At 37.7% G+C, this 144,179-nt stretch overlaps 2 protein-coding genes across 14 annotated transcripts; both read right to left on the reverse strand.

Moving 5' to 3' along the window:
* Positions 1-6,079: 6,079 nt before the first annotated feature.
* LOC114266945 (F-box protein At5g07610) lies at positions 6,080-60,697 on the reverse strand. Of its 13 annotated transcripts, none has more exons than XM_082884070.1 (4): positions 60,505-60,688; positions 59,109-60,320; positions 58,583-58,775; positions 6,080-6,124 (listed from the first exon to the last, which is right to left on the reverse strand). In XM_082884070.1, exons 2-4 carry the CDS (start codon positions 60,294-60,296, stop codon positions 6,117-6,119), a joined length of 1,389 nt encoding a protein of 462 aa, XP_082740196.1. In that variant the 5' UTR covers positions 60,297-60,320; positions 60,505-60,688; the 3' UTR covers positions 6,080-6,116. The 13 variants fall into 13 exon arrangements, 11 of the variants coding, with proteins under 11 accessions (XP_082740196.1, XP_082740195.1, XP_082740197.1 ...); XR_014338663.1 differs by lacking the exon at positions 6,080-6,124 and adding an exon at positions 51,369-51,593 and having other exon boundaries at positions 58,583-58,808; XR_014338664.1 differs by lacking the exon at positions 6,080-6,124 and adding an exon at positions 51,369-51,593 and having other exon boundaries at positions 58,583-58,808; positions 59,109-60,314; positions 60,505-60,663.
* A 3,067-nt stretch (positions 60,698-63,764) lies between these two features.
* Positions 63,765-67,202, reverse strand: LOC145788712 (uncharacterized). Its single transcript, XM_028207907.2, has 2 exons — positions 66,166-67,202; positions 63,765-64,537 (listed from the first exon to the last, which is right to left on the reverse strand). The coding sequence occupies exons 1-2, from the start codon at positions 67,087-67,089 to the stop codon at positions 64,520-64,522; spliced, it is 942 nt and encodes a 313-aa protein (XP_028063708.2). The 5' UTR covers positions 67,090-67,202; the 3' UTR covers positions 63,765-64,519.
* Positions 67,203-144,179: the final 76,977 nt, after the last annotated feature.

Genomic DNA, 144,179 nt, shown 5'->3' on the forward strand with positions numbered 1-144,179 from the left:
TTTTTTTTTGGTTGGTGTTTCATAAGATAACATAAAAGCATCAATTGATAAATGAATAAAATAACACCTAATAATTTTTTCCATCTTATTTACTGAATAAACAAATGGCAATACTATGTCCAAATCATCTCTTCCTCTTTATACTAGATCAACTCTCCACTACACAATCATGTTAAAAATATTTATCGTGCGGTAGGATATAGAATTTGAGACAAGAGAATAGGTCAAGATTGTGTAAAACTCTTCTATTGGCAATAGTGTGGTAAGTGTGGAGGATTTAAAGTTAGAGTGCTTTTGTGGGTTATAAGCAATTGTAAAACTAGTCTTTGGGTGGCATCAAGTGTTGGCTTAAGCTAGAGTTAGTTTCTCACCAACATTCTGCTATGTTTCCCCCCCCCCTTTTTTCTTTTTCATCCTTATTGATGTAAACTCATATGTAATATATGTTTTCTTCATCAATAAAGATTTTCTTTGCTGATCAAAATAAAAAACAAAAAATTAGGAGAGATGCTCCCCTAGCATATAAACTCGAATTAAAATTTCTACTACTTTATTTTTTTTTTCTTAACCCCACATAAATCCCACTTAGGCAAGGTCTATAACATAATTATGGCTTTTAGTCTAGAGGTTGTATAGTACTACTTGGTAATGTGAAGTTTGCAAGTTCACTTCTTATAGAAAAAAAAAATTGATATATCTTTTATTTACCTTACGCAAATAGCATAAAGATGAACAATAATTGCATACCTAAGAGGATATTGTCCCGGTGTTAACTTTTAAAAAAAAAAATTTATATTTTAATTGGTTTAGGGATTGATAGACATCGTTCATATTTATTATGGTATTTGAGAGGCAACATAAATGGCTATTTGTGATTAATGGAAGATGTGCTACCCTGTATATAACCCATAATTTTTCTGTGTACATAGATTCACTCTCTTTTTTCATTTATTTTTTTTTAATTTTTAAGTGTCTTCTTAAAAATTCAACTCCAACTTGTAAAGGATGGTATATAGGGTAAGTCCTTGTAGAGCTTGTGGGTCATTTAAGGGTACTTAAAAAATGGAATAAATCCAATTAACCAACTAACTAGTTAGGAAATCAAATTACAAATAACTTACAAAAGCTTAAAAAAAATTTTGATTCTCATTAAGTATATTTCCCAATATAAAAAGGGATACTTAAAGAAAAAGGAGAAATAAAACACTACAAGAACATCACAGATTGGGGGACTTCACAAACAACATAACAAAATCCTATTATCGACATATCCGAGCAGCAAACATCAACACAAACATTGACAGTGAGAGGGAGACACAGGCAGAGACTGAGTGAGTGAGAGTGATACAGAGGATTTATACTTGAAATTGTTTTTAGGAAGAGTTGAAGATGCTCCGAAAAATCGCGATGGTGAGGGCCCTGGTGGGTGAGACATTGTAGAACAAGACGAGTATGAGAAATCAAAGAGAAAAAGTGAGACACATAGATATAAACAGAGAGAAACTTATTATGAGTTGAAAAAAAATACCTAGATGAATCAGAAATGGTGAAGACGAATAAAAAATGATGAAAACGGACAGCGGCGCAGACGGTGGACGGCAAGGTTGATGGTAAGGTGAGGTGATTGGCGCGACTGAGCTTTAATCGAATTCGACTGAGGTGTGAAAGAGGCGCGTATTTATTTTTGTATGTGTTTGAATTAGTAAAGCTATCCCCTACAAGCCTATTGGTCGGCTAATGTCTGAATGTGAATTTAGATATCAAAACGACGTCGTTTTGGTATCTGCGACCAAATTATATTAGTCGCTAAAAGATGATACAGCTTTCGCCTAGATTTCATTCTCCCGCCTATATTTTTGGTGACAAAAATTTTAATTTGGTCGCAAAAAATTACTTATTTGCAACAAAAAAATTTTAGTCGGCAATAGTATCAATTTTTAGCTACGAAATTTTATTTTGGTCGGCAAATGTCATTTTTTTGCGACCAAAATTTTTTTAGTCGGCAAAAGTGGTCGACAAATGTGTAAATTCTTGTATTGTGATCATTGTACGAACCAAAACTGAAACATTATAATTTAATTGACCTTACCAAAAACAAAAATACTAGAATGTCCAAGCATAATTCAATAATCCCATGGACCTTCTAACAATGATCTATAACCAACCTTGTCACATATAATTTCTTAACAAAACATAATCCAATGGATCATACCTGAGAATGTTATAAATAACATCTAATTTCATTGGTCAAAGAATATGACAAAGGAAATGGTTATGCACAGGTGAACTTTCTACCCTTATCCTAAACATTATTCACAGTTAAGATGTGATTCACATCAACCATTCAGGCTTTTGAGCCGCATTTGCAAAAATTCACATCAACCATTCATGTCATTGTGAAATTTCTTTTGATACTTTTCTGTCTTACTTATGTCATTAGTCTAACAAGGCTGGTTGTTCTTTCATTGTTAAATTTTCACCAAGTTTCAAACTCAAATCAAAATTAGCTCAATTAAACTTAAACCCAAGTCAAATACTAACAACGTCTTGACTTAAATAAAATATACTAATTACCAAATATATATTAATTATGGGTATAATAATGTGTATAATTAGTTGCAATTAGGGCTTTGGATGAAAAAGACAAAAATAAAATAAAAAATTGTCATTTTTGGGTCTTTTTTCTTTGAAATTTGATTTTGTAAAGTAGATTTTGCCCAATATATACATAAATAAAACAATTATAATAGCTCAATCAGTCACAGGGAACCAAATTTATGCATTTAAAATTGAAAAACATCTAAGGATTAAATAAATAAATAACATATCATAGTAAAATGAGGGTTTTCAACCTAATCAGAGAGTGAAGAGAGAGAGAGGCGTTTTTAACCCTAATCACGGACTGAAGAAGAGCGACATTTCACAGTAATCAGAGAGAGAAATCTTATACATATATATATATATATATATATGTATTTGTATATATCACAGTTATAGCTATCCCGGTTTTCCCTTTTGTATTTGTTGTATTCCGGACTTTGGTTCTGTGGAGTTGGTGGTTGTATACCTTGTTGTCATCCTTTACTTCTTATGTTTGAGTTTTGGGATGGGTTGAGTATGTTTCAAGCAGGTGGGTTGAGCCTTGGTCCAAATCCTTGTTACCAGGTTTTTGGTCGTTCCGCTCGAGCGGGTCGTATAGCACTCGAGCGGGGTTTACACCCTTCCAGCATTTCGTGTCCCTGCAAAACTTCTGTAGGTGTGTTTTCTACACTTGAGCGGGTTTATTGCGCTCGAGCGGGCTTGTTGGTGCTCGAGCGGGTAGTACCTTGTTGGTGAAAGTTCTGGGAGACAAAAATCTATGCTCGAGCGGACTGGTCTTTGGCACTCGAGCGGGTATGCCTTGTCTTTGTGTCTTGGCGCTCGAACGGCCCTTATTGCGCTCGAGCGTTGTGTTTTTTGCTCGAGCGGGAATGTCGTATATCAGTTGGCAGCTGGGCATTTTAAAATCACTTTTTACATTCTCTCTCTCTCTCTTACTTTCCAAAAAGACATTTTGAGAGCTCCTCTCTCTAGAAACTTCCTTCTCTCTAGGGTTTGATCTAGTTAGAGTGTCTCACTATCCTCCGTCCTTTGTTAAAGTTGTGTTGATCGTCGAGGGCTACGTTTTGATCCGAGAATATTGAGTTTTGGAGCACGTTGAGTTTCTTCATCTTCTTCCCTTGGGCTCCAAATTTGAGGTAGGGATTCCTACTCACTCTTATGGTCTTTGACATAGATTTTTGGTTGTTTTGATAAAGTGTTGAAGTTGGGTAATTTTGGGACTTAGGGTTTCAAAATGTTAAAAGAGGGTTTTATTATTTTGATTCTAAAATGAGTATTTTGGGTTCCAAAATAGTTGTATGGTTGTTGGTTGATGAAATATGGACCATTGGGTTATTATTGAAAAATGTGGGAGAATGCCCAAATTTGTATATAAATTAATTGGTACAATTAATTTGGGAAAGTTATGGATTGATGAAATTGAATTGTAAATAATGAAATTGGTTCATTATGTGATGAAATGGAGTTGGATTTATTAATCGCTCACTCTTGAAAACATTGATATTTTATCTGTTGAAGCTTTTATTATCTGTTTAGAAATAATTGCTTGGGCTACCGGTGGAGGGTAGTTTTGATTGTTGTAGACAATGCATGATGATTAGGAAAACTAAAACTAATCAATTGGTTATGTCATGGAGTATGACGGTTGATAGAATACATTAATGTTATGTATTGATTGATTGTGTATATGACCTATGTGTATATACGTTGTGTATGTGGGAGGAGATAGGGGATGTACTCCATGGTTTAGGGGAAGATAGGGGATGGACCTTTAAACCGGATGTTGTTTGGGAGGAGATAGGGGATGGACTCCACTGATACAGCTCATATGCTTGTCAGATAATGTGGTGATATAGTTCATATGCTTATCTATGGAAGTGTTGATACAGCTCATATGCTTATCTATGGAAGTGTTGATACAGCTCATATGCTTATCTTTGAAAGTGTTGATATAGCTAATATGCTTATCTGTTGAAATGTGGATACAGCTTGTATGCTTATCTGTTGAGATATTGATACAACTAATATGTTTATCTATTGTAAAATGGGAAATGTTTAATATGAGTCACTGTCTCATACAAGTGGGTGGCCAGGTTCTGAGCTGCTAGTGTAAATTGTGAAATTGATATGACATGAAATATGAAATGAAACACGAACACATGGGTCAGGAAATGGAAATGGATTATGAACTAATTTGTGGAAATTGGACATTTATCAATTGCTAATGTCTTAGTTATTGCTCATACTATGTTTAGCATATCTCTACTAGGCGTTGGCTCACCCTATATGGGACATTATTTTCAGGTTCAGGTAGCATGCCACCTCCAAGGACATAGCTTGGATGATGATGAGAGTTGAAGACTCTTTTTGATTATTTTATTTGTATTACATGTATATCAAGCCAAGGGCTTATTTTGTATAGAGTTAGTACTCTTATTTTGTGTAACCAAGTGTTGACTTGGAAAGCTGTAAGCCTATAGGGCATTCGCTTTTGTTGTTAACATGTAATACTGTTGTAAAATTAACTCCGATGAATAGAAATGGTTGGTTTCTTTTATATCAATGCATGTCAAAAGTGATGGATTTTATGTATTATTTTGAGGGCGTTACAATAGTCATGAAATATTACCTTTTTGGTGCAGATAAACGAAAAACAAGGGACGACTGTTCTTGGAGAGGTAGACGACTGTTCTACAAGCACCGATTTGCTGCGATCAAGAGGTGGACGACTGTTCTTCTCTGTCGCCAGAGAGGAGAGGAGAAGAGGAGAGAAGAGTCTGAGAAGCGAGAGTGTTTAGGGCAGCAGAGATAATGAGTATATATAATGGCAGTTTCATAAATAATGAAGTTTGGGAAGGGCATTTATGTCATTTAAGGCCCCCACCCCTAGCTGCGTGCTTAAGTCGAAATCCTTAAGCACCCCATCACCAACTTTTGACATAAGTTAAAAAATAGCTTCATTTAAGCTATAAGTTGGTCACTTAAGCTATACCAAATAGAATATTTTAGCTTAAATTAATCTAAAAGTTGAAATAAGCAGTTTATAAGCCCTACCAAACAGGGCCTATGACACATGTGATGCCACAACAGTGAGAGCAAAAAATTGTAAGATGTCTTAATGTTTGTAGCATTACTCTACGAAAAAAACAGAAATGAAAGTAGGAGCTGAATGAGTGAAATTCACTAGTCTAAGAGCTATCCAAGAAGAGGACTACTGAATCGCAAGGAAGGCAATTGAATGTTCTACACCTCTAATGAGAGATATGATAATATTCTCCTTAAAAGAAAAAAGCAGGAATTAAAATAAAGGTCAAAATATATAATGTTAAATAACACCAAGGACAAAATCGTACATTTGAGCGCGAATATAAATACTGAAGCCTGCCAGATAATTTATGCAGTTATATCCAAGTAGCACCACCATGAAACTAGTTTGGCAAATCTACTATGAATGGAGATCTGATCTGGACCATAAGATGGTAACCCCAACCTCTAAACCCTTGTTCCTTGGGATATCATTCATCTGTAAATAATAAGAAGAATAATTATTATAAAAAAATAGGTAGATAAGAGAGAGAAGGCATTATGAAAAGCTAAACAAGTAGAGATTTCCAGTGGTAGAAAACAAAAAAGCATAATGCAGAATCCATACAAGTAGATAGCATTTGGAAAATTCAAAAATGTCTTTCCTCTCACTCTTTGTTTTTGTTTTGTATTTGGGATCATGAAGTAGGACCAAATGTTAGATCTATACAATAAATAAAATCATCATCATTGAATAGAGAACAAGTAACCATTGAAATTTTATCTTTTATTTTTCAAATTTTGGGACACCATAACTGTGAGGGAAGTTACAGATAGAATTGAAATAAACATCCAAGTCTAGAAACAAAGTTCTACAAACAATTAAATCAAACCTAGTACATCGAAACTATTCACCGATTTGTAGTCCGATGTTTCTTCAAATAAGTCATAAATACACAAGAACTTCTGATAATTAGCAATCTATTTTGACCTGCAAAAACAATAAATTCAAGGCACTTTCGAGTGTACTTCTCTCATTGCAGTATTGAAGATGCAACAGATAAATGCTAAAATCATTTTATCATTTGAGACAGAAAAAACAACAATCAAAGCATGAATGAAGATTATAAACTTCCATAACAATCACCTATATGATATGCAATTTCAAGGGAGTAGTTCTTGCTAAATACGTCATGGCCTACAATTGCCAAGGCAGGTGAACATTTAACAGTCAGAGGGTCGAAAGGTTTAGGTGGACTTGGACTTGGTGGAGTACAAGCACCTCACAGGGAACTGACCTTGTGAAAAAGAGTTGCCCTGTGAAACTTAGGCACACCAAAGTCTCTGGCACACTCAGTGTGACTCTAGGTCCTGGAGCTTGGAGGCTAGAGATAGATTGGTGACCGTAAATATCAGACAATCACACAACGTCAAGGTCTATTAACAATTGAGGAATTTGTATTGTTTTATAATATCCCGCTTCACAACGCAAGGTATTTGTGATAACCCTACCCCGTATTTTGCTAAATGGACATCATGCATATGTTACTTGCTTCCGCTTGGGCCCCTTGATTAAAAATATTTTGTACATTGTATGAGACCGTAGGTAATCAAGTGATTGCTGGCAGTTATGATCCAAATTTTTAGGAGCGAGTTTGAGTCAAGACAGTATTACCTTTTTTTACAAAGCTACTTTCTTACAAATGCTTTTCCTACAATTCATAGTTTCAACATATATCTTGGAAGTAACTATATTCCTATGGCATTATCACTTACCTCACTAAAATTCCTCATAAAACATTACTTACTGCGTTTTCTCAATTCTTCACGGAGGCAATTGTAATGTGCCACACAAGTAAATTAAATTTACACCTCACTTACAATAAATTCGTAAATCTTATAGCACATGCATCAGCTCTCTCACACGAAACATGGTCCTATGACCCACTTCTATTTCTTCTTTTATTCTTTTTAATAATAACGGCCTTTATCTTCTTCACTTTTGATGGGAGGTATACCTCCTTTTGCAACATTCTAGATCATTCAATTCAAATTACCTCAACTATTCATTTATTATTTTTCCTCCATAATGATGATTCTTCTACTGCTCCTCTCCATCAAGTGAAACATTCTCTATATCTATCAAAGGAAGGAAACGTATATATACATTTTCAAGTAAACCACATATATCATCAGCAATAAAGGATTGGTAAGGAAATTCACCAAAGTTGATGTTTTGTTGTATTGTATTCCTTAGTTCACCCTTTTCCAACAAGAATACACTCCACTGGAAACAAAAATTGAAATATGAAGGCCAAGACATCATCTAAAACCAAGCAAGAACAAGGAAGATGAAAGAAATCGACAAGAAAAATCTTAAAGAAAGGCCCATAATGATACTGAAGTAGGTGAATAATCTCGCCCAAACCCCTTTTCTCTCCTCCCTGGCATTCAAAACTAGCTACACCACTTCAGGTCTACAAATACAAAAGAAAGAAGCATTCAAGAAAACTAACCTCCCATATTCAAGTCGTATCGGAACCTTCCGGCCTTTAAAAGTGTTAATTAGAAAATGCTAATATCCTAATGAATGCACGTTGAACAAAGGGGACATCAAAATAAGAAATACTAAAAAGGTCCTCGGCTGTACAGAGTAAGCAACTCAATGAATTATTAGTAAATATTAAAGCTATACATGGTTGAATATATACACAAATATATATATATATATATATGAAGTGAAGTGGTTACAAAATGGATAGGTCCAGAATTTTTACCTGCGTAAAATCATTCAAAACAACCAGGCAGCGTGAGTAAGGAAAGAAGAAACATCCATCATCAATCAAATTCATGTTTTCTTGCAGTATGTAAAATACATTGAACTGATTGGTTTTCAGATTATAGCTGACTATCAATCTGGGAATAGCAATGAAGATAACTTCTGAAGATGGATGTAAAGCATAAGGCATGAGCAGCAGAGAAAGGCGATAGCAGTCTAAAATCCTACCGTGATGAAGCCAAACCAAGTCATCAATGCAGATGCTATGCTTCAAAATCCACTGATGGTCATGGTCAAGTGACCAAACAAGTATTGCATTGTCAACATGATTAGAGAAATAGAAGCAATCTTTGGACATCCTAATGAATCCAACACCAAGAGCCTTGCCCTTGTTCGGGAGCTTCACAACTCGGGGATTCAAATTATCGGCATTGAGATCAAAACACAAGAGGTACTTAGCATAAGATAACATGTACAACACCCCATCCAAATAAACAGACTTGCAAAGCCACTTGAAACCATAAACCTCAGGTTCCGGCTGGAGTGGAACCGGATGGTTGACGCACTTGCCGGTAACTAAGGAGAAAACATCCAGCTCCGACGGATGAGTTACAGAGGCCGTGCTAGCAGAGCTAGCAAACCGAACTATTTTATAATTATTATTCGTATTATTCGGTGGGGACTCAACAGGATTAAAAGCAAGTACAACATATATGGGATCTAGATGATTAGGGTTCACGAGAATAGCCACACATTGTTTTGTGGCGAGGTTACACGCATAGTACTGTGAAGGAACAGAGGAGGAAGGAATAGAGGAGCGGTGAAGAATTAAGAGCAAACCGTTGCAGCAGTTGAGAACGTCCCTGCCAGTAGGTTGAAAGGGTAATAGCTTAGAATACGACTCCACAAATTGCCCTCTCTCCCGCAGGGTTCTTCGACAATCTGACGGGGCATATTCCATACGGTAATCAGAGAATGGATGAAGGGGAATTGTCACGCCCTCAAAATAATAACATTAAACCCATCAATATAGACATACATTTATATACAAAAGATCCACATTCTTCAATTCATCAGAGTACTTCATTACAAAAGTATTACATGTTAACAACAAAAGCAAATGCCCTACGGGCTTACAACTTTCCAAGTTAACACTTGGTTACAAAAGAGAGTACTAACTCAATTACATATTAAGCCCTTGGCTTGAATTTACATGTAATACATCAAAAGAAATAAGACAACAAAAGTGTGTCCGCCTCTAGCCTCCCAAGCTATGTCCTTGGAGGTGGCATGCTACCTGTACCTGAAAATGATGTTCCCATATAGGGTGAGCCACAGCCCAGCAGAGATATACTAAACCAACTATGAACAATGACTAAAAGATTAGTAATTGATAACACTGATACATCCACATATATCACGTCACAATTTCATAACATACGAGTCTATGTCACTTCTCATTTTCCATCTTTACTTAATAGATAAGCATATTAGCTATATCAACACCTCAACAGATAAGCATATTACACATCAACAGATAAGCATATTAGCTGTATCCACACTTCACTAGACAAGCATATGAGCTGTATCTAAACTTCTCAAAGATAAGCCTATGAGCTGTATCTTCACTTCTCTAGACAAGCATATGAGTTGTATCTACGGAGTTCATCCCCCATCTCCTCCCAACACTATTCGGTTTAGAGGTACATCCCCCATCTTCCCCTAAACCGCGGAGTACATCCCCCATCACCTCCTCTATACACAATGCATATAAACTCAAAGGTTCTATACACAATCAATCAATACATAAAATTAATGTATTCAACCCACCGTCATACTCTATGACACATTCAATCGATTAGTTTTAGTTTGCCTAATCATCATGCATTGTCTACAACAATCAAGACTATCCTCCTCCGATAGCCCAAAGCAGTTATTTCTAAACAGAAAGTAAGTGCACAAAATGGATATTAAATCAACATTTCAATTAGGTGAGCGATAAATGATCCAACTACACCCTTTAATCCCTTCCCTTTCCAATTTCCAACAATTAATTATACAAATTAATCAATCAATGTAATTAGGGCGTTTTCCATAATTAACATTTCAACCCTACACGGTTTCATTTTCATCAACGTTTCAACATTTACTTCATTCATTCATGCTAAACATGCATTTAGGTTATATATAATTAAAACTCTAACTTTTGTAAACTTACACAAAGGCCCACACTCTCTCAAAATTACCCAACAACCCCCAACATATCGAAATGCCAAAATTTAAAGACAAAACTCATAAAGAGGAGTAGGATATCCCTACCTCAAAAGATGACTCCAACCAAGAAGGTGAAGAAGACGAAAATGCTCCAACCCACGAATTTCTCGGATCAAAAGATAGCCATTGACGATCAACAACTTATTTGTAAAGGCCAAAGGTGAGGAAATCACTCCTACTAGATCAAACCCTAGAGAGAAGTTAAGGTTTTAGAGAGAGGAGCTCTCAAAATGGGTTTTAGAAAAAGTAGGAGAGAGAAAGGAAAGTAAAAAGTGATTTAAGTGGATAACTCATATACGCATGACCCGCTCGAGCGGATAACACAACGCTCGAGCGCCAAGAAAAAAATCTGGACACGCTCGAGCGCAATAAGGTCCGCTCGAGCGCCAAGACACAAGAATAAAGCACTTCCGCTCGAGCGCGAAAACCAGTCCGCTCGAGCGTAGATTTTCCCCTCCCAGAACTTATACCCAGAAGGTACTACCCGCTCGAGCGCTACCGCTCGAGCGTAAACAAACCCGCTCGAGCATAAAAATCACATCTGCAGAAGTTTTGCAGGAACACGAAATACTGGAGGTGTGCAATCCCCGCTCGAGCGCAAGAAGACCCACTCGAGCGGATCGCCTAAAAACTGGACAACAAGGAATTGAAACCAAGGCCTAACCAACCTGTAACAACCCTGCTCAAAACATCCTAAAACTCAATCAAGTGGAATTAAAGGACGACAACAAGAGAGATACCAGTACCAACTTCACGGAACCGAGTCCGGAATACAATAGAACAGGAAAGGGACAACCGGGATCGCTATAACCTCCCCCTTAAAGAATTTCGTCCCCGAAATTAAACACAAGTTTTTCGAAAACAGGTTTTCTCCACTCTCAACAATATTACAACATAATATTAAACAACCCGACCCATTACCGGTCAATTCCATCTCTTTTCAAGAGGTATTTTACAACATATATTACAAGTGCATTATCAACATGCAATTTTCTTCGATTTCCAACCATTTCCAACATACATGGTTCACAGTTCATATCATAATCAATATACATGATACAACTCCAATTCTATAATATAGCCAACATATGCAATATCATAATTAACTCCCATATCAAGGTAAGTTCTACAACATACTTCCATTAAACCAAAACATTACCAATGTTTTACAACTTAAGACATATATAAAGCTCTTAAGTCCAACAACATTACAAAATTTAAATACAAGATTACTCATCAATAAACAAGTCCGGATATTTCTCGCGGACCTCCAACTCACGTTCCCAAGTGGCTTCCTCCACTCCGTGATGTTTCTACAAAACCTTTACCAAAGGGATGGTTTTGCCACGCAGGACTTGATCTCGCATATCCAAGACCCGAACCGGTCTCTCCTCATACGAGGCATCCTCATCTACCTCCAAGTCGGTCCAATTCAACACATGGGACGGATCCGGCTCATACTTCCAAAGCATACTAACATGAAAGACGTCATGAACTCCTGACAATTGCGGTGGCAAAGCCAAACGATAGGCAACCTCGCCAATCCTCTCAAGGATCTCAAAAGGACCAATAAATCGAGGGGATAACTTCCCACTCTTGCCAAATCTCATCAAACCTCGCCTAGGTGATATTTTCAAGAAGACATGATCCCCTACCTCGAACGCCAAAGGCCTCCTCCTACGGTCGGCATAACTCTTTTGGCGACTTTGGGCTGTAACAAGCCTCCTACGGATAAGCTCAACTTTCTCCGTCGTCTCCCTAACCAACTCCGGACCCAACAAAGGTGCATCACCCACCTCAGCCCAACAAACTGGAGACCTACACGGTCGGCCGTACAAGGCCTCAAACGGTGCCATACCGATACTAGACTGAAAGCTGTTGTTGTAGGCAAACTCCACCAATGGCAAGTGCCTCTCCCACGTCCCACTAAAGTCAAGGACACAACCTCGAAGCATATCCTCAAGGATTTGAATAGTACGCTCGGACTGCCCGTCAGTCTGAGGATGATAGGCCGTACAAAAGGTCAACCTAGTGCCCAAGGCACTCTGCAAACTCTGCCACAACCTAGCAGTAAAACGAGGATCTCTATCTGAGACGATCGTCACTGGGACCCCGTGCAATCTCACTATGTCCCGAATATACAAGTCGCCGAGATGATCTACAGAATCTCTCACATGCATGGGAATGAAGTGCGCCGACTTAGTCAACCAGTCTACAACCACCCAAATAGCATCACTACCCCGCTGAGTCCTCGGAAGACCTATAACGAAGTCCATAGTGACATGCTCCCACTTCCACTCGGCAATAGACAAGGGTTGCAACAAACCCGCTGGCCTCTGATGCTCGGCATTCACTTGCTGGCAAGTAAGGCACTTAGACATGAAAGCTGCCACATCTCTCTTCATACCCCGCCACCAAAACTGGTGACCCAAATCCCGATACATCTTAGTGCCTCCCGGATGCACCGCAAGGCGTGAATGATGGAACTCTCGGAGTACTTCCCCTCAGCAAGACTCTGGCACAAACAAACGGTTACGGTATCTCACACTCAGGTAGGGATACACCGTCAAACCCTTCTCAACTTTCCCACTGGAGATCTTCTCTCGGAAGGACTCTACCTCAAGGTCACCTCTCTGTGCCTCTAACACTCTAGTCACAAGTGTAGGCTGCGCAACAACAAAAAACAAGGTCGCAGTCTCAACAGATTCGCCCAGAAGCAAATCAAACTCACCAAGCGCACCCAACATCTCCCATTCCCGGATGGCTATACAAGCTATATCACTAATGGATTTCCTACTAAGGGCATCGGCCACAACATTGGCCTTTCCCGGGTGATAGTGCAACTCAAAATCATAGTCCTCCATGAACTCCATCCATCTCCTCTGCCTCAAATTCAAGTCTCTCTGTGTAAACAGATACCTCAAACTCTTGTGGTCCGAGAACACCTCGAACCTCTCACCATAAAGGTAGTGCCTCCAAATCTTCAAGGCAAAAATCACTGCTGCTAACTCTAGGTCTTGTGTAGGGTAATTCTTCTCGTGAATTTTCAACTGACGTGAGCTAAAAGCTACCACTTTCCCCTCTTGCATCAACACACAACCCAAACCCTCTCGTGAGGCATCACAATAAACCGCATAACCCAGCCCTCTCTCCGGAATAATCAAAACCGGAGCGGTGGTCAATCTCACCTTCAACTCTTGGAACGACTTTTCACAAGTCTCACTCCATACAAACTTGACCCCTTTCCGCGTCAATCTAGTCAACGGCGAAGCTAGCCTGGAGAAATCCTTCACAAACCGACGGTAATACCCAGCTAATTCCAGAAAACTGCGGATCTCAAACACACTCTTAGGCTGTGCCCAATCTTGCACTGCCTCTACCTTGGATGTATCAACAGACACCCCTTCCCCGGATACCACATAGCCTAAGAATTTCACCTCTCTTAGCCAGAACTCACACTTCCCAAACTTGGCATACAGCCTATGGGCTCTAAGCAACTCAACCACCACTCTCAAGTGTTCCTCGTGCTCCTCCTCTGAAGGCGAGTAAATTAGGATGTCGTCTACGAAAACGACTACAAAACGGTCTAAAAATTCCCGGAAGATCCGGTTCATCAAGTCCATAAAGACTGTCGGTGCATTGGTAAGCCCGAATGGCATCACCAGAAACTCATAATGGCCATACCGCGTACGAAATGCCGTCTTCGGAATATCCTCCTCCCTGACCCTCAACTGATGGTAACCCAATCTCAAGTCTATCTTAGAGAAACAACGGGAACCCTTCAGCTGGTCAAACAGATCATCTATACGGGGCATAGGGTACTTATTCTTGACCGTAGCCTGATTCAACTTCCGGTAGTCTATACATAATCTCAAGGCACCATCTTTCTTTTTAGCAAAGAGGGCCGGTGCTCCCCATGGCGAAACACTAGGGCGAACAAAACCCTTATCTAGCAATTCCTGGAGCTGAACTTTCAACTCAACCAACTCTGCTGGAGCAAAACGATAAGGTGCCATAGAAATCGGCGCTGTGCTGGGCACTAAATCAGTGGAGAACTCAATCTCTCGATGAGGTGGCAAACTAACGAGATCCTCGGGAAAGACATCCGAATACTCACAAACCACCCTCGGCAAAACAATCTGGGTCTCATCACACTCACCACTCTCAAAGCTAGCAAGTAGACCACTAAGCTCTCCCCGCCCTCGCGGATCATACCCCGGTGGCAAAACACTACCTACCCGGTCTCCCAAGAAGTGGAACCACTCCCCGCTCAAGGTACATAGCATGACCCTCTAGCGGTAGCAATCGATAACAGCCCGGTATGACGATAGCCAGTCCATACCCAAAATAACATCAAAACCCTTCATGGGCATGACAACAAAAGGAAAAGGAAGCCTATGGTCGACGACCTCTATATCACATCCCCTAACACCTTGTTTCAAGATCAACTCACCACCAATAGGCGATACCACACATATAGGAGATGCTAACTATGCTAACTCCAATTCCAAAACAGATGCAAATACGGCAGATACAAAAGAATAAGATGCACCCGTGTCAATCAACACACTAGCAACCGAGTTGCAAAACAGAAAAGTACCTCTCACTACTGATGGAGCCGGTACTAGATCCTACGCGGTAACAGCATACACGCGCCCCGTAGGCCCCTGATCTACTTGCTCACCCCTCGGAGCATACGACTGCTGCACTGACTGGGACGACGAAGCCCCCGGATTGGCCCTCGAGGCCTGCACAGACTGAGGTGGCTGAAATCCTTGCGTCTGCCTAGAACCAGACCCTCCCGAAGTGGCACTCAACTGCGGGCAAAACCTCTTCAGGTGCCCGGGCTGACCACACTGATAGCAAGACAAGGACTGGCACCTGCCCTGACTCTGGCCCTGAGGTCTAGCTGATGAAGAAGCAGCTCGCTGACCCCCTCCCTTTTGCGGGCAAACCGAAACTTTGTGACCCAGCTGGCCACACTTGTAACAGGTGAAATCCCCCTGACTACCTCTCCCGGAGCCTGCACTCGGCACTGGAAAGGTCGACCTAGCCAAACCACCCTGAGACTGCGGAGGGTTAGGACCCCTCTGTCTCCTGCCGTCACCCTAACCATCTTGGCTCCTCTTGGAGCCTCTCTGCCCCTCATCCTCCTCCTGTAGCATGAGCTCCATGTGAGCTGCAGCATCCACCCGACGTCTATACTCTCGGATGAAAGATCCACCAACCCTCAACTTGAGGCCCCGCCTCAACTTCCGCTCAAACTCAAAGCAACGGCGTTCCTCGGACACCACCAGTTCAGGTGGCAACCTGGACAGACTAGTAAAAGTAGCCTCAAACTTGGCCACTGACAAGCTCTACTGTTTAAGCTGGCAAAACTGCTCCCTCAGCTTCTCCCTTGCAGCTGAAGATAAAAATTTCTCCTGGAAAGCATTCACGAACGCCTCCCATGTACCACCAACACTGCCCTTCTCGTACTTCCACCATTGACCCGCATCTCCCTTCAGTTGGAAGGATGCCAAGGTCACCTTTAAAGTCCCGTCCTCGATGCCAAGCATCTCGAACATCTTCTTCATTTGTTCCAACCACTCGTCATCCTTAAGTGGCTCTTTCGGATCCCCAACAAACTCGTCCGGGTTAGACCGGAAGAATTCTCTCTTCAAGAAAGAAGGCCCTGCCTCAGCAACCTGATTCTCAGCTCTGAGAATACCCAAAGCTCCCGCTATCTCTCGGGCCAAGGCGCCCATAGCCTGCTGACCCGCTGGCTCAGCCACGTTGGCATGACCAACTCCCTCCTGCACTGCCGGAACGTCATTCGGTACAGGTACCTCCTGCCTACCATGCCTGCCACGCCTACCACGTCCTCGTCCTGACATCCTAATAAAGGTAACCAAGACTATTAGCACATTCACAAATGTGCCGAAGCTATAACACTCGCGTCCTAATGCATGGACAACTGTAATTCACTCCACGTAAGCACATAAACACATAAGCACTTAAGAATTTCATTTCTGGATAATGATAGTCCCAAGGCGTTACTAGAGCTTCGGTTAGAAACAGCATTGATCAAGTGCCTTTCCAACAAGACTCACAGAAACCCAAGGATCCAATCAACATTCTAGAAATTAAATCCTATACCCACATAGTCACATAAACATGTTATCAATTAAGCACGTAGCATATGACACTACATCTAAGTCTCTATCAAGCGAGACAAACCCATTGTGATCCTAATCACTTCCCCCATACCCAAAGTATTCGAACCCGGTACGCTCTGATACCAAGTTGTCACGCCCTCAAAATAATAACATTAAACCCATCAATATAGGCATACATTTATATACAAAAGATCCACATTCTTCAATTCATCAGAGTACTTCATTACAAAAGTATTACATGTTAACAACAAAAGCAAATGCCCTACGGGCTTACAGCTTTCCAAGTTAACACTTGGTTACAAAAGAGAGTACTAACTCAATTACATATTAAGCCCTTGGCTTGAATTTACATGTAATACATCAAAAGAAATAAGACAACAAAAGTGTGTCCGCCTCTAGCCTCCCAAGCTATGTCCTTGGAGGTGGCATGCTACCTGTACCTGAAAATGATATTCCCATATAGGGTGAGCCACAGCCCAGAAGAGATATACTAAACCAACTATGAACAATGACTAAAAGATTAACAATTGATAGATGGCCAATACTAATACATCCACATATATCACGTCACAATTTCATAACATACGAGTCTATGTCACTTCTTATTTTTCATCTTTACTTAATTGATAAGCATATTACACATCAACAGATAAGCATATTAGCTGTATCCACACTTCACTAGACAAGCATATGAGCTGTATCTAAACTTCTCAAAGATAAGCCTATGAGCTGTATCTTCACTTCTCTAGACAAGCATATGAGCTGTATCTACGGAGTTCATCCCCCATCTCCTCCCAACACTATCCGGTTTAGAGGTACATCCCCCATCTTCCCCTAAACCGCGGAGTACATCCCCCATCTCCTCCTCTATACACAATGCATATAAACTCAAAGGTTCTATACACAATCAATCAATACATAAAATTAATGTATTCAACCCACCGTCATACTCTATGACACATTCAATCGATTAGTTTTAGTTTGCCTAATCATCATGCATTGTCTACAACAATCAAGACTATCCTCCTCCGATAGCCCAAAGCAGTTATTTCTAAACAGAAAGTAAGTGCACAAAATGGATATTAAATCAACATTTCAATTAGGTGAGCGATAAATGATCCAACTATACCCTTTAATCCCTTCCCTTTCCAATTTCCAACAATTAATTATACAAATTAATCAATCAATGTAATTAGGGCATTTTCCATAATTAACATTTCAACCCTACACGGTTTCATTTTCATTAACGTTTCAACATTTACTTCATTCATTCATGCCAAACATGCATTTAGGTTTTATATAATTAAAACCCTAACTTTTGTAAACTTACACAAAGGCCCAAACTCTCTCAAAATTACCCAACAACCCCCAACATATCGAAATGCCAAAATTTAAAGACAAAACTCATAGAGAGGAGTAGGATATCCCTACCTCAAAAGATGACTCCAACCAAGAAAGTGAAGAAGACGAAAATGCTCCAACCCACGAATTTCTCGGATCAAAAGATAGCCCTCGACGATCAACAACTTATTTGTAAAGGCCAAAGGTGAGGAAATCACTCATACTAGATCAAACCCTAGAGAGAAGTTAAGGTTTTAGAGAGAGGAGCTCTCAAAATGGGTTTTAGAAAAAGTAGGAGAGAGAAAGGAAAGTAAAAAGTGATTTAAAATCACCCAGCGGATAACTCATATACGCATGACCCGCTCGAGCGGATAACACAACGCTCGAGCGCCAAGAACAAAATCTGGACACGCTCGAGCGCAATAAGGTCTGCTCGAGCGCCAAGACACAAGAATAAAGCACTTCTGCTCGAGCGCGAAAACCAGTCCGCTCGAGCGTAGATTTCCCCCTCCCAGAACTTATACCCAGAAGGTACTACCCGCTCGAGCGCTAACAAACCCGCTCGAGCGCTACCGCTCGAGCGTAAACAAACCCACTCGAGCGTAAAAATCACATCTGCAGAAGTTTTGCAGGAACACGAAATACTAGAGGTGTGCAATCCCCGCTCGAGCGCAAGAAGACCCGCTCGAGCAGATCGCCTAAAAACTGAACAACAAGGAATTGAAACCAAGGCCTAACCAACCTGTAACAACCCTGCTCAAAACATCCTAAAACTCAATCAAGTGGAATTAAAGGACGACAACAAGAGAGATACCACTACCAACTTCACGAAACCGAGTCCGGAATACAACAGAGCAGGAAAGGGACAACCGGGATCGATATAGGAATCAACCTGAAAGGAAATCTGGAGAGAGGTGCGGATGAAGAGATTCTGGGAATGCAAACATTAGAAATCAATCAGTACCAAGATTTCGACACGGACTTGAATTGAATTAGAGGCTTTTCTGGTAATCTACATAGTATCTCCACCGTCAACTCATCGGGCAACTTAGACGACCAATCCCAATAACAGTTGAACGCCATAGATTGAAACCCAACCACCTATTCCTTTGGGAAAGAACTTGCTTGTTGCATCTTCGCGGTCAAAAATTATAGTTGTTCACTAACACTCTCCGTTTGTTACAAGTTCACCTTGCAGTAGCACAACTCTTTCTCTTATAATTCCATCACTTCTTTGTGTTGCATTTGTAGGACACATTACTCATTGCTGGTATAGAAGGATCTCCACATTGATAATAGTACACTTTGTTGGCTTCAACCCTGCAAAAAGAGGGGGGAAAAAAACTCAAATTTACACATCACAGCAAACTCATCAGTATTCTGTCTATGGCTTCAACCCTAATGTTCATAATTATAGATTTAACAAAATTAAGTTCCAATGACACACACACACTCATGTGAAGTGGAAAAAATTGAACTGAGACATAAAACAATTTCATTCAATAAAAACAACAATTGTCAATCAGCTCAATCAAACAGTTAACTAAGAAATGAACATTATACTAACACAATTCATTGAGGCCTAACTACATACACATCATATGTGCAATTTTGACAACACAAATTGTTGGTGATACTTACAAATAAAACACCAGAAAATACACAAAATAAAAGTTACAACAATTAATATAAGGGCTGAGGTGCGGGAAATTCGCTCTCTTTAAGGAGATTCAAGCCCTCTGCGATTAGGCAAAGCCTCACACCGGTGCAGCAGAAAAAACCTTGACTTGTCCCCCCAGGATACAACAGCCCGACTAAGTCGTATGGTTCACCAATACTGCATAATTGGTTGAACCCAAAACTTTATCACACACACCCTTTTTATTTGCCTGATAATCTCACTCAAGACATAACAACACAACCAAAACTTCTTCACCCTCTCGTGTTCACCCAAGATAGGACATAGTTCAAAATATATATAAGAATCTATCTTGGTGGCTAAGTAAAGATGGACTTAGAATGGATAAGTCTTGGTGGACCAAGACCAAGACTTGCAAAGACATGGAGATGCCTTGGTGGATAAGGAACGGATGACTTGGAGAAGACTTGGATAGATAAGCATGGTGGACTTGACCAAGACTTGGAAACTTATCTAGGAAGACTTGGAAGGATAAGACATGAAGGAAACCAATAACACATTATAATATTAAAATACCTGCTAACATTCCCCCACCTATTTTAATATGATAGGTAACAAGAACTGAGATTATTAGGAAAATAAGGATATTATGCATCATAGTAGGTGTGCTCTGCATTGAACCTCCATTAGTGAAACAATAATATCTACTCCAGAGCCAATAGTATGCTCAGCATTGAACTATGACTGCTTAAGGGAAATAAATAATTATTGCACACACATAATATTCCAGGTGTTCACAAAAGCTTTAAAAGTTAGCACATTACAGCCTTGTGCAATCCCAAGATTCATGAGTATATTTGAGAATTAGCCCAAATCTCATAGGTAGCGGCCCCACTACCACACTCACATAGGTGAATTCTGTCAAGGGTGCTCCTGTAACTATGACACCCCACTCAATAAGAGCTACATAAATTCATTAAGAGTTTTTTAATAACTCAACCTCTACAACGTTACAGGATAAATGCACTTACATCATAGGGATGGGTAAAAAATAATTTAGTGCATTTCTCACGGCCATCATATGATCGTTTTTCTCATTGAACCCAGTTACAAGATCTCTGGTCCCTGGGTTGAGTATCCTCATACATGGCTCCTGCTATATTCAATGGGCTTCAACCCCATCCCCCCCGATATATTCCAGACTCTATCTCTTGTTAAGGCCTTTGTTAATGGATCTGCAAGATTATCACCAGATTTAATATTATCCACATTTATGATGCCATTATTCATATAAGATCTCACAGTACTGTGTTTTCTTCTGATAGGTCTGGATTTACCGTTATAATAACGGTTATTAACTCGATCAATTATTGCGGTGCTATCACAATGAATCAATATAGGTGGAATCGGTTTTTCCCAACAAGAGATTTCATTTAACAAATCTCTCAACCAATTTGCTTCTTCACTAGCTGAAGCTAAAGCAATAAGCTCAGCCTCCATTATTGAATTAGCAATAATGGTTTGTTTTTTCGATTTCCAACTTATAGCACCACCTCCCAATGTAAATAAGTAACCAGTAGTTAATAATGAATCACCTGACAAGGTATTCCAATCGGCATCACTGTAACCTTCAAGTACTGCAGGATACTTATTATAAAACAAGCCATATTTTATGGTACCAGATAAATATTTCATAATACGTTCAATGGCTAGCCAGTGATCATTGCCAGGCTTGCTAGTAAACCTGCTAAGTACTCCAACTGCATAGGCAATGTCAGGTCTAGTACAGTAAGTCGCATAACGCAAGCTACCAATCATACTAGCATGTTCCTTTTGATTAATTACATCCTCATCATTTTCAATAGGAAATAAACGCACATGAGGATTAAAAGGAGTAAGAACATGCTTCCAGTTATAAAAATTATATTTTCACAAAATTTTCTCAACATAATGCGACTGATCAAAAAATATACCATCACAAGTTTTGGTAATTTTCATTCCTAAAATATAATTAGCCTCACCAAGATCTTTCATATCAAAATGGCTACTAAGCATATTTTTAGTTTCCACAATGATATGCAAATTAGAGCCAAATATAAGTAAATCATCCACATAGAGGCTAATAATGACATGTGAATTCTCTTCAGATTTATAGTAAATGCATTTATCACTTTCATTCGTTTTATAGCCATTCTCAATCAAGCAGGAATCAAATTTCTCATGCCACTGTTTAGGGGCCTGTTTTAAGCCATATAGGGATTTAACTAGCTTGCACACTTTGCTTTCTTGACCGGGTTCCACAAAACCCTCAGGTTGATCCATATAGATTTCTTCACCCAGGTCTCCATTTAAAAAAGCTTTTTTAACATCCATTTGATCAATTTTTAGATCATGAATTGCAGCCACTGCAATTAATAATCTAATGGATGTAACTCTAGTAACCAGAGAAAATGTATCAAAAAAGTCAAGATCTGCTTGTTGTTTAAAACCTTTTGTAACAAGCCTTGCTTTATATTTATCAATAGTTCCATTCGGTTTAAGTTTTTTTCTCAAAACCCATTTACAGCCAATAGTTTTACAACCTGGTGGTAAATCTACTAATACCCAAGTTTTATTGGATAATAATAATTCCATCTCATCATTTACAGCCTCGTTCCAAAAAACAGAGTCAAGAGATGCCAAAGCTTCTTGTAGAGTTAATGGAGTTTCCTCCACATTAAAAACATGATAATCAGGGCCAAACTCTTTTTCTAATCTGGCTCTTTTACTACTTCTTGGTTCAAAAACTACAGTATCTTGGTTTTGTAAAAGAGGAGTTTTGGAACCGGTTTCAGATAAAATATTTTCTTGATAATTTTGACCCCCACCACTTTTAGATTTAAAAGGAAATTTTTCTTCATGAAAAATTGCATCACCTGATTCAAAAATTATTTTGTTTTTAATATCAAAAAATCTATAGGCTGTACTATTTGTTGCATATCCAAAGAAAAGCACAAGTGACAGCTTTCACACCTAATTTAGGTCTTTTAGGGTCCACCAGTCTAACAAAAGCTAGACAACCCCAAACCCCCAAATATCTCAAATTTGGCTTATGCCCTTTCCATAACTCAAAAGGTGTAACTTTTGTTTTCTTATGTGGCACTCTATTCATAACGTAACATACAGTTAAAATTGCTTCTCCCCACAAATTTGAAGAAGCACCTGCTTCAATTAGCATAGCATTTGTTAAATCAGTTAAAGTTCTATTTTTTCTTTCTACTACGCCATTGGATGCAGGTGAATATGGTGGAGTAGTTTCATGGATTATTCCCAAAGACGGAGCAAACGAGTTGAATCCAAAATATTCATACTCCCGACCTCTATCACTCCTATACCTTTTAATCTTTTTACCGAATTGATTTTCAACTTCAAGAAGGAATTCTTTAAATTTTTCAAAAGCATCACTTTTATTTTTCAACAAGTATACATAAGTGTATTTTGAAAAATCATCAATAAAAGTGATAAAATATCTATTTCCACCACGTGTTAAAATTCCTTCAAATTCACATAAATCAGTGTGAATTAATTCTAACAATTTAGTATTTCTCACCACACTTTTATGAGGCCTTTTAGTTATTTTTGCTTGACTGCAAACTTCACATTTCTCAAACTTATTTGTTAGTCTGGGAATTAATCCTAAACTACTCATGACTCCCACATATCGGCTATTAATATGACACAAACGAGCATGCCAAAAATTTATAGAAGACAGCATGTAAACAGAAACATGTGCTTTCTTATTCTCAACATTTAATTTAAACATTCCATCACAGGCATACCCTTTTCCCACAAATATGCCTTTTTTAGTGATTACATATTGGTCAGATTCAATAGTCTGCTTGAAACCAGCTTTGTTGAGCAGATAACTCGACATCAAATTTTTCCTCATGGATGGTGTGTACAACACATCTTTTAAAACAAGCACGCGTCCAGAGGTAAAATTCAGCTCAACATCCCCACACCCGAGCACCTTGGTTACACTGGAGTCACCAAGCATAACAGTCCTCTCCTCATTAAAAGGAGTGAAATCTTTGAACCAATCTTTATCATAGCAGGCATGCCTATTGGCACCAGAGTCTACCCACCACCCTTCCACAGATTGAACCATAAAAATATCTATGATCATAGCCACAAATGGTTCCTCGGTAACATTAGCCTGTGGTCAAGATTGTTGTTTCCGAAATTTGCAAGTTCGAGCAATATGCCCACTTTTGCCACACATAAAACATGTCATATTTGTCAGATCTTATGAAGGGGGTTCTTGGTTCCATTTCTTTTACCTCGGGTAATTTTTATTTTGTGGCCTTCCAGTATTTTTCCAAATTTTCTTAACTGGCTTCAAATGACTATTTTTATGAAATCGACCTTTAGGTAAAGTATTTCCAGAAGTTAAATTTACCTTTGCAATGGAATGCTCTTATGTCATAAGCGCATCTTATCCCCGTGCTTCTTCCTCCACCCGAATCCCTGTGATTGGAGTCTCCAAGGACGTCTCTTTTTACTTGTGACGCATTGACTTCTGGAACTCCCTCCAAGATGATGGAAGTTTGCCAACAATACCTGCTACAACAAGATTGTCTCCAATTTTGATGCCTTCAGATCTAACTTCAGCTACTAACATCTGAAAATCTTGAACTTGCTCCACCACTGATTTTCCATCTATTATCTAATAACGGAAAAAACGGCTTTCAGCATATTTTTTAGCATCTGCCTCTTCAGTGTCATATTTGTTCTGCAAGGCTTTCCAAATTTTCTGGGCAGTGGTGTAAGTAGTATCATAATAATCATAGAATTGATCTGAAAGATAATTCAAAAGATAGTATCGACATTTATACTCATCTGTGTTGTATTTTTTGATTTTTTCAAGATGAGCAGCATACTCCTCATCGGTCATCTCTTCAGTGGGGACTTTGTTTGGATTTTTCTCAGTCAGGATATACGCCACCTTGAGGAGACTGAGGTAGAAAAGCACCTTGCCTTTCCATCTCTTGAAATGAGCTCCCTTGAACCGGAAGGGCTTGTTGAGATCGCCGGTATTCTCGTTGGGCTTCTCCAGTATTGGCTCCATGAACTTTTGCTAGTTTAATCTCCTTAAAATTGTTGGTGATACTTACAAATAAAACACCAAAAAATACACAAAATAAAAGTTACAATAATTAATATAAGGGTTGAGGCGCGGGAAATTCACTCTCTTTAAGGAGATTCAAGCCCTCTGCGGTTAGGCAAAGCCTCACACTGGTGCAGCAGAAAAAACCTTGACTTGTCCCCCCTAGGATACAATAGCCCGACTAAGTCGTATGGTTCACCAATACTGCACAATTGGTTGAACCCAAAACTTTATCACACACACCCTTCTTATTTGCCTGATAATCTCACTCAAGACATAACAACACAACCAAAACTTTTTTGCCCTCTTGTGTTCACCCAAGAGAGGACATAGTTCAAAATATATATAAGAATCTATCTTGGTGGCTAAGTAAAGCTGGACTTAGAATGGATAAGTCTTGGTGGACTAAGACCAAGACTTGCAAAGACTTGGAGATGCCTTGGTGGATAAGGAACGGATGACTTGGAGAAGACTTGGATAGATAAGCATGGTGGACTTGACCAAGACTTGGAAACTTATCTAGGAAGACTTGGAAGGATAAGACATGAAGGAAACCAATAACACATTATAATATTAAAATACCTGCTAACACAAATCATATCTTGACCTTGGGAAGATGGATTACCTCACCCCAATCACTCATATTTTCCACTATTTTTGTGGATTCAATCTTGTGACTGTTTAAAATATTTTATAACCAAAACTTTTAATTTCTTGAAGCAAAATCCCCATGTATTGATTCCATTTCTCAAAGCTTCCACACAAACCTAATTCCAATTCATATTCCACATCTTCTATATTTATCTTAACAAATTCAATCAGATGAAGATACACAAAAAAATAAAAAATAAAAAAAATACCAGTGATCCAAGAGGATCAAACCCTTTAAAATAAAACAAATCAAAACAAGAAATTAAACAATACCCACAAGTTAACGAGTGGCACAAGTAAAAAAAATCAACACATACACAAATGGGTTTGAAGCTTCCTTGCAGGTAAGCAAGTAGTTTTGCCTGTAAAGAGCATCGTAAGGCTGCAACATGCAATCTTTGGCAACAAATCTAGACATGGACACCATAGAAGATTGGATGGAAAGGGAAGACAGAATCGATGGAGGGGGTTCAGTTCAGACCATTCCTCTGTTCTTGGAAATTGATTAGGGCTTTGAAACTGATAAGAGAGAAAGGAAAAGAGGGGGAAAAAAACCTCTAGAAATCAAACCCATTTACGAAATCAAGAAGAAATCAAACCTTAGAAATCAACCCCATAAAACCCTAGAAATCAAACCACTTAACAAAACCCATTTAAGAAATCAAGAAGAAATTCAAATCAAGAAATCATATATATACATACCTATTTAAACACCACATGAGAATGAAGATGGAAGAGGAGACCTCACAGCCGCCTCACCTCGCCTAGCCGTAGCCGCTGTCGCCTCCGGAGTCGCTGTTGCCCACCCTCTTCTGCGTCGGAGGAACCGTTCGAGTTCACCGCTGTAACGCCCTCAAAATATATGCATAATTCAGTCATTCATAGTATTCATAGACATAGGAGAATAAAATATATGCATTCATCAGCGTGTTCTTTACAAAAATGTTACATGTTGACAACAAAAGTAAATGGCCTACGAGCTTACAACTTTTCAAGTCAACATTTGGTTATAACAAAAGAGGGTTAGAAGCCCTCTATAAATAGAGTCCTCGGCTTGAAAAATAAAACATATAAACATAAATAAAACCACAAAAAGAGACTTCAGCCTCAAAACCTCCCAAGCTATGTTCTTGAAGGCGGCATATCACTTGTATCTGTAAATGATGTCCCATATAGGGTGATCCAATGCCTAGTATAGATATGCTAAACATAATATGAGAATTAACTAAAATATTAGAATCTGATAAATGTTTAACACTTAGTAAACCACATATATATATATATATATACATCATCTTTGTAACAACTCAACGTTACACTATATACAATTCTCTTTCCATTATGTATCCAAATCCATTCATCTACATAGTCCAATGTTATCCAAACAGTTTAAACAAAATGAGGCTACAACTTATCTATCAACACTTCAATAGCAACATCATTCAACACTTCTATTCACATGCCATTTTACGAAACTACGTCCGAGGGAACCGGCACCCAAATATATAAAAGATTTCGGGACTTGCACCCTGGACACTCTGGCCAACTTAATTATCCATGGAGTCCATCCCCTATCTCTTCCCAAACAACATACATATACAATGTATTAAACACATAGGCCTATACAATAACCCAACAATTCACATGTTCAATGTGTTTATTTCACCATCACATTCAATGACATAATCCAGTTGATTAGTTTCAATTTCCCTAATCATCATGCAGTGTCTACAACAATCAAGACTATCCTCCATCGATAGCCCAAAACAGTTATTTCTAAATAGATAATAAATTACCAAACAGATAATAAATCAACTTTTCCATAGGTGGGTGATTATTCAATCCAACCACACCATCTAATCATAATTATTCCCAATTCCATAAATTCCACAATGAATTCACCGTTTATACAAAATAGTTATTTAATCCCAAACTAGGGTATTTTCCCCAAATTCCACAACATTGACCCAAAGGTCCAAACCTCACTAATTCAACAATTTTACCTCAATAATCCCCATTTTTAAGGCCCACATGATCATATGGAGTTAAATATTGAAAACCCCTCCTTTAAACATTTCAAATCTCAACCCTAACTTTTCAAAATTTCCAAAGTTCGCCATTTATACAAAATGACTAAAATTTATGTTAAAACTCATAGAAGTGGGTAGTTTATCCCTACCTTAAATGGAGGACTCAAAGGCGACAAGAAGTGAAACCCAAGATGCTCCAAATCCAAGATTTTTTGGATCAAAGAGAAGCCCACCAAAACTCTAACTTTCTTACAAAGGAACTAGGGTAGAAAACCTCTAGATCAAGGAGTATTTTTAGAGAGAGTGTGTGTGTAAAAAGAGAGGTTGCCAAAATTAGGGTTTGAAGATGAATAAAGATCAAAAAGTAAATGAGGGAACTGTTGCTGCAATCTGATAGAAGCGATGCTCGCTCGAGCGAAGAAGTGGTCGTTCGAGCGACCAGACACAACAAACACCTCGCTCGAGCGCAAGAAGCCTCGCTCGAGTGCACAATTCAAAGCTTCAGGTCTGTAACCAGACGCACGCTCGAGCGCAAGAGTGCTCGCTCAAGCGAAGGAACACAAAACATAGAGCTCGTTCGCTCGAGCAACAAGAGGGTTAGGGCTGTCTCAACGATTGAGGGAGAAAAGGAAAAAAGAGAAAGTTTTTTTTTTTTTTAATTTAGCTCCAAAACGACGTCGTTTTGGCACCACAACAGGGATTATGGCAGGAAACCATGGCAGAGGATCTGGACTCGTTTGGAATGAGGGTTCGACTGAAATACTTATATAGTACAAAATAAATTATTTATTCAAATAAGATAATAATTTTTTTTTTCATAAAAATTAAAAAAATCAAAAGTCTATTCCAAACGAGACTTTTTAGGCCATACTAAAATGACCAAAATGTCAAAACATCAGCCCACATCCCAAACAAACCCATTTGTTTGTATAGTAGTGGTGTTTGGTAAGTTGGGTTTGTTTTTTTTTTTTATGATTAAAATTTACAAAAAAGATAAAAATAGGTTAAAAGAAAAATGCTTGGGAGCACTAATTAGTGCTCCCACTAATTAGGTGGCAGTGGGTCCCGCCATTAATGATGTGATGTTTTGGTCTTGAAGTTGTGTTTTTTTTTTTTTTTTTTTTACTTTTTTAATGCATTAGTGCTATTAGTGGTGATATTTTTAGTGGGATGAATCATTGTTGTAGGTTAAAATAGTTAATAAGATAAAATGTCACGTCAAATCCATAATTATTTCACTTTTTCTTTCACAAATATCACATCCAATTACAAAAAAAAAATCAACTCTCTTCTCAAATGCAACCATTTTAGCCTATGAAAATATTCAAAAACTAAAATAAACTACTAAAATAACCAACTTTCCAAACGAGACTACAATGTGGTGATATTAATTAATTAGAATCAAATATGTGAAATTACATAATTATCCTTCGTTTTACCATCAATCCCACCTCTCGGCCATCCTTATTCTTCCACACATAGTAGTGGACAACTACTCCCAGTGAAGTGTTCATCCCTTTACAACTTTTCTAATTAAGGGTTTGTTTGGGACGTGGATTGACTTTTTAGCTTTTTGACTTTTGGCTGTTTTGGCTTGAGGCTAAAAAATTTCGTTTGGGATAGACTTTTTGACTTTTTGAGAGAAAAAATGAAATGATTATAATTTAGATGTGACATTTTATCTTATTAGATTAAAAAATTATTATTATTATTATTATTATTATTATTATTATTATTTTGTGATTGTTTTAGTCAAAAAAATCCCGAAGCATATTACCAGTGAGCACACCTCTACTAGTCCAATCCTGCTGCTCATAGAAGCAAACAAACATGCCTTACAATTGGGATTAATGAGCAAGCCTAATTATTTTAGGAAATATATTATTAAAAAAATCCCTTCGGAAGCGATTTCGTCTTCTTTTTTTTATCGTTTAGATAAGTTATGCATATTTTTATTTGGATAAATTATATTATTCTTTTTTAAAATTTTTAAAAAAATTTCATAATCCCTATTAATAAGGTTAAAATAAATAAAATTAATTTAGATGGTGTGCAAATCTATCTATCTATCTATACTATATATATAACTAAATGTAGTTATTAGGTCAAAAGATTTCAAAACTTGAATAGTGAATTCTCATAGATTTTTGAAAAATAAAATAAACACATGGCACTTTTCTTTACCTCTCTTCTTACTATTCAAGTCTTCTCACTTCCTTTCTTAATTGTTATCTAAAAAAATATTTTAAAAAATTAGATAATATCTTTTATGAAATTGTGGATATAGATATATATATAAAGAACCCCACATGTCTATCATTGTATCATATAAATTTAAATAATAATAATAATAAAAGAACTCACAACTCTCACCACTCTTATTCTCACCTATTATATAATAATAAATAAAAAAATTTAAAAAAAAAAAAAAGAAGTAGAAAGAAAGAAAGAAAAGTGGTAGCATTTATCTTATTCATGTTTGCTTTTTAAAAAATAAAATAATTTGATTTGTTTTTAACAAAATGTGATGTTAAATACCTTTAGCTCCTTATCTCTACCCCAAAGTTAAATTTGAATTTAAATATTAAACCTCAAAAATACATTATACTTAAATTAAGTTTCTATATAAATTTGAACATCCACCAACAAAACCCAACATTGGAAACAAACCCTATCAACATCTTCTTCTTTTTCTTTTTTTTCCCCCCCTTAATGCAGTCGTGACCATAAAAATTTCTTTAAGGTATTAGTATTTTATATCTCCTAACTCCAACAATTTATTTGTTTGTCCTCTCTAGGGAAGATTGTAATATACATAGAGTTTTACAAGTAATCTCTCAAGGTCCATTTTTTGACTTGAAATATATTTGGAGCCATAAAACTTCCATGCAATTTTTTTTCATCTTTATTCTGTTGTATATTTAATGATAGATCTTTTTAAGCAATCTGTTCAAATTAATATAATTTTACAAAAGGCCTATATAGTTTTACATACAATCTACATAGGTCTATAAATTTTTTCATGCAATTGCTCTAGATTTATAGATCTTTGCATGTAATTTGTGACAATACTTGAATTTTTATTAAATAATTCATGCATATTACAATTATTAACCACTTCATTTTAATTCGTTATAATAAATATGTATAACGCATGTTTCTCAAATCTATCATTTGTCCTATAATATTTGGTATAACAAACTACTTTACATTTTTAGTCTATATTGGTCTAATTATTAATTCTATATGATATTTTAAAGTTTTATTTTAATGATTGATAGCAATTATTTAATTGATAGATGATTTTTTTCTATTCTTTTATTTTTTTTCTTTGTATTATTTTTATTCTAACTTTTGTCTACTGTATTGTTTATGTGAGAACTTTATTAATAAATTGTGTGGCATAAAAATTATCAATATTTAGTTTGAATAATTATTCATATTATTTAGCTTAACTATAAGATATTATGGCTCTTTTTATTAAATGATTAGTTTTATATTAAGATATTTTTCTTATTAAATTAAAAAAACAAAAAAAAAAAAAAACTTGAGACTCCTTATAGGGAAAAACTGATCAACTATTAGTATTAATCTGGTTCCTATTGAATCATCATTTAATCATGTTTAGTAAATTTAAAATTTTGAAAATTAAAAATAAATATTTATTACATGGGGCAAAATCCAATTAAGTCAAATATTTGACAGTGACTTTATCATAACTATTTATTAAATGTTTTTTTAAAAAAAACAAATTGAACATTAAAAATACTTATCTTATTCTACTACGAAAAATAAAATAAAAACATCTAACTTTTTTTTTTTTAGATGGTGAAAACACCTAGTTGAATATTAACTAAATTAATTGATATATGTGGTCATAATCAATTGAGTCAGATATTTGACTATATCTCAATTATAACTATTTGATTATTAAAACATAATAATAAATACAAGAAATTTAAATTTTTCATAACCATTAGGGCATTTATCCGTTGCCTAAGGTTCATTAAAAAAAATTAAATTAAATTTTTTATTGCATAAGGACCCAACAAGATAAGGCCTAATTTTGATATATCAAAAATCTTGAAACACTAACAATCTAAATCTACCTCCTTCTTCTTCTTCTTCTTCTTCTTCTTCTTCTTTTTAATATCAGTAACAAAACAAAATTTTCATTAAAAATGAGAAGAGAGAAAGAAAAAAGAAAAAAAAAGATGTACAAAGGAGGACAAAAAAAGTCCTCAAAATTAAAAATATGTATCTTATTCTACTACAAAAAAATAAAAACATCTAATGTTTTTTTAGATGGTGAAAACACCTAATTGAATATTAGCTAAATTAATTGGTCTATGTGATCATGATTAATTGGGTTAGATATTTGACTATATCTCAATCATAACTATATGATTATAAAAATAAAAAATACAAAAAAATATAAATATTTCATAACTACTAGGGTATTTATCCGTTGCCTAAGGTTCATTAAAAAAAATTCAAAAAATTCTTATTTTATAAGGACCTAACAAGATAAGGCCTAATTTTGATATATCAAAAATCTTGAATCACTACTAATCTTAATCTACCTTCCTTTTTTTCTGTTTCTTTTTTGTATCAATAATAAAACAAAAATTTCATTAAAAAATGAGGGAAAAAAAAAAGATGTACAAATGAGTACGAAGAAGTCCTCAAAATTTTTTTAAAAAAAAAATCAAGAAAAGCGAAATCTCCCTAAATAGAGAGATACTGAAAGCCCAAAACGATACTAAATATATGATTTTCTCCCATATCTAAATCTACCTTACACTACTATAAATTACCACGTCAAATCTCTATCACAATCAAAATCTACTAACACCATCATATTATATTCACACAGCTAAAATCGCATCTCTCTTTCTCTTTCAAATTTTAGTTTTATAAAAAATTTAAATATTTTTAATGAAACGTTAAAAAAATGAGAAATATAAATTAAGATTGTGCAATATACACTTATTTTAAAAGGTTCTATTATTTTTTAATTATAAATAAAATTTTGACACTCCCATGCATAGCTCGGATTTTATGCCAGTACAAAAATAATCAACAGTTAATATATTTTGAGAGGGAAATGCTATCGTACCATATGTGAGTTATGCCATTTGTAAGTTTGACTTTTACAAATGACATAACTTAATACTATGGGAGTCATAACTTAAAAAAAAATTGAGACCAAACAATTTTTGAATCATAAATTTTGTCAACTAACATTATAATGTGCCATAATTAACAATATAATAGGGCATAACCATTGACTCAAAAGGTAGTAACCAAAGGTGTATATAGTACATAGCCTGTCAGCCTAGAAGGGAGGTATACCATAGAATTTCCAATTTTAAGGGTATTTACTAGCAAGTTGACTAGATTCTCTGTAAAAAATAAATAAATAAGTAAAATTTAACACAATAAATCATACTCAAACCTTTTTTCATTTAAAAATACTAAAGGTGACAAATCTATAGGTTTTGACTTGTCAAAATGAGTTATGCATTTAAAATAACACAACCCAAATCTTCTCATTTAATAAATGAGTTTAAACAAGCTGAGTTGAATTATACTATGGAAGATAGATTTCTTCTCCACAAGAAAACCGAGATGACATATCCCTTCCTTTACTCTGCAAAAAAAAAAAAAAAAACAAATCGTAAGTTATCACACCTAACCTTGGTTGGCCAAGAGGACCCTCTGACAATCAAGTCAGAATGTTGTTTGGCCATAAGTGAATTGTATTTTTTCTAAAGGAAGGCTTTCTAGCTTATCTCCATCATTTGTTTTACCTGCTTCGCCTTTGTATAGATTTTCTGACTTAGGCTTCATTTGTTGGATCAATGTTCAATCTGAGGGTCCGCTTCTGAGTTTAGTTAGGCAAGTGGCCACATTACCCTTGCCTTCGATTGTTGTCCTCTCTTGGACGGCTTAGATTGTTTCAGTGCCAGTGCCAACTTGCCTAGTGCTATGTTCATCTGATCAAGCTGATCAGACGGTCGTGTCGTTTAGTAGGCTTGACCTATGTCCCTATATTTGCTGCTTGATGTCTCCACCGTTGAATGAAAATGAATCCAACAATCTCCTGGCATTCTGCTAATCTTCTTTTAGAAAGAGATCTCACTTTTTCCTTGCTCCTCACGTGTCCAGTCATGTGCCTTTATTTTTCCAACTGTCACTAATGGGCTCCTTAGAAATTTATCTAGGCCTTTCATTTCCTTTAGGTTGCTCTGCCTAATTGCTTTTGGATTTGGGCCAACATTTTTCCCCTCCACATATACAAACTGGACAATAAACTCAATGAATTCATGTATTTCATCAATTTCATTTTCTCTCAAATATGACAGCAATGGCGTGGAAGTGGTGATGGAGTAACGATGATGTGGAGGTTGTAGAGGTGGTAGAGGTGGTGGAGTGGTACTGGTAAAGGTAGTAGAAATAGTGGAGTGGTGATATGGTAGATGGGGTGAAGGCTGTATAGTGGCACCACTGATGGTAATAGTGGAGAAGAAAATGGTGGTGGAGTGGCGATAGCGGTGGTAAAGATAGTAGAGTGACAGTAGTAGTGATAGTGGTGGTGGTAGAGTGGTAGCGATGGTGATAATAAGGATGGAGTAGTGGTAGTCTTGGTAGTGACTACGATTATGAAGAAATAAGATTAGACAATTTAATATGATTTACTTTATTTCAAAATAAAAGGGTTAATTGGTGATATATCAAATCTAAGAATGGTATAAGGCATTAAGTCCAAAGGATATTTTTTTGTTGATGAGAGGTCCACACTTTGTGTTTGGTGAGAAGTTTTGGAAAATATTTTGTTTCTCATTTTACCCTTTAACCTTTTTTTATCTATTCGACTTTTTGTTGACTATCTGTTCAAATTTATATCTATCTCTTTAAATTTTTTTTTCTATCTGTTCAAATTTTTTGTCCATTTATTCAATTTTCCCCTAAATTAAATCTATTTGTTTAATTTTTTTCCCTAAATTATATTTATTTGTTTAATTTTTTCTATCTGTTCAATTTTTTCCCCTAAATTATATCTATTTGTTTAATTTTTTTCCTAACTTCTATTTATCTGTTCAAATTCTGTGGTTTCTCTTTGTTCTTATTTGTTGAAAATCTGTCATATAACTTCTTTTTGTTTATTTGTTGCAATAATCATCAACAACAACAATAACAATAAATCTTTCTCACTCTATCCATATGAATGAAGAAAAAAAAAAGAATAAAGAGTAAACAATAGACCATCACCACAAACACCCACAGATCTATCTGCTTTAAAACCAAAAAAAAAAAAATGTCAACAGCAACAACCATATCATCATCCAAAAACAATATCATGTGCAATTTGAGGGCAAATAAAACCTTAGATGATTCAACATTGACAAATACTTAGGGTTTCTAAATTTTAGGTTGGTTGTGTCTTTCGTTGCATTCTCAAGCTTATTCTCAAAATAAAACCTTTGCAAGTTCGCAGATTTCGTGGCAATCAAGCTCGAGAATGCACCATGCTTCTTCGCTTTGTTAATCGCTCGTTTATGACAAAAAATCGTGTTCTTGAGCTTCTGAATCTTGAGCTAGTAATCGAAAGAGTACTTCTACATCTACCACTAGTAGTGGTGGAGGGATAACGGTTCAAGGGCAGATCTGTGTGTTTCCTTTCTAAAATCCTAGATCTCCATCACTCTCGATTGATGACTTGAAGAATCATAATCAATCGTTCTCCATCATCGTTCTCGATCTTAGTTGTAAGAGAGAAGAGAAGAGAGAAAATGAAGGATAAGTGAGAGAGAGAGAGAGAGACAAAGAGTGTGTGAGTGAACTAGGGCTGCTACGGCGGACATCGGTCATCGTTGGAGAAAGCTTCAATTTGAAAGAAGAATAAGCTCGATGGTGTCAGCGGCGAATAAGATAGAGAGAAGAGAGTGAGAGAGGACGAGAGACGGGGTGATGGCTAAGGCATTTTCGTTGCTGAGTCAACAGCAATGGTGACACAGCGATAGAGGGTGATAGTAGGTGTCACGACCCAAACCTGCCCCTATAGGTTTAGTATCGTAACCAGCCAGTAAACCTGGGATTACTAAAGGCCTCTAAATAGATTAAACAAAATTAAGGGGCCATCGGAAGCAAATATCAGAATATAATGTCCAAAGAGCTGTGTAGACATACATGAGATAGAAAATTTCAAACTTGTATACATACATGTGACGTTATGTTTACATTAGTCATACGTTACTTATATATATAGAACATACAAAAACTTGTTCAGACTTAAACAAAATAAAATAAAGGTTTTAAACATAGTTCACAAAACTTGACCAAGTCTCAAAACGGGAACCTCCTCAGGAGGTGTAGTGGTTAGCCGACAGAACAGATCTCCAGGCAATCATCACTAAACCTAATTACGCACCTGATCACCTACATCTATAAATAATACAGTGAGCTAGAGCCTAGTGAATGATAACAGAGTAAATGCTTTAATGAATGATGTCCATGACAGATTCAAAAATCAGAGCTCAGATTCAGAAATAGATTCATATTCAGAATTCACATATAGTCATATGTGGTACATCCATTAGCACTAACAGAACAAATGACCCATAATTATATGAGACGTACAAATGACCCATAATTACATGGACAGTCAGATACCGAGCATATAATGGTTATTCTTAACCAGTTCCATGATGGAACCTCTGGTACTAGGTAATAGATAACAGATATCACATGGTGCTAAGGATGCCAAGAATATATTTTAGAAAGTCGAACAATTAGTCATTTAATCATAAAATAGCATTTCAAAAAATAGATTATACCATATCATTCAAAAAATACTTAAAGTTGAACATAGCTTAACAGAATTATTACTCATAGATAGCTCCAGTAGCAGAACAGACAGAGCAGACAGATTAGACACTCTATGGCATGTGTCCTACACAAACACATAGTGGATACACATTGAAATACGCATTTGGAAAACACTTAACTCATTTTCTTTCCTATATTGGTGTGTTTCTAATCTTTATTCTCATTATTTTGTCTTAATTAAGGCTTAGGAATGCCTAGGACGCAATGAAGATGCCAAAATGTAACTTAAAACACTTACTCAAATTTTCAAAAATAGGGCGGTTCGCTTGAGTGCAACTTCCTTCGCTCGAACGGACCCCTTAGTCTGCAAAACTTTTCGGAGCTCTCATTTTACGCTCGAGCGCAATTTCCTTCGCTTGAGCCAAGGTTCAAAAGTAAGAGTGGTCGCTCGAGTGAAGGCTCATGTTTGCAAAAGTACTTGGAGCTCTTATTTTACGCTCAAGCGCAACTTTCTTCGCTCGAGCCAACCCCCAAACTTCTACAAAACTACTGAGAGCTTGCATTCTTCGCTTGAGCGCAACTTTCACCGCTCGAGTGAAGAATGCGAATTCTGGAATTTTTAGATAACTCTCTCAGCTACAAACCTAAATTCCAATGCATCAAAACTCATCATTTTGGGCCAAAACTTAAGAAAACACTTGTACTCTTATAAAACATCATGAATTAAAGATCATTTCACAAAATCAAGGTCCAAAACCATGCCAATTGTTCAAAATCAAACTTGAAATGTACATATATATACCATGCATGTAATCTTTTGAATGTAAACCCTCCAAATCATGGTCAAATAAAGTAAAATGATGGAAAACATGATGAATTCCCAAAACTAAGTTCGAATTGTTACATGCATGAGAGGATTTCTTAGAAAACATGCTCAAAATGCAATGAAATGCACATGCATGTATGAATTAATTCTTAAGTCTACTCTTTAGCTTATTTCTTGTCTTTAATATCTTATTTTCTTGAATTCATGCATTAAAAAACTCTATTACACAATTAAAAGGGTGAATTCCTACCTTAAGCCTTGAATTCTCAAGTGTAGAAGCTTAATTCTTCCAAAATCTTTCTAATCTCACCAAATCTCCTTCAACTCTCTCTCTTTGATCTTAATCTCTCTCTCTCTCTCTCTCTCTCTCATGTTTGTTGAGCTCAAGGAAGATGAGGGAGTGTATAATATAAATGAGTTCTAGAATCATGTAAGCCTTATATAGGCTTGGTTAAGATAAATTAATTAACCCTTGATTAAACTATCCAATTACAATTATTTTGTTCTAATTATTTGATTTCGAATCAAATTTCAATTAAACTAACCATAATGTTCTAAAAATTATAAATAACACATAAACCGAGTTAATTTTGTGATCGAGTGCCAATAAGGCCTTCAATTCACATACCGAAATAGAAATATAGACAGATATTCTTACCATGGACAGATATAAACACAATTAACACATAGCACATGCAATTAACTCAAAATTTCTTCTTAATTACTCATTAGGCATTCTTAATTATGGATAATAAGCTAATCACATGTCGAGGTTATTACAGTCTTCCCCCTTAAACAGTTTGGCCCTCCAAACTCGAATTATCTGCACCTTGAAAGAATATCAGATCTAGAGGAAACAAATCAAGGTATCTCTTCATCATGTCCTCTTCAGTCTCCCAAGTTGCATACGTCTCTCCATGATTTTGCCAAACAAAATTTCTTTATTTCTCAATCTCTTGATTCAATAGTTTACAATCTGGATTAGTCATTCTTCATACATATAATTATCTTTCAGTAGTACGTATGTCGATTCGATCACATGTAACGGATCTTGCAGATATTCTTGAAGCATCGAAACATGAAAAACATTATGCATGTCCTCCATAATTGAAGATAAAGCCACTTGGGTACGTCACAAGATTGATTTTCTCAATAATTTCATATGGTCCAATATATCGTGGTGCCAATTTGTCTTTAACCCCAAATCGTGTTTGGCCTTTCATAAGAGTTACTTTGATAAACACATGGTCACCTACTTCATATTCTCTATCTCTCCTCCGAGCATCTGCATAACTGTTGACACCCCATTTTTGACCGACCTAAAGACTCAGACATCATCGATTGAGCGCTCGGTGATTGCTCATGTTGTGCTCATTCTGAGGTTTCGGAGTTTCGGCTGAGAGCCTTGCCTCTGGACTTCAGGACTCTTTTGTGCTTTGCCTCGGTTTGCGAACCAGGTTCTGTTTTCTCTTCCTGAAGAGAGGGGGAGGTCTTGTAGTCCATCTCTCAGTGGCCGTAGGTTACTTTTCGTAGTCGTAGACCACTGTTCCCGTCTGGAGACCAGTTTCTGGTTTTCAGAGCCGTTGGCCGTACGCCTCGGTTCGGGACCGCTTATCTTTCTCTGTTTGCTCTGATTTTTGATACACACCTTGTTTCCTCTCTCTAGAGGGACACTGTGGCCCGGGAGACCACCTTCATGGTTGCACGCCACTTTCGATGCTTACCAGTCAGTTTTCGAGGCATCCGGCTGCGCGTTTTGGCCCCCGAACCCTCGTTTTACATCCGTCTTGGTTCATTTTTGTCATGGACGCTACTTTCATTGTTTGGAAGGTGGTACAAGGGTGGGAGACCACCTTTTCTCTTTGGAGACCACTTTTCTCCCGCCGGCCGATTTTCTTGTCAGGTAACTGCTCTCCCTCATTTTTGGCCATAATTGTTGGTCTCCCACCATACCACTTGCTTTCATTTCATGTAGAGACCACCCTAGGAGGCCACCGACCTCTTGACCCTTTTGACCCTGGTCGGCCGACCAAGGCAAGTGGTCGGCCGACCACCTAAACTGATCAGCCTGCTCTTGCTGGTTCTGTCTTAGTGAGTTGATTCCAGCTGTGCTAGCTAAGAGGCACGGACTGCATCCTCCATACACGTGTATGGAGGATGTTTGCCCTTGGTTTGAAGCTTCTAGGAGAAGCTTTAGCCCCTCTTGTCTATAAAGGAAGGGCTTCCCTTCCTTGTAGAGGGTTCAGAATTTCTCTAAGGCTCATACATATATCTCTCTCTATATCTCTACATTTGAGGCTTGGAAAGGGTCTTGTTCTTGCACCTTTGCACCACACCTCATAGCCTAACACCTCCACCATTGTTATTGAGTTTTTGGAGGGTCTTGAGAGGTCTCAAAGGTTGAGTTTTTGGTCTAGAAGGTTGTTGGTCCTTTTGTGCTACAAAGGTAACACACTTTCTCCCTTTTAAGGCTTTATTTTGCTTCATTTTTTAGCTATACTTGCAAGCATATGTGAGCTTTGGTATAAACTGAAAAAAGTCTTATTTTGAGGCCCTTAACATGTTTGTTTAAGATCATTTTTCCGTTGGGGGTCATCTACCCCTTTGCATGCTTCATTTTACCTTATTTTGAGCCATGCCTTAGAGCATTTGTGTTGGCCTTTGTTTGGCCTTTTAGCCACTGAAATCTAGTGGATTTTTAGTGGCTAACATGCTATTTTGAACCCCAAAATCAGAGGGGGGTGACCCTCTCTCTCCTTGTTTTGTTTTCTAGCATTTTTGGTCTTACAAAGGAGCCCTTATTTGCATGCTTCCAAGCCATGTTTCAGGCCATTTTTGAGGAGTTTTAGGACCTGCATAGGCTCTGTCCAGAGCCTTTTTTGCCATATTGGATGTCCATCTTGTATGTGTAGAATAACCCCCTTCATAGCATATCAAAGGAGCCCTTATTTGCATGCTTCCAAGCCTTGTTTCAGGCCATTTTTGATGAGTTTTAGGACCTGCATAGGCTCTGTCCAAAGCTTATTTTTCCATATTGGATGTCCATCTTGTATGTGTAGAATAACCCTCTTCATAGCATATCAAAGGAGCATCTCATTCTTGCATGCATTAACCATGTTTCAGTGGGTTTTGGGGCTTTATTTGGCATGTCATACCTCTGAATTTTTCTGGTTTAGTGGCCTCTTGATTGCCTCACATGCTTGTAGTGCAAATCCTCTTTACTAGCTTACATTGCATGCTATTTTGGCCTTTGATTCTAGTACTTTTTGGCCATGCCTTAAACTGATTTTGTGCATGTTTTCGACTGCCTTAGCTCTATTTTTGGGCCTCATGGTCGAATGATGTTTTCTATGCATGGTTGTAGTTCAATACCCTTGCCTAGCTTTGAGTTTTGAAGCCCATTGCATGCGTATTTTGAGGTGTTTCCATGTTTTGGCATCATTGTGAATCATATTTCAGAGCTTATATGTATGCCATATTCGCATGTTTTCCACTCTTTAAATGTGTTTGAGAGTTGTGCATGAATACCTCATTTTTGGACCATTGCATGAGCTTCATTTCTATGCTTTGCGAGCCATCATTTTAGTCCATATTTGCTACTGTCTTGGCCTGCATAGGGACTGTTTGGGGCTGGTTTAGCCATTTGAGTATTGCTTTCCATGCCTATAGTGTAATCCGTTTCACTAGTTTCGGTATTTGGGCCATCTAGCATGCATTGTGTAAGGTGTTTGCATGATTCGGGACCACCTTGCATGTCATTTCAGAGCTGGAAAATATGTGATTGTATGCCATATTTCATGCTTACCATGCTTTGGTAGAGTTGCACTTTGTGCCTTAGGTTTGGTCTCCTGCATTTGCGCATGTTTGCACGTGTGTTGTTATTTCATTTTCATCATGTATGGCCACTGATTTGAGTGTGGCTGAGGCCCATTCATGTTTGTTTAAGTCCACCTTGCATTATGTATGCCATATCCATGTTGTCGCATGCTTGATCGTCGCATTGTGTATGCCTTGTTCATGTTTTCGTGCATGTCCAGCTTCGTATGTGCATTGCGTATGCCATATAGTTCATGTGCATTGAGTATGCCCTTCTTAGTTCGTGGCATTGTGTATGCTAGTTGCATGTTTGCATATCATCCCTCGCATGCTAGCATGATTAGGTTGCATTGCGTTTAGGGTTGCATGCTAGTCGTATTATGTGTGCCATGTATATTGCATTGTGTTTGGAATAGGGTTTAGTCCAAACATGGGAAACGATGGACGTTTCATACTCCAAGTGACGAAACGTGCCTCGATTCTCAGTCACTGACACTCTTGACTAACACATGATGGAGCTTAGGCATTTATGTGTTTATATGTGCATTCATTTCACATTGAGTCGTGCAATCTAACTCCTCAGCCATCATGCGTCGAGATGTGTGATTGGTGGCCCGATGATCGAGGACTACACTCCCTGGAGCTTGTCCAATGATGGGGAGAGTGGTCACGCACACATATGTTGAAAATACTTTGACATGCCCCTTTCTCGCTCTCTGTTGCAGCAAATCGGAAACCAGCAGCAAAAACTGGTCAGCAGCTTTCTGGAGTTTTGTACAATGTTCTGGGACTAGTTGCCAACAGAGGCAAATTGGGGCATCGCGATGGATTTCCTGACAAGGCGACTTGAGCATGCATGCACCCCTATCATTCGGAACAGAGCTGAGGCAGTCCATTTTGTTTAATTTGCATGCTAGTTTCCTTGCCCACCTAGCTAGTTTGTTAATTAATTAGAGTTGTGTAATAATTAGCTGTAATTTATTATTCATTTTGGTTATGTGATAACTAGCTTAATTAGATTAGCTTAGATTAGCTAGTTGGTGTTGTATTATTTATTTGGACCCTCCGAGAGAGGGCAATGTTATAATAAGTGTGCGTGGGTGTGATGTATGTCTTCCAACCCCACGTTTTCTCCCTTTTATTTACCAGCTTATGATGGTTAGTTTAGGGCATGTTTAAATTAGCATCTTATGCTCACATGTTTGCATTCATTCATTTGTCTTGCATGCACCAGGCTCGGCTCATCATGCTAACTGCATTGTATTTCAATTCCAAGTTGAATACATGTATCGATTGTTGCATCTCATATGCCATCTTAGAATAGCCGAGCCTATCTTAGTTGCATTCTTACATGTGTTGCATTAGGCATTTCAGCATAGTTAGGATTCATGCATGTTTTCTAATTAGCTTCTTTCTTTGGCTTGGAGTACTTGGTAAGTGTTTGTGCTTTAGCATCCTTGCATATGTGTGAGTGACTGCCATGATAGCATGCTTATCATGAGGCTATTTGCTTATGTGATATAACTGCTTGAATGCCTGTGGGTGAAGGTTGGATTATTTAAATTGGAACAATGCATCGATTGCGAGTTTTAAGCCCACTTGGGAGTGGCAAATCACCATGTTTTCTAAGCCCACTTGAGAGTGGCAAAATCTACATTTCAGCCTACTTGCGAGTAGCAAACCGCTTTAAAAAAAAATAAACATGAAATGTTTTGTTCCAATTTAGGCAATCTAGTCTATACTTGTATGTTGTGTGCATCACGTAGTAAATTCTAGGCTAATAACCGGAATAAGAGCATATAATGTTTTCAAAACTCGATATCATGGTTAGTAGATGCCGATCTTTGATCGGGCGAGCGGGGGTACTCACGAAGTGACCTTCCCCAATCGTACCCAAGTTCCCGAGCCGAGGTAACTTTGGTGATGACGGACATGTGGCCTTAGGCATGAGTCAAGGTTTCCTAAATTCCCCCAAAATAAAATATTTAGGTGGCGACTCTGTATCTGGCAAAGCAGTTCATTTTTGGCACTTCTTTCTAAAAAATCAGTTTTCCAAAACGATTTGCTAGATTTGGACTCTTTGGTGATTTATCAGTCTTGCATTGCATTTTGCGAGATTATATTCAGAACCGTGACATTTTTTAGTCCGAGTTGTAGTAAGCCCAAGATGAAAAGAACAGGGGATTTCCCCCCGGGACATTCGGGACGTCTACAATAACTTTCTTGGCGACTTTGGGCAGTTTTCAAACGTTGTTGAATCAGTTTCACTTTCTCAATCATTTCTTGCACAAGTTTCGATCCCTACTTTGGCCCAACAAATTGTGGATCGACATTTTCTTTTGTACAAAGCTTTATAAGGAGCCATCCCGATACTCAAATGATAGCTGTTATTGTATACAAACTTGGCCAGTGGCAAATAAGTTTCCTAATTTCCTTGGAAATCTAGTACACACATTCTCAGCATATCTTCCAAAGTCTGTATTGTTCTTTTTGATTGACCATCCGTCTGTGGGTGATAAGCACTACTTAATCTCAATTCAGTCCTCAGAGCTTGTTGCAAACTTTGCCAGAGTCTTGATGTGAATTTCGAATCTCTGTCAGACACAATAAATGCTAGCACTCCATGCAATCTCACAATCTCATTCACATATATATTAGAAAATTTTTCCGCATTATAAAAAGTTTTCACAAGCAGAAAATGAGCAGATTTAGTCAAGTGATCAACAATGACCCCAATAGAATCCATACCTTGAGAGGAACCAGGCAATCCAACAATGAAGTCCATCGTAATATGCTCTAATTTCCATTCTGATATTGGAAGCGACTGAAGCAGTCCAGTGGGTCATTGATGTTCAGCTTTAACTTGTTGGCAATGTAGACATTTGGCTACAAAATCGGCAATACACTTCTTCATTCTAGGCCACCAGAAATTCTGTTTCAAATATTTATACATTTTTGTGTTCCCCAGATGCATAGCAAATTTAGAATTGTGGGCTTCGGTCATAATATGCTTCCTTAATTCTGAACAATCCGGTACACAAAGTCTTCCTTGAAATTTCAAGATATCGCCTTCCAATACAAATCCGGGCCTTGGTTTCAATTTAGTTTCATCAACAATCATTTTAAGGAATTCATCTTCTAGCTGTTTTTCTTTAAATTCCTCAATTATGGCTGGCTGGGCAAAAATAACAGCTAGAATTCCAACCTGTTCATGCAAAACAATCTCAATTTCATTTATTTTTAGCTCATACAATAATTTTTTCTGACCGGTAAGCAAACATGCCAAATTCCCAATGAATTTTCTGGTTAAAGCATCTGCAACTGTATTTGCCTTTCCTAGATGATACAGAATCTGTAAGTCATAATCTTTAATCAATTTGAGCCATCTTTTTTGTCTCATGTGTCTGTTCTTTCTGAGTGAAGAAGTATTTTAGGCTTTTGTGGTCTGTGTATACCTCACAAGTTATTCCATACAGATAATGGCGCCAGATTTTCAGAGCGAAGACCACGGCTGCAAGTTCAAGGTCATGAGTTGGATAATTCTTCTCCTGTGATCGGAGTTGTCGTGAAGCATATGCAATTACCTTACTATTTTGCATTAGTACACATCCTAAACCCTTGTACGTAGCATCACTGTAGATTTGGAACCCATTTGTACCATTAGGTAAAGTCAAAATTTGTGCAGTCACCAGTCTAGTCTTTAATTCTTGAAAAACGGATTCCCTTTTATCATTTCAATCATACGGTACATTTTTCTCTGTCAATGGCATGGCAAGTTTGGAGAAGTCTTTTACAAATTTTCTATAATAACCAGCAAGCCCCAGAAAACTTCTAACTTCTCTCATAGTGGTCGGTCTTTGCTAGCTCACAATAGCTTCAATTTTCTACGGGTCAACTGATATGTCATCCTTGTCGATCACATGCCTTAGAAATGCCACATTATCCAGCCAGAATTCACTTTTGGAGAGTTTTGTGTATAACTTCTTTTCTCTCAAAGTCTATAATGTAATTCTCAAATGATTTTCATGCTCTTCCCTACTTTTAGAGTAAATCAAAATGTCATCAATAAACACAATAACAAATTCATCAAAGAATTGTTTGAACACCCTACTCATTAGGTCCATGAATGTTGCAAGTGCATTAGTTACTCCAAAAGGCATTACCAAAAACTCATAGTGCCCCGTATCTAGTTCGAAAGACAGTTTTCTCTATGTCTACTGCTTTAACCTTCAATTGGTGATACCCAGATCTAAGGTCAATTTTTGAAAATAGTTGAGCTCCCTAAAGTTAATCAAACAAATCATCTTTTCGGGGCAATGGATATTTATTCTTGATGGTTACTTTGTTCAATTCCCAATAATCAATACATAACGTCAAAGACCCATCTTTCTTCTTAACAAATAACACTAGAGCACCCCAAGGCGAAGTGCTCAGTCGGATGAACCTTTTGTCTAACAGTTCTTGAAGTTAGACTGTCAATTCTTTCAGTTTAGAAGTTGACATTCTGTACGGGGTTTGAGAAATTGGTTGTATCCCAGGTACTACATCAATAGTAAACTCAATTTTTCTATCAATTAGATCCCCAAGCAGTTCATTTGGGAAGACATTAGGGAATTCACAAACTACAAGAATAGTTTCCACATTAGGGCTATCAGAAGTCACATTTAACACACAACACAAATAACCCCTACATCCCTTTTCTAAGCAATTTGACGGCTTTCATAGCAGAAATTAAATACAAGGAAGGAATTACACCATTCCCACCAAACACAAACTCAGGCAATCTAGGTGGCCGGAACACAACAGATTTATTCACACAATTTATAGTGTCATAATACTTGGTCAACCAATCCATTCCCAATATACAGTTACAATGATCAAAACTCAAAGACAGTAGGTCGACATACAATATCACATCACTAATCACAATATCACATGCTGGAAAAACATAAGCACATACCATAGAACCCCTAGATGGTGTAGAAACATATAATAAGCATCCAAGTCTGTAAACGAAGTTCTACAAACTGTTAAACCAAAACTAGTAGATCGAATGTAGCCATTATTCACCAATTTGTAGTCTGATGTTTCTTCAAATAAGTCATAAATACATAAGAACTTTTGATAATTAGCAATCTATTTTTACCTGCAAAAACAATAAATTCTAGGCACTTTCAAGTGTACTTCTCTCATTGCAGCATTGAAGATGCAATAGATAAATGCTAGAAGCATTTTATCATTTAAGATTATAAACTTCCATAACAATCGCCTATATGATATGCAATTTCAAGGGAATAGTTCTTGCCAAATAAGTCATGGCCTTCAGTTGCCAAGACAGGTAAACATTCAACAGTCAGATGGTCAAAAGGTTTATGAGGACTTGGACTTGGTGGAGTTCAAGTACCTCACAAGGAACTGCCCTTGTGAAAAAGAGTTGCCCTGTGAAACTTAGGCACACCAAAGTCTCTGGTGCACTCAGTGTGACTCTAGGTCATGTAGCTTGGAGGCTAGAGATAGATTGGTCACCGCAAATATTAGACAATCGCACAACGTCAAGGTTTATTAACAATTGAGGAATTTGTATTGTTTTACAATATCCTGCTTGACAATTGCAGAGCACAACCACTGATATACACCGCAAGGTATTGGCTTTCTTACAAAGTTACTTTCTCACAAATGCTTTTCCTACAGTTCATAGTTTCAACGTATATCTTGGAAGTAAGGTGGTGTTTGTTTTGAGGGATTGAAGGGTGGGATTTTGGTTCAAAATTTTTGACTATTAGGCCTTGTTTGTCATAACCTAAAAAAGTCAAAAAGTCAAAAAGCCAAAAAGTCACTATCCTATTTTCACATCATCTTATTTAAGTCACATCACCTCTCTACCACATCACTTCAAACCTAACCCATACCCAACCCATATTTCATAAAAAGTCAAAAAGTAAACTTATTTAGATCATCCCAAACCACCCCTTAGTCCCTCCGGATTATTAGTCCCAAATCCATTGGACTATGTGTCTCATGAGGGGTGGGACACAAATGGAGGGATAAGGGAGATATGAGATTAGGTGGTGAAATGACCATTTTGACCCTCTACTATTTAATTTTGTATTATATTTAGTAAAAATTATGTTTAGTAAAATTCAATAAAATTTAAATGTCTCAATTTAAAAATAAAATTATTTTATTTAATTTTTATTGATGTTTTATTTATTTAATTTTTTTAAATAATTTTTTATAGATATTTTATTGATGTTTTATTTTAAAATTTTGTTTATATTATATATAATTTCATTATTTAATTATTATTATTATTTAAAATAAATTTATTTAAATTTTTAATTAAAAAAATAACATGTATTTTTATTGATATTTTATTTATTTAATTTTTAAAAAATAAATTTATCTGAGGAAAATTTGGCCATAAACCCCCCCTTTACCTTCCTTTCATTGTTAAAAGGACAAATAAAAAAATTATACTTTCTAAACCCTCTCATAATTATAAAGTCTTGCATAAAGGACAAAATTTATTATTTAAATATTTTATCAGACTATTATACCCCCAACTAAATCTTCCCACCTTCTCCACCCACTTTCTCTCCACCTTCTCTGTCTCTCTCTCCCCCCCCCTTCAAACACAGCTTCTCTTCATAGCCATGTCAGAGGCCACCTCAATCGTCGAAGCACCGTCCGCCGATGTATTCCGGTCACCAACCGCCATGATTCCTGGCGCCACCCCCTCCTCCGCATCCAATGTTAGTCAACCCTTCTATTTCTCTTCTGGAAACCCTAGAATTGAAGAAACCAGAGGCTTCATGCACCTCTACCGCAATGATTTTGCATCATCGTCTCCTGAACTTCCTGTAAATCTTAGTCTCTTCTTTGTTCTTCAAATTCTGAATCGTTCAAATTTCGTTCTTAATCCGCATTGAGTTGTTATGAAAAGTTTGATGCTGTATAGAAGCACTTGATTGGGGTTTTTAGTGTTAGAAATTGTTCTACTTTGGTTGAAATGCATTAATTTTGGAAAATAATTTGTTCATATTAACCATCTGTTTGGTTGCCACATAACCACCACACCAATCACCAATGGCACGGTAAACATCTTCCCCTCAAAGGTGGATGGGCACTCCCATCACCCGAATCCAAACACTCTTTGCCGTCAAGGTTGTAGCTTTCGACGTACAAAGAGCTAAAGGCGACCACCATTCCAACTAGAGATCCCTCCCATCATCAATCTACCGCCGTTGCAGCAACACCTCTGCCTCATGTCTGCTGGACAATACAAAGAGAAAGGCCTAGCTACCTAACGGACGCACCTCAACCTTTCCCGATGTCTTCCACCAACGTTATACCCAATCAGATATTGCAGCAAAGCTCATCCCCTTGCCATCCATCCCTCCCACTGTACCAACAAGCGACCTATCTAACATACGGAACCATTCCACCTCCGTTGCACTCCGTACTGACTTAACCGCGTCAGTCACTCCGTCCATGATGGATAGCGATGGACAAGGTCTGGCCCCTTTCGTACCCTGCACTGGACCACCAAAATGCAGCCCAAAACCTTCAAGAACCAAGGCCACTCCTTCCCACCCATCCCCATAATCGGACATGGGAATGAACACTTGATCTATTTTCTTTCCTGCCGTCACCACTATTTGAAAGGACGAACCACCACTTTCTTCGCTATGAACTCAAACAGCCACAGTCCTACTACCCCCAGTGTGTCGACCTAAAAACTGTAAGTTACCTGGGTCCTGCGATTCAACCCGCATTCGCGCCACCATCCAACGCACATCATGACCATACACCACCATAGCCCGACGAAGCCCCACACCCCTTTCCACAATCGACACACCGCAACATCCAGACGCTTCCACTGAAACCTCCTCAAACTCAAAAGATCGGTCACCAAGGAACAAAATCCGCCGGCGTGGGCTGCACCCCTTTACTCTGTTATTATTCACTGAGCTTCCGCTCACTATTTATATTATGTATGTAGGTGAGGGCGTGTGACAAGGCCTAAGCTGCTGCCTGGGGAGTTTTGGGTCAGTCAGCCACTGTGCCTTCTGGGGAGGTTCCCGTTTAAAGAAAGTCAAGTTTTGTGAATCATGTTAAGAATGTTTATGTTTCATTTTGTTTTTGTTTATCCGTACACTGGACTAAGTTCCTTATGATAGTCCTTGTACGGTATTGTGTAACTTATGTGGATATGACGCCATATATGTGTATATGATATATATAAAGTTCTATATTAACTGCCTCATGTATGTCTACATAGTTCAATGGACTATGTATATTCTATATTTGCTTCTGCTAGCCCCTTATATTTTGCTATTCAATTCAGAGGCTTTCGGTAATCCAAGGATTACTAGCCGGTTATGATGCTAAACCTGTAGGGGCGGGTTTGAGTCGTAACAATTTCCCACTTTTTGTCTTTTAGATTTTTAGTTTTGCTGAGGTTTTTTTTTTTTTTTTTTTTTCTTCTTCTTCGGAACTATGATGCTCTGCCATGTATCAGGTTGTTCATTAGGTTGTTTCCCAAACTTGAATTCCCATAGTTTTCCATAAAGGGAGTTTTCCAGTCATCGAGCTTTCGGCCACAGGAGGTGTGTTGGTGTTGTCTCGGAAATGAAGAGTGCAGCATTAGGTGAAGTTGTTTTGGGAGTGCAGCACTTGGGAATTTGTTTTGGTTAGTGTGGATTGTTTTGTCGGTTTTAATTATTTTATTTTTAGAGTAAAGTGCTGTAGCATTTGGTGGAAAAGAACAGTGTTTGTTCGTAGAAAAAAAAAAAAAAAAAGTGATTTGGGTTCAATTATGTTTATGTTTTCATGAAATTATAATATTTTATATTTTCTTTTTGTTATTTAATTATATGAAATCCGTTGTTCTAAACCGATTCAATCCGTGTTTAAACAGATTAGTTCAGATTGGTTCTACGATTTAAACGGATTGGACTAGTTTCAATTTTTCAAAAATCGTATATAACGGATTGGTACTGGTTTTACCTCAATCTGGACCAATCCGGACTATGCTCACCCCTATCAAAATATACAATCAAACAAACCAAAAAAATTTCAAACTCTTTCCCCAAATTTTTTTTTGAAAATTTATCTCACAAAACTAAACCAAACACACCCATTCTATTTTATTCATATTTTACTCATCTTTTTTCTTTTCTTTTTTAAATCACTACACAAATCTATAAACCAAGTATAACTTTCATTTGGGAAGCTGGTTAAAAGTTAGCTTTTGACTTTTAACCAATTTTGAGTCACATCACTCTCACATTTTTTACCCACTAAAAGACAAAAAAGTAAAAAAAACCAACTTTTAACTAACTTTTCAAAACATATTTTTTTGAAGATCTTTCTCTAAATATATATTTATATATACTTTTTAATACATAAAAATAATTATGATTGAGATATATAAAAAAATATGTTAAGATTGTGGTGAAATTTTCTCAAACCTATTATTTGAACACATTTGCTACTCGTTGCCTTTTTAGAATTATCAACATTATCATTTTATCAATAATTTTCTTTTTTTCTTTATTCTTTTATTTATTTATTTATTGTTGTTCAAAAAACAAAAACAAACTTAACCATTTTAAAAAGTTTAAATATAATGTGCGTTTTGTTTAATTCTCCCTCGAGTTGAACATGCTCAAGTTGCAATTATATTTTTTGTGATGACAAAAACTATATTTTATGCATCTTTTTTTAATCCACATGGTAGCTTTTCTCATAATATAATTCTTCCTGTGATCAAGCCCAGCGAGAGTTGCTTCATAGATGAGAAAGTTACTTTCATAGATGAAATCATCCTTCTCAGCCTCTATTCTCCTTGCAAAAACAGCATTCAAAGCATGGCAATGAATTTTCAAAGTTAACAGATAAAGAAGAAGATTGGGAGGAGATTTCGCTGGATACAGGTTACACAGCAGTTTTCACAAAATTCATGAAAAAAAGTGTTAAACAAACTAATAAATCTTTAACCCACCACTTTAATACTATGACACGTGAAGCCAAAACAGTGGGAGAAAAAAAAATGGTAATATGTCTTAATGTTTATAGCATTACTCTACGAAAAAAATAGAAATGAAAGTAGGAACTGAAGGAGTGAAATTCACTGGCCTAAGAGCTATCAAAGAAGAGGACTACTGAATCGCAGGGAAGGCAATTGAATGTTCTACACCTCTAATGAGAGATACGATAATATTCTCCTTAAAAGAAAAAAGCAGGAACTAAAATAAAGGTCACAATATATATTGTTAAATAACACTAAGGACAAAATCGTACATTTGAGCACGCATATAAATATTGGAGCCTGCTAGATAATTTATACAGTCATATCCAAGTAGCACCACCATTAAACTAGTTTTGGCAAATCCAGTATGAACGGGGATCTGATCTGGACCATCAGATGGTAACTCCAACCTCTAAACCCTTGTTCCTTGGCATATCATTCATCTGTAAATAAGAAGAACAATAATTATTATTAAAAAAATAAATAGATAAGAGAGAGAAGGCATTACAAAAAGCTAAACAAGTAGAGTGCAACAACCCATATTCATGTCTTGGTCATGTTCATGTGCATCTACATAACTTTGTCTTGTTAAGTTTGCATTCATGAATCTTGTCTTGTTTTGCCTAAGTGTTGCTTGCATGCTTTGTCCCTTCCCTGCTATGCCAAGCCTAGGTCATGCCAAGCCTAAGTCACGCCAAGCCTAGGTCATGTTAAGCCTAGGTCATGCCAAGCCTAGGTCATGCCAACACCTAGGACCATCTTAGAACCACTTTGGTGACCTCCACCATCACCTAGGCATATTGGCCGAGATGTCATAATCTAGGCCGAGGTGTGCATCACCTAGGCCGAGATGTGCATCATCTAGGCCGAGATGTTATCATCTAGGCGTCCTAAATCCTTGATCCTTACACCTAGTGATCTTGTTCCGGGACTGGAATGATCTAGACCGAGGTGTGGCACAGCTAGGTCAAGTGTTATCCCTCCTAGCCGAGGTCATTGGAACCTTACTTGCCGAAGCCTATGTCCTTAGCCGAGATCATTACTTGCCGGAGTGCCCTTGCCATCTAGCTTGTTGAGTACACTTTGTCATAGTCTTGTCTTTTCACTCAGCCACCTTTTTGAGAAGAACCAACCAACCGTTGCCACGTGTCCCAGCTGAGTGTTAAGTTAGCCGGCAGACCTAGAAATGTATCATTTGCTATATCCTTGTCTTAGAAGAGAGAGAAGCTCTAGGAAGAGGAAGAGAAATTCTAGAGAAAGGTAGATTTCCAAGCTTGATCCCTAGAGATCGAACCGTTAGATCCGTGTTTTAAGGTTAGATTCGTGATCTACTTTTCTTATTCTTTATGTTGATCTAATCGCATTTCATGATCTAGCATGTTTCATGAACCATGCATTGCTTTGAAGTTCGGTTTTAGAAAGAGAAAGTGATATTCATGCGTTCTTGAGGAAAAACCATGTTTTAATCCGAAAGTTTGTATCAATATGCATGTTTTCGTGTTTGTTTTCATATGATCTTCAAGTATGGGTACCAACGTCCATGTTTTCGAACTCATAGCATGAAATCCCAGATCTTGTAATAACAAGTTATGATTTTAGCATTCATGTTCTTCATGTTCTTCATGCTCATGTTCTTCATGTTCTTTAAGAAGGAAACCCAGATTTCCAGGCTTCATTTCCCTAGGTGTGATCACCGACACCACTCTTGCCTAGATCACACACCTTGGCCTACCTTGCATGATCACTTGCACGTTAGTTTATCTTGCATGCACACCTAAGCTAACCACTGCACACCTAGGCTGACCATGGTACACCCTTGCCGGCACCTTGTAACACCTCGGCAGACAGCTGCACACCGAAGCCTAGGTAACCACACCTCGGCCAAGAGGTGTGGGACCTCGGCCAAGACCTCCTGAGTTCACCCAGCTAGGTCGTTTTAGCCTAGATCATCTCTGTGCATCCATTCCAGGACCTGGTTGGTACCCAGCATGTTTTCCCTAGATGTTTCCAGCATGTTTTCCCTAGATCATTTGCATTCATGTGAAGCTTGTTTTTAAGAGTGCATTCAATAGACTTTGCAATGCGTTTGTAGGACTTGGACCTTTGCCTTAATCCCGACGTCCCATGAACTATGTAAGTAGTATTTTTAATAAAGCTATGTTATCATGTTTTGATAAGCTTTGCTTTACTTTGTTTTGAAAAGTATTTGATCAAGCATGAATGATTATCCCTATTTTGTATATCAAGTATTACCTAGTTTTGATGACATTCTTGGAAAGTCCTCCTATGCTAGGGGACTCTAAGCCCATGTAGCATCATGTTTGAGAGATCTCTGTCATCGACGGTCTATGAACGGATGGCCCCACCGACGGTCTATGAACGGGTGGATTTGTCTAATCGATTCTGGGTCGATTATTCCCTTGTTTTGTCTTGTTTGGCCACTGACGGTTTATGAACGGGTGGGTTTGTTTTGTCAGGAATGTTATCACCCCATATATTATGTAGATGTTATTTAGCATCCCAAGCAAGATTTGAAAGACCAAGATTTGATTGATGAACTTGATTCATCCCATGTTTTGAACAAGCTATGATATATGTATTGTTTTGACAAGGACCTTGGAAATCATTCATTTAACCCCTTTATTACTTATATCATTCACTGAGTATCCAAGCTCACCCTCCCTATGTATATATGTAGGTGTTTAGCATGAAGGCGGTGATGCCGAGATGTGTGTTTTGCAAGATGTTTTGGATGCATGTTATGTCGGCAATATTTATGTCGGCAATCTTGAAGATTATGCCTCTCAACCTTGTATTTCATGTATTTTGTTTATGTCGGCTTGAGCAGCCTTTCAATCAAGATGTAATATGTATTTTATTTTGCTTATATTCAAGTTATAAAACTATGTAAGGATGTATGCCATTTCATTTAACTTATGCACAGCTCATATGGACTAATTAGATTTATATATATTGCTTCCGCACATGTTAGCCCCATATGTAATACTCTGATTGTGTGTGAATTTTGAAAGTTGGCCTTTGGTAATCTCGGATTACTGGCCATCACGGCACCATTCTACTAGGGGCGGAATGGAGTCGTGACAGAATGGTATCAGAGCACGCGTTCCTTATAGTACGTTATTCACACACTTTGAGTCCTAAAGAGCATAGGATGTCCCTTAGAATGATGTTAGGATTGCATCATGTTACTTGCTACTTGCCACTTGCCAAGGTGTGCATCATCTCGGAATGATCATTTATTACTTGCATGCATGTTTACTTGCTCATTTTGTTTAAGAGTCACATTTTGCATACCTCTAGCATCATGAGAAGAGGTAGACCTCCAGTCGGCCGAGATCATTCCGAGGACAGAATAGACAGATTAGAAAGATTGGTCGAAGGATTGGTTCGTGAGTTGAGACAACCTAGGCCATAAGACACTGGTACCACTTCCACTCAGGCCGAGCAGACAGATGGCCGACATGCAGTTCCACCTCCACCTCCACCTCCACCTCCTCCAGTACCACAAGTGCAGCCGCAGCCAGCTTTGTATGGAGACGACACCTTGACCTTGATCAAAGAATTCAAGAAGATGAAACCCCCGAAGTTCCATGGAGGTATAGAGCCGATGAAAGCAAAAGCATGAGTTCTTGAGATGGAGAAGTTGTTTGAGGTTTTTCCCAGCACCGACACCCAGAAGGTGTCATTGGCAGCATTCACATTGGAAGACGACGCTCGTAGGTGGTGGATGATGATCCGAGAAGGTAATCCAGACTTGACTTGAGCCAAATTTTTGGAGTTGTTTTATGACAAACACTTTCCCCTCAGTGTCCGAGATCGCAAGACCACAGAATTCTAGATGTTGTCACAGGGTAGCAAAACAGTGGCTGAATATGATCATGCTTTCACCGAGTTGGCAAGGTATGCACCTCACATGGTCAACGATGAATATAGGAAGGCTAGAAAGTTTGAAAGTGGGCTTCGTGGATCAATTCAAGACCGGGTTAATTTGCTTAACATGTCGACGTATGCTGGAGTGTTAGATAAAGCCATCCTTGCAGAAGCCAACTTGAACAGAAGTCAGAGTTTGGGGGAGAATCAGAAAAAGAGGCAGACCTATGACTATCGCCAAGCCCAGCATGATGGCGAGAAGAAGACGAATGTGGACAATTCCAATAACACGAATCAGGAAGGTGGCGCCAGGCCGACATATACAAGTTGCGGGAGGCGACATTTTGGAGTTTGTCATCGGGCATCTGGAGCATGTTTTGAATACGGTGAGATGGGTCATCGTATTAAGGATTGTCCTAAGGTAAAGGCTAGAGATGATAAGAAGAGATGAGAACCCGACGCTCGGAATTGTTTTGAGGACATGGTAAGCTAAGTTTGGAGGACCAAACTTCTTTAAGGGGGGAAGGATGTAACAACCCATATTCATGTCTTGGTCATGTTCATGTGCATCTACATAACTTTGTCTTGTTAAGTTTGCATTCATGAATCTTGTCTTGTTTTGCCTAAGTGTTGCTTGCATACTTTGTTCCTTCCCTGCTATGCCAAGCCTAGGTCATGCCAAGCCTAGGTCATGTCAAGCCTAAGTCATGCCAAGCCTAGGTCATGCCAAGCCTAGGTCATGCCAACACCTAGGACCATCTTAGAACCACTTTGGTGACCTCCACCATCACCTAGGCATATTGGCCAAGATGTCATAATCTAGGCTGAGATGTGCATCATCTAGGCCGAGATGTTATCATCTAGGCGTCCTAGATCCTTGATCCTTGCACCTAGTGATCTTGTTCCGAGACTGGAATGACCTAGACCGAGGTGTGGCACATCTAGGCCGAGGTGTGGCACAGCTAGGTCAAGTGTTATCCCTCCTAGCCGAGGTCATTGGAACCTTACTTGCCGAAGCCTATGTCCTTAGCCGAGATCATTACTTGCCAGAGTGCCCTTGCCATCTAGCTTGTTGAGTACACTTTGTCATAGTCTTGTCTTTTCACTCAGCCACCTTTTTGAGAAGAACCAACCAACCGTTGCCACGTGTCCCAGCTAAGTGTTAAGTCAGCCGGCAAACCTAGAAATGTATCATTTGCTATATCCTTGTTTTAGAAGAGAGAGAAGCTCTAGGAAGAGGAAGAGGAATTCTAGAGAGAGGTAGATTTCCAAGCTTGATCCCTAGAGATCGAACCGTTAGATCCGTGTTTTAAGGTTAGATTCGTGATCTACTCTTCTTATTCTTTATGTTGATCTAATCGCATTGCATGATCTAGCATGTTTCATGAACCATGCATTGCTTTGAAGTTCGGTTTTAGAAAGAGAAAGTGATATTCATATGTTCTTGAGGAAAAACCATGTTTTAATCCGAAAGTTTGTATCAATATGCATGTTTTCGTGTTTGTTTTCATATGATCTTCAAGTATGGGTACCAAGGTCCATGTTTTCGAACTCATAGCATGAAATCCCAGATCTTGTACTAACAAGTTATGATTTTAGCATTCATGTTCTTCATGTTCTTCATGCTCATGTTCTTCATGTTCTTCAAGGAGGAAACCTAGAATTCCAGGCTTCATTTCCCTAGGTGTGATCACCGAGACCACTCTTGCCTAGATCACACACCTTGGCCTACCTTGTATGATCACTTGCACGTTAGTTTATCTTGCATGCACACCTAGGCTAACCACTGCACACCTAGGCTGACCATGGTACACCCTTGCCGGCACCTTGTAACACCTCGGCAGACAGCTGCAAACCGAAGCCTAGGTAACCACACCTCAGCCAAGAGGTGTGAGACCTCGGCCAAGACCTCCTGAGTTCACCCAGCTAGGTCGTTTTAGCCTAGATCATCTCTGTGCATCCATTCCAGGACCTAGTTGATACCCAGCATGTTTTCCCTAGATGTTTCCAGCATGTTTTCCCTAGATGTTTTCCAGCATGTTTTCCCTAGATCATTTGCATTCATGTGAAGCTTGTTTTTAAGAGTGCATTCAATAGACTTTGCCATGTGTTTGTAGGACTTGGACCTTTGCCTTGATCCCGACGTCCCAAGAACTATGTGAGTGGTATTTTTAATAAAGCTATGTTATCATGTTTTGATAAGCTTTGCTTTGCTTTGTTTTGAAAAGTATTTGATCAAGCATGAATGATTATCCCTATTTTGTATATCAAGTATTACCTTGTTTTGATGACATTCTTGGAAAGTCCTCCCATGCTAGGGGACTCTAAGCCCATGTAGCATCATGTTTGAGAGATCTCTGTCATCGACGGCCTATGAACGGATGGCCCCACCGCCGGTCTATGAACGGGTGGATTTGTCTAATCGATTCTGGGTCGATTATTCCCTTGTTTTGTCTTGTTTGGCCACTGACGGTCTATGAACGGGTGGGTTTGTTTTGTCAGGAATGTCATCACCCCATGTATTATGTAGATGTTATTTAACATCCCAAGAAAGATTTGAAAGACCAAGATTTGATTGATGAACTTGATTCATCCCATGTTTTGAACAAGCTATGATATATGTATTGTTTTGACAAGGACCTTGGAAATCATTCATTTAACCCCTTTATTACTTATACCATTCACTGAGTATCCAAGCTCACCCTCCCTATGTATATATGTAGGTGTTTAGCATGAAAGCGGTGATGCCGAGATGTGTGTTTTGCAAGATGTTTTGGATGCATGTTATGTCGGCAATATTTATGTCGGCAATCTTGAAGATTATGTCTCTCGACCTTGTATTTCATGTATTTTGTTTATGTCGGCTTGAGCAGCCTTTCAATCAAGATGTAATATGTATTTTATTTTGCTTATATTCAAGTTATAAAGCTATATAAGGATGTATGCCATTTCATTTGACTTATGCACAGCTCATATGGACTAATTAGATTTATATATATTGCTTCCGCACATGTTAGCCCCATATGTAATACTCTGATTGTGTGTGAATTTTGAAAGTTAGCCTTTGGTAATCTCGGATTACTGGCCATCACGGCACCATTCTACTAGGGACGGAATGGGGTCGTGACATAGAGACTTCCAGTGGTAGAAAACAAAAAGCATAATGCAAAATTCATACAAGTAGATAGCATTTGGAAAATTCAAAAATGTCTTTCCTCTCGCTCTTTGTTTTTGTTTTGTTTTTGGGATCATGAAGTAGGGCCAAATGTTAGATCTACACAATAAATAAAATCATCATCATTGAACAGAGAACAAGTAACCATTGAAATTCTATCTTTTATTTTTCAAATTTTGGGACACCATACCTGTGAGGGAAGTGACAGATAGAACTGAAATAAACATCCAAGTCTAGAAACAAAGTTCTACAAACAGTTAAATCAAACCTAGTAGATCGAAACTATTCACCAATTTGTAGTCCGATGTTTCTTCAAATAAGTCATAAATACACAATAACTTCTGATAATTAGCAATCTATTTTTACCTGCAAAAACAATAAATTCGTCTACTTCTCTCATTGCAGCATTGAAGATGCAACAGATAAATGCTAGAATCATTTTATCATTTGAGGTAGAACAGCGAAGATGAAAGAAATTGACAAGCAAAATCTTAAAGAAAGGCCCATAATGATACTGAAGTAGGTAAATAATCTCGCCCAAACCCCTTTTCTCTCCTCCCTGGCATTCAAAACCAGCTACACCACTTCAGGTCTACAAATACAAAAGAAAGAAGCATTCAAGAAAACTAACCTCCCAAATTCAAGTCATATCAGAACCTTCCAGCCTTTAAAAGTGTTATTAGAAAATACTAATATCCTAATGAATGCACGTTAAACAAAGGGGACATCAAAACAAGAAATACTAAAAAGGTCCTCACAGAGTAAGCAACTCAATGAATTATTAGCAAATATTAAAGATACGCATGGTTGAATATGTACACAAATGTATATATATATATATATATATATGAAGTAAAACTGGTTACAAAATGGATAGGTCCAAAATTTTTACCTGCGTAAAATCATTCAAAACAACCAGGCAGCGTGAGTACGGAAAGAAGAAACATCCATCATCAATCAAATTCCTGTTTTCTTGCAGTATGTAAAATACATTGAACTGATTGGTTTTCAGATTATAGCTGAATATCAATCTGGGAATAGCAATGAAGATAACTTCTGAAGTTGGATGTAAAGCACAAGGCACGAGCAGCGGAGAAAGGCGATAGCGGTCTAAAATTTTGCCGTGATGAAACCAAACCAAGTCATCAATGCAGATGCTATGCTTCAAAATCCAATGATGGTCATGGTCAAGTGACCAAACAAGGATTGCATTTTCAACATGATTAGAGTAATAGAAGCAATCTTTGGACATCCCAATGAATCCAACACCAAGAGCCTTGCCCTTGTTCGGGAGCTTCACAGCTCGGGGATTCAAATTATCGGCATTGAGATCAAAACACAAGAGGTATCTACTGTAAGATAACATGTACAACACCCCATCCAAATAAACAGACTTGTAAAGCCACTTGAAACCATAGAGCTCAGGTTCAGGCTGGAGTGGAACCGGATGGTTGACCCACTTGCCAGTAACGGAGGAGAAAACATCCAGCTCTGGCGGATGAGTTACAGAGGCAGTGCTGGCAGAGCTAGCTAACCGAACTATTTTATAATTATTATTATTAGTATTATTCGGCGGGGACTCAACAGGATTAAAAGCAAGTACAGCATATTTGGGATCTAGATGATTAGGGTTCACAGGAATAGCCACACATTGTTTTGTGGCAGGGTTACACACATAATACTGTGAAGGAACAGAGGGAGGAACAGAGGAGCGGTGAAGAATTAAGAGCAAACCGTTGCAGCAGTCGAGAACGTCCCTGGCAGTAGGTTGAAAGGGTAATAACTTCGAATACGACTCCACAAATCGTCCTCTGTCCAGCAGGGTTCTCCGACAATCTGATGGAACATATTCCATAAGGAAATCGGAGAATGGAAGAAGGGGAATCAACCTGAAGAGAAATCCGGAGAGAGGTGCGGATGAAGAGATTCTGGGAACGCAAACATCAGAAATCAATAAGTACCAAGCTTTCGACACGGACTTGAATTGAATCAGAGGCTTTTCTGGCAATCTACATAGTATCTCCACCGTCAACTCATCGGGCAACTTAGACGACCAATCACAGCAACAGTTGAACGCCATAGATTCAAACCCAACCACCTATTCCTTTGGGAAAGAAAATTGAAAATTGAAAGCCAGATCAGAGAACTAAACACAATTCCACAAACTCTATAAACAAAGCGAAGAACAAACGTGATAAAGTTATTGTGTTGAAGAGAAACATGAAGTGAACACTGTGTTCTTCATAGATCTATAGACGGCAAGAGAGAGAGAGAGATTGCAGACGAACCAGTGGCAGATTGCGTAACTCAGCAACAGTCTTGTTCGATTCGACTCTGTTCGCCTGAGAACAAGGGTTGTAGAATCGATACAGATATTCAATTTTCTGGGTATGATATTAGTCCTATATATCTATGCTCCAATAGCTCGATTTAGATCTCAATGATTTAATTGACCTTTCGTGGAGTTACTATATTAGCCCTAAATATCTATCCTCCAATAACTCTATTTAGATCTCATGGTTTCAGTTTTTTAAAAATTAAAAGTTTTTTATTTTTTGTATTTTTTTATTTTTAATAAATATTTTTAAAGTTTTAAGAAATGTTTTTTTTCATTTTTTTAAATGAATCCTATTTTGACCTAAATAATAAAATAGTTGTGAAAAATATTTAAAAAATTAATAAATATACCAAAATATGAAAAATATATTGAATTTTTAGTTTTTTTATTTTTTGTATTTTTGGTATTTAATAAACTTTTTAAAGATTTTTTTCACAAATATTATACTTTTTAAATGTATTTATGTTAGATGTGTTTAAAAATTAAAAAAAAATTCTTAAAATATTAAAAAAATTGTTAAAAATAAAAAATATGAAAAATAAAAAAATAGAATTTTCTTAAAAGTGTTTTCTAGAAACTAAAACTAAACAAATTGATTACAATGGGAGTGTTTGCTGTAGATTATAGGGGTGATTATATCGTATTTTAATTTGGGAATTTGTGTTAAACTGTTTGGTGCAGCTTCTACTTTTAGGTAGAAATAACTTAAATTAGCTGAGAAAAGCTGATTATTTGAAAGTTAGGGATAGAGTGCTTTTGATTTCTTCTTTTTGATTATCATATTTTAACTTGTAATAAGTTGTATCAAACAACACCAATACAAAGCAGTTGTTACTGCGTGTTGTGCAATGGGCTGGGCTGGTTTGAGCTTATTGTAGGGCTTGGATCGAACAGGACAGAGTTCTATATCTAGAGGCCGTGTAAACTATAGGAATTTTTTATTTTTATTTTTAGAAGATTCATTCTTCTATTACATTACATGTGGGTTTTTTTTTTCTCTTTGGCCAAGTTTGATTTATGGAGTTGGGTAGGAATTTAGAACGAAAAAGAAATATATATATATATATATATAATATTTTATTCATATTTTATTCATCTTTTTTCTTTTCTTTTTTAAATCTCTACACAAATCTATAAACTAAGCATAACTTTTTATTTGTTTGAAGATCTTTCTCTAAGTATATATTTATAATTGTTTTGTAATATATAAAAATAATTATGATTGAAATACATAGAAAAACATGTTAAGATTGTGGTGAAGTTTTCTCAAACCTATTATTTGAACACACTTGCCACTCGTTGCCTTTTTAGAATTATCAACATTATCATTTTATCAATAATTTTCTTTTTTTCTTTATTGTTTTATTTATTTATTTATTGTTGTTCAAAAAACAAAAACAAACTTAACAATTTTAAAAAGTTTAAATATACTGTACATTTTGTTTAATTCTCTCTCGAGTTGAGCATGCTCAAATTGCATTTATATTTTTTGTGATGAAAAAAAACTATATTTTATGCACCTTTTTTTAATCCACTTGGTAGCTTTTCTCATAATATAATTCTTCCTGTGATCAAGTCTAGCCAGAGTTGCTTCATAGATGAGAAAGTTACTTTTTTATGATCGGCAAAGAAAAATTTCATTAAAAATATGAAATTTAAAGGTACAAGGAAATAAAACGCATTGAGAGAGATTCGAAGAGTAAAGACTCACTCTCCTACTACTGCTACTCGGATTCTTACAACCAACCTCTTAGCCTCACGATTTTATACTTTAAAAAACAATTAAAAAAACAAACCAAACTATTAAGCCCCACACCTAAAACACTGATACACTGATAAACCCCACGTCTGACTCAAACACTGTTACACTCTTGAGCCCCATGCCTATCCCAAACACCCTGCCACATTGACGAACACTCAACCTCCATCATCGCCGGACACTGAGGCTCCATTGTTGTTGAGAACCACCACAATCGCCGGACACTCAACCTCCATGAACACCCTGCTGCTAGTGCCTCTTCTATTGCTGCTGCAACCTCCTCATTTGGTTCTTCAGCAGGTCACCACGCTTGTAACCTGCAAAACCCAGTTTTCCATCTTAAACTTCTCCCACGGTTTTCCTCGCCCAAATAACTCCTTCGATTGATCCTCACCAACAACGCTGAGCAGTCCCCTTTTTGATCGGAATTCACCCCTCAAACTCCCACTCGCACAGGAGCGCCCGAATGAAGCTCCTAAACAACTCTGGATCCTCCACCCCTCAAACTCCCGCTCGCAAAAAAGTGCCCGAATGAAGTTCCTGAACGAACCCACCCACGTTCAACACACCCATCCTAAACCGAAACCCATGGCTGAAGCTGAACACCATGGCCGAAGCACTTCCACCGAACTTTTCCATTCGAGAAAAAAAAACCCACCAAAACCACCCATCAAAGCTTCCATGAGCGCCAAAACCCACAGAGTGTAGACCCAACAGGCTTTCAAACCACCAGATATGATAGATCTAAAGCCACCCAAGGAATACCTGGCCAAAAACCCCAAAGAACGCCTTTGAAAACGAGCATCCTACACAAAAATGATAGAACCAAAACAACATCCTAAGCAAATCTACAGATTAGATCTGAAAAGGAGATAGTGGAAAACTAATAGGGGCTCAAGTTTATTAGGAGAAAAACCATGTACACAAGAAGAAAAGATAGGCCAGCCAACTGCCATGGCCAAAAGCGGCGGCCGACTGGCCAGCGGTGTGGCCCTAGATGGAGGTTTTTTAGAAAGACAATTTTTAGAGGCTTGTTTTGTTTTGAGTTGTTGAGAAAGTTACTTCATAGATGAATTCATCCTTCACAGCCTCTATTCTCCTTGCAAAAACAACGCTCAAAGCATGGCAATGAATTATCAAAGTTAACAGATAAAGAAGAAGATTGGGAGGAGATTTGACTGAATACAGGTTACACTGCAGTTTTCACAAAATTCATGAAAAAAAGTGCTATACAAACCAATAAATCTTTAACCTACCACTTTAATAGTATGACATGTGATGCCATAACAGTGAGTGAAAAAAATTGTAAGATGTCTTAATTTTTATAGCATACTCTACGAAAAAAATAGAAATGAAAGTAGGAACTGAAGGAGTGAAATTCACTGGCCTAAGAGCTATCAAAGAAGAGGACTACTGAATCGCAAGGGAGGCAATTGAATGTTCTACACCTCTAATGAGAGATATGATAATATTCTCCTTAAAAGAAAAAAGCCAGAATTAAAATAAAGGTCACAATATATATTGTTAAATAACACCAAGAACAAAATCGTACATTTGAGCGCGCATATAAATATTGGAGCCTGCCAGATAATTTATGCAGTTATATCCAAGTAGAACCACCATGAAACTAGTTTGGCAAATCCAGTATGAATGGGGATCTGATCTGGACCATCAGATGGTAACCCCAACCTCTAAACCCTTGTTCCTTGGGATATCATTCATCCGTAAATAAGAAGAAGAATAATTGCTATAAAAAAAATAAATAGATAAGAGAGAGAAGGCATTATGAAAAGCTAAACAAGTAGAGATTTCCAGTGGTAGAAAACAAAAAAGTATAATGCAGAATCCATGCAAGTAGATAGCATTTGGAAAATTCTAAAATGTCTTTCCTCTCGCTCTTTGTTTTTGTTTTGTTTTGGGATCATGAAGTAGGATCAAATGTTAGATCTATACAATAAATAAAATCATCATAATTGAACAAAGAACAAGTAACCATTGAAATTCTATCTTTTATTTTTCAAATTTTGGGACACCATAACTGTGAGGGTAGTTACAGAGAGAACTGAAATAATAAACATCCAAGTCTAGAAACGAGGTTCTACAAACTGTTAAACCAAAACTAGTAGATGGAAAGTAGCCACTATTCACCAATTTGTAGTTTGATGTTTCTTCAAAGAAGTCATAAATACACAAGAACTTCTGATAATTAGCAATCTATTTTTACCTGCAAAAAAAGTAAAAATAAAATTCAGGGCACCTTCAAGTGTACTTCTCTCATTGTAGCATTGAAGATGCAACAAATAAATGCTAGAATCATTTTATCATTTAAGCCAGAAATAACAACAATCAAAGCATGAATGAAGATTATAAACTTCCATAACAATCACCTATATGATACGCAATTTCAAGGGAGTAGTTCTGGCCAAATAAGTCATGACCTACAGTTGCCAAGACAGGTGAACATTCAACATTATGGTCGAAAGGTTTAGGTGGACTTGGACTTGGTGGAGTACAAGAACCTCACAGGGAACTTCCCTTGTGAAAAAGTGTTGCCCTGTGAAACTTTGGCACACCAAAGTCTCTGGCACACTCAGTGTGACTCTAGGTCTTGTAGCTTGGAGGCTAGAGATAGATTGGTTACCGCAAATATCAGACAATCACACAACGTCAAGGTTTATTAACAATTGAGGAATTTGTATTGATTTACAATATCCCGCTTGACAACTGCAGAGCACAACCACTGATATACACCTCAACAAAGCTACTTTCTCACAAATGCTTTTCCAACAGTTCATAGTTTCAACATATATCTTGGAAGTAACTAAATTCCTATGACATTATCACTTACCTCGCTAAAATGCCTCATAAAACATTACTTACTGCATTTTCTCAATTCTTCACGGATGCAATTGTAATGTGCCACACAAGTAAATCAAATTTACACCTCACCTACAATAAATTCGGAAATGTTATAGCAGATGCATTAGCTCTCTCACACCGAACATGGTCCTAAGACCCACTTCTATTCCTTCTTTTATTTTTTTAAATAATAAAGGCCTTTCTCCTCTTCACTTTTGACGGGAGGTATACCTCTTCTTGCAACATTCTAGATCACTCAGTGCAAATTACCTCAACTATTCATTTATGATTTTTCCTCCATAATGATGATTCTTCTACTGCTCCTCTCCATCAAGCAAAACATTCTCTATATCTATCAAATGAAGGAAATGTATATTTACATTTTCAAGTAAACCACATATATCAGCAGCAATGAAGGATTGGTAAGGCAATTTACCAAAGTTGATGTTTTGTTGTATTTTATTCCTTAGGTCACCCTTTTCCAACAAGAATACACTCCACTGGAAACAAAAATTGAAATATGATGGCCAAGACATCATCCAAAACCAAGCAAGAACAGGGAAGATCAAAGAAATAGACAAGTAAAATCTTAAACAAAGGCCCACAATGATACTGAAATAGGTAAAAAATCTCCCCCAAACCCCTTTTGTCTCCACCCTGGCATTCAAAACCAGTTACACTACTTCAGGTCTACAAATACAAAAGAAAGAAGCATTCAAGAAAACTAACCTCCCAAATTCAAGTCATATCGGAACCTTCCGGCTTTTAAAAGTGATATTAGAAAATGCTAATATCCTAATGAATGCACGTTAAACAAAGGGGACATCAAATCAAGAAATACTAAAAAGGTCCTGAGCTGTACAAAGTAAGCAACTCAATGAATTATTGGCAAATGTTAAAGATACGCATGGTTGAATATGTACACAAATATATATATATACATATATATATGAAGTAAACTGGTTACAAAATGGATAGGTCCACAATTTTTACCTGCGTAAAATCATTCAAAACAACTAGGCAGCGTGAGTAAGGAAAGAAGAAACATCTATCATCAATCAAATTCCTGTATTCTTGCAGTATGTAAAATACATTGAACTGATTGGTTTTCAGATTATAGCTAAATATCATTCTGGGAATAGCAATGAAGATAACTTCTGAAGTTGGATGTAAAGCACAAGGCACGAGCAGCGGAGAAAGGCGATAGTCATCACGGCAGATGCTATGCTTCAAAATCCACTTATGGTCATGGTCAAGTGACCAAACAAGGACTGCATTTTCAACATGATTAGAGTAATAGAAGCAATCTTTGGACATCCCAATGAACCCAACACCAAGAGCCTTGCCCTTGTTTGGGAGCTTCACAGCTCGGGGATTCAAATTATCGACATTAAGATCAAAACACAAGAGGTACATAGTGTAAGATAACATGTACAACACCCCATCCAAATAAACAGACTTGCAAAGCCACTTGAAACCATAAAGCTCGGGTTCAGGCTGGAGTGGAACAGGATGGTTGACCCACTTGCCGGTAACTGAGGAGAAAACATCCAGCTCTGGCGGATAAGTTATAGAGGCAGTGCTGGCAGAGCTAGCAAACCGAACTATTTTATAATTATTATTAGTATTATTCGGTGGCGACTCAACAGGATTAAAAGCAAGTACAGCATATATGGGATCTAGATGATTAGGGTTCACGAGAATAGCCACACATCGTTTTGTGGCGGGGTTACACACATAATACTGTGAAGGAACAGAGGAGGGAGGAACAGAGGAGCGGTGAAGAATTAAGAGCAAACCGTTGCAGCAGTCGAGAACGTCCCTGCCAGCCAGTAGGTTGAAAGGGTAATAGCTTCGAATACGACTCCACAAATCGTCCTCTGTCCCGCAGGGTTCTCTGACAATCTGATGGGACATATTCCATACAGAAATCGGAGAATGAAGGAATGGGAATCAACCTGAAGAGAAATCCGGAGAGAGGTGCGGATAAAGAGAACTTGGGAATGCAAACATTAGAAATCAATAAGTACCAAGCTTTTGACACGGACTTGAATTGAATCAGCCTGGGCCGGCCCGTGGCCCGGTCCATTAGTGGTACTTTAGGCGGCCCGTCCCATTCTGTCCCAACAAATTTCAAAAAATAAAAATAAAAAATAATTTACAATAGTTAAATAATAAAAATAAAAAGATTGATCTTATAAAAATAAAAAAATTGATCTTATAAAAATAAAAAAATAAAATAATTAAATAAATAAAAAAATTGATCTTGTAAAAAAAAAAACTGATCTTATAAAAATAAAAAGATTGATCTTATAAAAATAAAATAATTAAATAAATAAAAAATTGATCTTATAAAAATAAAAACATAAAAAAATAAAAAAAGTAAATAAAAATTAATATAATTAAATAAATAACATTAATAATTTAAAAATAAAAATTAAAATCAAATTATGAATTATTTAATGGAAAATGATGATATAATGTATCACTGTGTGCACAGCAGCACAGTCTGTGTGTGTGGCTGGGAAAGTGGGAAAGTGCACCTAATAATATATATGGGAAAGTATACCTAAGGTCCTAAGCTCACGTGAAAGAAAAAAATATATACATATATATACATACTAAGTTGAAAGGTAATACTGGGTTTGTGGAGGCTCACCATGAGTCCCATTTTGATAATCCGAACCGTTCAATGTGTAGAATACTGGGTTTGTGGAGGCTCACCATGAGTCCCATTTTGATAATCCGAACCGTCAATGTGTAGAACTCTTCCATTACTATATGCCTGTAAAAAATTACGTTAATCGGATATCGCTAACTACATGATCAAATCAATTTGGCATAAAAATGCATGGTGTTACAGTTAATGATTTACAAAAAAAACTACTCCGATCAGATAGTTATAGATATCCGATCAATGTGATTTTTTACAATTGAAAATCCTAAGTAATTCGTGATTAGATCAAGATTAAAATATTCCAAATCTCAAGTATCCAAAACACACAATCTAAACCAACAAGCACTTACGAAAGTGATTTAGATTGTTTGTTTTTCAGAATAAACAATAAATCGACACAAATGATTTTTACGTTGAAAAAACCACAATTGAAGAACCTTCAATTGTAATCAAAAACCACGGGCGAAACGCCACTAATCAATCCACTACTGAAGTAAGAAAGATTACAAAGATAACACACAAATTACCCCACTCAGTCAATTTGCCTTTGAATCTTCTGTAACTCTTTCACCACGCCTTCGTCTCGGAACTGATCAATCCTGAAGTTGAATCCACAACTTCACTTGTCGAATGAACGATTACGTACAGAATCAAACTTCTTTTGATACTCTACGCTTGAATCTTCGGAATCCACCGAAGAGATCTCTCTTGAATTTAAAGTAACCAACTCCTTGATGTATGTATCTTAGATCATGATTGAAGGACTCTTCTCAAAACATCAAGGAAAACTCATAAAAAACCTCAGAAGAAAACTTCCAACAAAACCCTAGGACTCTTGAATAATATCTAGGAAAAGTAGTCCTAAAAATAACCTAAACAGATATAAATAGGATTCCTGAGTCCGCGATCTCCGCTCGAGCGTTCAACATCCCGCTCGAGCGTCTTCAGCAAAATCTGCGTGCGACAAAACAGAGTTACACTCGAGCGTTTGATAACCCGCTCGAGCGCGAAATCATGCCTTCCAGTATTTTTACAGACCTGTCAAAATACTGAGAGACTACAATATCCGCTCGAGCGCCAATGGTCCTGCTCGAGCAGGAAGAACAAAAACACATGCTTACTTGTGTGTATGGAGTCTGTGTTGTCCATTCGACCTAGGATTGTGTATTCCATATGCTTGAGGTATTTGTGATTGTGCTGCAAGTTTGAGCCACTGTTTTGACCACAAGATGCGTCCACATTTTTGCATTGTTCTGTATTCCACATGCTTGAGGCATTTCTTGTTTGTGTCTCTAGGTCATTGATATTCTGCCATTTGCCATTATGCACATTTTTACATTATGCATTTCATTGATATTTGTCCTCCATGTTTATGAAGTGATATCATTGATATTTGTTCTCCATACTTATGCATTATGTGTTTAATGTTACTAATGTTCTCTATATTGTGCCTAATTTGCTTTTTAGGTTTGGTTTGTTTTTGGCTTTGTTGGGTTTTCTGGTTTTAGTCCTCTCTCCTCTCATCATGTCCGCCCCTAAACGCCGAAAGGCGAGAGTGTCTCGCCCTACCTTTAATTTTGAGTGGTTTAAGACTGCTAAGCAAGACAAGTTGTTCCATAAATCTTTTGAGCCTTGCACTGTTCACCTAGAACGGAATGTCCAGCCTACCACTTTCGAGTCCATCCCTATCCGTCCATTGTTTGATCCTCTAGGTGGTGATTTGGTGTTGTCTTTTTCTAGGCGTCAAAATCTTGGCTGGGTCCGAGAATTTTACTGCAATATTGAGCAAATTATGATTTTGAGCCTTCATTCACTACTTGGGTTTGGTCCAAATCCATTTCAGTCACACCTGCTCTCATTCGCCATCTTCTTAAGATTGATCAAGTGTACCCTCAACACTATCCTTTTCCTGTCCCAGGCCGTCCTACCTGTGATTTCAATAATGTGACTGAGGTGTTATGTGGTTCTTCCCATCCTTGGCCTACGGGCGTTTTGATTAAACAGTTTGAACTTCTTCCGGAGTTTAGACTGCTTAATCTGATTGTTTGTGCAAACATCCTTGTGACCACTCACTCCTCCGAAATTAATCAAGACCAAGGTTTTGTTTTGTTTTGTATCGCCCGTCACATGTCTATTGATCTAGCTACCCTGATTATTAGGAAAATGATAGGAGTTTCTGGGAATAAACAGTTAGGCCTTCCTTATGGGTGTTTGATCAACCGTCTTTTATCTGAACTTGGGGTTCGAGTGTTCGAGGATGATGAGTTTGCCTTCCCCTCCCGACCTTTAGCAAAGAAAACTGTTTCTCAGAGTCAGGCTCATGTTAAGGGGGAGTCTTCTCAGGCTGATGCTTCTGCAGGTACCACTGCTGGCCTAGCTGAGGAGGCTGAGTTTGACGCTGCAGCAGCCGGGGGTGAGGAGGATGCTATTCCCCCTGTTCCACCTCGAGCTTTTCATGATCAGTTTCAGCATTTTGAGGAGGCTATGACCCGGTGCTTGGACCTTCTAGATGCACGCTTCGATGCGTTTGATGGTCGCCTTGGTCAGTTGGAGCAGACTGCCGTCCACACTACTTCTCAGCTGGCCCACATCATTTCATTACTTCAGCTTCAGCAGCCACCGCCTCCCCCTGGTGTATGATTCATTGAGTTCTTGATTCCCGGTCAAAAAGGGGGAGATAAATCGGTGATGGTGATCTTGGTGGTATATCTTGGTGGTATATATATATATATATATTTTGATATATTTTGTTCTTAGGTGGATATTTTGTTCCTATGGATATTTTGTTATTTTGTTCATGTTTGGATATTGGTTATTGTAGTTGGTGGATACTGTATCATGGTTCTCTTTTTATGTATGTTTTGGTATCTTCTTATACAGTTCCACAAGTTTTGTTTTTTTCTGGTATGTTGCTTGCTATTTCACAGGTGAATGTTGAATGAAGTTGGATGGATGGATTGATTGATCACAGGGCAAGATTGTTGGATAATAAAGTTGTTTCGCATAATAAAGTTGTTTCGCGTCATTTCTAGTTTTTTATTCATCTTGTCTAGTGCGTGTGTTTTAGGACATTTGTTTAGAAAGGTTTTGTCCGGGAATTGACAAAGGGGGAGATTGTTAGGTCCCTTGTTTGTCCAACCCGGGTATAAAACTTTGTGTTGAACAAGTTGTATTTTTTTTTTAAATAAAACAAGAAACTCAATATCTAGAAGAAACCTGGGACAAAAGTAGATGATCACATTTAGCCAAAATTGACGACGAAGATGAAATAATCCGCAATTCATGAATTCCGTAAACTTGCAAATTTTAAAAAAATGACACTGAAAATCATGAGCAAGGCAGATAAAATATAAGCAATGATCATAAGCTACATGAGAATGTACAACTCAAAATCCAATATGAGAGCTCACAAAAGAAAGTGTGTGTGTGTAATCCATGAGAGGTCACTGAGCTAGAGTTAATCCTAGTAGTGATCGGATGGCTGGACCTCCATCAAGAGTAACTCAACAATACAGAGAAAAGTCAAACCACTAAGAATCACGGGGTATTTGTTGAGTAAATGCGGAGGCTCCCCCTCAATCAATGAGTCCCTTTTTTTTTTTTTTTAACATTTTCTTTCTTATGGGCACTCACTGGTGGCATTCACTCTCAAGAGTATGGAAACCAAACCAGAGAAGAATGAAATCATAAAGGATGGCCTGGTTGGTGCCTCTAAGGTAGCCTTTTCCTAATGCCCGGACTTCAAAGAACTGAGGGAGAAACCGTGGAAGTGAAAAACAGATGGTAGATGGTTAAGAGACTCAACATCACCCATGATATGCTAGTATCGGTCAATTCCACTGTAAAAGTACAAGAAACACTGTTAGTGGTCCATAGAGAACTTTGATCACATGTGCGGAAACCCCTGCAACAATTAATCTCAAGGATGTGTACAGAATGAGATCATGAGGTTAATGAGTATGGGCATTCAAAATGAGCTATGACCAATGAACAATGAGATCTTGTAAGTAGCATGAGTAGTGTACATAAAATGTTGGATGCAAGTAAAACAGATATCAATGACAATGAGATTATCACATCCAAGCATACATAAGGCAAAACACTTACACCTACTTAAGAAACGAGTAACACTCTAGTGATCGAGCATGACACCCAAGGTCTTTCTAAGGAACTCAAACCGAAGAAGATCAAGGGGTTTTGTAAAAATATCAGCTTTTTGATGCTCAGTGGGAATATGCTCAAGAACAACAAGGCCCTCTTCCACTAACTCTCGAATAAAATGATGACGTATGTCAATGTGTTTGGTGGGAGAGTGTTGGACAGGATTTTTTGAAATATTTATGGCACTTGTGTTATCACAGAAAAGAGTGAGAGTGTTCTGTTCTATCCCATAATCATGAAGCATTTGCTTCATCCACAGCATTTGTGCACAACAACTCCCTGCAGCAATGTACTCAGCCTCAGCAGTCGAGAGAGAGATGGCATTTTGCTTTTTACTATGCCAGGAAACCAGATTATTCCCAAGGTAAAAACACCCCCCGGATGTACTTTTCCTATCATCAACACACCCAGCCCAGTCGGCATCAGAAAAACCAGTAATCTCAGCTGTAGTATCAGTAGAAAACCAAACCCCATACCCCAATGTCCCATTAACATATTTAATGATGCGTTTGACAGCAAGGAGATGAGACTCTTTAGGACTAGCTTGGTAACGGGCACAAACACCTACACTGAAAGCAATATCAGGACGACTGGCTGTGAGGTACAAAAGACTCCCTATCATACTCCTATAGAGGGTAGGATCAACATCAATACCAGAGGAATCTTTGGGGAGGTGAAGATTGGTGTTCATGGGAGTGCGTGCATGTTTGGCAGACTCAAGACCAAACTTTGACACAAGATTTTTCGCATACTTAGATTGAGACACAAATATACCTGAAGGAGACTGTTTAATTTGAAGACCCAAAAAATAAGACAACTCTCCCATCATGCTCATCTCAAACTCATGTGTCATGCAATCCGAAAAATATTTCACAAGATGTTCAGCAGTGGATCCAAACGCAATATCATCAACATAAATCTGAGCAACAAGAATATGAGACTTAGTATGTTTCACAAATAAAGTCTTATCCACACTACCCCTTTGAAAATCATTATCAAGAAGAAATGTAGTAAGTCTATCATACCAAGCTCGAGGGGCTTGTTTCAATCCATACAAAGCCTTGTCTAACTTGTAGACATGATTAGGACATTTAGGGTCCTCAAACTCTTTTGGTTGCTCAACATATGCCTCTTCTCTCAAGTACCCATTCAGAAAGGCACTTTTCACATCCATTTGAAACAATTTAAAGCCAAGAAAACATACAACACCAAGCAAAATACAAATAGATTTGAGACGTGCAACTGGGGCAAACGTCTCATCATAATCAACACCCTCTACTTATGTGTAGCCTTGAGCAACCAACCTAGCTTTATTCCTAACAACTGTACCATTCTCATCAGATTTATTTTTAAAGATCCACTTGGTACCTATCACATTCATGTCTCTAGGTCTAGGAACTAGAGTCCAAACTTTGTTACGTTCAAATTGACCTAATTCTTCATGCATGGCATTGACCCAACTATCATCTAGCAAGGCCTCTTTAAAATTCTTAGGTTCAATTAATGAAACATAACACATATGTGATACCTCATCCCGAATCTGTCTTCGGGTTTTCATTCGATCTGAAACACTTCCAATGACCTGTTGAGCTGGATGATTCAGTTTCACCCTAGCTGATGGTTTTAGCTCAGGACTTGCGGTGACAGGTGCAACAGGAGTGATGTCCTTTGGAGCACTCTTTGGATTTGAACTTACCTGTGAGGATGGAGCTGTAACAATTTCTTGTGATTGGTCCGCAGCTTCTCCTTGATTTTGTGGTTCAGTATCCAAGATTGGAGACTCATCATTTTCATCCTCATATGTTGCTGGAGTAGGTGCACCTGTGTCATCTATCACCACATTGATAGATTCCATTAAAGATGAAGTTCGCAGGTTATAGACTCGAAAAGCCCTACTAGTGGTTGAATACCCTAGAAAAATACCTTCATCACTTCGGGAGTCAAATTTGCCCAAAGGCTCTCTATCTTTGAAAATGTAGCACTTACTCCCAAAAGTTTTGAAGTATTTTACATTAGGTTTCAATCCCTTCCACAATTCATATGGAGTTTGTAAAGTGCCAGGCCTTAAATACACGCGATTTATGACATAAACAACAGTATTTAGGGCTTCGGCCCAAAACTTTGGAGGAAGTTTCTTACTAAGGAGCACGGCCCTAGCCATTTCTTGAACAACCCTGTTCTTCCTCTCAACAACTCCATTTTGTTGTAGAGTAATGGGTGCAGAAAATTCATGCCTAATTCCATGTGTATCACAAAAATCCGAAAATGAACTATTTTCAAATTCACGACCATGATCGGTTCGGATTCTTATGATACGACCAATGGAAACACCTTGTTCATTTTGGATTTTAAAGACTAAGGCCTGGAAAGCATCAAACGTATCAGATTTTTCCTTTAAAAAATTTACCCATGAAAATCGAGTAAAATTATCAACAGTTAAAAAAATGTATCTTTTACCTCCGATGCTTTCAGTGCGAGTAGGACCCATTAAATCCATGTGAACCAATTCAAGAGGACGTTTGGTTGTAAAGCTGTTCACCTTTTTATGAGGGGCACGGGTTTGCTTTCCAAGTTGATATGGTCCACACACATGGCTCAAATTCTTACCCAATTTAGGTACTCCTCTCACAAGCTCTTTGTTGGCTATCTTAGTTAGGTCTTTGAAATTCATGTGACCTAATCTTTGATGCCACAGGTCAATGTTACTAATGATGGCAGAGTGACACGTGAGATCATTAGTAGTAACAATCCCATAGCAGTTATCAGATGTGCGAACCCCATGTAAGACAGTATTTCCCTTTTTATCCAAAATTTCACATTTATTTTTTGAAAACAATACTTCATGATGGGAATCACACATTTGACTAATGCTCAAAAGATTTGCTTTAAGACCATCAACAAGAAGAACATTTTCGAGCTTAGGAAGACCAACAACACTTATAGAGCCCTTACCAATGACTCTAGAAGTGCCGCCATCTCCAAAAGTAACAATTCCTCCTTCATATTTTTCAAGGGAGGTGAAGTAAGATTTGTTACCGGACATATGACGAGAGCACCCACTGTCAAGATACCACATGTGGGAATCACGTGCTTTTAGAGCAGTGTGAACAACTAAACAAGTCAAATCATCTTTTCTCACCCAAATCTTTTTAGTCTTGGTATTTCGCCTAGACATATAAGGTTGTCTCCTAACCCAAAAAGTTTTCGAATTTCTACCCTTTTGAGACACCTTACCAGACAATTCAAAACAATAAGGACGAATGTGGCCATACCTACCACAGTGATGACAAATAAAAACAGGTTTTACCTCCCTTTTGTTGATCTTTGATCTTACCAACTTTAGGTGGATGAAGAGAGAGATCAGCCTGGTCTACCTTTAACTTTCCCTTTGCTTGAGTCTTCATGTCATAAGAAGTGGAGGCCTGTCCCTTGTGAGCTGTTGCACCATAACCTAGCCCGCTTTTGTCACAACCCATTTGTTGAGACCCGAGGATGTCCTCTAAAGATTTGGAACCTTTGTTCCACATGGCAATAGTGGCTCTAGCAACACGGAGTTCTTCATCTTTTTGACAGACTCTCTCTTCCAATGTAGCTTGTGACATTTCAAGACTTTCAAGCTTTTCTTCATATGTGGAATACACCTTTAGGAGTTCATTCCTTTCAGTTTCACAGGATAGAAGTTTTCCACATAATTCTTGCCTATCACTAGAGATCTTGATGATATTCTGCTTTGCTGTTGCAAGTTCTCCTTTCAGCCTGACATTCTCACTCTCACATGTTTTGAGCTTGAGAGAGAGTTTGTCGTTGATTTTGGACAAATTCAGAGATTCCTCGTACAGCTTTTCGTAGGCTTGTTGTAGTTCATCGCCATTGATCTCATCATTATCTTCAGATGTTTCATCATCCTCTTTTTGCTCTTCATTCTCCTTGACCTCATCCAGTCTAGCAACTAAGACAGGAAGGTTGCTGGATGGTAGTGAAGGTGAATTTCCTCTTTCATGGAATTGGCTCAAAATTTCCCATGCCTCTTTAGCCTTTGTGCAATGAACAACCCGTTGCTGTTCTTCAGTAGAAATTGCTCCACGAATAGTGATCAGGGCTCTCTGACTGCTCGGATTGTCAGCCCTGTCTGTATCTTCTTCAATGGCCTACCAGCCTTCTGGATCAAAAGCTCTCAGAAAAGCCCTCATTCTGATTTTCCAAAACAGGTAGTTACTCCCATCAAAGGTAGGAGCATGATGCAGGTTCTGACCACGAGCTAACTCTGCAGGCTTTGGAAGAGTTTGAGTGAAAGTGGACCAAAATGCCATGAAAGCACTATCCCCGTCTTCTCCAGATTCAGGTTTTTCGGGTTCTTGCTCCGACCCGGTTTCATCATCCCAAGTTACAGTGTAGACTTTCTTTTGATTCTTTTTCGAAGGGCATTCAAGGGCAATGTGACCAAACCCTTGACATTCATAGCAGTTGACCCCTTGCCCCTTTACAATCTTCTTTTCAGTTTTTGGAGCAAGTTTTGGTGGAAAAGTTTTGGGTTTTTCATTACTCTTGTCTTTGGAAATAGGGTCTCTGAAATTAGGTTTATTTTTCTTCAAATTTTTTTTAAATTGTTTAGTAAACATAGCCGTCATCTCAGACTCTAAATCAAATTCAGCCTCCGGAGTTTTTGCAGACTCATGAGCACTAGTGAAAGCCACACTTTCTTTTTGTTTTTTCTTTGAAATCTGGTGGGCTTCATAAGTCTGCAAGTTTCCAACCAATTGATCAAGCTTGAGGGTATCAACATTCTGAGCCTCCTCAATGGCTGTCACTTTTGGTTGGAACCTCTCGGGTAAAGACCTCAAAATTTTTCTAACAATTTTAGCTTCCGGGATTTTTTCCCCGAGTGTGAAACAGGAATTCACGATATCACTAAGTTTTGCATAGAAATCATCAAACGTCTCCTCATCGCGCATAAAAAGGGTTTCAAAGGATGAGGTGAGACGTTGAAGTTTTGACCTTTTGACAGAAGTAGTACCTTCGTGAATTGTTTCAAGAATGTCCCAAGCCTCTTTTGCTACCTCACACGTGCAGATACGACGAAATTCTTCAGGTGTGACGGAGCAAAACAGGGAATTGAGAGCCTTATTGTTCCAACTCGAGTTTTGGTAATCAGTAGTGTCCCATTTATCAAGGGGTTTAGGAATATCAACACCATCAATGGTGATAGTAGGTTCACTCCACCCATAGACTACGCTGTGCCAAACTTTCTCATCGATGGATTTTAAAAACGCTCTCATATGAGCTTTCCAATAAGAATAGTTTGTACCATCGAGTAAAGGAGGTCTATGGGTCGAGTAACCTTCACGAATAGAATCCATATCACTAATCACACAAAATCACACTCCTATATTTTTTTAAAAAAAGATTGACCCGCTCTGATACCAATTGAAAATCCTAAGTGATTCGTGATTAGATCAAGATTAAAATATTCCAAATCCCAAGTATCCAAAACACACAATCTAAACCAACAAGCACTTACGAAAGTGATTTAGATTGTTTGTTTTTCGGAATAAACAATAAATCGACACAAACGATTTTTACGTGGAAAAAACCACAATTGAAGAACCTTCAATTGTAATCAAAAACCACGGGCGAAACGCCACTAATCAATCCACTACTGAAGTAAGAAAGATTACAAAGATAACACACAAATTACCCCACTTAGTCAATTTGCCTTTGAATCTTCTGTAACTCTTTCACCACGCCTTCGTCTCGGAACTGATCAATCCTGAAGTTGAATCCACAACTTCACTTGTCGAATGAACGACTACGTACAGAATCAAACTCCTTTTGATACTCTACGCTTGAATCTTCGGAATCCACCGAAGATATCTCTCTTGAATTTAAAGTAACCAACTCCTTGATGTATGTATCTTAGATCATGATTGAAGAACTCTTCTCAAAACATCAAGGAAAACTCATAAAAAACCTCAGAAGAAAACTTCCAACAAAACCCTAGGACTCTTGAATAAGATCTAGGAAAAGTAGTCCTAAAAACAACCTAAACAGATATAAATAGGATTCCTGAGTCCGCGATCTCCGCTCGAGCGTTCAACATCCCGCTCGAGCGTCTTCAGCAAAATCTGTGTGCGACAAAACAGAGTTACGCTCGAGCGTTTGATAACCCGCTCGAGCGCGAAATCATGCCTTCCAATATTTTTACAGACCTGTCAAAATACTGAGAGACTACAACATCCGCTTGAGCGCCAATGGTCCCGCTCGAGCGGGAAAAACAAAAACACAGAAAAAAAAATACAACTTGTTCAACACAAAGTTTTGTACCCGGATTTGACAAACAAGGGACCTAACAACAAACATATAATACTCGACGAGTTGTATACATTGTACGGTTCCGATTAGCAAAATGGGACCCGTGATGGCTTCCACTAGCCAAAGAGCACCGTCCAAATGATTGCCCGAGAAGGAGGCAACCATTTCCTAGCCTAGCCTCAATTTTGAGCCATTGCAAACTCAAACGGAAATATATAAAACGGTCATAATAATTCAAATGGATAGATTTTAAACTAGTATAAATATATAGTTTTCAAAATATATTTCACAACAAATCATTCTCTCTCTCTCTCTCTTCAACTCTCTCAATCTTTCTCAACTCTCAATTAATTTTGAAGTGTCATCCCTAAGTGGCTATTGCAATTGTGTAATAAGAAACTTTTAGCAGAAGAAGAAAATTTCTATATCACATTCGCCAGTCGGTAACATTAATTAGTTTAATTAAATTTATGCACATATATTAATTATTATTTTTTATTGATTGAATTTACGCATTATTTAAATTAATTATTAATTCTTATATATTGTTTTACTTGAATTACTATGGATCCTAATATGCCTAATGTTTATGTCGATGTTGATACATATATTACACCACATGAATTTGTTGATTCTTCTTTTAATATCCATGTTTCAACAGTTTCATCATCATCTAGGAGCAGAAGTAGTAGTGTTTGGAAACATTTTGAAAAAATATCTATAAGTAATCATGATGGTACAATTACATTTAAAGCAAAATGTAAATATTGTGCACGTTTACTTAGTGCTGCATCTGCAGGGGGTACTAGTCATTTAAAAAGGCATTCTAACAAACATTTACAAAGTAACACAACCTGATATTCGAAGTCAAATGCAATTAGGGGCTTCATCAACTGGTAATTTGTAAACATTTTCATATGATCCTATACGTGCACAAAATTTTGCAGTTGATTATATTATTAAAAAAGAACAACCTTTTAGTACTAGTGAATGTCCTGATTTTACCGAAATGATTCACGAAAGTTTTTCACCACAATATCAAAGTTTTTCAAGAAATACTACTAGAAACAGGATTTTAAAGAAATTTGAGGATATTAAAATTGAATTATTTGATATCTTTAAAAATTTGAATGGAAGAGTTTGTTTAACATCTGATCTGTGGTCAAATAATGGTTTTGAATTTCAATGTATCACTGCACATTTTATTGATAATGATTGGAAATTAAATAAAAGAATTATTTCATTTAAATTAATTGAACTTCCATACACTGGTCATTCGCTTGGTGTAGAAATAAGAAATGTATTATGAGTGGACTTTACAAAATAAAATATTTACGATTAGTTTAGATAATGCATCATATTATAATCAAACTATAGCCCATTTAAAATCAACTTTACAATTACTTGTTGATAGTGATTTATTTCATGTTCGTTGTTGTGCCCATATTTTAAATTTGATTGTTAAAGAAGCTATGCATGTATATGAAACTTCTGTACTTGTAATAAAAAATGCAGTTGTTACTATTATGTCTTCTGGCAATCGAATTTTAGAATATAGAAAAATTTGCCAACGAGAAAATATGTCATTTAAAAAATTAATTTTAGATGTAGATAGTAGGTGAAATTCAACATATAATATGTTAAAAATAACTTGTAAACAAAGAAGAGCAATAGATTTATTTTTTGCAACAACATCAATAGAAGGAGTACTGACACCCACTAAACTTAATTGGCGCCAAGTAGCCTTGTATAAAGATTTTTTAAAAGTTTTTGATACTTCAACAAAATTATTTTCTTATATTTATATTCCTACTTCACCATTTGTTTTACATATGCTAGCAGAAATAATTAAAGTTTTCATAAAATATATAGGTAATGAACTTTATGTAACCATTATTACTTCAATGAAAGAAAAATTTGATAAATATTTTCATCCTTTGCCTCATCTATTAGTTTTAGCTATAATAATTGATCCTAAGTGTAAAGAAGTTGGTTTACAAGAATTTTTAGAGCGTATTTTCGATGATCAAATACAGTTTGCCCCTATTATGAAAACATGCAACAGATTATTTCAAGAATACAAGGCAACTGCAGCTGCATCTGCATCTATAAATACACCTACATACACTACACTAGCAGTCCAACAATCTCGAGGCGGGAGATTAAGTATTTTCACAGCAATAAAAAGTAGAAGAATATCTCAACATACAAGTGTAAATAGTTCTGAACTGCAACGTTATTTGGAAAGCCAGTCAGTGGATGATTCCGCTAATTTTGACATTTTGGAATGGTGGAAACAAAATGAATCTATGTGGCCTGTGCTTTCACAGATGGCCCGTGATATACTATTCGTTCCTATTTCTACAGTTGCTTCAGAAATAGCTTTTAGTACAGGTAGATGGATGCTGAGTGACTACAGGAACAGGCTTTCACCCGAAATGGTTGAGGCATTGATGATATCCAGAGATCATATGCACGCGCTTACAAGAAGACAAAATTTTAGTGAAAATGAGCGAATTCAGTATGATTTGGATAACATATCATTAGGCAATGCGACTGAAATGTCTGAGTTCTCCAATGATTGATCAACAATTTACTTTTACTATTTCATTTCATTTTGTTTTTTTCTTGGTTTTTGTTTTTGTTTTGTTTTGTTTTTTGTTTTTTTGTATTAGATTATTGAGGTGGAGTATAATGCAAATGATTGGTAGGCTAGTAGGGGCCAACCTAGTTGGGATGTACTTGACCTATAGTGATGCAATTGCTATACCATCATCAGTAATCTACACCTAATTTATTTAATAATATTAATTTTTGTAATATGTTATTTCATTTTGAAATAAAAATTATTCATTCAATAAATGTTGTATAAATAATTTAATATCGTAATATTGAAAGTTTCAATTCCATATATATAAAATTATTCATTTCGAAAGAAAAAAAATTACATAATTGCATACTTTTTTAATTATAAGTTCACAATTAAAAAAGCATAAGTCATATATAATTAAATTTAAATATCACTATAAAACATTACATAACCAAAAAAAATATCTCATTAATCGTAATTAAAATACTTTAGTATAATTTTTTTAAAATTTTTTATTTCTATTATTAAAAAAAAAGCCCGACTAGGCCTGGCCCACGGGCCAAGGCCTGAGCCCAGGCCACAGGCCCTATTATGAGTGGGCTTGGACTGGGCCTGGGGCCCACATTTTAGCCCATGGGCCGGCCCGGTTCGGTCCGCTAAAAAATCGCGAGCCCACAAAGCTTGAATGGGCCGGTTTGGGCTGGGCCATTATTACACCCTTATAGGCTGCGTTTGGAATGATTTCCAAACTATGATTCTACCCCACATTCTAATATGATGTTTGAATAGGATGTTCAAAGTGTACATCCACAACATTTAGAAAATTCTGCAGAAAACTCTACACAGAGACGCGATTTTCAATTTTTTTTTTTTTAAATTTGGCCTATCCGGTCGTCTCACCAGACGTCCTACCAGACATCCCACCGGTCGTCTGGCCGATTGACAGGAACAGTGCAATTTTTTTTTTTTTTTTTTTTTTTTTTTTAACAATTGACATATGTTAATTTTTATATATTCGAAAAAAATATTTTCCGAATTTTAAAAAAAAATTTATGTGCTTTAATAGAATTTTGAGTTGTATGTTTGGTTATGAGTTATAAGTTTTTGTATCAAATATCATATGTCACATCAAAAATTCTCTACTCAATTCAAAACTCTTTTACCAAACAAATTTTATACACTCAAATCATAATTTCAAAACTCACAAACTCAAAATACAATTTCTACTCTCAAATTATATTTAGAAAGATTTACCAAACGCAACCATATTATCTCCACCGTCAACTCATCGGGCAACTTAGACGACCAATCACAGCAACAGTTGAAATGAGGTTTGGAGTGAAATAATTATATAGTACAAAAATAAGTTTTTGAGTCAAATAATATAAAATATTATATCAAATTTATAATTTTTTTATTTTTTCTTTCACAAAATTTTAAAAAATAAATAAAAAGTTTATTCTAAACGATACTTTTTAGCCCAAGTTAAAATTGCAAAAAAAATCAACACATATCCCAAACGAATCCATTTGTTTGTGTAGTAGTAACGTTTGGTAAGTTTGGTTTGGTTTTTTTTTTTTTTTTTGGCTAAAATTTACAAAAAATATAAAATATGTTAAAATAGTCAATAAGATAAAATGTCATATCAAATTCATAATCATTTCACTTTTTCACAAATATCACATCTAATTACAAAAAAATCTAACTCTTTTCTTAATATAACTATTTTAGCCTACTAAAATAATCAAAAACTAAAATAACCTACTAATCCATCCCTGGTAGTGGACTACTACTCTCATTGGAGTGTTCATCCCCTTACAACTTTTCTAACTACGAATTTGTTTAGGATGTGGATTGGTTTTTTCATTTTTTGACTTTTTGGCTATTTTAGCTTGAGGCTAAAAAACCTCGTTTGGGATAGGCTTTGTTGACTTTTTTGACTTTTCTGATAGAAAAAATAAAATGATTATAATTTAGATGTGATATTTTGTCTTATTAGATTAAAAAGCTATTTTTTTTTTGTGACTATTATAACCAAAAAAAACCCTAAACATATTATAAGTGAGCACACCTCACTAATAGTCCAATCCTACTGCTCATAGAAGCAAACAAACATACCCTTACAATTGGGATTAATGAGCAAATCTAATTATTTTAGGAAATATATTATTAAGAAAAGGTATTTTTACGGGCCAATCCTATTTTCAAGGGTTATTATCCAACAGGTCCTTAATAGAACTTTTTTTTACCTATAAGTCTTGAAATATATTATTTATTTCACTTTTTTTACCTATAAGTAAAATTTAACCCAATAAATCATACTCAAACCTTTTTTCATTTAAAAATACTAGAGGTGACAAATCTATAGGTTTTGACTAGTCAAAATGAGTTATGCATTTAAAATAACACAACCCAAATCTTCTCATTTAATAAATGAGTTTAAATGAGCTGAGTTGAATTATGCTGTGGAAGGTAGATTTCTTCTCCACAAGAAAATCGAGATGACGTACCCTTCCTTTACTCAACAAAGAAAAACCAAATCGTCAGTTATCACACCCAACCTTGGTTGGTTGGGAGGACCCTCTGACAATCAAGTTAGAATGTTGTTTGGCCATAAGTGAATTGTATTTTTCTAAAAGAAGGCTTTCTAGCTTACGTCCCTCATTTGCTTTACCTGCTTTGCCTTTCATAGATTTCCTGACTTCAGCTTCATCTGTTAGATCAATGTTCGATTTGAAGGTTCTGCCCTGCTTCTGAGTTTGGTCAGGCAAGTGGCCATGTTACCTTTGCCTTCGATCGTTGGATCATCCTCTCTTTGACGACTTAGATTGCGTCAGTGCCAGTGCCAGTGCCAAATTGCTTAGTGTTATGTTCGTCCGATCAAGTTGATCAGACGGTTGCGTCGTTTAGTAGGGTTGACCTATGTCCCTATATTTGCTACTTGATGTCTTCACTATTGGATGAAAATGAATCCAACGATCTCCGGGCATTCCGCTAATCTTCTTCTAGAAGGAGATCTCACTTTTTCCTTGCTTCTTACTTGCCCAATCATGTGCCTTTATTTTGCCAGCTGTCTCTAATGGGTTCTTTAGAAATCTATCTAGGCTTTTCATTTCCTTTAGGCTACTCTACCTAATTGCTTTTGGATTTGGACCAACATTTTACCCCTCCACATATAAAAACTAGACAATAAACTCAATGAACCCATGTCTTTCATCAATTTCATTTTCTTTCAAATATGACGGCAATGGTGTAGACACCCCATTTTTGACCGACCTTAAGACTCAGACATCACCGATTGAGCGCTCGGTGACGTTGCATAATGTGCTCGTTCAGAAGTTTCAGAGTTGCGGCCGTGAGCCCTCCCTCCGGACTTCCGAACCCTCTTCTGTGCCTTGCCTCGGTTTGCGAACCAGACTCGATTTTCTCTGTTTCTTTTCCCGAGGGGAGGGTGAGGTCTCGTGGACCATCTCTCAGTGGCCGTGGGCTACATTTTGTGGCCGCAGGCCATTTTGCCCATTTCGGAGTCCGGTTTCCGGTTTTTCGGGACCGTTGGCCGTGTGCCTCGGTTCGGGACCGCCTAACCATCTCCGTTTGTTCTGATTTTTTGGCATGCTTCCTTTTTACTCCCTTTTGAGGGACACTGGGGTCAGAGAAACCCACTTCGTGGCCGAACGCCACTTTTGGTGCTTGGCAGCCCATTTTCGGGACCCCGAACTTCGTGTTTTGGCCCCCGAGCATTCGTTTTGCATTGGTTTTCGTTCATTTTTGGCAGGTGCCTCTGTTTCATCACCAGGAAGGTCACTAGAGGGTGGGAGGCCAGCAATTATCTTGGCAGCCAGTTATATTCCATTTTCGCCCTTCGGCACCCGTTTTTCTCACTTCCGAGCCAATGTTGAACACCTTGGGGCCACTTTCCTCAACCACAAACCACATATTTGTGTTGTACACACATGGGAGGACCCTAAAAGTTGGTGGCCGGCCACTAATGTTGATTGACTCTTTTGAACCCCTCCTAAAAATGGCCTATTCTCTCTCCTGTTTTACAATTTCCAAATTCGAACCACAGGGTTGTGATGAGGGGACCTGGGAGGCCACCTTTTTGTGGTGGCCGGCCACTAAATGAACTTGACCTTTTTGACCCCCAGCCGGCCGACTAGGGGGGGTGGCCAGCCGGCCACCTGCAACACCAAAAGGTGGCCGGCCATTTTCCTTGTGCCTGGTACTTTACAGCTGTATAGCTTTTTCCCCCAGAAAATATCTTGATCTGGGGGATATTTTTTGGGGGAAAACTTGCCTCCTTTTCCCCCACTCTTTCCCTCCCTTTGCTCCCTCTTTTTTGTCCATATAACCAGCAGGAAACATTGGTCTTGGGGGTTAGAAAAATTGGTCTTCAAGCTTGCATACAAAAATCTTCCTCCATCTCTCTCATTTCCTTGAAAACCTCCAAGTCCAACACCACCATTTCTTCTACACCACCAACCCCCACCCTTCCATCCTCCATTCCAGAAGTTTGAAGGTGTTCCCCAAGGCCTGAGGAGCCACAAACTCAAGCCAAGAGGCAACCAAAGTCAAGCCTTCAAGGGTAAGTAGTGTTTTCCCTTTTTTTGAGCTTATTTTGGTATCTTTTCTTAGCCATATGTGCTTACTGATTTGAGCTCCGACCAAAACTGAAAAGGTCATTTTTTTGAGCTCATTTTCTTGTTTCATTAAGGGCTCAACCCTGTTTGAGCCCCCCATATTGCACTTGCTTCAATATCTTCCTTGAATGCTATTTTCTTGCATGCTTTGGCAGCCTATTATGATTCCATTTTTGGTCATTTTACAGAGCTAGAAATAGTCTTATTTTGACCTTCTTAACATGTTTCATTAAGGGCCTTTGGCTTTTTGATGGATATTTAGCATACTTTGTGCTTTGGCCATCTTTTGGCCCATTTCTTGCATAAGAGCTTAGCCATATCTATGTTTGTTTTTGGGGTTTTTATAGTTCTGTAAATATGCATATTTTTGGTCCCTCTTCAATGTTATAGAAGGGAATTTTTCAGTTTGGGCTTTGCATATACCACTTGCCTCTTTGGCCACCTTTTGACCCATTTTCTTGCATAAGAGCTTATCCATATCTATGTTTGTTTTTAGGGTTTTTATAGTTCTGTAAAGTGGCTTATTTTTGGCCCCTCTTCAATGTTGTTGAAGGGCCCTAACTTGTTTGGGACCAGCAGCTGTGAGTTGCTTCATAACCTCATATTTAGGGCCATTTTTGCATACTAGTTTTGCCCTATCTTTGCTTGCTGTTTGGCCATGATTTGAACTGTAAAAATGCTTATTTTGAGGCTTCCTTGCTTCTGTCTTTTTATTCCATGTACCAATTATGCATGCTTTGTATAGCTGTAAGCCATTTCACGTACTTAATCTTGCATTTAGGGAGAAATTCCATGCATCGGGTGTGTTTTCGCCTCATTTTGGGGCTGTTTTCCCCCACATTTCAGTGCTGAAATTCCATTAGCATGTTTGCATATCATTTCCATGCCATTGCATTGCGTATGTCATTGCCTCGGTTTGCGTGCCCGTGTGCACGCATTTCGAGGCACTTCATTTTCATCCATCGGCCTCTTATGTGAGTGCGGCTGGGGCTCTCTCATGTTAGTATAAGTCCATGCTGCATTCTATATGCCATTTTAGGCATGTTGCATTGCGTATGTCATTGCCTCGGTTTGCGTGCCCGTGTACACGCATTTCGAGGCACTTCATTTTCATCCATCAGCCTCTTATGTGAGTGCGGCTGAGGCTTTCTCATGTTAGTATAAGTCCATGCTGCATTCTATATGCCATTTTAGCCATGTTGCATTGCGTATGTCATTGCCTCGGTTTGCGTGCCCGTGTGCACGCATTTCGAGGCACTTCATTTTCATCCATCGGCCTCTTATGTGAGTGTAGCTGAGGCTCTCTCATGTTAGTATAAGTCCATGTTGCATTCTATATGCCATTTTAGCCATATTGCATTGCGTATGCCATTGCTTCGGTTTGCATGCCCGTGTGCACGCATTTCGAGGCATCTCATTTTCACAGCATGGTGCATACTAGGTTGTACCTTAGATCGCATTCATGCATTTCTTTGGTTTGCATGCCCATGTGCACGCATTTCGAGGCATCTCATTTTCACAGCATTGTGCAAGCTAGGCTGTATCTTAGTTGCATTCATACATGTCATGCATATTGCATTGTGTTCGGAATAGGAGTTAGCCCGGGCACGGGAAACGAGGTGCGTTTCGTACTCCGAGTGATGGAACGCGTCTCAATTCTCCAGTCACCGACACTCCGGATTATCCATGATGGAGTTAGGTTTTAGCTGTGTTTTCATGTGCATTCATCCTATATTGAATTGTGCATTTTGACTCCTCGGCCATCATGCCTCGGTATGTGTGATTGGTGGCACGAGAATCGAGACATGCATATATCTGTGAAAATACATTGCTATGCCCCTTTCCTGCTCTCTGTTGCAGCAAAATGAAGAATCAGTAATTTTTCGGGACTTGGCACGCGTTTCAAGAATAACTGCTAAACAGAGACTAATTGGGGCATCCCGGTGGATTTCCGCGCAAGGCAGCCCAGGCATACATCATTCATCAGAAGTAAGGCAGTCCCTGGCTTGCATGCCAGTTTTACAGTTTTTCTTAGTTAATTCGTTAATTAATTAGGAATTTGTATATTATATGGACTGTAATATTTGGACTGTAATATTCTTTTATTTGGGACTGTATATTTATTCGGACCCTCTGCGCGAGGGCACAACTGTAATAAGTGTGCGTGTGTGTGTTGTATGTCTTCCAACCCCACGTCTTTCTCCCTTTTATTTATCCGCTTATGATGGTTAGATTAGGGCATATTTCAATTAGCATACAGTATGATAGCATGTTTGCATCATTCATCTGTTTTTGCATGCACCGGGCTAGGCGCATCATACTAACTACATTGTACTTTCAATTTCCAAGTTGAATACATGTTAGCTGTAGCATTCCATATGCCATGTTTAGAATAGCCGAGCCTGCTATAGTTGCATCTTGCATGTGTTGCATTAGGCATTTCTGTATACTTAGGATTCATGCATAATTTCTAACGAGTTTTTATTTTGGCTTGGAGTACTCGGTGAGTTTATGCTTTAGCACCCTTGCATGCGTGTGAGTGACTGCCATGAATAGCATGCTTACCATGAGGCTATATGCTTATGTGATATAACTGCCTGAATGCCTGTGGGTGAAGGTTAGGTTATTTGGATTGGGACAATTCATCAAATGTTTGTTTTAAGCCCACTAGATAGTGGCAAAACCATCTTTTCTAAGCCCACCTGAGGGTGGCAAAATCTGCATTTTAAGCCTACTTGCGAGTAGCAAATCATCTTTCAAAAATAAACATGAAATGTTTTGTTCCAATTCAGGCGACCTGGTCTATACTTATGCTGTGTACATCACATAGTAACCTAGGCTAATAACCGAATTAAGGACACACAAAGTTTTCAAAAATATATATCATGGTTAGTAGAGGCCGATCTTTGATCGGGCGAGTGGGGGTGCTCACGAAGTGACCTTCCCCAATCGTACCCAAGTTCCCGAGCCGAGGCAACTTTGGTGATGACGAACACGTGGCCTTAGGCAACGAGTTAGGGTTTCCCAAATTTCCCAAAATAAAATATTTAGGTGGCGACTCTGTATCTGGCAAAGCAGTCCATGTTTGGCACTTCTTTCGAAAATCTGTTTTCTCAAAACGATTTGCCGGATTTGGACTATTTGGTTCAGATTTAGAACCGTGACAAATTTGAGAGTCCTGAGCTGTAGTGACCCCAAAATGAACAGAACGGGAGCTCGTTCCTCCCGGGAGCGTTCAGGGACGTCTACAAATGGCGTGGAAGTGGTGATGGAGTAACGATAACGATGTCCCTATATTTACTGCATGATGTCTCCACTGTTGGATGAAAATAAATCCAATGATCTCTGGGCATTCCGCTAATCTTATTCTAGAAGGAGATCTCACTTTTTTCTTGCTCCTTACTTGCCCAATCATGTGTCTTTATTTTTCCAGCTGTCTCTAATAGGCTCCTTAGAAATCTATCTAGGCTTTTCCTTTCCTTTAGGTTGCTCTGCCTAATTGCTTTTGGATTTGGGCCAACATTTTACCCATCCACATATACAAACTAGACAATAAACTCAATGAACCCATGTATTTCATCAATTTCATTTTCTTTGAAAAATGATGGCAATGGTGTGGAAGTGGTGATGGAGTAACGATGACGTAGAGGTAGTAGAGGTGGTGAAGTGGTGCTGGTAGAAGTAGTAGAAGTGGTGGAGTGGTGATATAGTGGATGGGGTAAAGGCAGTAGAGTGGCACTACTAGTGGTAATAGTGGAGAAGAAGATGGTGATAGAGTGACGATGGCGGCGGTGAAGGTAATAGAGTGACAGTAGTGGTGATAGTGGTGGTGGTGGTAGAGTGGTAGCGATGGTGATAATAAAGGTGGAGTAGTGTTAGTGGTGGTAGTGACTATGATTATGAAGAAATAAGAATAGACAATTTAATATGATTTAGTTTATTTTGAAATAAAAGGGTTAATTAGTGATATATCCAATTTAAGAAAGGTAAAAGACATTAAGTCCAAAGAATATTTTTTTGTTGATGAGAGGTCCACACTTTGTGTTTGGTGAGAAGTTTTGGAAAATATTTTGTTTTCAATTTTACCTTTTGACCTTTTTTTATCTATTTAAATTTTTGTTGACTATCTGTTCAAATTTATATCTATATGTGTAAAAAAAATTTTCTATCTGTTCAAATTTTTTGTCCACCTGTTCAATTTTTTTCCTAAATTAAATCTATTTGTTTAATTTTTTCCCCTAAATTCTATTTATTCGTTATTTTTTTTATCTATTCAATTTTTTCCCCTGAAGTATATCTATCTATTCAATTTGTTTTCCTAAATTCTATTTATTTGTTCAAATTCTGTGGGTTTCTCTTTGTTCTTATCTGTTGAAAATATGTCATATAACTTTTTTTTGTTTATTTGTTGCAATAATCATCAACAACAACAATAACAACAGATCTTTCTCACTCTATCCATATGAATGAAGAAAAAAAAGAGAAGAGTGAGTGAACAACAGACCATCACCACAAACACCCCACAGATCTATCTGTTTCAAAACCAAAAAAAAAAAAATGTCAGCAACAACAACCATATCATCATCCAAAAACAACATCATGTGCAATTTGATGGCAAATAAAACCTCAGATGATTCAACATTGACAAATACTTAGGGTTTCTAAATTTAAGGTTGGTTGTGTCTTTCGTTGCATTCTCAAGCTTATTCTCAAAATAAAACCTTTGCAAGTTCGCAGATTTCGTAGCAATCAAGCTTGAGAACGCGTCATGCTTCTTCGCTTTGTTAATTACTCGTTTACAACAAAAAACCATGTCTTTGAGCTTCTGAATCTTGAGCTGGTAATCGAAAGTGTACTTCTACATCTACCACTGATGGTGGTGGTGGCGGGACAACGGTTAAGGACAAATCTGTGTGTTTCCTTTCTAAAACCCTAGATCTCTATCACTCTCGATTCATGACTTGAAGAATCGTAATCAATCGCTCTCTATCATCGTTTTCGATATTAGTTGTAAGAGAGAAAGGAAGAGAGAAAGTGGAGGATAAGCGAGAGAGAGAGTGAGTGAGTGAACCAGGGCTGCTATGGTGGACATCAGTCGTCGTCGAAAGCTTCAATTTGAAAGAAGAATACGCTTGGTGGTGTCGGTGGCGAATAAGGTAGATAGGACGAGAGACGAGGTGACAACTAAGGCACTTTCGTTACTGAGTCGATGGCAATAGCGACGCGAAAATTGGCGGTGATAGTAGGTGTCACGACCTAAACCTGTCCCTATAGGTTTAGCATTGTAACTGGCCAGTAATCTTGGGATTACTGAAAGCCTCTGAATAGATTAAACAAAATTAAGGGGCTAACGGAAGTAAATATCATAATATAATGTCCAAAGAGCTGTGTAGACATACATGACACAGAAAATTTCAAACTTATATACATACATGTGACGTCGTGTTTACATTAGTTATACGTTACCCATATATACAAAACATACAAAAACTTGTTCAGACTTAAACAAAAGAAAATAAAGGTTTTAAAAATAGTTTACAAAACTTGACCACGTCTTAAAACGGGAACCTTCTCGAGAGACATAGTGGTTAGCTGACAGAACAGATTGCTAGGAAATCATTGCTAGGCTTGGTCATGTGCCTGATCACCTATATACATAAATAATACAGTGAGTTGGAGCCCAGTGAATGATAACAGAGTAAAGGTTTTAATGAATGATGTCCATAATAGATTCAAAAATCAGAGTTCAGATTCAGAAACAGATACATATCCAGAATTCAGAATTCACAGATAATCATACATGGTACATCTATTAGCGCTAACAGAGCAGATGACCCATTATTATATGAGACGTACAGATGACCCATAATCACATGGACAGTTAGATACAAAACACATAATGGTTATGCTTAACTAGTTCCATGATGGAACCTCTGGTACCAGGTAACAGATAACAGATATCACATAGTGCTAAGGATGTCACGAATACATTTTAGAAAGTCAAACAATTAGTCATTTAATCATAAAATAGCATTTCAAAAAATAGATCATATCATATCATTCAAAAAATACTTAAAGTTGAACATAGCTTTATAGACTTATTACTCACAGATAGCTCCAGTAGCAGAACAAATAGAGTAGACAGATTAGACAGTCTATGGCGTGTGACCTACATAAACACATAGTGGATACACATTGAAACACATGTTCAGAAAACACTTAACTCATTTCTTTTCTATCTTGGTGTGTTTATAATCCTTATCCTTATTATTATGTCTTAATTACGTCTTAGGAATGCCTAGGATGCAATGAGGATGCTAAATGTTATTTAAAACACTTAGTCAAATTTTAAAAAATAGGGTGATTTGCCCAAGGAAACTTCATTCTCTCAAGCGCAAGTTCTGTTGCTCGAGCGAAGGCTCATGTCTGCAAAAGTACTGGGAGCTCTTATTTTACGCCCGAGCCAACCCCCAAACTTCTACAAAACTACTGAGAGCTTGCATTCTTCACTTGAGCTCAACTTTTACCGCTTGAGTGAAGAGTGCAAATTCTGGAATTTCCAGATTGCTCTCTAAGCTACAAACCTAAATTTCAATGCATCAAAACTCATTCTTTTGGGCCAGAACTTGAGAAAACACTTGTAAACTTATAAAACATCATGAATTAAAGATCATTTCACAAAATCATGGTCCAAAAGCATGCCAATTGTTCAAAATCAAACTTGAAATGTACATATATATACTGACATAGGCGGGCCCATAGGGGCTTTTGGCCCACCACTTAGAGCCCAATACACGGTTCAAACACTAAAGCCCCACATTACTGGAACCCAACGTTGCACCAAGAACCAATGGCATTTAAACACTTGTCAAGAGAAGAACCAACCAGGTAAGCAGACAAAGATCCTGCAGAGTTATTGCACCACATATCAGCCGTTAATGAGGCCCCCTGCAGCATTTAATGCGATAACCCCTTCATGTCGGAAGGAAATGGCCTCACCATGAACAAGGTAAGCTAGAGCATAAACTTTCGGCCAACATGACAGGTCAGAGTGGACAAGGAAATGATGAACAAATGATATAAGCAGGAATCTAAGACAAAAAGAAGGTTAAGTTCCTTATCATCACCCTATCTCTACATTCCATTGGTCTCTCTCTCTCTCTCTCTCTCTCTCTCTCTCTTTTCTAACTTGCTCGTCGGAGGTTCGCTGGGGGACTCCCGTCCCCCGTTGGACTTTTGTGCAGGTATCTCAACGAGCCCAGTGACCGGACAACGGTGTTGGGAGCGTGGATCAGCCCGACCCGTCCATCAGGGACCAGTAGTATCATTTGTAGCGCTCAACTTTCTTCGCGTGCCCCTCTTTCGGAAAGGCGCGAATTGGTCCTATAGTTCGGACTCTTGTCACGGTTCTGAATCTAATCTCACAAAGTGTAATGTAAAACTAATAAATCACCAAAGAGTCCAATCCGGCAAATGTTTTGGAAAATCGATTTTCAATCAAATAATGCCAAAAATGGACTGCTTTGCTAGATTACAGAGTCGCCACCTAAATATTTTATTTTTGAGAAATTTAGGAAACCCTGACTCGTACCAAAGGCCACGTGTCCGTCATCACCAAAGTTGCCTCAGCTCGGGAACTTGGGTACGAGGAGGAAAGGTCATGAAATGAGCATCCCCGCTCGCCTGATCAAACGATCGGCCTCTACTAAGCATGATATGTTGTTTTATAAACAAATGTGTTCTTATTTCGGTTATTTAGCTAACTTACTATGTGATGAACACAACATATAAGTATAGACCAAATCGCAAGAATTGGAACAAAACAACTCGCGTTTGTTTTTTTGAAAATGGTTTGAAAGTGCCACCCTCAAGTGGGCTAAAGTGCGGATTGGCCACCCTCAAGTGGGCTTAAAACATGATGATTTGCCACTTCGCAAAGTGGGCTTAAAACTCACATTTGATGAATTGTTCAAATTCAAACAACAAAGCCTTCATCCACAAGCATTCATGCATTTAATTATTTAAGCAAATAGCCTCATGGCAAGCATGCTATCATGGCAACACTCACACTCATACAAGTATGCTAAAGCGTAAAACTTACAGTGTACTCCAAGCCAAAACAGAAAACTAGTTAGAAACAATGCATGATCCTAACTATGCTTAAGATGCCTAATGCAACACATGCAATAGTGCAACTAAATAGGCTCGGCTATCTAAGATGGCATATGAATGCAACAATTTGATAACATGCTTTAGAACATGTATTCAAGTAAGTATTGAAATACGATGCAGTTTGAATGATGCGCCGAGCCCGGTGCATGCAAGACAAATGAATGATGCAAACATGCAAGCATAAGGTATGCTAATCGAAATATGCTCCTAAACTAACCATCGAAAGTGGTTAAGTAAAAGGGAGAAAGACGTGGGGTTGGAAGACATGCACACACACACGCACACTTATTACAACATTGCGCCCTCACGAAGGAGGGTCCGAATGAATAAACTAAGCTAATCTAAGTTAAGCTAAGCTAAGCTAATTAAACTATTCTAATTAAACTAATTAGACCAATTATTACAAAACAATAAAGAAATAGCTAAACTAAGCTACTTAATTATTACAACACTTAACTAATTAGCAAACTAATTAATTAAATTACAAATTCATGCTAACTAACAAGTAAAGCACTATACTACACTGCCTCAGCTTTGCTTTAAGAAGTTGAGCATGCATGCATTCGGTTTTCGCCCCGAAAACCCATTGGTTTGCTCTTGAGAGGCTCTGTTTGCAGGGTTACTCCAAGAACTTTCTGCTCCACCTTACCAAACCAATGCTGAGGATTGCACCAGTGGCCTGCCGGCCATGAGTGCTTGCTGCCGGCCCCCTGCCTGCCAGAGAGAGGCATTGCCGGCTAAGGATGAAGCCTTGCTGACCACTGATGAGGCACTGCCGGCCACTGGTGTGCTGAATCACCATTCTGCAACATAGCACAAATAGAGGAAAATGGAGGGTTTTCCAAGTGTGTGTTTATACTATGCCCCTCCTTATCATCCCAATACATCAAAGGAGTGGCACTCTTGGATCCAAAACCACCAATCAAGCATTTTCAATGCATGATGGCCAAAGATCCAAGTTGTACACTGTTAATAAATGCACAAATATGACACAAAGGACCACCACCCTATCATGCATAATCAAGGGTGATGGAGACAAAGGAGATTGGCTCATTTCATCACTTCGAGTATGAAATGGACCAATCTATCTTGTGTTCAATATAACGTCTGATTGAACACAATGCAAATGCAAACACAACAAGCTTATCTTGGTCATGTTTTACTTGTCCAATTCTTGTTTATTTTAGCATTACCCAGTCATTCATTAACCGGTTTAGTCCAAGGTGAGAGTCCTCTTATGAGAGAGGGGTCAACTAAATGATGACTTAAGACATGAGAGAGATCATGCCTCTGGTTAGTAAAAACCCTCAAAAGAGGATTAAAACCATTAAGCACAATTTTCAATCTCAAGTTTGAACACAACCTTAAGGCTAGCCAACCCTCAAAGCAAATGAAAAGTGATGAAATGATGAAGGGTGCAGATATTTCAGTGCTAAAATTATATGCAAAATGATATTACAACATGCAAGCATCTCATGCACAACATGTTCTAAGGTCAAAAACACCAAACTAGTGAAGAACATTACACCAGAGGCATGCAATATCAAGCTCAAATGACGAAATCAGTGGCTAAATCATGCTGGAATTGAAGCATAAAGGGCAAGAAAAACATGCTCACATGAGCTCACAAACAAGGCTCAAAGCACAACTCTCAAAAGCAATGAAAGAGTGAAATATGTGAGAGTGTGACAAAGATATATGCACTGAAATTACATGTAAAATGACGTTTTAATAGGCAAACATCTCAAGCAAATCAAGTTTAGAGGCTTAAAATGCTAAGCTAGTGAAGCCGTTTACACTACAACTACACAAGACAAGGCTCATATGACCAAGACAGCCCAAAACAGAGCTAAATCATGGAAAATTAGTGGCTAAAACATGCTGAGATAAAGCTAAGATAAGCTACAAAAACATGCTACCATAGGATGCTAACTAGGCATGCAAGTGAGGTACAAGGAGGGGAGGCCAACCCATTCATTTTTGGACTTCAAAACATGCTTTTAGCCACTGAAAAACCTCTGAGTTTCAATGGTTAAAAAGCCAAAAGAGTTGGTTTGAAAGGTGATGAAAGATGGTACAAAAAGCTTTACAAGCCAAAAAGCCAAAAGGGGGGACAACCCCTGTCACGCCCTCAAAATAAACCCATAACTCATACATTCATGATACAAGAAAATGATAATATATTCCATACATCAGAGTATTTAGTACAAAAGTATTACATGTTGATAACAAAAGTAAATGCCCTACGGGCTTACAACTTTCCAAGTCAACACTTGGGTTCAACAAAAGAAGAGTTCTAACTCTTTATACAAGATAAGCCCTTGGCTTGATTTACATGTAATACACAAAAAGATAACAAAAATAATCAAAAGAGTCTACAACTCCCAAAACCTCCCAAGCTACGTCCTTGGAGGTGGCATATCACCTGAACCTGAAAAGGATGTCTCATATAGGGTGAGCCAATGCCCAGTAGAGATACACTAAACCAGATATGAGCAATAACTAAAACATTAGCATTTGATAAATGGCTAACACTGATAAACCAACTTATAACATAATCCAGTTCCATGACAAGTATGTATATGTTCCATTTCACTTTCCTCTACTTATCCAATTCAATTCATAAACATGGCTCAGAACCTGGCCAAACACTTACATGAGATTACATCTCATATTAAAACACTTCTTTAATCCACAATTCAAATGAGACTACAACTCATAATAAAAATACTTCCAATACTTCATTTATCTACATTATGCAAACGCAATTAGAATTTCGGGACTTTCACCCTGGACACTCCGGCCAACTTAGTTATCAATGAAGTCCATCCCCTATTTCCTCCCAAACAGGTTTGAGAGTCCATCCCCTATCTCCTCTCAAACCATGGAGTACATCCCCTATCTCCTCCCACACAATATACATATACAATGTATTTAAACACATATCATATACAATGATCAATCAATACACATATTCGATGTATTATTCCAACCGTCATATTCAACGACATATTCCAAGTGATTAGTTTCAGTTTTCTCTAATCAACATACAGTGTCTACAACAATCAAGGCTATCCTCCACCGATAGTCCAAAGCAATTATTTCGAGACAGATAATAAATTTATTGTACAGATAAAATAACCTCATTTTCACGGGTGAGTGATTAATTTATCCAACTACACCAATCAACCTCATAATTTTCCAATTTCACAATTTCCAACCGAATTTCATATTTCCAAATTAATTATTCAACATAATTAGAGCATCTTTCCCCTATTTCCATTATCAACCCTAAGGTTCAATTTCATCAATTTAACAACAATAATCCCATTTTCCAAGGTCTCACATACACATGGAGTTTAACATTTGAAAACCCCCTTTTTATAACCTTAAATCAAACCCTAACTTTCTCAAAATTACCAAATACTACCATCTAGTCAAAATACATAATATCTATGTCAAAACTCATAGAAAGGAGTAGGTTATCCCTACCTCAAATGGAGAGACCAAATGGAGAAGATGGAGAGAGCTCACGATGCTCCAAACCTAGAGATTTTCGGATCAAAATGTTGTCCAAACCAAGCTCTACACTTTTAACAAAAGGACTAGGGTAAAAACACTCTAGAACTAGGTGGATTTGTAGAGAGAAGATGTATAGAGAGAGAAGAGGCAGCTGATCCAGGGTTTGAGAAGAAAAGAGATGAAAAAGTGAAGTGTAATCCCGCTGCTGCCAACTGATATATTCGAGGGTCGCTCGAGGGAAGAAGTGGTCGCTCGAGCGACCAGACACAAAGAACCCTTGCTCGAGTGCAGAAAGCCTTGCTCGAGCCAACAATACGAAGCTTCAGGTCTGCAACCCAGAAGCACGCTCGAGCGAAGGAATGCTCGCTCGAGCAAAGAAACCCAAAACATATAGCTCGCTCGCTCGAGCGAAGGAAATCTTGCTCAAGCGAAAGAATGCAACCTTCAGGTCCAGAACCAGACGCAAACGCAAGCTCGAGCGCAAGACTTCTCGCTCGAGCCACCAGACACAAGACTTAACTCTCGCTCGAGCCAAAGGAACTAAAACAAAGAGCTCGCTCGAGCGACAAAAGCCTCGCTCGAGAGAAGACACCAAAATCTGGGCAGCAACTATTGGTTTAAACTCACTACCAACCTGTAACAAACCTGCCCAACACAATCCAAACTCGAATACGAAGAGTTTAAAGGATGGGAACAAGATATAAACAACAACCAACACCACAGAACCTAAGTCCGGAATACTATATATAAAGGGGAAAACCCAGGATCACTATAACCCTCTAACTCACAAAGGCTCAAACCACCATTTTTAAACCATAAAAACAAATATTTTTTCAGTTCAAAACCACCCCAAAAAAACCACAAAAAGATGGCAAAAACAAGTATGAAAAGAAGCTTAAAGGGTGATAGTTATACCTCTTGAAGGGATGAGTGATTCTTGGCACCAATTCAAGCCAAAAGCCTTTTAAGGAGCTCCAAGATAGCTTCAAGAAACTTTAGCCCAAAGATGAACCACTTGGTCAAGGATGTATAGGCTAAAGTTCGATATATACAAAGCTTCTAAGCACCAAAGTTCAAGAGAGAGAAAAATCTAGAGAGAGAGGATTGTAGAGAGAAAGGTTCTAGAGAGAGAGGCTCCCAAAATTTTGCTCCTAAAATGTTTCTCACCTTCAAAACAATAGAGAATGGCCTCTATATATAGAAAAATGCAAGCTCTGGTCGAAAATATCTCAAAAGAGACAACTGGAACAGTTGGAGGACAAATATCTGCAAAAAAATCTAATTTCTAACATCGTTGGCCGGCCGGCCATCACTGGTGGCTGGCAGAGGATCATTTGTGGCCGGCATTGATCATCAATGGCTGGCACTGCATCATCCATGGCCGGCACCCTTCACCAGTGGCCGGCAGAAAATTTTGCTTTCCAGGTCCCACTTCAAATGGTCATAACTCCTTTATCTAGACTCCTTTGCAGGCCATTCTTCAGCCTAAATTGAAGCCCCAGAAGTCTTCTTTCCAATGGTGGCAGCTTCACATCAAAATTCGAAGTGTGAGAAGAGATTTTCTTATTTTAGTGAAGCCGCTCAGTTTCGGTCCTACCCAGATTCATGCCTAACTGCTCCTCAACTAGTTTTCTTCTCTCCTCTCCCATTTTCTTCAATTCCAAACCCCTAAATATGGTGGTTCGAAGATTTTTTCAACGAGTTCACCTCTCTTCCATTTATTTCTAATTTGTCCTTGCTCGGTTTACCGAAAAGTGCAACATTTAATGAAATACGAGCATCAGAACATCGTAGAAACTTCTTTTCAAAAATATTTTGAAAGAGAGGGTTTTAAGGTCTAAAAACCATTCAAAATAGTTTTGGTCCAAAATGGGGTGTAAGGTTGGGATTTGACTCTCTTCTTGCCAAAGAAATCAAACCTTTGCACAAGATAGCCTGCACCATCAAGTAAGGAATCAGCGGCGCCCAAGTCTTAAGGGCAGTAAAAAATGGGGTGTCTACATCATCATATACCATTCATGTAATACTTTGAATGTAAACCCTCCAAATCATGGTCAAATAAAGTAAAATGACGGAAAACATGATAAATTCCCAAAACTAAGTTCGAATTGTTACATGCATGAGAGAATTTCTTAGAAAACATGCTCAAAATCCAATAAAATGCACATGCATGTATGAATTAATTCTCAAGTCTACTCTTTAGCTTATTTCTTGTCTTTAATCTCTAATTTCCTTGAATTCATGCATTAAACAACTCTATTATACAATTAAAAGGGTGAATTCCTACCTTAAGCCTTGAATTCTCAAGTGTAGAAGCTTAATTCTTTCAAAATCTTTCTAATCTCACCAAGTCTCCTTCAATTCTCTCTCTCCCTCTCTCTCTCTCTCTCTCTCTCTCTCTCTCTCTCTCTCGTTTGTTCAGCTCAAGGAAGATGATGGAGTGTATAATATAAATGAGTTCTAGAATCATGTAAGTCTTATATAGGCTTGGTTAAGCTAAATTAATTAACCCTTGATTAAACTAACCGATTATAATTATTTTGTTCTAATTATTTGATTCCTAATTAGATTTCAATTAAACCTACCATAATGTTCTAAAAATTCTAAATAATACATAAACCCAGTCAATTTCATGATCGGGTGTCGATAAGGCTTTCAATTCGCATATCGAAATAGAAATATAGACAGATATTCCTACCGTGGATAGATATAAACACAATTAACATATAGCACATGCAATTAACTTAGAACTTCCTCTTAATTACTCATTAGGCATTCTTAAATAAGGATAATAAGCTAATCACAGGTCGGGGTTATTACAGTCTTCCCTCCTTAAATAGTTTGGTCCTCCAAACTCAAATTACCTCCACTTTAGAAGAATATCAGATCCAGAGGGAACAAATCAAGGTATCTCTTCATCATGTCCTCTTCGGTCTCCCAAGTCGCATACGTCTCACCATAATTTTGCCAATCAACCTTCACTAACGAAATTTCTTTATTTCTCAATCTCTTGATTCAGCAGTTTACAATCTAGATTAGCCGTTTTTCATACGTATAATCATATTTCAACAGTATGTGTGTCGGTTCAAGCACATGTAGTGGATCTCACAAATATTCTCGAAGCATCGAAACATGAAAAACATTATGCATTTTCTCCATAACGGAAGATAAAGCCACTTGGTATGTCACATGATTGATTTTCTCAATAATTTCATATGGTCCAATATATCGCGGTGCCAATTCAGCTTTAACCCCAAATCGTATCTGGCCTTTCATAGGAGTTACTTTGATGAATACATGGTCGCTTACTTCATATTCTCTGTCTCTCCTCCGAACATCTGCATAACTCTTTTGGTGACTTTGGGCGGTTTTCAAACGTTGTTAAATTAGTTTCATTTTCTCAGTCGTTTCTTACATAAGTTCCGGTCCCAAACACGGTCTATCGCCTACTTCAGCCCAACACATCGGGGATCGACATTTTATTCCGTACAAAGCTTCATAAGGAGCCATCTCGATACTCAAATGATAGTCGTTATTGTACACAAACTTTCCTAGTGGCAAATAAGCTTCCCAATTTCCTTGGAAATCTAGCACACACATTCTCAGCATATCTTCCAAAGTCTGTATCGTTCTTTCTGATTGACCATCCGTTTGTGGGTGATAAGCACTACTCAATCTCAATTCAGTCCCAAGAGCTTGTTGCAAACTTTGCCAAAATCTTGATGTGAATTTCGAATCTCTGTCAAACACAATAGATACTGGCAGTCCGTGCAATCCCATAATCTCATTCATATATATATTAGCAAATTTGTCCACATTATAAAAAGTTTTCACAGGCAGAAAATGAGCAGATTTAGTCAAGCGATCAACAATGACCTCGATAGAATCCATAACTCGAGAGAAGTGAGGCAATCCAACAATGAAGTCTATTGTAATATGCTCCAATTTCCATTCTGGTATTGGAAGCGACTGAAGCAGTCCAACGGGTCGTTGATGTTCAACTTTAACTTGTTGGCAATGTAGAGATTTGGCTACAAAATTAGCAATACACTTCTTCATTCTGGGCCACTAGAAATTTTGTTTCAAATCTTTGTACATTTTTGTATTCCTCGGATGCATAGCAAATTTAGAATTGTGGGCTTCGGTCATAATACGCTTCCTCAACTCTGAACAATCAGGTATACAAAGTCTTCCTTGAAATTTCAGGACATTGCCTTCAAACACAAATCCGAGTCTCGGTTTCGATTCAATTTCATCAACAATCATTTTAAGGAATTCATCTTCTAACTATTTTTCTTTAACTTCCTTAATTATGGCTGGCTGAGCAAAAATGGCAGCTAGAATTCCACCGTTTTCACACAAAACAATCTTAATTTCATTTCTTTCCAGCTCATACAACAATTCTTTCTGATTGGTAAGAAAACATGCCAAATTCCCAATGAATTTTCTGCTTAAAGCAACTGCAACTGTATTTGCCTTTCCTGGATGATGCAGAATCTGTAAGTCATAATCTTTAATCAATTCAAGCCATCTTCTTTGTGTCATGTTCCGTTCTTTTAGAGTGAAGAAGTATTTTACGCTTTTGTGGTCTGTGTACACCTCACAAGTTGTTCCATACAGATAATGTGCCAGATTTTTAGAGCAAAGACCACAGCTGCAAGTTCAAGGTCATAAGTTGGATAATTCTTCTCATGTGATCGGAGTTGTTGTGAAGCATATGAAATTACCTTACCATTTTGCATTAGTACACATCTCAAGCCCTTGTATGAAGCATCACCGTAGATTTGGAACCCATTTATTGTTGGGATGGGTTTCCCTCCTATGTGGAAGAAGGCCCAAAACAATTAGTAAAACCCATGTGAGTTCCAAAGCCCACATAGAGAGGTTATGTTTTTGAAAAGATCTGGCCCATGAGGGTAGGATGAAAAAACCCTTTCTCTGTAACACAGAAAAAGAGATGTAGCAGCAGCCACCAAAATAGAGAGGAGAGGAAAAATTCTGTCCAGTAGTGATCAAGCTATCCGATCAACAAGCATCTGTGGTCCGATTGAGCTGAAATTTGGTAGACGAGTTCACAACTCAAGACTCTAAATTTTGGACGGTGGAGATCAGATTTGGAGTATTCTACTGCTGGTTTTTGGCCCATGAACAGTACCCGTTTTTGGTGAGTTTTTTCCTAAACTTTGTATTTTGATCTTTGGTTGCCAAGGAAGCTTATTTGTAAGTTGTTTTTGATTGTTTGCCTCTAGTTCTATCTAGAGAGAACTCTTGTATACCCATTATTTGTTGACAGTGGAGATATTTGGTGGACTACGATCCGATGGTTTTTCCTTTCCACATCGGGAACGTTTTCCACGTTAAAATTTTGTCGTCGCCTTGTTGTGTGATTGTTAGATCATCGCTTTCAGATTATTTTTAGAATACATTGTGCTCTATTAAATTGCTTCCTAATAGGTTCACACAAAGAGGGAGAATAAACTACTTCTGTTATTTTGTGCCGGATTTGGATATTTCGAATTGGTTTTTTGTTTTGTTTTCTCCCAACATTTATACCATTAAGTAAAGTCAAAATTGGTCCAGTCACCAGTCTAGTCTTCAATTCCTGAAAAGCGAATTCCCTCTGATCATTTCAATCATACGGTACATTTTACTGTGTCAACTATGTCAATGGCATGGCAAGTTTGGAGAAGTCTTTTACAAATTTTCTGTAATAACCAGCAAGCCCCAGAAAACTTCTAACTTCTGTCACAGTGGTCGGTCTTGGCCAGCTCACAATAGCTTCAATTTTCTACAAGTCAACTAATATGCCATCCTTGTTGATCACATGCCTCAGAAAATGCCACACTGTCAAACCAGAATTCACATTTGGAGAGTTTTGCGTATATCTTCTTTTCTCTCAGAGTCTGTAATACAATTCTCAGATGATTTTCATGCTCTTCCTTACTTTTAGAGTAAATCAAAATGTCATCAATAAACACAACAACAAATTCATCAAGGAAATTTTTGAATACCCTATTCATTAGGTCCATGAATGCTGCAGGTGCATTAGTTACTCCGAAAGGCATTACCAAAAACTCATAGTGCCCCGTATCTAGTTCGAAAGACAATTTTCTCTTTGTCTACTGTAACCTTCAATTGGTGATACGCAGATCTAAGGTTAATTTTTTAAAATACTTGGGCTCCCTGAAGTTGATCAAACAAATCATTTATTCAGGGCAATTGATATTTATTCTTGATGGTTACTTTGTTCAATTCCCGATAATCAATACATAACCTCAAAGACCCATATTTCTTCTTAACAAACAACATTGGAGCACTCCAAGGCGAAGTGCTTGGTCGGATGAACCTTTTGTCTAACAGTTCTTGAAGTTAGACCTTTAATTCTTTCAGTTCAAAAGTTGACATTCTGTATGGGGTTTTAGAAATTGGTTGCGTTCCAGGTACTACATCAATAGTAAACTCAATTTCCCTAAAAATTAGATCCTCGGGCAGTTTATTTGAGAAGACATCAAGGAATTCACAGACTACATGAATAGTTTCCACATTAGGGCTATCAGAAGTCACATTTAACACACAACACAAATAACCCCTACATCCCTTTCTAAGCAATTTGACGGCTTTCATAGCAAAAATTAAATACGGGGGAAGAATTACACCATTTCCACAAAACACAAAATTAGGCAACCCAAGTGGCCGGAACACAACAGATTTATTCACACAATTTATAGTGGCATAATACTTGGTTAAGCAATCCATTCCCAATATACAATCAAAATGAACAAGACTCAAAGGCAGTAGGTCGATATACAATATCATATCACCAATCACAATATCACATGCTGGACAAACATAAGCACATACCATAGAACTCCCAGATGGTGTAGAAACATATAATAAATAATTCATAGTTTCTAGTGGTCTAGTTAACTTCCGTAAGAAAGCATATGATATAAAGGAATGCGCAGAACCAGAATCTATCAACACATAGGCGTTCTGAGCATAGATGGGAATTATACCTGACACCACTAATTCGGTGTTAGCACATCCTCAGGCATAAGTGCAAATACTTGACCCTGCCTTAAAGTTTCTCTCGCAATATTGGTTCTCACATTTGATCTTGGTGCACAAATGGATCCGACGGTTGACATTGTCGGACCTGAGCAGACAATCTTTTACTATGTAGCCAGTTTTGCCACACCGGAAACAAGCACCGGTTGCACAATAACATATATCTTTATGTTTTTTTCCATATTCAGAACAAACAGATGTAGACCTACTACTTTGGCTTGAGCTGCTAGTAGACCCCATGTTTTGCTTCTTGTTCATTGCAAATAAGCGGCCTTTTCTGAAATTGTACCTAGATCTTTTGCTTCTCCATTCAGTTTTCGGAGCTTTAGTTTGTTTCATAGCGGTCAAGTTAGCTTTTGTAATTAAGGCTCGGTCAAGCACATCCACATACTTAGGCAATTTTAGCATTCCGACTTGATCAAACATATCCAAATTAAGCTCTACTTTAAATTTTCGAGCTTTCTTGTAGTCTGTGTCAATCATGTGAGGTGCAAATTGGGCTAACTCAATGAATTTAGCCTTATACTATGCCACTAACATACCCCATTGCTTTAGCTGCTCAAATTTTGACACTTTTCAGTCTCGAAAGCATTGAGGGAAATATTTTTCATAGAAGATTTCTTTAAATTGGTTCCATGTCATAGCCCTGTTATTATCTCTGATCAACATCCACCAACGCCTATCTTCCTCCTTTAAAGTGTATAAACATAGGCAAAAAATCTTTTCATAATGTTCATAGCGTTCAGTTTTAGTCATTTCATGTTACATATGTTCGTATGTTTATTTCGTTCAAATATGTTCACATGATTAGTACACACTCACACATGTTGATGCAATGTCCCTGATTTTTTCTAGGACATCCTATAGCTCACATGGACTCGTGTGTGCTATATAACATGTGCTCTAATATCACTCTGTCACGACTAGAACCTGCCCTTATAGGTTTAGCATTGTAACCGGCAAGTAATTTTGGGATTACCGAAGGCCTCTGAACAGATTAAACAAAATGAAGGGGCTAGCGGAAGCAAATATCAGAATATAATGTCCATAGAGTTGTGTTGACATACATAGAACATAAAATTTCAAACTTATATACATACATGTGACATCATGTTTACATTAATCATACGTTACCCATATCTACAGAGCATACAAAAACTTGTTTAGACTTAAACAAAAGAAAATAATGGTCTTAAACATAGTTCACAAAACTTGACCACATCTCAAAACGGGAACCTTCTTGGGAGGCAAAGTGGTTAGCTGACAAAAAAAATCTCCAAGCAATCATTACTGAGCCTGGTCATGCGCCTAATCACTTACATACATAAGTAATACAGTAAGTTGGAACCCAGTGAATTAAAGGTTTTGATGAATGATTTCCATAATAGATTCAAAAACAGATTCATATTCAGAATTCAGAATTCACAGATAGTCATACGTGGTACATCCATTAGCGCTAACAGAACAGATGACCCATTATCACATGGACGGTCAGAGACAGAGCAGATAATGGTTATGCTTAACCAGTTTTATGATGGAACCTCTGGTACTAGGTAATAGATAACAGATATCACATAGTATTAAGGATGCCACGAATACATTTCAGAAAATCGAACAATTAGTCATTTAATCATAAAATGGCATTTCAGAAAATAGATGATATCATATCATTAAAAAAATACTTAAAGTTGAACATAAATTTACGGAGTTATTACTCACAGATAGCTCCAGTAACAGAACAGACAGAGCAGACAGATTAGACAGTCTATGGCGTGTGACCTATACAAACACATAGTGGATACACATTGAAACACACGTTCAGAAAACACTTAACTCATTTCTTTTCTATCTTGGTGTGTTTCTAATCCTTATCCTCATTCTTATGTCTTAATTAAGATGCAATGAAAATGCCAAAATGTAACTTAAAACACTTAGTTGAATTTTCAAAAATATGGTGGTTCGCTCGAGTGCAACTTCCTTCGCTCGAGCGGACCCCTTGGTCTATAAACCTTCTGGGAACTCTCATTTTACGCTCGAGTGCAACTTCCTTCGCTCGAGCCAAGGTTTAAAAATAAGAGTGGTTACTCGAGCTCAGGTTCTGTCACTTGAGCGAAGGCTCATGTCTGCAAAAATACTAAGAGCTCTTATTTTACACTTGAGTGTAACTTTTTTCACTTAGGCCAACCCCAAACTTTTGCAAAGCTATTGAGAGCTTGCATTCTTCGCTTAAGCACAACTTTCACCGCTCAAGCGAAGAGTGTGAATTCTGGAATTTCCAGATTGCTCTCTAAGCTCCAAACCTAAATTCTAATGCATCAAAACTCATCTTTTTGGGCCAAAACTTGAAAAAATACTTGTAAACTTATAAAACATCATGAATGAACAATCATTTTGCAAAATCATGGTCCAAAAGCATGTTAATTGTTCAAAATCAAACTTGAAATGTACATATATATACCATGCATGTAATCCTTTGAATGTAAACCCTCCAAATCATGGTCAAATAAAGTAAAATGATGGCAAATATGATGAATTCCCAAAACTAAGTTCGAATTGTTACATGCATGAGAGAATTTCTTAGAAAACATGCTCAAAATGCAATGAAATGCACATGCATGTATGAATTAATTTTTAAGTACACTCTTTAGCTTATTTCTTGTCTTTAATATCTAATTTCCTTGAATTCATGCATTAAACAACTCTATTACACAATTAAAAGGGTGAATTCCTACCTTAAGCCCTTGAATTCTCAAGTGTAGAAGCTTAATTCTTCCAAAATCTTTCTAATCTCACCAAGTCTCCTTCAATTCTCTCTCTTTGATATCTCTCTCTCTCTCTCTCTCTCTCACGTTTGTTGAGCTCAAGGAAGATGAGGAAGTGTATAATATAAATGAGTTCTAGAATCATGTAAGTCTTATATAGGCTTGGTTAAGCTAAATTAATTAACCCTTGACTAAACTAACCAATTACAATTATTTTGTTCTAATTATTTGATTCCGAATCAGATTTCAAGTAAATCTACCATAATGTTCTAAAAATTCTAAATAACACATAAACCGAGTCAATTTCATGATCGGGTGCTGATAAGGTCTTTAATTCGCATGCCAAAACAGAAATACAAACAAATATTCCTACCATGGCAGATATAAACACAATTCACATATAGCACATTCAATTAACTCAAAATTTCCTCTTAATTACTCATTAGGTATTCTTAATTAAGGATAATAAGCTAATCACAAGTCGTGGTTGTTACAGTAGGGGTGCTGGTGGTGGAGAAGAGGCAGTGACGGCAGAGGCGGAGGGGATGTGTTGACGGCAGAAACAGAGGTGGAGGTGGAAATCGCGTATCTAGGGTTTAGATCGGGAAGAGAGAGAGAGAGAGAGAGAGAGAGAGAGAGAGAGAGAGAGAGAGAGAGAGATGGTTTCATTTGAGAGAGGAAGGGTTTGATTGGTATATATATATATATATATATGTGTGTGTGTGTGTGTATTTTGGTCATTTTATTTTAACTTGTCCTTATAAACAAACTATTCTTGTGCCTGAACTTTTGGCCTAAAAAAAATATAATTTTCAACTTTTGGCCTAAGCGCCCCTAATAAAATGATTGTTTTATTATTTATTTATTTCCCCTCTCAAAATGGTATTAATAATCGTTCAAGTTTTCTTTTTTTTCTTTAAAAAAAAAAATGGAGCGTTCAGGTTGAATGATTCTTTACTTTTTCTTTTTGGTTTTTTGATAACAGGAAAGCTTAAGGAAACAAGCCCCAACTAACAGAGACACAACAAAAAACAAATAAACTAGAGCTCCCGAAGCAGCTTAGCAAGAGCTAGAGGGGGATGGGAGACCCAATCAAGAGGCAGGAGGCCTCAGTGAGAGGTTTGGGCAATCCAATGAGCTGCACTGTTAGTTGTTCTAGGAGCCCAGCAGAAGGAGAGGTTCCTATACGACAGCAAACGCTATATGTCAGTGAAAATAGAGTCACATTCGTGGGAAAGATGTGCCTCCGTGGGAATGTGACTCTATTTTCACTGAGGCACATCTTCAGAAACACATAACTGGATTATAGACTTGTTGTCCCTTCAATTTCCACCTGGGAGAGGTTGCAAGTGCTGGCTAGATGCATGCGTATCGGCAAGCTAAAGCTTCTCCTTGAAGAGAGGATGAGACAAGGCATGAGCTCGTAAGTCCGTCAATTAACCTCCCCCCATAACTGAATGATTCTTTACTTGTGCCCCTAAATTCTACAAACAAGTTTCGAATACTGTACTATATACACTGCCATACATACATCCACTTTAATGTGGTATTTATTTATTTTTCTTTGTGTACTTAAAATTTTAAAGTATCATAATTTTTGTTATACATATTTATTTTTAACATATATTTAAAATTTATGTAATGAGGTTTATTAAATAATATTAATATTACAAAATAAAAGTATATAAAAAAAATTTTCAAGCTAAAAATTTTTCATAAAAATTGAATAGAATTGAAAAATATTCAACTCTATGAATTTCTCAAATTTTTTTTTAAGACTTATAAATTTTGTAGTTTTGAACAATAATGTTCGATGCAATTGTTTTACTATCTTTTTAATTTTTATATAATTTTATATTCAATATTAATCTTGTTTAAGATCTTGATGAACAAATTTCATTAAAATCAAATGTATGAAATAAAAGTTATGACATTTTAAAATTTATAAAATAAAAAATAAATTTTTACACATTTTGTATTTGATGTTATGAAATTTTGTAATAAAATTATACCAATTTATGATATGATGCATATGATGCATACCCTTAGAGGGGTGTGTACCATAGAATTTCCCTCATCTGTGACAATCATCATGCTCACATCACTTGCATTTTGTATGAAAAGTTATTTGGTGATCTTAGAAGATGACACTTGTCAACTTTTTTTTCTTAAAAATCAACAAAGTTCTCACTGTTTCAACCAATTAAAATCACGTTAGGACACTACTTTTATTAGCTTCAAGACCACCAAATATTTTTTCATTTTGTATCCATTCACACTTTCACGCAAGCTCTAAACTTATACAAATATGATATCTACAAATAGTACTTTTGAGTAATTAATTTTATATTTTAATATAACAAAGAGGATATTATTACCGTTTCATTCACATAAGTAGTTAATGACTGATAGAAAGAGAGTCACATATTATATGAATTAAAATATTAAAAAAATATAATGTAATTATATCAAATTCGTAAAACATTGTGCATTTTTTCAAATCTCAAACCACAGGGAAAGTAAGTGTAATTTACTCCAATTATTTTTATGAGTTACTTCTTATTTTACTAACATAATAAAAAGAAAGAACATTCTTACAATAGTGTTTGTTTTCATTGTGATTTTTCTCTGATAATTATTATTATTTGTTTTACATTGATATATACAAATTTTTAAATTGTGAATTTATGAACGTTTAGAAACAGGTAGAATATGTTACAACCTGTCTAAAAAAAATTACTCCTGAATTCCTAGACAAATAAAGGTTAAAAACAAAAACTTTTATGACCCAGTTCAACTTTTTATGGTTAACTTGAGATAAGATGGAGGATGCGGACTGTGATAAGGGGCAGTTGTGATGGTGATTGGGGAGGGGGTCGTATAGCGATCCCGGTTTTCCTTCCATTGATTAGTGTAATCCGAACTTGGTTCCGTTGGTGTTGGTTGTTGTTTATATCTTGTTTCCGTCATTCAATACTTTGTATTTGAGTTATAGGATGTTTTGGGAAGGTTTGTTACAGGTTGGGTGTGATTGGGAGCAAATGGTTGCTGCCCAGATTTTGGTATCTTCGCTCGGGCGAGTCTTTTGTCGCTCGAGCGAGCTCTGTGTTTTAGATCCTTCGCTCGAGCCAGGGTTCCTTCGCTCGAGCGAGAGTTGAGTTTTGTTTCTGGTGGCTCAAGCGAGAAGTCCTTCGCTCGAGCTTGCGTCTACGTTTGCGTCTGGTTCTGGACCTGAATGTTGCAATTCTTGGCTCGAGCGAGCTTTTCATCGCTCGAGCCAGCGAGGTCTACGTTTTGGGTTTCTTCGCTCGAGCGAGCATTCTGTCGCTCGAGCATGCTTTTGGGTTGCAGACCTGAAGCTTCGATTTGTTGGATCGAGCGAGGCTTTCTTGTGTCTGGTCGCTCGAGCGACCACTCCTTCGCTCGAGCGAGCCTGTGTTATATTAGTAGGCAGCAGCGGGGAAACACTTCACTTTTCATCCCCTCTTTTGATTCAAACCCTAAATTCGGCTCTCTCTCTCTCTCTCTCTACACTTACCTTCTCTCTAGGGATTGATCTAGTTCTTGAGTGTTTCTACCCTAATCTCTTTGTAAGAAAGGTAGAGGGTGGCTTCGGCTTTCTTTTAATCTGAGAAATAGTGGATTTGGAGCACTTTGGTCTTTGGTCATCTTCTCATTTGAGCTCTCCATTTTGAGGTAGGGATACCCTACTCCATCTTATGAGTTTTGTCTTTAATTTTGGTCATTTTGATTAGTTGGTGATGTTGGGTAATTTTGGAAAAAGTTAGGATTTGTTGTGTAATTTATAAAAAAAGGGGGTTTTTCATATATTAAACTCCATGTGGTTGTAAGACTTGAAAAATGGCATTATTAGTGTCAAATTGAGGAAATTGAACCTTAGGGTTGGTTTTTGATAAAGGGGGAAAATGCCCTAATTGTTGTGATAAATTAATTGGTATAATTAATTTGGAAGAATATGGAATTGAGTTGAAACCCATGAAATTAAGGAATTATGAGATTGAATGGTGTAATTGGATTAATATATCACTCACCAATATAAATGTTGAGATTATATTTATTTTATGCATTTATTTTCTGTTTAGAAATAACTGCTTTGGGCTACCGATGGAGGGTAGTTTTGATTGTTGTTGACACTGCATGTTGATTAGGGAAAACTGAAACTAATCACATTGTGTATGACTGTTGGAATAATACATCAAATTTGTGTATTGATTGAACATGCATATGATAAACGTTTATATACATTGGATTGGGTGGGAGGAGATAGGGGATGTACTCCACGGTTTAGAGGAAGATAGGAGATGGACTCCTAAATCGGTTATTATTTGGGAGGAGATAGGGGATGGACTCCAATGATACAGCAAATATGTGTATCAAATTGAGGTATTAATACAGCAATTATGTGTATTAAATGGAAGTGTTAATACAACAATTATGTGTATTATTTGAAATATGGAAGTGGTTAAAGTGTGAGTTGTGGACCCACTTGACTTGTGAATCAGGGAAACTGTTTTAATATGAGATGTAATCTCACTTAATTGTTTGGCCAGGTTCTGAGCCATAATTTGGAATGATTTGGATAAGTAAAGAGTTATGAAATGAAACATGGGCATAATGTCATGGAATTGGATGATGTTGTAAATTGGTTTAAAAGAATTAACCATCTATCATATGCTAATGTTTTAGTCATTGCTTATATTTGGTTTAGTATATCTCTACTGGGCTGTGGTTCACCCTTTATGGGACATCATTTTCAAGTCCAGGTGATATGCCACCTCCAAGGACATAGCTTGGGAGGTTCTGGGAGTTGAAGACTCTTTTTGTTGTTTTGTTATCTTTTGTTGTATTACATGTAAATTCAGGCCAAGGGCTTAATGTGTATTGAGTTAGTACTCTCATTCTTGTAACCAAGTGTTGGATTGGAAAGTTGTAATTACATAGGGCATTTACTTTTATTGTCAACATGTAATACTTTCGTACTTAATTACTCTGATGAATGGAAAGATGTTATTTTCTCTTATACTTATGCATGTTAAGAAGGTTTGGTTTTATGTATTATTTTGAGGGCGTTACAACTTGGAATCAGAGCGTACCGGGTTTGAATACTTTGGGTATGTGGGAAGTGATTAGTGTCACAATGGGTTTGTCTCGATTGTTAGAGACTTAGATGTAATGTTATGTGCTTATGCGATAACATGCTCATGTGACTATATGGATATGGAATTTAGTTTCTAAGATGTTGACTGGATCTTTGGGTTTCTGGGAGTCCTATTGGAAAATCACTTGATCAATGTTGTTTCTAATTGGAACTCTAGCAACGCCTCGGGACTGTCATTATCCGGAAATGAAATTCGTAAGTGCTTATGTGATTATGTGCTTACGTGGAATGAATTACTGTTGTCCATTGCATTAGGACGCGAGTGTTATAGCTTCGGCACATTTGTGAATATGCTAACGTCTTTTGTTACCTTTATTAGGATGTCAGGATGAGGACGTGGAGGTAGGTGTGGTAGGCCTAGAAGACAGGAGATGCCTATACCGGATGACATTTCGGAGCAGCAGGAGGGTGTTGGTCTGGCCAATGTGGTCGAGCCAGTAGGTCAGCAGGCCATGGGTGCCTTAGCCCGCGAGATGGCAGGAGCTTTGAGGGAATCCTTGAACATTCTCAGAGCTGAGAATCAAGTTCAGGCCCAAGTTGTTGATGCAGGGCCTTCTTTTCTGAAGAGGGAGTTTTTCTGGTCTAATCCGGATAAGTTTCTAGGGGATCCTAAGGAGCCACTGAAGGCTGATGAGTGGCTGGAGCAGATGACGAAGACGTTCGAGATGCTTGGCATTGAAGATGGGGTTTTGAAGGTGACCTTGGCATCTTTCCAGCTAAAGGGGGATGCAGGTCAGTGGTGGAAGTTCATGAGGGGTCGTGTTGATGGTACATGGGAGGCTTTTGTTGCTGCTTTTCAGGAGAAATTACTGTCTCCCGCTGTCAGGGAGAAGTTGAGAGATTAGTTCTGTTAGCTCAAGTAGCTGAGTATGCCAGTGGCCGAGTTTGAAGCCGCATTTACTAGTTTATCCAGGCTTGCACCTGAGCTTGTGGCGTCTGAGGAACGCCGTTGTCTCAAGTTTGAGAGGAAGCTGAGACATGGGCTCAAGACTAGAGTTGGGGGGTCTATGACCCTGGACTACGGGCATCTTGTGGATGCTGCGGCCCATATTTAGATTATGATGCAGGAGGAAGATGAGAGGATGAGAGGCTCCAAGAGGAGTCAGGATGGCCAGGGGGATGGTAGGAGGCAGAGGGGTTCTAACCCTCAACAGTCCCAGGGTGCTTTTGCGAGATCCACCTTTCCAGTGCCGAGTGCAGGTTCTGGGAGAGGCAGTCAAGGAGACATTACCTGTTTCAAATGTGGTCAGCAGGGCCACAAGTCTCCAGCTTGCCCGCAGAAAGGCGGAGGGCAGAGAGCAGCTTCATCTTCGGCTCGACCTCAGAGCTAGAGTCAGGGCAGGGGTCAGCCATTATCTTGCTACCAGTGTGGTCAGGTGGGGCACCTGAAGAGGTTCTGCCCGCAGTTGAGTGGCACATCTGGTGCGTCTGGTGCGAGACAGACGCAGAGTTTTCAGCCAGCACAGTTAATTCAGGCCTCAAGGGCCAATCAGGGGGCTTCATCGTCTCAGTCTGCACAGCAGTCCTTTGCTCCGAGAGGTGAGCAGGTAGATCAGAGGACTTCAGGGCGTGTGTATGCTGTTACTGCGCAAGATCTTATACCTGCTCCATCTGTTGTGAGAGGTACCTTTTTGTTTTGCAACTCGGTTGCCAATATGTTGATTGATACGAGTGTATCCTGTTCTTTTATATCTGCTGCATTTGCATCTATTTTGGGGTTGGAGTTGGCGCAGTTAGCATCTCCTATTTGTGTTGTGTCACCGGTTAGGGGTGAGTTGATTTTGAAATATGGGTGTCGGGGCTGTGATATTGAGGTCGCCGACCGCCGGCTTTCATTTTCTTTTGTAGTTATGTCTATATCAGGTTTTGATGTGATCTTGGGTATGGACTGGCTATCATCATACCGGGCTGTTATTGATTATTACCGCCAGAGGGTCACTGTATGTACCTTGAGCGGGGATTGTTTCCATTTCTTGGAGGATTGGGTTGGTAGTGTGTTGTCGCCGGTGTATGATCCGTGAGGGCGGAGTGAGCTTAGTGGTCTTCTCGCTAGCTTTTTGAGTGGTGAGTGTGATGAGACCCAGATTGTATTGCTGAGAGTGGTTTGTGAGTATTCGGATGTTTTTCCCGAGGATCTTGTTAGCTTACCACCTCATTGGGAGACTGAGTTCTCTATTGATTTAGTGCCCGGCACGGCGTCGATTTCTATGGCACCTTATCGTTTTTCCCCAGCCGAGTTGAGTGAGTTGAAGATTCAACTCTAGGAGTTGCTACATAAGGGCTTTATTCGCCCTAGTGTTTCACCGTGGGGAGCACCGGCCCTCTTTGCTAAAAAGAAAGATGGTGCCTTGAGACTTTGTATCGATTACCGGAAATTGAATCGGGCTATGGTTAAGAATAAGTACCCTATGCCTCGTATAGATGATTTGTTTGACCAGTTGAAGGGTTCCCGTTGTTTCTCTAAGATAGATTTGAGATCGGGTTGCCACCAGTTGAGGGTCAGGGAGGAGGATATTCCGAAGACGGCATTCCGTACGTGGTATGGCCACTATGAGTTTCTGGTGATGCCTTTTGGGCTCACCAATGCACCGGCAGTGTTTATGGATTTGATGAACTAGATATTCCGAAAATTCTTAGATCGTTTTGTGGTCGTTTTCGTGGACGACGTTCTGATTTATTCACCTTCTGAGGAGGAGCACGAGGAACACTTGAGAGTGGTACTTGAATTGCTTAGAGCCCATAGGCTATATGCCAAGTTTGGGAAGTGTGAGTTTTGGCTGAAAGAGGTCAAGTTCTTAGGCCATGTAGTTTCCGGAGAAGGGGTGTCTGTTGATACATCCAAGATAGAGGCAGGGCGAGATTGGGCACAGCCTAAGAGTGTGTTTGAGATTCGCAGTTTTCTGGGATTAGCTAGGTATTACCGTCGGTTTGTGAAAGATTTCTCCAGGCTAGCTTCGCCGTTGACTAGATTGACACAGAAAGGGGTCAAGTTTGTATGGGGTGAGACTTGTGAAAAGTCGTTCCAGGAGTTGAAAGTTAGACTTACTACTGCTCCAGTGTTGATTATTCAGGAGAGAGGTTTGAGTTATGTTGTTTATTGTGATACCTCACGAGAGGGTTTGGGTTGTGTGTTGATGCAAGAGGGGAAAGTGGTGGCCTATGGCTCACGTCAGTTGAAAATACACGAGAGGAATTACCCCATGCATGACCTAGAGTTAGCAGCTGTAATTTTTTCCTTGAAGATCTGGAGGCACTACCTTTATGGTGAGAGATTCGAGGTGTTCTCGAATCATAAAAGTCTGAAGTATCTATTTACACAGAAAGACTTGAACTTGAGGCAGAGGAGGTGGATGGAGTTTATTGAGGATTACGACTTCGAGTTGCATTACCATCCGGGGAAGGCCAATGTTGTGGCCAATGCCCTTAGCAGGAAATCCATTAGTGATGTAGCTTGTATAGTCATCTGGGAGTGGGAGATGTTGGGTGCACTTGGAGAGTTTGATTTACTTCTGGGCGAATCTGTTGAGGCTGCGGCCTTGTTATCTGTAGTTGCACAGCCTACACTTGTGAGTCGAGTGTTAGAGGCACATAGAGGTGACCTTGAGGTAGAATCCCTCCGAGAGAAGATCTCCAGTGGGAAGGCTGAGAAGGGTTTGTCTGTGTATCCCGACCTGAGTGTGAGATACCGAGACCGTTTGTTTGTGCCGGAGTCTTGCCGAGAGGAGGTACTCCGAGAGTTTCACCATTCACGCCTTGCGGTGCATCCGGGAGGCACTAAGATGTACCGAGACTTGGGTCGCCAGTTTTGGTGGCGAGGTATGACGAAGGATGTGGCAGTTTTCGTGGCTAAGTGCCTTACTTGTCAGCAAGTGAAGGCCGAGCATCAGAGGCCAGCGGGTTTGTTAGAACCCTTGCCTATTGCCGAGTGGAAGTGGAAGCATGTCACTATGGACTTCGTGGTAGGTCTTCCGAGGACTCAGTGGGGTAGTGATGCTATTTGGATGGTTGTAGACCGGTTGACTAAGTCGGCGCACTTTATCCCTATGCCCGTGAGAGATTCGGTAGATCATCTTGCCGATCTGCACATCCGGGACATAGCGAGGTTGTATGGGGTCCTAGTGCCGATCGTCTCAGATAGAGATCCTCGTTTTACTGCCAGGTTGTGGCAGAGTTTGTAGAGTGCCTTGGGTACCAGATTGACCTTTAGCACGGCTTATCATCCTCAGACTGACGGGCAGTCCGAGCGTACCATTCAGATCCTTGAGGATATGCTTCGAGGTTGTGTTCTTGACTTTAGTGGGTCGTGGGAGAGGCACTTGCCCTTGGTGGAGTTTGCCTACAACAACAGTTTCCAGTCGAGTATCGGTATGGCACCGTTTGAGGCCTTGTATGGCCGACCGTGTAGGTCCCCAGTTTGTTGGGCCGAGGTGGGTGATGCACCTTTGTTGGGCCCGGAGTTGGTGAGGGAAACGACGGAGAAAGTTGAGCTTATCTGTAGGAGGCTTGTTACAGCCCAGAGTCGCCAAAAGAGTTATGCCGACCGTAGGAGGAGGCCATTAGTATTTGAGATGGGTGATCATGTTTTTCTGAAAATATCACCTAGGCGGGGATTGATAAGATTTGGTAAGAGCAGGAGGTTGTCCCCTCGGTTTATTGGTCCCTTTGAGATCCTTGAGAGGATTGGGGAGGTTGCATATCGTTTAGCTTTACTGCCGCAGTTGTCCGGAATGCATGACGTGTTTCATGTTAGCATGCTTCGGAAGTACGAGCCAAATCCGTCGCATGTATTGGATTGGACTGACTTAGTGGTATATGAGGATATCTCGTATGAGGAGAGACTGGTGCGGGTCTTGGATAGGCGGGATCAAGTCTTGCGAGGCAAGACCATTCCCTTGGTAAAATTTTTGTGAAAACATCACGGAGTGGAAGAAGCCACTTGGGAACGTGAGTTGGATGTCCGTGAGAAATATCCGGACTTGTTTGTTAATGTTTAACCTTGTATTGGAAATTTTGTTGTATTGATAAACTTTAAGAGCACTGAATATGTCTTAAGTTGTAAAACATTGTGTATGTTTTGATTTATGGAAGTTTATTTTAACATTGTGTATGTTAAATGTGTCGTAAAAATGAAAATATATTATTGGCATTGAATATGTTATGGAAATGCAAATACGTTGTTGGCATTGGTTATATAATGGAATATGATGTTGGAACATTGTTGTAATTTGCCTCTTGAATAGAGATGGGATGACCGGTAATAGGTCAGGATGTGGAATGTTGGATAGTAATATGGTTGTGAATTGAGAAAAACATGTTTTTGAAAAACTTGTACCTAATTTTGGGGACGAAATTCCTTAAGGGGGGGAGCTTATAGCGATCCCGATTTTCTCTCCATTGATTAGTGTAATCCGGACTTGGTTCCGTGGGTGTTGGTTATTGTTTATATCTTGTTTTCGTCATTCAATACTTTATATTTGAGTTATAGGATGTTTTGGGCAGGTTTGTTACAGGTTGGGTGTGATTGGGAGCAAATGGTTGCTGCCCAAATTTTGGTGTCTTCACTCGAGCGAGGCTTTTGTTGCTTGAGCGAGCTCTATCTTTTAGATCCTTCACTCGAGCCAGGGATCCTTCGCTCGAGCGAGAGTTGAGTTTTGTTTCTGGTGGCTCGAGCGAAAAGTCTTTCGCTCGAGCTTGCGTCTGCGTCTGGTTCTGGACCTGAAGGTTACAATTCTTGGCTCGAGCGAGCAAGGTCTATGTTTTGGGTTTCTTCGCTCGAGCAAGCATTCTATCGCTTGAGCATGCTTCTGGGTTGCAGACCTGAAGCTTTGATTTGTTGGCTCGAGCGAGGCTTTCTACGCTCGAGCGAGGTTTTCTTGTGTCTGGTCGCTCGAGTGACCACTCCTTCGCTCAAGGGAGCCTGTGTTATATTAGTAGGCAGTAGCGGGGAAACACTTCACTTTTCATCCCCTCTTTTGATTCAAACCCTAAATTCGGCTCTCTCTTTCTCTACACGTACCTTCTCTCTAGGGATTGATCTAGTTCTTCAGTATTTCTACCCTAATCTCTTTGTAAGAAAGGTAGAGGGTGGCTTCGGCTTTCTTTTAATCTGAGAAATAGTGGATTTGGAGCACTTTGGTCTTTGGTCATCTTCTCATTTGAGCTCTCCATTTCGAGGTAGGGATACCCTACTCCATCTTATGAGTTTCGTCTTTAATTTTGGTCATTTTGATTAGTTGGTGATGTTGGGTAATTTTGAAAAAAGTTAGGGTTTGTTGTGTAATTTATAAAAAAAAAAAGGGGGTTTTCATATATTAAACTCCATGTGGTTGTAAGACTTGAAAAATGGCATTATTAGTGTCAAATTGAGGAAATTGAACCTTAGGGTTGGTTTTTGATAAAGGGGGAAAATGCCCTAATTGTTGTGATAAATTAATTGGTATAATTAATTTGGGAGAATATGGAATTGAGTTGAAACCCATGAAATTAAGGAATTATGAGATTGAATGGTGTAATTGGATTAATATATCACTCACCAATATAAATGTTAAGATTATATTTATTTTATGCATTTATTTTCTGTTTAGAAATAACTGCTTTGGGCTACCGATGGAGGGTAGTTTTGATTGTTGTTGACACTGCATGTTGATTAGGGAAAACTGAAACTAATCACATTGTGTATGACTGTTGGAATAATACATCAAATTTGTGTATTGATTGAACATGCATATGATAAACGTTTATATACATTGGATTGGGTGGGAGGAGATAGGGGATGTACTCCACGGTTTAGGGGAAGATAGGAGATGGACTCCTAAACCGGTTATTATTTGGGAGGAGATAGGGGATGGACTCCAATGATACAGCAAATATGTGTATCAAATTGAGGTGTTAATACAGCAATTATGTGTATTAAATGGAAGTGTTAATACAACAATTATGTGCACTATTTGAAACATGGAAGTGGTTAAAGTGTGAGTTGTGGACCCACTTGACTTGTGAATCAGGGAAACTGTTTTAATATGAGATGTAATCTCACTTAATTGTTTGGCCAGGTTCTGAGCCATAATTTGGAATGATTTGGATAAGTAAAGAGTTATGAAATGAAACATGGGCATAATGTCATGGAATTGGATGATGTTGTAAATTGGTTTAAAAGAATTAACCATCTATCATATGCTAATGTTTTAGTCATTGCTTATATTTGGTTTAGTATATCTCTACTGGGCTGTGGTTCACCCTTTATGGGACATCATTTTCAAGTCCAGGTGATATGCCACCTCCAAGGACATAGCTTGGGAGGTTCTGGGAGTTGAAGACTCTTTTTGTTATTTTGTTATCTTTTGTTGTATTACATGTAAATTCAGGCCAAGGGCTTAATGTGTATTGAGTCAGTACTCTCATTCTTGTAACCAAGTGTTGGCTTGGAAAGTTGTAAGCCCGTAGGACATATACTTTTATTGTCAATATGTAATACTTTCGTACTTAATTACTCTGATGAATGGAAAGATGTTATTTTCTCTTATACTTATGCATGTTAAGAAGGTTGGGTTTTAGGTATTATTTTGAGGGCGTTATAGGTCGTGGTGGCAGCATCATGAGCAAGTGGAGCTAGGGCGTGGTTAGGAAGTGGAGCTAGGGAGTGATGGCGAAAGCTAGTGGTGATAGTGAGTGGTGGGGGTGTGCATAGACAAATAGGTTCTAAAATTTTCTCTAAATAAATAATTTATTTAATGGACAAAAATATAATTAAATTTTAAAAAAAAATTGTGTGTATTGAAATAATTTTGGGAGAATTATGTACATGTGGGGGAAGAGGAAAAAAATTAACCCAACACATGAGGGTGCAAATGTATTTATGGTGGGGTGCAAAAATAAAAGATTGTAGGAGTGCAAGTGTCACTTACATCCCCTCATGTATTGGTAATTTATTTTCCTTCCTCCCACTTACATGTAATTTCCCCAATATTTTTTACTTATGTTTGAGAGTTGAGTAATTCTTACCTAAGGGGCAATTTGGGAAGATTAGCTTTTTAGCTTTTTTTTAGCTTTTTAACTTTTTTGGATCACATCACTTCTCTATTTTTTTATATAAAAAAAATTAAAAAAATTAAAAAATTACCTTTTTACTATCTTCCCAAAACACCACTTACATATATCACGTTATACTATGGCATACTTTGGGAAGAAAGAAAAAAAGATTCTTTTTGGCTCAAGCCAAAAACCAACAGCAAAAAGGCTTTGGGAAGTTGGACATAAGTCAACAAGTGGATGTCAAAATATCCTCGTGTGTGGATAAGCCAAAAAAAAGCAAAATTGTATGAGGGTAATATGATTAATTTACAATTTTACAACTGATGTTGTGATGTCCCGGGTCTTAGATCCGACTTGAACGTGCCTTTTGGACATTTTTTATTTTTATTTTTATTTTATTCGGCACCTTAATGGTTTGTCACAATGATGCTTGAGAGTTTGGACTTGTTTAATCTATTTAACGTTCGATCGATTTAAATGTTTTGAGTATCAGGCGTAAGGACGAAACTGAGGGGACCGGGATCACCTCAAAAAGTTCGGGCCGAGTCAAGTGGGACCGCACGTGCGGGGCTTAGGCTGCACGTGCAGATTGAGGGCCGCACGTGTGGGAGGGAGCTGGGTCGATGTGTTGATTCTGCATTAATTGCACATGCGGTGGGAAAATTCCGCACGTGCGGCGAAGGGCTCCGCACATGTGGCCAGATACGTGATCTGCCTCTTTTTTTTTGTGCATTTCAGCTATGTATTGATCATTTGCCCATTTTTCTTCATTTCTGAACAGATCTCTCTCTCTCTCTCTACAATCTTTTCTCTCTTTTTCTCTCATATCTCTCTACCCAAACCCTCAAAACTTTACATTTTCTTTTGATCCTAAGAATCCATGGAGATTTTGGTACTAGTTCTTCATACCAAAACGATGAGCATACTGAGGGCTTCGTTTTGACCGGTGGAGATCGAATTCCGACAAAGTTGATTTTTGGCTTTTCTCCTATTCTCTCTTTGGGGTAGGGGTTTCTTTGATCTTTTTCGATACCTCGTTTATAGATAAATATGTGGTATGTTTTATTGCATAAAAACCTTGTTGTTATGGATTTTTTTGAAAATCATGATAGAAGATCTAAGACTTGATTTTGAGTTTGAGATTTTTTGTGGAATTAAATTGTTGTTTGGGTTAATTGGGAAATGGTTTAACATGTTGGTGTTGAGAAGAGGTAAGGCCCTAATTTTTGTAATAATGCTTAATGGGGAAAAGGGGTTAAAATTGTGAAATAATCAAGTTATGAATTAAGGGAAGTGATTAATAAATTGGTGATTAATTTGGGATTAATTGGGTTTCATGAATTTTAGCATTAACCTTGTGTTGGGTTGTTCATAGTTAACTATAACAAATTGGAAGCTTGTTAATTGCTAAAAAGAGGGTTTAAACATGAGATTAGAATTATTGGGTTACACTTTTATTGAGTTGAATTGAATGGATTATGACTTGGTTGTCCATAGATTGGTTTCTGGTTAAATGAAAGAAATGAGTTCTTTTTTTTTTGAAATTATAGTTAGTGTATTGTGAATGGGGAATTGTGGAAATTGATTATGGAAAGAAGAAGTAATTACAACTCTTTTACAAATTAAGAAAGAACTTTAGGTAGAAGTCGAAAACCTTTGAATATTATTGTTGTTGTCGAACTTAATGCCTCATAAGAATTGAATAACTGTATTACGTGTGTTTAATACATTTTGTTAGAGGTTTTGTTCTTGGTCATCGGTTGAGGATGACATTGTGATGTTGAAATGATCATATGTATGTAGTACACTTGAGTTATTTATGCATGTTGTACAAAGTGATGGTTTGAAATTGTGCTTGCGCTGAGAATAAGAGATACCAGTACCTTCCAGCTAGCGCCTAGAGAACTTGGCCGTGCTAAGAATGAGAAGTACCAGTACCTTCCAGCTAGCGCCTAGAGAACTTGGCAGAGGTATCATTACCTTCCAGCTGGTGTTTGGAAAATTGGCTTTTCGTTGTGAAAGGATGTACCGTTGGCTTATCGTGCTTATGGCAGGTAAAGTAGAGCTGTTTATTATTATTGTTGAATGTGACTGCAATATGTCTTGTGTTGTGATGATTGTGGTTCTGGGAAACCAAGTTGTCATACAAGTTGAGAAGGTAGTGGTTGGGTGTGTATTGTTTCCATCTCTTGCACTAAATGGTTATGTGTACACGTGGGTGTAACGAATTGATTGTTGTTAGTATTTTCCTTAACCTTGGGTTTTAAGGCGTGAAAATGTGATGGAGGTATTTATGCATTGAGATTGTAAGAAATAAGGAAACGAAAAAAATCGGATCTTTGTGATTTGTTTCAAAGTCAAGGTAATTATTATGTAATATTGTGTTAAAGATGGAAAATGAGAAGTATATGTGAATTGATGTATTGTTGAATAAATCGGGGGATTTTAATAACAAATGTATCTATGTATATATATACTCTGGTTATAAACCGTCACAAAATGTATATGATATAGTGTGAAGTATTCATGATCATAGCTATTTGTATGTTGTTATTGTTTATGATCATGTTGAGATCCCTACTGGACTTTATGTTCATCCCACATTGCTAATTCTTTTTTAGGTGAACATAGAGAAGTGTTTCAAGGTCAAGGATCTTCTTTATCTATTGACCACATGGCCTTTTATTTGTGAGCGGAATGCCATTGATGTAAAAAAGATTAAACCCTTTCTCTTAATTTAGAAGATGTAAGCCTACGGACAATTTATTTAATTATAACTCCTGTTGTATTCATATTGTATTCGGATGAGAGAATCTTTATTCATGTGTTCTTGCAAATATAACGAGTTTTCGTATGTTATCTCTGAAATTGAATCTATAATAATGGTTTGGTAATAGAATCCGAGTAATAAAAAGTGAGGCGATATATTAAAATAAGGACAAATTACACTAACAGTCCCTATTATTTGAGATTTGTATCATTTTGGTCTATGACTTTTCAATTGTAATACATTTGACTATGAATTTTGAATCTCATTCCAAATAAAGACAATTGAAGACATTGTTCCTCCATTTGAAGCGCATAATCGTCATGCAACTTATTTTTTGTCAGTTAACTTATATGTTGTTTGAAATATAATGACATTTTTTTTTAAATAAATATTGTTATAACTTTTTTGGTTATAAAATTCTTTTTGGTTTGATTTTCAGAATCTAATTTTAAATTTTTTTTAAAAAACTAAAAATTAAATTAGTGGAAAAAAATTAAAAACATATAATTTTTATATAATTTTATATTTTGGGAGGGTAGAAATATTTTTTTTGATATTTATTTTCATAAATTATTAGTTTTTATCTTTTTAAAAGTCAAACACGACAACAACTTTGATATCATTATTAAGCCAATCCATTAAATTAAAAAAACCAAAACTAAAAATATTTTTATATATTAAACATATCGATTATACATTAAAAGTCTAATAACCATATATTATATGATAACCATAAAAAAATATATGTTAACAGCAATTACAACCATCTATTACATGATAACAATAAAAAAAATCAACCAAAACAATCACTCATTATATGATTATTATCCAAACATATACTTAAAAAAATTAATTTGGTAAAAAAATAAGAATAAATAAAAATGCAAAAGATTTATTGGTTTTATTTAATTTTATTTGTGGTGAGTAGAAATAATTTTTAAAAATTTAAAAATAATTTTTTGACATTTATTTTTGTCAAGCTAGTTTATATTTTATCAAATTGACGACTTTGCCCTTGAAATGAAGCAATAATGTCTTTAATTGTCCTTATTTGGAACGAGATTCAAAATTTAGGATCAAATTTATCACAACTGAAAAGTCAAGAACTAAAATGACACAAGTCCCAAACTATGAGGACTATTAGTGTAATTCGTCTTTAAAATAATTTTGAAAAAAGCAAAAAAACTACTTATTCTTCTGTTACCAAATGATTTTGTGAATAAGTCAAAAAAACAAGAAAATAAGCAAAAAAAAAAAAAACTACTTATTTCTATCTTTCTAAAATAGACCTATAATGAAATGAGACTGACCACACATATTTAATTTTAATAGAATGTTAAAACGTAAGATTTAATCTTAAAAACGAGATGAAATAAAATTAAATGATTATTTATTAAGTTCATTTATGGAATGATCATTTTCTTATAATAGTGAATGACGATTTTATTTACAATATATTTTTAAATTTTTTTTTTTGTCAACCAAAGATAAAAATAAATATTTTGATAAAATAACTATTTTATAACATTTTATTTTAATAAACCAAACACTTCTTTTGTAAAGGTATCACAAAATAGATGGCAAATACAACATTAGTCTGGAGAGTTTGTTGGATTGTATAACAAGATTACCCTCACAATTTATTCCTAAAACAGTTTTGCCTCATGAGGCGGTTAAATGCTACCCCTCAGCACGTGTTTTAAAATTTGGGAGGGAAATTCTGTTAATACTGACCCTGAACCACAAATATATATATATATACATACATACGGAAATACAGTTCTCTCACGCTCTCTTCAATCAAGCTCTGTTCTCTCAACGATTTGACGTAAGTTTTGTTTTTCTTCTCTCTCTCATTCTAAGCTTCTAGTCGATTGCCGTACATTTAGATATTTTTATGTATAGACGTTTGTGTTTTTGATTTCTCGAGATCAGTTCTTAATTCATTGATGAATACATATACACTGTGTGTTTATAGAACTATTGTGAATACGATTCAAGAATTACGATTGATGAATATAATTTCCGTATATTGTGATGTTTTGATTCAAGAATTAGGATTGTTTTGAGTGTATGAGGAGAATCAGAGCTCCATCAAGAAGTTTGATTCTAAATAATATATATGCATATATACATACAGAAACACAGTACTCTCAAGCTCTCTTGGATCAAGCTCTGTTCTCTCAAAGATTTGACGTAAGTTTTCTCTCTTCTCTCTCTCACATCCTAAGCTTCTAGTCTATCGCCCTACATTTAGATATTTTTATGTAGAGTTATTGGTTTACACATTCGTGTTTTCGATTTCTCGAGATCGGTTCTTAATTCATTGATGAATACATATACATTGTGTGTTTATAGAACTATTGTGAATAGGATTCAAGAATTACGATTGATGAATATAAAGTTTAGTGGTGATTGATTACGAGTTTAAATGACGAAAGATCTTGCAGTTTGATGGCATGTAGATTGGTTCGCCAACCAATAAATTGTTGGCATGAGTTGTAAAATGAGAGTGAGTGTGGCATGAGTTGTAAAGCAAGTGTGCATGTGGCATGAATTGTAAAGCAAGAGTGCATGTGGCATGAATTGTAAAGCAAGAGTGCATGTGGCATGAGTTGTAAAGAAAAGGGATTGTCTAGAATAAACTCTGTATGATAGTCTATATATATGGACTTGTATTTCATAGAAAAAAAAATGAATAAGAGCTATACAGTTGTTCCATGTCTCTACATGGTATCAGAGCAGAGATCCTAGGCTTTCTGCTTCACACTTTACACCTTCACGCCGACTATGGCAACTCCATCCACAGACCAAACATCCATTACCAACCCAACCCTAGAAGACCTAACATCCAGAATGACAGATTTACTGTCCCAGACCCTGACTCAGAACCAGGCACCAACCCATGAAATTTCCGCTGCACCGATCGGCATCAAGTTGGATGGCACCAACTATGCTCTGTGGTCCTAAGTTTTGGAGATGTATATCTCCGGCAAGGATAAACTTGGATACATCAATGGAGATCTCCAGCAGCCCCAACAAACTGACCCAACATGGCGAAAATGGCGGACTGAAAATTCGATTGTGAAAGGGTGGTTAATTAACTCCATGGAACCAAGCATGATTGGTAATTTCATTCGATTCCCAACGGCAAAAGCAGTGTGGGATGCCATTGCCACAACTTTTTTTGATGGCACAGACACATCGCAGGTTTATGATCTCAAGAAACGGGTGACCAAGATGCGACAGGGCGGTGGGCAAATTGAAACCTACTACAATGGCCTTCAGGCCTTATGGAGGGAGATCGATTTCCGACGCCCCAATCCGATGGTCTGTCCCAATGATATTCAGAAATTTACTTCCATTCTACAAGAGGATCGAGTGTATACCTTTCTTGATGGCTTAGACGATCGGCTTGACAAGGTTCGTAGCGACGTACTCCTCATGAACCCGTTCCCCTCAGTCGAACAAGCATATGCCTATGTTCGCCGTGAAGATTCACGACAGTCCGTGATGATGGTCAGCACAGATGGACAGGTTGGCGCTGCTATGGCATCTCGAGGAGGAACCCGCTCCAATCCGCAGCCTCTGAAACAGCAGCTATCGATGGTCCCAACTGGGAAATCTGCAGCTGGAACTCGGCCTGCAGCTGGAACTCGGTCCAGTGCAGCGCTGCCCAAATCTGGTTTGTCTTCTTCCAGCCGTAGCTCTGGGCAGCCATCTACTGAAGGTCATGGATGTACTTATTGTGGCAAGCCCAAACACACCCGTGAGACCTGTTTTAAATTACATGGGTTTCCAGAATGGTGGGACGAGTTCAAAGCCCGGAAACAAAGTGAAAGTGACGCTGCTGTCAACAGTGTTTCGGGACGGGCTGCTTTAGCACATGCGGAGCCCGAGTTGTCTCTTCTAACATCCACAAGTACTTCTCATCTCCTAGATGGCTCTACCCCTTTCAGTGCTTCAGGTAACTGTGGTTACGCTTTATTTAATTCCATTCCGGATGCCTTTAATGGTTGGATACTTGATTCGGGAGCCACCGATCATATGACGTTTGATCCCAATGACTTTACTTCTATTACTCAACCAAAACGGGTAAATATTGCTAATGCCAATGGGGTCACTTATCCGGTTACAGGAGCCGGCACTGTCTCTCTCTCTTCCTCGCTCTCATTGTCAAACACTTTACTTGTTCCATCCCTATCAAGTAAATTAATATCTGTGGGACAAGCTACTGAAGAATTCAATTGTTGTGCACTAATATATCCCAAGTTTTGTTTTCTTCAGAATATTCTCACCAAGGAGATCATTGGTCGTGGTACTAAGAGGGGGGGGCTATATGTTATGGATGATTTCAGTCCCGGCCAAGCTCATCATGTACAACAAGTGCCCAATGTGAAACGTCAACAGATTTGGCTTTGGCATCGTCGCTTGGGGCATCCATCCTTTAGCTACTTAAAGCATTTGTTACCCGATTTATTTTCTGCCATTAGTGAGTCTGATTTTAAATGTGACACTTGCATTTTGGCCAAGAGTCACCGTGTGCCTTATCCTTTGAGTTTGAATAAAAGTAATGTACCATTTACTTTGGTACACTCCGATGTTTGGGGACCTTCTCCAGTTTTAACTCCTTCTGGGATTCGTTGGTTTGTGACCTTTGTGGATGACTGTACTCGCATGACTTGGGTTTATTTGTTGAAACATAAGAGTGACGTATTTCCTCTTTTCCAGTCCTTCCATGCCATGATTCAGACTCAATTCTCTGCCAAGCTTCAGATTCTCCGCTCCGATAATGGTGGCGAATATATGAATGATGCATTCAAGAGTTATTTTAACACTCGTGGTCTCATTCATGAGACCAGTTGCTCTGCCACTCCTCAACAGAATGGTGTGGCGGAACGGAAAAACCGACATATCTTGGAGACTGCTCGGGCCCTTTTGATTGGTGCCCATGCCCCTCGTAGTTATTGGGCCGATGCCATTGTTACAGCAGTTTATTTGTTGAATCGCATGCCTTCCAAAGTCTTGGACTTTCAGACACCGCTTCAGGCTCTCTCATGCCATGGCTCTTTACCCTCTGTCCTGATGCTCCCACCTCGGATATTTGGGTGTGTTGCTTTCGTACATCTCCCGAAACCTCAACGTACTAAGCTTGATCCTTGTGCTCTACGTTGTTTTTTTCTGGGCTATGCAACGCATCAGAAAGGGTATCGATGTTATCATCCCCCCACCCGACGTACTTATGTTACCATGGATGTCACATTTCTCGAGTCTGAGTTCTTTTTCCCTAACCCCATGACCGATTCTCCTCTTCAGGGGGAGATACGACATAATGAAGAGCAGAATTGGGCTGTTTTCGATTTCCTAGCAATGGGGACAGAAGTAGCTTATCCCGAGCCTACCGCAGCTTCTACCACTACTACAACCGCCGCTCCTACTGATGTATCAGGAAGGACTGCTGACCCTAGAATGGAAATCATAACCACACCAGCTTGTATGGCTGACTGTAGAGAAGAACCTGGTAGAAGTCTCGACGATGAAGACCCCACTCATCAACCTCTAATACCCGAGACTGATCAATCTCTTGCGAATATTCGTAAGGTAACTACTCCTCCTCCTGATAATGCTTGTGATCCTTCTGTTGGTTATCAATTACCTTTCAGGCATAACCGTGGAAAACCACCAGACCGATACTCTCCAGATCATGTGAGTAAGAAGTCCATATATCCGATTGCCAATCATGTCTCATCTCAGAGGTTATCAGATTCACTCAAAACATTTGTACACCAGTTGTCTGTTGATCATATTCCTAACCAAGTACCCGAAGCCTTGAGTGATCCGAAATGGATGCATGCTATACAAGAGGAAATGACGGCTCTTCAGAAAAATCAGACATGGACACTTATTCCTCTGCCGAAAGGGAAGAAGACTGTCGGATGCAAATGGGTCTTTTCTATCAAACACAAGGCTGACGGATCTATTGAGAGGTATAAGGCAAGACTTGTGGCGAAGGGGTACACACAGACTTATGGCATAGATTATCATGAGACGTTCTCTCCAGTGGCGAAGCTAAACACAGTCAGGGTATTATTGTCTCTTGCAGCTAATCTAGATTGGCCACTGCATCAGTTTGACGTACGGAATGCCTTCCTTCATGGTGATCTCAAGGAGGAAGTATATATGGATGTTCCACCTGGATTTTCATCTTCTCAAAATGGAGTCGTATGTAAACTGAATAAGGCACTATACGGCTTGAAGCAATCTCCCCGTGCATGGTTTGGACGGTTTAGCATGGCTATGCGACAATATGGTTTCAAGCAGAGCAATTCAGATCATACACTATTCCTAAAACACTGCAAGGGAAAGATAACAGCGTTGATTATTTATGTTGATGATATGATAATTACTGGAGATGACGTTGGGGGGATTTCTAAACTCCAAGAATATTTGGCGACCGAATTTGAAATGAAAAATTTGGGTGGGTTGAAGTATTTTTTGGGAATTGAGGTGGCTCGGTCAAAGCAGGGCATCTTTCTATCCCAAAGAAAGTATGTGTTGGATTTACTCGCAGAAACTGGAATGCTTGATTGTAAGGCTGAGGACACTCCAATTGTTCAGAATCAACCCCTAGGAGAGTATTCTGATCAGCTACCTGCGAATAAAGAGAGGTATCAAAGGATAGTTGGAAGACTAATCTATTTGGCACATACTCGACCGGATATCACATATGCTGTGAGCGTTGTAAGTCAATTCATGCACTGTCCTAGTAAAGATCATATGAATGCAGTTGTTCGAATACTTCGATACTTGAAATCAGCCCCAGGGAAAGGACTTATGTTCTCTAAGAATAATCATCTAAATATTGGTGGTTACACAGATGCAGATTGGGCAGGCAACAATACTGACAGAAGATCTACTTCGGGATATTTCACCTTTGTAGGAGGAAACCTTGTTACTTGGAGGAGTAAGAAACAAAAGGTCGTGGCTCTTTCTAGTGCAGAAGCTGAGTTCAGAGCGATGAATAAGGGACTTTGCGAACTCCTTTGGTTAAGGAAGTTACTTACAGAATTTGGTTTCCCACCTGCTTCAGCAATGGAATTATTTTGTGATAACAAAGCAGCCATTAGTATTGCTCACAATCCGGTCCAACATGATCGTACAAAGCATGTTGAAGTGGATCGACATTTCATCAAAGAAAAGCTCGAGACTGGGATAGTTCAGTTTCCGTTTGTTAAATCAGAAGATCAACTGGCAGACATGCTAACTAAAGGCGTGTCAAGTAAAGTGTTCTACAACTCACTCGACAAGTTGGGCATTAGCGACATCTTTGCACCAACTTGAGGGGGAGTGTTGGCATGAGTTGTAAAATGAGAGTGAGTGTGGCATGAGTTGTAAAGCAAGTGTGCATGTGGCATGAATTGTAAAGCAAGAGTGCATGTGGCATGAATTGTAAAGCAAGAGTGCATGTGGCATGAGTTGTAAAGAAAAGGGATTGTCTAGAATAAACTCTGTATGATAGTCTATATATATGGACTTGTATTTCATAGAAAAAAAATGAATAAGAGCTATACAGTTGTTCCATGTCTCTACATAAATGACCCTATCTCTTGTTAATTCCACTTAACCCTTAACTTCTACTGATATATATCCATTGGATAAAAAATTTGAAATAATTTTGGTCATAAGGCTTTGTTGTGTTTTGTGATTAATTGAATTAGCTTTTGGTTATGAAACTTTGTATTGCTTTAATTATGAATTCACAAATTATAAATGACAAATTTAATTCTAAAATTGCTAGTTAAATCTATCATGGAATTGAAAATTTTACTTCTACAATTCTAGGTGAAAATATCCTTGTTTTTGGTTTGGAACATTAATTTAATACAATAAAGCTGTAAGATATCAAAATTTTGTTATCTTAGAGGGCTCCAATTTTGATATATTTTCACCTGATATTCCATTGAAAGTGCAATAGGAGATTAAAATTGGAAAACACATATACCTCTTAAGTGGTAGAGATAATACGCCCTAATTACGAAGTTAGTGATTTTAGTTATGAATTATACCTGATTCTATTCAACATTGTTATACTGTGTTAGTGTATTTGCTCTGAATTTGTTGTTGTCATTGAAGATAGGGTTAATATTACATGCACTAATCAATCAATTTCTGAATTTTGGCAGCTTGCTTATGATTCTGGAGATATGAGCTCTCGGTTGCATACTGATTTTGTGGTGCTTGAAAAACTTGGTATATGGATATTTCAATTTGTCTTCCCTAGATATTTCAATTTGTCTTCCCTACATTTATCCTCTGTTTATTCTTGTATTCTTGAGAAAAGAACTTGTCCATTGGGTTTTGATTTTTTCATTTTATGGCTTCCTTTTATATTTCAAATTATGGTTTTTGCGAGTGACATATGAATTTATGAAGTTATTCATAAGAGAATACCTGCTTAACTAGATGGGCCCAATTGAAGATGCCTTTTAGGATTTAAAAACAGAAAGTTCATGTGAATTTTTTTGGGGTTATTGTCCTTGGAAATCTGAAAGTTAAAATTGTTGGAAAAGGTGGCTTTGGCGAAGTTGTCAAATGCAAAAATTTGGTAGACAAATGCATTTATGCAATTAAGAAAATACCACTTAAGAATGACCAGGAAGAGCGCGAAAAAGTGTTGAAGTGAGACAAATTTGATCTTTTTGATGACATCTAGATATTTTGAATTTCTCTTTTCTAATTTTTTTCTAAATGTATAGTGAGGTGCTTGCTCTATCGATAATGGAACACCAACATATCGTTCGCTATTATCAGGTTAAAAAAAAATTAATCCTTCTACTCTTGTTGCTATACACTTAGATTGCACTCCTAATATATATAATCTCAACTCCTATCTTAACTATTAATAATCCACTTTTGCAAGCATGGATTGAGGAAGGCTATATAGATGAAAAATCACAAAGCGACCAAGATTTGCCATCCTCAGATGATTCGGACAAGCCGACTGCAACATTATATATTCAAATGGAATTCTGCCCCTCGTAAGCATTTCTACTAGGAAAAATTACACTAAGTCTTTAAAGTTTGTCTCTTGTATCAATTCAATTTTTGTAATTTCTAATTGCATCAATTTTAGTTTTTAAAAAATTTCACTCTCTATTAATATAACACCTATGTGAAAGTTGAATTGAAATCAACGGGTAAAATAGTGTTTATTTACTCTTTTTTAAAAGAATAATACAATTGAGGGGTTGTCATCCAATTTGATGGTCAATTCCCCTTTCAATATATTATTTTTTCTTGTTGATTTCTATTCTATTTCATAAAATGTTATTAATCGAATTAAATTAACACAATAAACAATTAAGGGACAACATTAATACAATAAAAACTATAAAGATCAAATTAAAACCACATGCAAAAATTATAGTCATATTTGCATCTTTTTAATGTATGATAGTAGTTGCTTGTAGCAAGACTTATGGGGTCAATTTAATTTTGGAAAAAGAATAGTTGACAATATAGGTTGGATTTCTGTTTTTTGCATGAAATAGAGGATTAAAATTAGTAAGATCTCTATTTTCAACTACTTAATTTTTTGTATTTAATTTTTTTGGTACAATGGAAACTGGAATCAACACAAAAGGGTAAGGGGCAATATTACTTTTGAATATTTGCCAACCATAAGTTCAGAGACTAAAGACTGCATCAAAATGTGAACATCCTTGTTGTGTCATTATTTAATATCATTTACATATACAAAATCTCTGTGCCCAAGTGAGACTTGGGCTCCATTTGGTTTCACCAAAAAAATTATATTTGTTGGCTATATGCTGAAATCATCTTGGACTTGTGTGTAGTTCTTTTCAAGTTGAATTTTGATATTCAAAAGTTTGCGATGCAGATTCTCAAAAATGTATGATAGTAGTTTAACTATTAGTTTAGTTAATGTTTCTTTATGTGCCATGTTATTCAAATGATATGTGTTTCAGGATTTTGCAAGCACGATTGGATTTGTCCAAAGAGTTGGACAATCAGATTGATCAAGATACAATTTGGTGTTATTTTTGCCAAATTGTCGAAGGTGTGGAGCATATTCATCATCAGGGCGTCATTCATCGCGATCTTACTAGAGCGAACATTTTTTCTGGACAAAAACAATAATATCAAGATTGGTGATTTCGGTTTAGGTACTCAAATAATTTTATTTTTTTTTAAAATTTTAAATTATTATTAATTATAGCACTTTTATACTTTTACTATAATTTCATTTTAGTTCTTTCATTTTTAATTTTGACAATCAACCCTTCACACTCTAAATCAAGTTGAAATATCACTTTTACGTTTCGTCATTCACAGTTTATAAGGTTGACGAATGGTGACTTGAGTTAAATTGTAAAAAGTTTACTATCACAATTGAAGAATAAGATTATAATAAAAATATAGAGATACCAAGTGTTATTAACCTTTTAAATAATTTTTTGAATTTAACTTCAATTTTTATACAATTTTTTTCTTTCTTCCAGCCACCTTTGTACCCGACGGTATGAGCGTTGAAATTTCAGGAGGTGTCGGGAATATGGCATATCGGGCACCGGAGTTGATTGTGCAGGAGAAGGCGTAGGCAAAGGCGAATGATACGATTTCCATCACTCAAAAAGCCGATATATTCAGTGTAGGTTTTGTTATGTGATCTCTTGTATCAGTTCCAGACTGATAGCGAGAGATTCACACTTTTTAGAGATATCAAGGAAGGGTCCTCTCCAGATAAAGTGAATCCCATTCCGTCTGATCTTTTTGATTTGAATCCGCTTCATCAACCTTCTGCGACTGTTCTACTACAGAGAGATCTACCTTGGGGAGGTAACGTTTTAATTTTAATTTACTAAAACTTAATTTTGATAGATGTTTAGATTGACTTATATATATATATATATATATGCACATCAATTGCAGATGACCGTTCAAATTATGTGAAGGAGCTTGAGTCCAAGATACTCTTCTTAGAGAAGGTATGCTGATAATAAATTAATCTGTTTCCTTTATCGATTTTGATATATTGTTGTAATTCTTAAAATAAAATATTTTCTAAAATACAAAATTAGTTTAATTATTATTTTATTGAGATGATTTTGCTAGCTTAGTTTAGTGCTACATGCACTAAAACTCCAAATATATTATTTTAAAAGATTGTGTCTAAATATTATTGAATGTTTTTTTTTTTTGAACACAATATTATTGAATGTTTGAGTATGATCTTTTGACCTCTCATATTTTGAATTAGTAAAGTGTTAATGTCAGAAATTATTCAACCTTTTAATGTAATTAATTCTATTTATGTCATTACATGCCTTACATATTGCACAAAAAATTTTATTATATACATTAATATTCTATTTGGTTAACTAAATTAAAATGGAATGGAATATAATCATTCTATATTAATGCTCTATTTGGTTTGACTAAAATAAAATGGGATGGAATACAATAGGGTGATTCTTTTAACTCTGGTATGAAATGATTTTTTTTGTTACAATGATGAATGATAATTTCATTTGTAATGTAGTATTTATTAATTTTTTAATCTACCAAATATGAGATGGACATTTTAATGGAATAATTAGTTCGTTTTATTCTATTTGAGGGCACCAAATAATACCTTAGAGATTAAATTCAATCAACTTACCCGTTAAACCTATTATTTTAGGTTGATTTACCCTATATGACTTACCCTCATCCTTCACTATTGTGTGTATCAAGATGCTACGCCTTCTACATTCACGGCATGGAATTATTATTTAATTATAAAATTTTAATGCTATTTTTTTAGATTTATAACTATAGCATCTAACTTTTAAAATTTCATTTTACTATTTAATTTATCCAGGAAGGATGATGGAAGCCACACAGAAGCAAATATGCGAAATGAAAGGGATTCGAACCACAAACATTGTCCAACAGATTGTTTTGGAATTCAATTTTAGACGATATTATGGTTTTACTGCTTATTGTTTTGGAATTGAGTTTTAGACGATATTTGGTTTTGGTGCTTATTGTTTGGAATTCAGGTTTAGACCTTATTATGTTTCTGTTGCTTTTCATAAAATTACAATAATGGGAAAAATATTTCTTTATGACATTAATACATGATTCAGGCCTTTTTAAAAAAAAAAAAAAGTTATTGAAGAAAATAAGTAATTAGTTATTAGATTAACATTTAGGGGAGTTAAACTCACATCTTCTCCTTGCGACGACTTAAATCTTGCCTCTCATTGCACTTGGTAGAACCCAAGATGTCCCTCCCCTTAGGAGAGACTTGGTGGCCAAAGAGTTATCTACACAGGCTACCACCCTTTGGTTCATGATTCAGGCTGTCATAATACTGTCTCAAAGTGTTTTATCTTAGTTAGGCTTTAGTTAATCTTACTTAACTTTAGCTAATTCCGCTTAATTTCTAATAAAATACTTGTTAGACTAAAGTCATTAAGCTCATCACTTAGTTTACTGAATCATCTAATTATTCAATACTTAAATTCAAAATAAATCCCCTAGCTCTTTAACACCTACCAAATGCTCTAAGCTTTTCCACCAAAGATATTCCTATTCCTATTCTCCTTTCTAAGTTCCCCACTAAACAACATATCACATATATCATACAAGCAAGGTTAGATAATTTTCCAATACGAATGGATATATGAATGCTATGTCCAGCAATGCAAGATGTGGGTGTTACAACTGTGGAGGATGAAAATTTGGCCCAAGGAAACTTAGACCCAAGTAGGCCTAGAAAGAGAGGGAAAACCACTACTAGAGATCAAAGTTTGTTCGACTATAGAAAGCCAAAAGGAGCCAATCACCATGATCGGCTCAAACTAGCACAATCCGGCCGATCTATATGAAAATGACCTTTGACAAGGGACTCATCCATTCAATGGAATGATAGATATCCAACGGCCAATAGCCAATGCAAGTTGATTGCCAATAGGATGACCTCTGGTAGGTTGTTGATTGTCTGATGAGGCGATAAGGGATCTAATGGCCAATAACGAATACAAGTTGGATGCTAATTGGCTATAAAATGAGGGCCAATCAAGGAGGTAACCAGGGGAAAAAAAATACCATTACTATGACAATCCCATCTTGTGTTACGCTATTAATCTCTAATTATACTTGCGATTATGTACCTAGTATGATTTTGGATGCTAAGCATGTGGTTATATGCATTTTTGAATTTATATATGTCCATTATAGAGAAATCTGTTTGATATTTCGTAATAAACTGAAATTGAGGGTCGTAGAGGCGACAAAAACCAAAATTGATTGTACCATTGTGATTAGCATAATTTTTAGAGCCTACGGTGAAATTTGATTGAAAATTAATTCAGATCAAATTAATTAGATTAAATTGATTAAACTTAAGTAAGATTGCTTAACCTTAATCAAGCTTAATTAGCCGAAGCTAATCACCCACTATATATATGAAGAGACTAGTGCTTAGGCTCATAGAATTGAGCTCTTCTTCATCAATCTACTGAGATTATACACTACAGAGAGAGAAAACACAAGTTTAGAGAGAGAAAGGCAAGAACTTGAAGGAATTGACATGGAAATTGAAGATTTGGAAAGCTAGGCTCAAAAACTTGCTAGGATTGGAAGAATTAATGTAACGCCCCAAATTTCTAACCCAAATGATAATACAACAATCATGGCTCTTTCAAGGAAAACAAAATATAAATCTCCAAACTTACATTGCATGATACAATAGTTCTTTATGCAATAATACATTAATTTAACAACAAGTAAATAAACAAATAAATACCCCTAAGGGATTTACAAGTTTCCAAGGCTTGAGCCTGGTTACACAAAATAATTATTCAAACCCACACAAACACAGCCATTGGCTTATACACAGAGTCACAGCAAAATGAGAGCATTGTACTCCCAACACATACTTCCACGCCCTTAGCTGGGTGGGATCACCACATCTTTTCTTGCATAAAAATCTCCTGGGGTGAGCATAAAGCCCAGTAGAAAATTCTTAACAAAGTATATACATTTTATACAAGTCTCAAGAAATAAAATGCACATGTCATGCTATGCACTTTTTGAAGATAAATCACATTTTCATCTTTTGAAAACCATAATGCTTAATGATATCATGCAATTTCAATTGTTCAAAACTTAACAATTTATTTCAAGGGCGGTAAATACGACTCTGGTAATCCCTAGGTCGGTGTCTGCAAGTAGACTATACAAGTGCTACCAAATTGTCATTTTTACCAGTATTAACCGGAAGGCTCAACACCCATCCGCGTGGGTTTTTGGTCTTTCACCCCAGACTCTCAAGCCAACTTATTCAATATCATCTACACCACCTATCAAGACTTGCCAACGTATTTACCCCAAAACTATTTCATGAAAACTTGTTTCTCAACATTCTTTTCTCAATGTAAGTTTTCAAATCAACTTTCAAAGTTTAATATAATCAAATGAATTGTTATGCCAATAACACAAGATGAATATAAATACTTTTATTCCAATTCATCATCTAAGGAATAACACAATTCCCTCTTCTCAAGTATTCTCAACAATTAGTTATTTCAAGACTATTTTCAACGTTTTGAACAATAATTTCCAAAATGAACAACAATTCTCGTATTCTCTAAAATTCATCATTTATATAAATATAAATAAGAAATTTTCCAAGCATTCATTTATTTTGACACACAAAATAAATACAATAATAATATTCATGGATTTTCAGTCTCTTTTAATAAAATCCCCATATTCTAGGTTTTCTTACCAAAACTATACAACTCAAATCCATTGAAAGAAAACTTTCCAAAATCATATTTTCTTCAATCAACGAGGATCAAAACCCATAAGATCATTTTAAAAGAACAAGAGACAAATCCACTTTCAAAATTGTTCAACTTCTTGAATCAACAGTTAATTTTCAAAGCTATCGAAAGATGATTTTGAAAAATCATATAAATCTTGCAAATATATATATATATATATATATATAACTCTAAGAAAATCCTTACCTCAAGTTTTGAAGAAGAAATGAGATGAAACCCCCAAAATCAACGGTGTCGAAACTCAATCTTCACCGCACACAACGAAGCCCTCGAGATGATAACTAGCTTTGGTGAAGAACTTAGGTCTAAATCCTAATGGATTTGGAGAAATCAAAAAGAGAAGATGACTTCTAGAGAGAGAAGCTCCCGATCTGGAATTCTGGAGAGTTTTAGAGAGAGAAAGGACTGAAAAAGTGATCTGAAATATCAGATTCACGAACTGATATAGCATGGTCTGCTTGAGTGTGGAATGCCCTGCTCGAGCGTCAAATACACTAACCCAGTACTTTTGCAGATAGGTCAAGAAACCAAACATTCTCTGCTCGAGCACATAAACGGCCGCTCGAGCGGACAAGCAATTTCGAATGCATTTTTGCATTTTTGTTTTGGGGGCGCTGCCCCAAGACCCACTAAGGGGCGCTGTCCCTTAGACCCCCGACGTACTCAGCGAAGTGGCAAAACTAGGATTGATACAACCTTCTGTAGACACACTATTTTTGACCGACCTTAAGACTCAGACGTCATCGATTGAGCGCTCGGTGACAGTGCATGTTGTGCTCGTTTCGAGTTTCTGGAGTTTTCGGCTGAGTGGTATAAGGGTGGGAGACCAATTCTTCCCCTTGAAGACCACTTTTCTTCCCGCCAGTCAGTTTTTTGGTCAGCCAACTGGTCTTCTTGGTTTTTGGGCCACCTTTTCTGGTTGGCCACCACACCATTGGCTTTCTTTCAGTGTGTAGACCTTCTCCCCCCATGGCCAACCACTTTTTTCCTTGGCCGACCACTTCCATGGGTCGGCCGACTAGTAGAAGCGACCACTTCAAGTGGTCGGCAGCTTTCCATTACCCTTTTGGAGATATTTTTAGGCCAGCTGTTATAGTTGGAAGGCACAGAAGCCATCCTCCATACACGTGTATGAAGGGATGGCTTTAGGCTAAAAGCTTGTCCAACAAGCTTGTTGCTTGTTCTCTATAAGAGAGAACCTCCTTCCTCCTCCTCCAGGTTCAGAAAAAGTGTGCTTGAGCTATATATACACCCTTGTCTCTATAATCCTCAATCTTTTTCATTTTTGTGCCTTAAAGTGTTATCTTATCACATTTTTGCCCACAAACACATAGTGAAACACCATCCTTTTGTTGCTGAGGCTTCTTGAGGTTTGTTTTGGAGTTTTTGGACTAGTTTGAGCTCAAAGAAATTGCTGGAGTTGCAGCTTTGAAGGTGTTCTTCAAGGGTGAACTTCTAACCCTTAAAACCCTTGTTTTGGTTTAAGCTTTTGGACCTATTTGCATGCTTATTTTGTCTTGACTTAAACTACAAAAATTTCTGATTTTGCATGTGTAACATGTTTGTTTAAGGTCTCTTTTGTGTTGGGGGTGATCTACCCCCTCCTATGCTTTGTTTGGCTTTGTTTTACACCATCACTTTAGGCCCTTGAGATCACTTTCTCTTGGCCTTTTAACCACTGAAATCCAGTAGATTTTCAGTGATAAAACTTGTGTTTTGAGGTCCCAAATAGGAGAGGGTCATCCCATCTCTTTGTGTTTTGTATGCTTGCTTCATTTGCCTCATGTTTGAGCATGTTTGTTAAGCTTATGTTGGCTCCATCTTAGCATGTATTTGGGGTTATCTTGACATGGCACACCACTGTTTTGACTTGGTTTTGTCATCCCTTGCATGCCTTATACACTTGTAGTGTAGATTTCATAAACTAGTCTTGTATGCTTCATGAAGTAGCATGCCTTTCTAGTATGATTTGATTCTATTTTAGCATGTTCTTGGTGTTGTTTTGCCATGATATACCTCTGTTAAGGTTTGGTTTGATGGCCCCATCCATGCTCCATGTACTTGTAGTGCATTTTCATTCATTAGCCTAATGTGTATCATGCTTTAGACTGTCATTCTAGCAAGATTTTGGCTTAACTCTAGGAAGCTTTTGTCCATGTTTTAACATCCTCTAGCTCTAATTTGTGTTGTTTTGGTCATGCATGCCATGCTTTGTATAGCCATGATGCATTCTAGCTTGTTAGCTTTGTGTATCAAGTCCACTAGCATGCATTGCTTGGGCTATTTATATGATTTGACATCATTTGTTATGTGATTTCAGTTCATGTTTCATGTTCATGCACTCATATTTGTCACTCTTTCCATGCTTTAGAGGGTGGATCCTTTATGCCTAGGATGAGTCATTGTATATGCCTTCATGCCTAAGCTTGCGAGCTATCATTTCAATGTGTTTTTGGGGTTATTTTGCCATGATATAACTCTAATTTTTGTTTGTTAAGTCATCTCATGCTTGGTCTTGATAGGTGTAGTGTAATCCTCCATTTTGGCCTTGTATGCATCATGCCTTATGCTCTTCATGCTAGCTTGTTTTGGCTTCCTTCCACACATGTTTTAGCATCATTTTGGCATGCTCTAGGACTGTTTTGGGTTGCCTTGGCCATATGCTTCATGTTTTGCATTTGTAACATGTACATGATTTGGCATCATTTAACATGACATTTCAGAGCATATAAGACTGTCATGTTCCCACTTCTTTCACCCTTTGAGTGCCTCTAAGGGTTGTGCATTGTTGTCTTGTTTGTGGCCTAGTGTGCATGCATGCATGCTTAGGCATTTGAGCTCTCATCTCAGCATGTTTTGGTCCTTGTTTAGACCTACTTGAGCTCTGTTTGTGGTTGGTTCATGCATTTGTGCCATGTATTGCATGTTCCCTTCGTGGTCCTTTTTGCTAGCCTTATGGCTTAAGGACCTAGCATGCCATGCTTATGTTGATTGAATGATTTGGCATCATTTCATACCTTATTTCAGTGCATATAGTGTGGCTACACTTCCACATTTATCACTCCTTGAGCACCCTTGAGGGTTGTGCTCTTAGGCCTAGTTGATAAACCAATGCATGTGTATGCTTGTATATGCTTTTGTGCCTTCATTTCTTAGCATTATGGCCACTATTTTGGGCATGGTTGAGGTCTGTCTACATTAGGTTTAAGTCCATTTAGCATGTTTATTTACATATTGCTTGCATGCTTATGTTACATTGTATTGTGTATGCTATGTTGTTATGTGCATTGTGTATATCATCTTACATTGCATTGTGTATGCTATGTTGTTATTTGCATTGTGTATGCCATTTTGTTGCTTTGCATTGTGTATGCATGCCATTAGCATTGGTAGTTTGATCATGTTGCATTGCATGTTGTTGCATGCTTGTCCCTTGCATGATTGTTTGTATGCTAATGTTGCATTACATTGAGTTGCATGCATTGCATTGTATTTGGCATACTCGTGTTGCATCGTGTTTGGATAGGGTGTTAGTCCAAACACGAGAAACGAGGGACGTTTCATACTTACAGTGATGAAACGTGCCTCAATTCTCGATCGCTGACACTCTTGATCACACATGATAGAGTTAAAGGCATTTATGTGGTATATGTGCATTCATTTTACATTGAATTGTGTAATCTTGGCTTCTCGGCCATCATGCATCGAGATGCGTGATTGATGGCCCGAGGGTCGAGAACTACACTCCCTTGAGATCATGAAATGATAAGAAGGGTGGTTGTGCACACATATCTTGCAAATACATTGCCATGCCCTTTCTTGTTCTCTGTTGCAGCAAACTGGAAGTGTGGTAGCAAAACTGGTCAGCCGACCAGAAAGACTAGCTGGCTGACCACCTTTCTGGTCTGCAGCAAACATAGGTGGTCGACAGGTGATTGGCAACTCCAGACAGTGGTCGGCCATGTTCCTACAGGTTCCCATGGTGGAGTTGAAGCTTTGCGGGGCTTTTGTGCAATGTTCTGAGAATAATTGCAAACAGAGGCAAGTTGGGGTATCGCAACGGATTTCCAAACGAGCCGACCGAGCATGCATCTCTTCATCGCCCGTGAGGCCATTTCAGTATTCACGATTAGTTCGTGTAATTTAATCATTTGATTTGTTGTGTAATATCTCGATTAGCTTAGCATAGCTATTTGTTTCAATTCGGTTGTGTAATAACTTAATTAGTTAACTAGGATTAGTTAATTAGTTTTTTGATGTAATAATTAGTTTAATTAGCTTAGATTAGCTAGTTAGCTTCTTATTCGGACCCTCCGTCGAGAGGGCCAACTCTTGTAATAAGCGTGCGTGTGTGTGATGCATGTCTTCCAACCACTATTTCTTTCTCCCTTTTACTTAACCGCTTATGATGGTTAGTTTTAGGGCATATTTCATTAGCATACCTCATGCTTGCATGCGTGCACCATTCATCTGTATTGCATGCATCGGGCTCGGCGCATTATACTAACTACATTGTATTTCAATACATTTACTTGAATACGTGTTCAACAGCATGTTATCAAGTTGCACTCTTATGCCATCTTAGAATAGCCGAGCCTATTTTAGTTGCATTCTCGCATGTGTTGCATTAGCCATCTTAACATTAACTAGGATCATGCATGATTTCTAACTAGTTCTCTATTTTGGCTTGGAGTACATTGTGAGTGTTTACGCTTTAGCATACTGCATGTGTGTTATTGATTGCCATGAAAGCATGCTTGCCATGAGGCTAACTGCTTAAGTGATTAACAGCTTGAATGTCTGTGGATGAAGGTTAGATTGCTTGAATTGGAACAATTCATCAAAATGTGTGTTTTCTAAGCCCACTTGAGGGTGGCAAAATCCTCGACTTAGCCTACTTGCGAGTAACACCTCTAAACCATTTTCAAACAAACGAACATGAAATGTTTTGTTCCAACTTAGGCGATCTAGTCTATACTTGTGTGCTGTGCGCATCACATAGTAATTCTAGGTTAATAACCGGAATAAGAACGCATGTGTTTTCAAAAATAAAATATCATGTTAGTAAAGGCCGATCTTTGATTGGGCGAGCGGGGGTGCTCATTGCATAACCTTCCCCTCTCGTACCCAAGTTCCCGAGTCGAGGTAACTTTGGTGATGACGGACACGTGGCCTTTGGTACGAGTCAGGGTTTCCTAAATTTTTCAAAAATAAAACTTTAGGTGGCGACTCTGTATCTGGCAAAGCAGTCCATGTTTGGCACTTCTTTATTAAAATCAGTTTTCAAAAACGATTTGCCGGATTTGGACTCTTTAGTGATTTATCGATCTCACATTGCACTTTGTGAGATTAGATTCAGAACTATGGCACGATTCCGAACTTGTAGTAGCTAAGAACAAACGGAGCCGAGAGTTCTCGGGCGGTCTACACTTTCCCCCCTTAAAAAATTTCATTCCTAAAATTTCAAATCAAACTACCCAAACAAAGGGTTTCTAGCGATCAAAACTACGCTATTTCATTTTCAAATCACAATACTAACTCTCAACCAAATTCCACCATGGTTATCTCATTAACAACAACCTCTCAAATACGCATAAACATGAAATTTCCTAAAAAGTAATGGCAATTCTAAACAACCTTATGCTTAAAACAACAACACACATATCAACACGTGGTTAACAACTTTAAATACTATTCCCCCAACACTAGGGAATATTACAAAGAAAAGCAACTTGAGCATTTTCAAACAAATCCGGATATTTGGAACGGACTTCCGCCTCTCGTTCCCACGTCGCTTCTTCAACCCCATGGTGTCTCCATGACACCTTTACCAACAGTATAGTTTTTTCCTGTAGCATTTGCTCCCGGGTATCTAATATTTGAACCGGTCATTCTTCGTAAGAGGCATCGTTATCTACTTCCAAGTCAACCCAATCAAGAACATGAGAAGGGTCGGGTTCATACTTCCTAAGCATAGATACATGAAATACGTTGTGAACTCCTGAAAGTTGTGGCAGTAAAGCTAACCAGTATGCTACTTCCCAAATTGGCTCTAAGATCTCAAAAGGCCTAATGAACCTTGGAGATAATTTACCACTCTTACCAAATCTCATCAAACCTCGCCTTGGTGAGATTTTTAGAAACACGTGGTCATTAACTTTAAAAGATAAAGGTTGTCTCCTCTTATCAGCATAACTTTTTTGTCGGCTTTGGGCTGTAGCTAACCTCTTCCGAATGAGAACAACTTTCTCGATTGTGTCTCTAACAA

Source organism: Camellia sinensis, chromosome 8 (assembly GCF_055761805.1).
Source record: "Camellia sinensis isolate YWXY chromosome 8, ASM5576180v1, whole genome shotgun sequence".
In the NCBI taxonomy this organism is placed as follows: Eukaryota; Viridiplantae; Streptophyta; class Magnoliopsida; order Ericales; family Theaceae; genus Camellia; species Camellia sinensis.

Excerpts from the sequence above, each read along its gene's own strand:
- LOC145788712 (XM_028207907.2), bottom strand. The coding sequence starts at position 67,089 with ATGTCCCATCAGATTGTCAGAGAACCCTGCGGGACAGAGGACGATTTG.
- LOC114266945 (XM_082884067.1), bottom strand. The coding sequence starts at position 60,296 with ATGGCGTTCAACTGTTGCTGTGATTGGTCGTCTAAGTTGCCCGATGAG. Across the intron at positions 58,776-59,108 it reads TTTTGAATGATTTTACGCAG|GGAGGAGAGAAAAGGGGTTT; the intron begins GTAAAAATTTTG and ends TTTGAATGCCAG.